Below are 144,179 nucleotides of genomic sequence, written 5' to 3'. Positions count from 1 at the left end.
ACAGTTCCTGGCGCACGCACATGGACGCGCCAATTTTATAACATGCGTGCGCCAGCGTACGCATGTTATAAAATCCAATGGCCGCGCGCACATGCACACCGGATTTTAAAATCTGCGTAACCATGTGCAGGTGGCCCATGACTTGTGTGCGCAGGAGGTGGGGATTTTATAACCTACGTGTGGCAGCGCAATTGAGCCTCCACCAGTTTCCTCCCAGTCCGCTCCAATTAAGGAGCGGACTGGAAGGGAACTTCTCTACTCCCCCTCCTAACCTTCCTTCCTTTCCCCACTCCACCCTGACCTCTAACCCTACCTATCTAACCAAATTGTTTTTTTATTTTAGTACTCAGTGCTCCTTCGGAGCAGAAGTATTTTCCGTGTACCAGCTGGCTGCCGGCGTGTGCTTCCCTGGGACAGCAGCTAATGGCCACTGTCCCAGCCGGCCTCTGTTCCGCCCTGCCTTGCCCCTCCCCACCCAGACCATGCCCCAGGCCCGCCCCTTTCTCAAGCCCAGTACTTCTGCACATAATGGGGGATACACTTGTGGCCGGGTCCATTCTAAAATGTGCGCAGTGCGCAAGGCCCAGCCAAGCATATAATCCCTGTTTTTTTATGTTAAAAGCCCTTTGAAAATTTGGCCATAAGTGAGCAAGTAGTCACAAAAAATGTGTGGAGATGTTGAAGGAAGTGTAACATGCATGTACATTTTGTGTGATAATTTTCAAAGGAGACTTAAATATGTAAGAGAGCTTTGAAAATTGGTACAAATAATGTGCATAGTTAACATTTTTTTTATGCACGATATTACAAAATTAGCCAATTTGAAATCAGTTTTCAAAATATGTTACACAGGTAACTAAACAGTTACCTAGATTAAAATGGGGTCTGAAGATTGTTATCCCTCTTCAGGTAAAAATACCCAGCATGGGTTCTTTTGCTTGTGCCACAAAAGGGTTGAGCCAGGGCCAAGGGAAGGCTGGGGCCACTAATGAACATGGAGGGATTTCAGTTTGAAATCCCCTATACAGTGCAGAATTTGATCCTCGTTCACAGTAAGGGCAAAGTCTGCACATACGGAAGCATTTATGTCACCATAGTCCCCCAAAAATGTAAAGGGGCTTGCAAATTCTCTTGCAAGCCCCTTGCAAGCAAGCCCCAAATTCTCTTGCAAGCCCCTTGCAAGCAAATTCTCTTGCAAGCCCCTTGCAAGCAAGTCCCAAATTCTCTTGCAAGCCCCTTTCTCCCATGCTTCAACGGCATGGGAGAAAGACTGATACATCACGCATATTCAGCATAGCTCTCTGCTTCAACAGCAGGGGAGAAAGTCTCATAGTTAACTTTCAATGCATATTCAGCATAGCTCTCTGCTTCAACGGCAGGTGAGAAAGTCAGATACTTCACTTTCAATGCATATCCAGCATAGCTCTCTGCTTCAACGGCATGGGAGAAAGACTGACACATCACGCATATCCAGCATAGCTTTCTGCTTCAACGGCAGGGGAGAAATTCTCATAGTTAACTTTCAACGCATATCCAGCATAACTCTCTGCTTCAATGGCAGGGGAGAAAGTTAGATACTTCACTTTCAATGCATATCCAGCATAGCTCTCTGCTTCAACGGCATGGGAGAAAGACTGATACATCATGCATATCCAGCATAGCTTTCTGCTTCAACGGCAGGGGAGAAATTCTCATAGTTAACTTTCAATGCATATTCAGCATAACTCTCTGCTTCAACGGCAGGGGAGAAAGTCAGATACTTCACTTTCAATGCATATCCAGATAACTCTCTGCTTCAACGGCAGGGGGAATGAAGAAAAGTAGATCTATATACAGAAAAAAACCAACAAGGTCTGAATTATTTAGTCTTGGTAAACAAATAAACATGGGTATAACTTGCTTATTGCGGCGGTTACTACCCCTAACTAATTAAGCTAGATATTTCACTTAGAGGCAGTTCCAACACTGCTCTCTACATTAATGGTGGGGGTAGAAGAGAAATAGAATCAAAAGGTTACTAAGAGCCAAGAGTAACAGATAAGGTCCATCAGGTCTAGAGGACGTGTATAAAGAGGAGGCAGCAAAACACTGCACGGAGCGGCAGTAGCCACAGTAGGGGTGTGCATTCGTTTTGAACTTATAGGTAAAACACAACTTATTTATTTTTTTTAACTTAAAAAAGTGATGAGGCGAAAACGATCGGATTTCCAACGTATTCAACATAGCTATGTTGAATACGTTGGAAATCGTGATTGTTGATCCTAAATAAAAATTTAAACCCCTCACCCTCCTTAATCCCCCCCAAGACTTACCAAAACTCCCTGGTGGTCTAGCGGGGAGTCAGGATGCCATTTCTGTACTCCTTTGTGAGGAGCATGTGATGTCGGCGTCACGTCGGAGTGACGCGGACGTCACGTGATTCCCCGCGCGTTCGCTCCGGGACCCTCGTTGGACCCAAAAGGAACTTTTGGCCAGCTTGGGGGGGGGGGGGTCAGGAGGCCTCCCCAAGTACAGAAATGGCGTCCTGACTCCCCGCTAGACCACCAGGGAGTTTTGGTAAGTCTTGGGGGGGGGATTAAGGAGGGTGAGGGGTTTAAATTTTTATTTAGGGAATCGGTGCACGTATGGACATAGACTCAACTTATGGAATTCTCCATATGTCCATATTGACCGAAATTGACCCCCCCTTTCGACTTATGGACTTATGAACATAAACTTTTGGTCTGCACATCCCTAAGCCACAGATGCATTCACGGAGCGGGATGCCAGTGGCCAGTGGTTGATGTTCCACCTTCATGGAGCAGAAGGATGGAGGGCTGCCATTTCCAAATTACAAAAACAAAAAACAAAAAAAACCCCCAGGGGTGGGTAAGAGTATGTAAAATTAACGGAGAGTTCAAAGGCTATAGGTATTACCAATTATTAGGCTTATTCAATATTTGTTGATAGTTAATGTGGCTTTCAATGCATACTTCACTTTCAATGCATATACAGCATAGCTCTCTGCTTCAACGGCAGGGGAGAAGAAAAACTGATACTTCACGCATATCCAGCATAGCTCTCTGCTTCAATGGCCGGGGAGAAGAAAAACAACCAATAAGGGCTGAATAACATAGTCTGGGTAAACAAATAAGTATGGGTGTAGCTTGCTTATTGCGGCGGTTACTACCCCTAACTAATCAAGCTTGATATTTCATTTGGATGCAGCTCCATCACTGCTCTCTGCATTAATGGTGGGGGTGAAAGGGAATTAGAACCAAAGGTTACTAAGAGCCAAAAGAAACAGATAAGTATGAGAAAAAAGAAGTGTGAAGCTTGCTTGGCAGACTGGATGGGCCGATTGGTCTTCTTCTGCCATCATTTCTATGTTTCTATGTTTCTATGTACCCGCAAGCCTGACAGTCCCACATAAATAGGGACCGTCAGTTTCCGTTCTTCTTTTATTTTTCCTGGGTATTTCAATGTTATAACAACAAAAGAGCCTGGGGAAATATAAGGTTTCCACTCATTTTATAACAAATTCATTTTTCTACTGAATGCTTTTTTTGTTATTACATTGAAATTCCCAGGAAAAATAAAATATAAATTGAAAATGAAGGTCCCTACACATAAATTATAAACACATATGAGCAAAACAATAAAACACACATGAGTAAAACAATAGCGGGGAACACAAAACCCAAAAAACAATGAGAATCTTCATGCTGTACACTCACAAACTGTGATCACTGAGTGGAACAATATTAGGCTGGCACACGATCAGCCTATAGCATAAGAAGTAGAAACTCATCATGTGGAGGGATTGGGGTTAGTTCTGTTCTTGACTTAGGTCTTCAAGTCTTCAGGACTGGGATGCTATGGAGGAAGTGTTTGAAACCCCTGGGAAGAGGAGAGAATCATAATTACTGAGCCAGGGTGGGAGGGAAATATAGTAGTCTAGGATTCCAGGCATCTTTTTCTTTGAGTGGGAAAGAGCAGGGGAAGGATTAAGTAGGAGATGGGATCATTGCAGTTCTTAAAAACAAAGGGGTGGATTTTAAAAAGGAGCACGCGGGCGTACATGTGCGCGCACTACCCGGCGCGCACCCATGTACGCCCAATTTTATAACATGTTATAAAATCCAGGGTCGGCACACGCAAGGGGTGCACAATTGTGCACCTTGCATGTGACGAGCCCTCTCCGAGCTGTGCTGCCTTCCCCCGTTCCCTCCCAGGCCGCTTTGAAATCGGAGAGGCCTCGAAGGGAACTTCCCAACCCCTCCACCCCACCTTCTCTTCCCTTCCCCTACCTCCCCCACCCTTTCCCCCCTACCTTGATGACTTCTTTTTTTTATTGTAAAACTTACTTCAGCCCTGGGGCTGAAGTAAGTTGCGTGCGCCGGCCAACTGCCAGCGTGTGATCCCTAGCACAGCAGCAAATGGCCGCTGTGCCTGAAGCCTCTGACCCCGCCCCTGGACCACCCTGCACATTCCCCACCCCTTTCCCATCCCTTTAGTAAAGCCCCGGGACTTACACACGTCCCGGGGCTTTACGAGCGTAACTGAGCCTTTTGAAAATAGGCCCAGCACGCGCAAGCCCGGTTACACGCGTAAATCCTCCGGATTTTAGTTGCCTTTCTCTTTACTGTCTCCAGTGCAACTATTTTTTTGAGATGCGGCAAACAGAATTGAACACAGTATTCAAGGTGCATCTCACCATGGAGCCATACAAAGGCATTATGACATTCTCCATTTTATTTACCATTCCCTTCCTAATGATTCCTAACATTTGGTTTCTTTTTTGACTGCTATAGCAAACTGAGCTGACAATTTCAATGTATTTTTTAGGGACCTGCATTCGGGGGGGCCGACAAAATGATAGGAAAACCCACGAAATTGTGTGCGGTTTTCGTATTGTTTTTTAAAGGGCGAGAAAGGGCACATTAAAAAAAAACCCCCAAACCCACCCCAACCCTTCAAATTTAATTAATTGCAACCCCCCACCCTGCTGACCCCCCAAGAATTGCCCAACTCCCTCAAGACTTTTTTAAGATGGCGCTGGCTGTCCATTGCTCCTACCATGTGACAGAGGCCAGCCAATGGCACTGATAGCCGCTGTCACATGGTAAGAGCAAGGGGCCATTGTTGCCATTTTGTTTACTGGCAGTTGCTGGCCCGAGAGCGGGAGATAGCTCCCGGTACCCCCGCTGGACCACCAGGGACCTTCGGTACGTTTTGGGGAGGTCATGAGGGTAGCGGGTTGTAATTAATTAAATCTGAAGGGTTGGGGTGGGGGGTTTTTTCGGTTTGGGGCAGCCGAAAAAAAAAATCATCTCAAACCGTGGGAAACAAAATTTCCCGCGGTGTTACGATAATGAAAGCTGAACGGAAAGGTTCGGATGAATCACCTCACTAGTATTTTCCACTATGACACCCAGATCTTTTTTCTGGGTGGTATTGGTAATGCCTAACATGGAACCTAAAAGTTCTATATCTAGCTAGTAAAGTTCTGACTGACTATATTTAGGTACAAATTTAGGGTGTACATGGAAAACATTTTTGGTTTGGTTTGCTGTTTTGGTTTTTTTGGTTCAGATCATAATCCCATTTGTTATATTCAGGTTATTCATTTCAATCAAAATCAATGGGAAAAGCAATGCATCCTATTTTTCATGTAATTTGGGGGATATCATGCAAGTTTTCTGAAGCTTTAAAGATGGCGCGGGGACCGATCTCCTGCTCTTGGTCCATTGGCGCCATTTTGGCTGCCACTCAAAAATGGCGCCGATGGCCCGATAAAAAAAACCCCCACCCGACCCTTTAAAAATGACCCCTTAGCTTCCCCCACCCTCCTGAGCCCCCCAAAACATTTTAAATTTACCTGGTGGTCTAGTGGTGGTCCTGGGAGCGATCTCCCGTTCTCGGGCCATCAGCTGCCACTCATAAAGATGGCGCTGATGGCCCTTTGCCCTTACCATGTGACAGGGTATCCGTGCCATTGGCCGGCTGCTGTCACATGGTAGGAGCACTGGATGACCGCCGCCATCTTTAAAAATGGCTGCTGCCATCGTAAAGATGGCCACCGCCATCTTTAAAGATGGCACCCCCTCACCCCTCTTAGTATACCACTATATCAGAGGAATGTCAGAGAATAAAATGGCACTGGTTGCTCAAAGCGCTCTTAGTTTCACTTTCACCTAAAACAAAATAATGATGTCAATCCATGCAGTTGCCAGCTTGGATAATCTGGTTGAAAAAGTGTTGAAGCATGGTTGGTCCTGTTCCTTCCTTGTCCAATCCCCAATGGGCTACACTGTCTGGCTTTGCTTCCTCCATTTACTTTAATGAGACTCAAACAAATGAGCCAAAAAGATGTTTTGTTTTGTTTTGTTTTGTTTTTTTTTGGGGGGGGGGGGGGGTTTGTACATCCATTCAGCTCAGATGACCCAAATCAAACTGAAAATCAACTTGTTCAAAGCACATTTACATTTAGATCATCCAAATATACGTCCAAATTGATTTTCAGCTGAAAACCTAGCTGATTAGATTCAGCTGAAAATATTTATAAAAATAATCAGCTAAAATTAGCTTGTTATCTCATCTGCTCAGCAGCTCTTTGAAAATTGATCACCTGAAAGGATTCAAATGAGATATATTCATGTCACAGTTCCTCAGGATGAAGCAGACTTGACATATGAATTGCTGGTTCATAACAGCGAAAACTTCTGCATGTGTGCAAGTCATAACTTTTTTAAAGGAAATATGAAATAAAAGTATATGAATATATTCCCATGTTTGAATACTTATGCACTATAATGGATTCTTTTTACTGTTTTTTAAGGTGTATGGTGAATACATGTACTAAGCTTTTTGATAAGAAAGATCAAAATTACAATTCTACTGGCAATGCTGCCCACTAAGAAACCAAAGCAACTTTCCCTAGTATTACAAGGATCAAAATGATAAAGGTATATATGACCTTTAATTCAAAGTCCAACAACAGAGAATGCTGACAATAACAACAATGTTTCATGCTCCTGGTACCCCTTGAGAGAGCACCAGGAGCATAAAATACCATTGCGATGCATCCTCACCTAGTCTGTGATGAAATAATGGACTTTGAAGAAAAGGTCATATACTTTTCTTCTTTGTTTTCCCTTGTCATACATACTGTGCTACATAGTATTTTTAGAATGCCATGAATACTTGCCAAAACAGAGGAAAATTTTATTTACTATACTTTTTTTCCAATATCCTTCTGTGGAACAGTAATGAAGAGTCAAGGTGGTTAAGGCCAATTGTAACTGCAGAGTTTTGTTTTTTTTTCTTTTCACTTGCTACAGTTTGTTAATATATTCTCTTTTGTATTTTTTCACCCCCTGTTAAATGTAAACCGGCATGATGAGATTTTTTCTTGAATGCCGGTATAGAAAAGTGCTAAATAAATAAATAAAAAACAAATAAGACCAGCTTCAACAACCACAAGTGCTTCTACTCCCTTAACATGCAGGGGCTCTGAAATTCCAAGGGAATTATCGTGATGTAGTGCCTAGGTTTCTGGGATCCTGTCACAATGTCTTTATCCTCTCACAGTCAGCCCCACATTTAGGCATAGGCAACATAGGCAACTGCCTTGGGTGCCAGATTTTCAAGGCACCAAATATCCAGGCTGAAGAGGTACCTTCTGCTTGACATAGAGCCATGTGCTAGCACCACATCAAAGAGGCAACACCATGGCACTTTGCCTATGGGTGCCAAAATCTTAAATCCAGCCCTGCTCACAGTCAGGAATTCATGACTGCTTCCAAGTAGGTCTCATCGCTGGGGGTTGGCTTCTAGGGGTATATGCTGTTCCCACTACAATGACACAGCAACTAACCCTTGCCCATTTCTCCCTTTCTGCCTCTAGCTGGCCTTACCACTTTGCCTTAAGAGGGCCTCTCCAGCTTCTACCAGGAGACAGTCTCACTGCCTCCCAGCTTGTTATATCTCATTCTTCTCTTCTCTGCCTTCTCCTTACAGTAATAGCAGATAGGGATGTGCTATCGTCAAGGACGAATTAGGCAATTTCAATGAAATTGCCTAATTCATTCTGGTTCGGGGACCCCGAAACCCGAATGGATTTTTTCCGAAATTTTGGAAAAAAATCTGTTTTGGGTTAGGGTGCGCTAACTCCTGTTAGTGCACGCTAACATTTTAATGCACTAACCAAAATTCATGCCCCCCCCCCCCCCCCCCGAATCACAAAGTCCCGAACTGCAGGAAATACCATATTTCCCCGTGGTGGGCCAAAAACGAAGCCCGGGCATATCCCTAATAGCAGATATCTGCTCAAAACCTGGCTCGTTATCCTGCTTTAATGTCTACAGACTGCAGCAGATATCCACTAAAACTGAGCCTACCAGTAGACTAGGGCAATCATTGAGGAACCTTTGGCCTACTCAAAACATGTTTCCAATACCTGGACAGATCAGGAGGATGACTTCTCTACAACCATACAAAGGTCTATGAAAGGGCTAACCAAACCTGTCCTGGGTACCCCAGAGCCAGTCAAGTTTTCAGAATACCCACAATGAATATGCATATGATACATTTGCATATACTGAGACTTCATGATATGCAATTTTATCTATGTATATTCAATGTGGAAATTCTGAAAACCTGACTGGCTGTGGGGACCCCAGGACAGGTTTGGGAAGTACTGATCTATGATATCTATCTAACCAGCTGCATGCATCATAAACTGCTCTAAAGACAAAATCTGCCTATTCCAGAGGTGAAGAGGAGGAGAAGGAGGTATATGACCTGAGTGAGAAGGAATTGCAGAAGATATATCTCCATTCTCACCAGCAGGCAGTTGAGGAAAGGAACACTTAGATATAAAGACATGTTCAAAGGTGAAAATGCATTTATTTACAGCTGAAAGATGATATTTCTGCATTGTATAGACCTATTTTGTGTCTTGGAATATTTATTTATTTATTTTATTTAAAAATGTTTATATACCGCTTTTACAATTCAAAAGAATTAATCAAAATGGTTTACAACCAAACATACACAATAAATGAACTTGACAAAATAAAAACAAAAATAAAACAATTAAAAGCTAACATAGTGCAGTATATATTCATATCCAGCTAATTTTTTTCAAAGGATATTAGCAGAAAGTAAATATTATATGGTGTGAATGTTTCTGAAAGAAGAGAGAACAGTTGAAGTGAATAAGTGAATATCTTTTTCTTTGGATGGGGGCTCAGGTATCTTGGACTGCTCAAATCTGGTACTTCTCCTCAGAGGTGTTCAGTCACTACTGACTGTGCTTTTGGAGGTCATGGAGACATAACCCTATATCAAGGGTTGATAGCTTCAGGAGGGTATCAGAGGCTAAGAGGGTCCTGAGACCTGACATTTTGGGGGCCAGAGAATGAAGGCCTAGCAGCACTGGCATGCTGCACCTCTTCAGAGGGTGTGCAAGATGAGGTCATCCACCATCCTTGGCTCTGGCATTTTTCCAGGATGATGGGAGGGAGGCCTAGTTTTCATTTTTTGGCCATTATTTTTGGGTGTGGGATTTATTGTTAGATTTGATTTTTCACATGAATGAAACAAATGAACCATAAGAACATAAGAACATGCCATACTGGGTCAGTCCAAGGGTCCATCAAGCCCAGCATCCTGTTTCCAACAGTGGCCAATCTAGGCCATAAGAACCTGGCAAGTACCCAAAAACTAAGTCTATTTCATGTTACCAAAACATGAACTGAAATTTGTGGGAAAAATACCTCCCGAAAACAAACCAAAATAAAAATGAATTTTTTTCCCTTGCACATCCCTAAGGAAAATATTAGAAATAGTATTATATAATAAGGTATAGTGGGCCTATCTTGTAATTCAGTGGCAAGCACTGCGCATTTCCAGGCAGCAGCACCTGGGTTCGATATCTAGACTTTTGTTCCCCAGACCAGTCAGAGTTGGGGATTCTGAGGAGGCAGCATTCAAGGCCCTGGCAGGGGAGAGGAGTCTCAGTTATCGCTTAATGGTGACACCTAGTGGTGAGGTCAGGAGCCAGCCATCATGTCTTCATGATGACTAGGCGAGGTTATAAAATGGGTGGCCCCATTTATGATGATTATTGTGCTGTTGCTTTTGTAGAGGTTAACTCTAACTGAGCTGGTAGCCTGAAAGAACAGGAAGAAACTGCCAGGAAAATGCTATAAAGACAGAAAAGTGGGTGTACAAATAGTCTGTGTATTTATGTGCCCAGCTCTAATCATTGGGTAGAAAAGTTAAACATAGTTTTATTGGGTATGAGCTTTTCACTCAACAAAAAAATCTGAAAACCACAGCAAAGGGAATATCTTTTTTTGTTAATTTATCACTTACTTGCATTTTTGCATACTTTCAAAAATAAAGGTTTTTGTTTTCTATGCAGACTACCAGATGGCCAGGAAGAATGGAGGTGAGAGGTGTCGGGCTGCCTAGTCGCCCTGAATCCCAGTTTTCCGGGAGAAGATACTGGCTTGTGGGACTTACCCTGATGCCTGACCCAGCTGGAGCTGGTTAGTGTCATCAAGAGGCGTGGTGGGTGACGTCATCGGAAGATGATTGCCGCTTTAAAATACGCAGCAGTGTGGCACTGCCACTGCCGGTGCGCTGCCTAAGTTGCACGCGGCTTTATCCAGCTTCATCCAGCTGAGACTGGTGGACTGGGCTTGACTGCTTATCTTTTTTCCCCTTTTTTTTAAATGGGGAAAAAAGGAAGGCTAAACTTACATTTTCCTCTCCTATTATTTTAAGAGGCTCAATGGACAACCACGTTGTTGGAGTGATAGTGTTGCCAATTGAGGACAGTGAGGGGGCTATTTTTTCAGCATCCCTGAGTCCTGTCAGGGGTCTGTCTTCTCCTCCCCAACCATCGATAATACCATCTTTCGATGTCAATAAGGAACAAGATATAATGCCTATTGGTGGCATAGACTCTGAAAAGTCTAATAGGTACCCACAGGCTGGACATTTAACATCTAACCTGTTACTTTTTGTTGATAATGTTGCTATATTGGTTGAAATAGGCCTCAGCAGCCTGTCAATGTTCCCAGTAATGTTACCCGTATTGATCTATGGAGGATGATATCCAAGCTGGATTCTAACGTCTCCCACGTGAATGCATCCTTGTCCTCTATAAAATCGAATAGATTAATAATTGATGAACATACTAAGAAAATCTCTGCTCATGGCCGCCAACCTTCCTGTCGAGGATAATCTGGTTATACATAGTGAAATCGAGAGTATAGAAAACATGATGCTCTCTAAAAATCTGCGTTTAGTTAACTTTCCTCAGACATGGCTGTTGGTACCATACAAATGTTTAAAAAAAATGTAAGAGAAATATTATTATATGATGAAGTAAATATACCGAAGTTATCTAAAATCTTTTATTTTCCAATAGAATTGTGAGAAAAGATAGGATTCAAAATAGTGATGTAGCTGAATCCTTCAGTTTAGGGGTATCTACCTTCCTGGATGAATCAACTGATATTATTAGTTATAGATCTACACTCTTGCTTGAACAAGATAAAGATAATGGGGTAAATTTTCAAAGGTACGCGTGGGCATCCATGTGTGCAGGCTACCCGGATGCCCAATTGGATGCCCAATTTTATAACATGCGCACACAGCTGTACGCATGTTATAAAATCAGGGGTCAGTGCTCACAAGGGGGTGCACACTAGTGCATCTTGCGTGCACCAATGCCCGCGGCCTTCCCCCATTCCCTCCCCCCTAATCTAACCTTCCCACCCCTTCCCCTAATCCTCCTGCACCCTAGCCCTATACTAACCCCCCCAATTCCTTTAACTTACCTTTTGCGCTTGCTTTGGGCAGGCGCTAGTTGCACGCGCTGGAAGCCTGCCAGCACATGATCTTCCAACACATCGGCAAATGGCCCGCTGTGCCGGAGGCCTCTGACCCCGCCTCTTTTTCGAAGCCCCAGGACATAGACGTATCCCGGGGCTTTACACGCATCACTAGGCCTTTATAAAATAGGCCCGGCACACATAACCCCCCCACGCGCGTAGGGCTTTTAAAATCCGGCCCAATGTGTTTAAAAGTTTCTTTAGAAATAAAGATGCGTTATTTTGTGGACAGAAAATTCAAATGTTTCCTGCCATCTCCCGAGCTACCTTGTGTTTGTAGTATAACCTTTCAGGGGAAAAAGTTTAGATTTTCTGACCCTTTACATTTGGAGACATTTTTATTAGATAAGAACCCAGACGAGATAAAGAAGAATGACGACCAGTAAAAAAATTGTAACTCCTCTCACCTACTTCATTATTATTTGGATATTTGCATATAATTATAGTTGTATACCATACTGTATTTTCCTTTCTCCCCCATGATTATGTGTTTTGTATACAGAGTGTTGTTATATGCTTTGCTCTGTAACTGGTGGGTGATATGCTTTGCTCTGTAACTCTGCATTTCATTTGCCTTTTTATTTCTTTTAGGGGTGGGCATTCGTTCCCTACGAATTGGCAATCTGCAACTTATAGGGACATATTTGTTGTATTTGTGGGGAAGCGAAACGTATTGCGATTCCCCACGAATACAACAAATCTTCGCCGAATTATTTGGCCGTCTAAAGGAGCCAATTTAAACAAACCCCCCACCCTCCTGACCTCCCCAAGACTTACCAAAACTCCCTGGTGGTCCAGCGGGGGGTCCGGGAGCCATCTCCTGCACTCACACCCTGGGCTGCCGGTATTCAAAATGGTGCCGATAGCCTTTGACCTACTATGTCACAGGGGCTACCGGTGCCATTGGTCAGCCCCTGTCACATGGTAGGAGTAATGGATGGCCGGCGCCCCTGTGACATAGTAAGGGCAAAGGCTATCGGCGCCATTTTGATTACTGGCAGCCGACGGCCCAAGTGCAGAACATCGCTCCCAGACCCCCGCTGGACCACCCGGGGCTTTTGGAAAGTCTTGAGGGACCCTCCTGACCTCCACAAGACTTACCAAAAGTCCCTCATGGTCCAGTGGGGAACCGACGGTCCGAGTGCAGGAGGTCGCTCCCGGACCCCCGCTGGACCATTGGTCAGCCCCTGTCACATGGTAGGAGCACAAGATGGCGCCGGCCATCCATTGCTCCTACCATGTAAAAGGGGCTGACCAATGGCACTGGTAGCCCCTGTGACATAGTAGGTCAAAGGCTATCAGTGCCATTTTGAATACTGGCAGCCCAAGGTGTGAGTGCAGGAGATGGCTCCCGGCCCCCCCCCTCCCCCGCTGTACCACCAGGGAGTTTTGGTAAGTCTTGGGGGGAGTCAGGAAGGTGGGGGGATGTAGTTAATTTAATTTTAGCCGGGACGAATAAGAATTAACATATAAACGTATCAGTGGCCCCCCTTGCCGAATGCAACTTATCTGTCCCCTGACGAATACGAATCCCAAATGCAATGTACGGCGTCCCTCTGCACATCCCTAATTTCTATATTGTTAAAATAATGGAAAATTTAATAAAGAAAAAAAAAAAAAAAACGACACCCAGATGGTCCTGTGACATCAGCTACAAACCGAGCCAGTTTTGCTTTTCTCCTATTACACCAATGGCTTGTAGCTTGGCTTTTCTGGCAATTTTTTTGTGTGTTGTTAATCATTTCTTTTCAGATTTAGGGCATTCTGTTGTTTTATTTCCCCATTTATATTTTTCAGCTCCTTAATTTCATTTAGTGCCTGCTATATTTTTGCAACATTTGCACTTTAAAACACACATGTTGTACTAATAGCACATAGTTAAAACAACATAGTAACACAGAATGAAATTTCCTTAGATTTTTATGTTGTTTTGCATGAGAAATGATACAAAACAATAGCTAATTTTTTTTACGTTTTTCATGTAGGAGTATACACAGAAAAAATGTTTTGTTTTTACCTTTTAATATTGCATTTTTCATTTTCTTTTTTACTTAATACATATAAGATCATATTTATGCACATACAATCAATTTTATGCAAAGAAACACACAGTTTACTGCACATAAAAAATTACGCACACAGAGAAAAATGACAGCACATCGCTATCTGTCTGATAACCCTATTTTTAGTCATATTCCATATACCACAAAGCAATATTACATCAACAGGAAAGCAGTATGTAGTGTAAAACAAATACCGTGCTTTTTACTGGTCCTCATTTTCATATTTTGAACACCGACGATAAATATGGTTGTGTGTGGAGCTGCCACCTGGCTCCATTTTTTTTCAGGACAGGTTGATCTAGTGTAGGTTTTGCCCCATTGCAAGCTTGGACTTGTAGTTTTGATTATCCTAAGAAAAGAAGGGTAAGTCCATAGAGAAACACCAGGAGTGGATCAGCCTCTTTTGAAGAAAAAGTGGAGCAACTTGCCAATCCTAGCAGTCAACTAAGAAAAGAGAGAAAACGAAGTCCTCTAGATTGAAAACAGGCCCCTAAGCATACATGCTTAAATATTTTTTGAGCAGTTAACAAGACAGCTTTGATTTTTTTTTTTTTTTTGTGCTTTGTTGTGATGTTTAGATTTCCATTAATCCAGTGCACTGTTTGGGTTTTTTTCCCACAAGGATTTGCCAGTAAAATAATATACAATTAGAGTTACAGAACAGATGACAGATATACTACAGAACAGAGCACTTTTTAAAGTGGCAGATCACTTTATATTATAAGGGATAATTTCAGTGGCGTAGCCAGAATTGATTTTTTGGGTTGGCACAAGGTTAACATGGATGGACTGTAGGCAGGCAGGTCTGAGACCTACTAGTTGTGTTCTTATTGATAAATAATGCTATGTACTGCACACTACAATGGATTTCTAAGTAGTTTGCAACAGCCATTATGCATCATGCATGAAACTTTAAAATATTTTACCTCAATTATTTCAAGCATTTACCAGTATTAAAAAACTCTTATTAATCAGTATGAATTTGTAAAAAGCAAAGAAAACAATCAGATCCAATCATGTAATAAAACTAAATGTATGTATTCTTTCATGAATCCTCTTTGCAGAAAGCCAGAAATCATAACTGCAATAAAATATCATTAATCATCAGAACAGGGGCAGGGCAGAGCTAGGACAAGTCACATTACAACTAACCTGAAAAAAGGATTCTGGTGTCACCTTAGCAAAAAATATCCCTCCACTGCTATTTTGTGAAGTAACACAAACTTCTACAAAGAAAGAAACATCTAGAACCTTGCCATACCATACAGTCACAGCACTGACTCTCAGGATTCAAATAACAGCAACCTTATGAAAAAGCAGCAATGAAAATACTACACCAGGCCCTAGAACATTAATACATCACCTACTGGAAAAACAGAACAAGCTGGTCTACTTCAGATAAACTACATGCCAGCAGAAATACTGCACTTCAGTCATACACACAGGCAAAACAGAGACTGACCTTTACCTAATATAGAAATAAGAGACTACAAATTAGAAACAGAAACGTGCAGAAAAAAACAAAATAGCCTGAGAAACTAGACTCTGGACAATGGAATACTGAAGAGCAAAATACAATAATATAAGAAATGCACATTCCCAAAGATGACATATTCAAATAGCTAAAATCTCAAAATATTTTTTTTTACTTTTGTTGTCTGATCTTTGTATTTTTCTAATCAGTTGGTCCTGATATCTTTTTCCCATTTTTCCCTTGTTGCTCATTTCCTAATTCCTTTTCATTGTTTCTCTTTGTCTTCTGTATTCTTCCCTTCCTCACACACACACACACACACACACACACACACAATTTCTCTCACTGACTTCTTCACACATATAAGCTGAAAGCTCTCATATGCTCTCTCCTCCCACACAAGCTCACATTCTCTACATACGCACACACACACACACACACACACACACACACAAGCTCTCACTCTACATTCTCTATCATATACACATACAAGCTGTCACTATCTCACCCCCCCCCCCCCCCCGGCTCCCATTCTTATGCACACAAATGCACATACCCTGGCACCCATTCTCACTCACATACACACATTCAAGCTGCCATTCTCACCCACACATATACACATTCAAGCTCCATTCTCACTCACACATAACACACAGGCTCTCACTCAGATACACACACATGCACACATAAACAGGCTCTCAGACACACACAGGCTCTCACTCATTTACTTATACGTATAAGCTCACGCACATCATGGTCTCCTGTTATCATCGGACTGTGGTGAAATGAGCTCCACCACGGCCCCGAGGGCTTCCTGATATCTTCGGGTCATATGGCCCACCGATCTTCCTGCTTGGAGGGGGGAGGGAGTGGAAGCTGTGTGTGGGCATGCACAGCTTCCACTCCCTCCCCCCAAGCAGGAAGATCAGTGGGCTGTACGGCAGCAGGCAAGGCCATGGGCCCCCAGCTGGTTAGTCTCCACCAGCAACCCATGGTATCTCCTGCTGCCACTGGCCCATTGCCTCCCTGGATATGCCATGCACACCCAGTCACACTGGGCCTGGCCTTGCAGCTCCAGCCCTCCTCTTTGCCATCGCAGGGATGGGATCCCATGAAGGCTTTGCAGCTCCAGCCCTCCTCTTTGCCGTCGCGAGGATGGGATCCTCCAATGGCATTGCTCTAACAGAATATGCATAAGATTTTTTATTTGTGTGTACTACCTCCTATATAAGCAAATATTTCTCATGCATTTTCATTAGGGATACCCTGAAAACCAGACTGACTAGGGGGACCACAAAGATCCGTTTGAGCACCCCCAGCCTTAATGGTAAATCTAACCAGTAATTTTGAGGTAGGCAGAGGGAAGGGAAAGGTTTCAAAACTTTCTAGTGCTAATATGGGGGTTTCCATTCCAGAGTAGTCCACCTGGAAACCCAGAGAGGTTCACCTCAATTAAATTATTTTGACAGCTGTAGTGTCAGTTACAGCCCTTACTATGAAGCTTAAAAATCCCTCCTACCCACTCTGTTGAATAGAAATGAATTAACTGTATAATCCTGAGAATACATTTTTCACCCTCATATACAACTGAGATATGAATCTTTAATTAAAGCTTACAATGTATAATTCCTACTTAATTGCTATAAATTAAATTGACTGAATTTTTTTTTGTGATCAGCAAATACCAAGGACCTGTTAATATAGGATAGAAATGACCTGTAATTGTTACACGTGGACTTTTCCTTTTCTTGCGGTGCTGCAATTGTTTTTCTAAGCATGGCCTCCTTAAAGCCTGAGGAAACAAGCAAGCTTTATTTTTGTTTGTTTCTAAAAGCATGGATCACCTACTGATTAGAAATTGGAATGTCTGCAGTGACAGAGAGGATTTTTTTTCAGCATAACCTTTGTGAGTCACCTAACAACTGCTAGTACTGCAAGTTGGGTATTGATTTGTTATGTCCAGGTTTGTTTTCTATCCACACTATCAGAGAAATCTATGACATCGTGGTTTTTCATTTCAAAGAATACTTTGACGCTACCTGGTGCAGCAGCCACAAAAATTGTTATGTGTCACAGACTTCAGCTGCATCATAAATGATTTAGTAGAAATAAAAAAAAATGAATAAAAATGAGCCCAGGCAATTAAACTCACACTAAAAACAAAGTTTTACCATGCAATTTGGTAATAATAATTGTATAAGCATAATAAAACAGGCCTTAATGTGCTATGTAAAAAATATTTACTTAGGGCATGGTATAACATGCCCTCAATAGCATGGTTGCAGTACTAACATGGATGCAAATACATACAGGTTTACATCACTGTTACCTGTAGCCTGAAATCCCTGGTGATAACCAACTCAAAGTGAAAGGGTGGATTAGCATGGGGAATTTCCTTTCCACCAAATCATTGCAAAACTAAGTGTCCCTCTCCCAAATCTTCCTGAGCACCATCCTCCCCCTTCTCCCATCCCTGTCATCCCCAAAGAAGAATCCACCCTACATACATAGACGGACCCCACCCTCGAGAAGTATCCCTCCATGAATAGGAATCTCCCAATGCCCCTAAAGACTTTCCATTCCTCAGAGATATTCCTAATATAAACCCTCCACCTAGCAGGCTTCCCCATGACCTTTACCCAGACCCTGCTACGTAGCGGGAAAAGTTCCCTTCAGAATCCCCACCAACCCTTTCAGAAACAGGATCTGAATTTTTACTTGTCATTTGTTCAAACTATAAAATGGATAAACCAAAAGAAAGTGTAACATAGATAGCCTCAGTTCAACCCTCCCCCCATATTTCTCATGCCAATGTGGCCTAGTTTGCCTTCATCCTGTGTACCTCCACTGCCCCAAACTAATTAGTAATTTTCCAATTAGAAAAGTCTCATGGCACTCTGAGGCTCAAACTTCATAAATATTTTGGTGCAGCTAGGTTCCCCATTTTAAACAATGTATTTGAAATATTTTTGACCCATTCCCTTGAAATGATTGGGGCAGGGGACATCATAACATACATAAAAATTAAAACATAACACCAATATAATAACACAAATCAAAAAACAAAGGTACAGACAAAAGCTGCAAAAGATCATGCATCATTTCTGAGCAACTCATCTAGAAACAATATTGAGTTAATCAGATATTTCAAATGCTTCCTTAAACAGGAAGGTTTTTGGTGCCTTTTTAAAAGCTTTGATATCATTCAAATTACAAGCTGGACTTGGAAATGCATACCACAGGAAAATACTTTTTGGTTAGATGCCCTAGATGCAGGGATGGCATATCTAGGAGTCCTTGATTAGAGGAATGGAGAGAGCTTGCAGGAGCATAAACTCTACCAGGTGAATTTTCAAAGGAGCTATGGATGTAAAAGTAACATGCTACCATAGCAATTTTCAAAAGCCACTTACACTGGTAAATCCTATGGACAATTCAAAGGCATAGATTGTAGTAATTTTCAAAAGCCCACTAACATTAGTAAAGTGCTTTTCCACATGTAAAACCCAGTTTTACGTGTATAAATGCTTTTGAAATTCATGCCCATAGTGTAGAGGAGGTCAATATTCAAAAGTCATTTAGACAGACAACTCACAAGTTATCTATCTAACTGGCAAATGTGGCCTATTTGGCCACTTATCCAGCTATAATTTAGCCGTATAAAAAAGGGACATTTCAAGGGAATTCCAGGGAGAGGTTGAATGGCTAGGTATCCAGCTGTGTTAGCCAGATAATGTGCTCCTTAACCGGATATCTTTAAAGGCTCTCTTAGGGGCCGATGCAATGCAGTGTGCTCAGCCGAGTGCACTGTATAACCCACACTCTGACATGGATTAAATAGGAGCTAATCTACCCACTAATGCAATAGGGGGATTAGCGCCTATTTAACCTGCGTCGGATGTGGAGTGAATGCGATAGCGCTCATCACATGCAAATGCATGTGAATGAGGCTATTTCTCATTCACTCCGCATGCAAAACAAAAGTGTGCGTCTCAGACGCACATTTTGCGCTCAGCCTGCCTGGAGCAGACGTTAATAGCTGAGCGCAGGTAAAAGAAGTACAGAAAAAGCAGAAAAAAGTGCTTTTCTGTACTTCTTTTCTTAAGTAAAAAAAAAACAAAACAAACAAACCTCGGCAGACCGCCGAGTTATGAAGACTCGGCGTGGGTCTTCTTGACCAGCAGCGACAGCAGGGTCGCTTTAACAAGGAGGCGCTAAGTTCGCACAAGTGACCCTAGCGCCTCCCTGCTAGCGCCACCCCCTAATTTGGTTATAGCATGGCACCCCCCTTGCAGGTGCCATGTACATGTTAGGAAAGCTTTCCTCACTTTGTATTGCATTGGCCACTTAGAGCAGCACAGAGGCCCAGAACCAGGGTGGAAGGTCCCTTGCTCCAGGCAAACAAGGGATGGGGGGGGGGGGAGAGAATCAGGAGGGTTGGGGGAAGGGGACACTGCAATCTTTTAAACCACTGCATGGGTGGGTGGGTGGAAGGGATGCAGCCTGATTTGGATGTTAGAAAGACACAAGAACAGGGGGTCTTGGTGACATTTTAATGTTTTGGAGGGTGAGGTGGGCCTGCCCCGACAGGGCCTTTATTAGATATTTTTGGGGGGAGGGAAGAGATGGCCCACTGGCACAGTTTTTTTTATTTTTTTGTATTCATTTAATGACAGCACTACACAAGGCCGGATAACTAAAAACCTACCCGGCTATTTTCAAATGTAGCTGGTTAGTTTTTTGGGGTTTTTTTTTATCTGGCTATATATAGCCGGATAATTTTAAGCTTATATAATTAGTGGGATATTTATCCCGCTGATTATATGGGACCTTATCTGGCTAACTTTAGCTGGGTAACTTGTCCACTAAGTGGCCCATTGAATATTGTCTTTGGAGTGTTAGTGTTTGTTAATAGGTAATTAATCATGTTTTATAAGATGGGGAACCTACTTATTTCATATGAAAAATGTCCAACTTTGCCAAGTTTTCTTCCACCACCCAAAAAAATCACTTATCAATTTTCCAAACTTGAAAAGTCTGATGTCTTCCAAGGATTTAACTCTACACAAAATTTGGAGGAACTAGATCGAGCCATTTCAAATTTATTAGGGAGGGAAGTATGAGAGGAAAAAATGACAGCAGCGGGTAAGTGAAAGAGAGGGATGGTGGTGATGAATTTGCCTGCCAAAGATAAATGTTAGAGATGATTCAGAATGAGCAAAAAAGGGAAGTCAATTTGATGGCTGAATATATTATGCTGAGTGCTTTTTGCTTTAATAGTGCAGCAGGGTAGTGTACTGGAAAGGACTAAAGATGAAAGGGTGGACAGGATAAAGTAGAGTAAAGGTAATTAAAAAGTAAATGATCTTGAAAAATGAGGGAGAAGGAAAATGAAGAGATAAATAGATTGAAGAGAAGACTAACTCGAAAAAGAAGAGGTTATCTATTCTGTTGAAAAAAAAAATCTGGACAGCAAATTCATATTGAACCTTTTTCATGTTTGTAAGGTTGAAGGGATAGATATTATTTGTTAGGAAAACTCCAAGTTTTTTTCTCTTCCCAGGGTAGGTGCTTCCATTAGGCAAACTAGGCAGTCACCTACAATGCTAAGATTTTGGGGCGGCCAAATTCTGCCAGTGTGAGATCCAATGGGGTGCTGAGCTAATACTACCTAAGAAGGAAGCGTAGTCCTGGAGCCACTGCTGTAAGTAGGAGGAAGTGCTGTGCTGGAGCTGCCATCAAAAGATTAGTTAGGGTGGTGGGGTGGGGTGTGAATAGCTGAAGATTTGCCTAGGGTACCAAATAGCTTTGCATCAGCCATGTCTCTTCCAAAGTTGTCCAGATTTGTGTCCAAATATTTGTTGCTCCTTGTGATTTGCTGATAGCTGCAGAACAGGGAAACCTCCACGATGTTCTAATGTGCTGGTTTCTTACACTCCTGTCTCTCAGAGACCGGAGTGACTATGGAAAGCAAATAGAACCAACGTCTACCAGGAAATTAAGATAAAGTGCTGGGGACAGAAAGGTAAAGCAAGGGAAGACATGAAAGAAGGTAACTGATGAATGGAATAAGAGAGAGGAAAATTGTCAAATGGAGGAATAAGAAAGAAGAATAGCAATTTTATAAAGAGATATGAGGAAAAGAACAAAAAAGGGAAAAGGGAACAGGATAGTAAAGGAAAGTCAAAGTAAAGAAAGCAGAATGAAAGAGGAAGATTAAAAAAGGGGAAAACCCAGAATGAGAGGGAAAGGAGAATTATAGACAGCAGAAAATTAGAGATGCCCTGAAAGATTTACTAAAGAAAATAGTAATACTTGCACTTCTATTGCTTGAAAATCTACTCACCTCTCCAGCATAAAATCTTAGTGGTGTTCATGTCAGTACTAAGAACATAAGAGCAAAACCTTGACCAACGTGCAATGATATTTAAAAAAATACTTATATATAGATAGATATAAATATGTTTAGATATAGATATATTTAAATTAGGAAACAACTTGAGAAGAGAAAACATTAGAAAAAAAATATTTTAAAAAATATTCTAATTAAGAAAGGAGCATAATCTCAATGTGTCATTTCTACAAATTTGAGAGAGGGAGGGAGGGAGGCGTAAATCCCCGCGCATCAGCGGGCCTCCTGCGCGCCGGGCCGCAACCTGGGGGCGGGTCCAGAGGGCGCGGCCACGCCCCTGGGCCGCCCCGGGCCGTAGCCACGCCCCTGGGCCCGCCCCCGGAACGCTCCCGACATGCCCCGAAAACGCCGCGCGGTTCGGGCCCGCCCCCGACACGCCCCCCCCGACATGCCCCCTCCGAAAACCCCGGGACTTACGCGAGTCCCGGGGCTCTGCGCGCACCGGTAGGCCTATGTAAAATAGGCTTACCGGCGAGCAGGGCTCTAAAAATCCGCCCCATAGTGAGAGAAGCAAAAAAGCAGAAAAAGTGGGAAGAACACTCAAAACCTCCAAAAGATGACATCAGCAACTGTAACATGAACCCTTGATGGCATCTTAAGTGGCAAACTGACAACAAATGTGACATCAGTAACCTAAGGCAGCGTGAGGAGGGAACAAAGCAGAAAAGTTGGCAGGAAACCCCCCAAGGAAGGCACTGACAAAGGGGCCAAGTAGCACAAAGAGTAGCTTTAAGACACCAAAGAAACATGAGATATGCAAAGCAGCCCACCAGTCTGGCAAGAACAACCCATGGTGTTAGGCTGGGGCACACCAGCAAGGTTGGCAAAGAGAACTCCAAAGTATAAGGTTTGGGTATTGAAGCAATGCTATGTGGCACAAAGACCCTACGGTGTTTTATTTATTAATTTATTTATTTACTTATTTATTTTATTTATATAAATCTTTTCTATACCGTTGTTAAGAAGGATCCATCACAACGGACAAGTGTTGGGTGAAATTTTTATTTTCTTGTAGAATTTGCTTGCTGAAGGGGAATGTTATCACATATAGAACTTTAAATTGGTTTCTCTAATAATTGTGGTGTGGTTTTCCTGGGAAGTGGTGAGGGCTGCTTTATTTAGAAACTGTTCCCCATATTATTTAGCTGATCTCAGGCATTCCATTTCCTGATTTTCTGGTTTTGCATGAAATCTCTGTCACTACTCTAACTTATCACATTCAGAATATCAAAATGATTAATCCGAGCATCTTTTGACTTGTGCCTGTATTTTGGCCTTCTGAATGAGGGCTTTTTTTGGACAAACCATGCCAGTTTAATCAACCACTCAACAGGGTGGGAGAACCAGGCTGAGATTGTTGGAGGAAATGAAAAATCTATAGAGCAAGTACCATGCCCTGGTAGTGAAACCTGTGTCTTTTATTGACTTTTTTCAAATTTTGTTCTGGGAACAAAATACTCCAGTTTAACAAACTAACAAGAAAGCAAGTATGGGAAGACCACTCACAGGTTCCAAAGAGGGTGCCAGCGACAGTGACATGAATTGTCAATGTACTTATTTATGTATGTATTTATTTAGTTTATTAATCACTTTCCAGGTTTTGCAATAAAATCCTTCAAAGCGATGTCATCTTTGCCACTTGATGGCATTTCAAGTGGCAAACTGGCACCAAAAATGGCATCAACATCCTAAGACAGCATGAAGGGGAAACAAAGCAGAAAAGGTGGCAGAAAAAAACCTTAAGACAGGCACTGAAGAAATCCCACTCTGCCTTTCCTTATCGTTGACATAACTGATTCTGTGTGGATATCCCTGACATGATTGATCCTGTGTGGATATCAAATAGGGATGTGAATCGTTTTCCATATCGTCTTAACGATAGAAATCGTGTGGCAGGGCAAGAAAATCGTCTTAGGCACGATTTTTTAGTTAAAAAATCGTTAAAAATCGTTTTTTCCGATTAGTGCGCACTAACTCGAGTTAGTGCGCACTAACTGAAAATGATACAATTTGACACTTTTCAGGTCAGTTAAGGTCAGTTTAGGAATGAATATGTATTCCTATTGGCTGCCCTCTTATTTATTCATGTTACCAAGTTTCCTACTGACAGTATATGGGGGATGGGAAATGGAAACAGTTGGTAGCTTGACAAAACAAGTAATGTGATCAGTCAATGTGACTAGAACTTGTGCCCTAACCCTGATACCAGGGGTATTGTGATCTTCCTGCACACAGTGCCCTATCCCTATTAATACCAGGAGTGTTGTGATCTTCCTGCACACAGTGCCCTATCCCTAATACCAGGGGTGTTGTGATCTTCCTGCACACAGTGCCCTATTCCTGATACTGGGGGTGTTGTGATCTTCCTGCACACAGTGCCCTATTCTTGATACCGGGTGTGTTGTGATCTTCTTGCACACATCCCGGTATCAGGGATAGGGCACTGCATGCAGGAAGATCACAACACTCCTGGTATTAATAGGGATAGGGCACTGCATGCAGGAAGATCACAACACTTCTGGTATTAATAGGGATAGGGCACTGCATGCAGGAAGATCACAACACCCCTGGTATCAGGGATAGGGCACTGTGTGCAGGAAGATCACAATACCCCGGAGGAGTGAGGGTCAGGCAGCTCCCCCCTGTCTGTGAAGCCAGCCTCTCACTAGTAATGCAGGGAGGGAGCTGTCTCAGACTTCACCATCCTCCCCCCCCCCTTACCCACACACCATTCACTAGCTGGGACATGGGGGAAGTCAGGAGTGAGGGTCAGGCAGCTCCCCCCTGTCTGTGAAGCCAGCCTCTCACTAGTAATGCAGGGAGGGAGCTGTCTCAGACTTCACCATCCACCCCCCCCCCCCTCACCCACACACCATTCACTAGCTGGTGTTATGTTATGAGTAAAGTCAATAGTGGACCCTTGGGCCGGCTGAGGTGGACAGCGTCCACAGGAGTTAATAAGCCGGGAGGCGGCACTCAGCTGGAGCGGACTGGTGGCGTCTTCACCCTGGAAACCCGAGACCCCCCCAGGAGGAGCCCGTAGGGGTCCGAGTCGCTGGGACTTAGGAGAATCGTGAAAGAGTCCAAGGTTCGAGGCTGGCAGAAGACAAAGGAGAATCGTGAAGAAGACCAAGGTTCGTGGCTGGCTGAAGACAAAGGAGAATCGTGAAGAAGACCAAGGTTCGTGGCTGGCTGAAGACAAAGGAGAATCGTGAAGAAGACCAAGGTTCGTGGCTGGCTGAAGACAAAGGAGAATCGTGAAGAAGACCAAGGTTCGTGGCTGGCTGAAGACAAAGGAGAATCAGGAACCGGAGCTGGAGTCAGGATATGTAGACAGCAAGTGGAGCCCAGAGCTGGAGCCAAGGCACAGCAGGACCAAACAGAACCTGACCTGGAAGCAAGGCACGGCTGGGACAAGCTGGAACCGGAGCTGGAAGCAAGGCACGGCTGGAACAAGCTGGAACCGGAGATGGAAGCAAGGCACGGCTGGAACAAGCAGGAACCAGAGCTGGAAGCAAGGCACGGCTGGAACAAGCAGGAACCAGAGCTGGAAGCAAGGCACGGCTGGAACAAGCAGGAACCAGAGCTGGAAGCAAGGCACGGCTGGAACAAGCAGGAACCAGAGCTGGAAGCAAGGCACGGCTGGAACAAGCAGGAACCAAGGCTGAAAGCAACGCTGGGAAGCAACTAAGCACTCAGGAGAGCGACCTCGTTGCAAAGGCAAAGCAAGGAAGTCAGACGATGGTTTAAATAGCCAGCCAGCGTCTGACGTCAGGAACAGGGCGGTTCAGCACTTCCGGGTGCTGGACCTTTAAGAGCCCCCTGCTCACGCGCGCGCGTTGCCTGGCAGTGGGAGGAGTCAGAATCGTCCTTCGGCAGCGTCTCCACGTGGAGAGAGACGCTGCCATGCGGCCCTGCAGGCCCCAGGAGCAACGGATTGCAGCGAGACCGGGGGAGGCAGGAGAAAGGTAAGGACCCGGTCGCTAGCCTAGCGACCGGGACTGCAACAGCTGGGACATGGGGGAAGTCAGGAGTGAGGGACAGGCAGCTCCCCCCTGTCTGTGAAGCCAGCCTCTCACTAGTAATGCAGGGAGGGAGCTGTCTCAGACTTCACCATCCTCCCCCCCCCCCCCTCACCCACACACCATTCACCAGCTGGGACATGGGGGAAGTCAGGAGTGAGGGTCAGGCAGCTCCCCCCTGTCTGTGAAGCCAGCCTCTCACTAGTAATGCAGGGAGGGAGCTGTCTCAGACTTCACCATCCTCCCCCCCCCCTCACCCACACACCATTCACTAGCTGGGACATGGGGGAAGTCAGGAGTGAGGGTCAGGCAGCTCCCCCCTGTCTGTGAAGCCAGCCTCTCACTAGTAATGCAGGGAGGGAGCTGTCTCAGACTTCACCATCCTCCCCCCCCCCCCTCACCCACACACCATTCACTAGCTGGGACATGGGGGAAGTCAGGAGTGAGGGTCAGGCAGCTCCCCCCTGTCTGTGAAGCCAGCCTCTAACTAGTAATGCAGGGAGGGAGCTGTCTCAGACTTCACCATCCTCCCCCCCCCCCCTCACCCACACACCATTCACCAGCTGGGACATGGGGGAAGTCAGGAGTGAGGGTCAGGCAGCTCCCCCCTGTCTGTGAAGCCAGCCTCTCACTAGTAATGCAGGGAGGGAGCTGTCTCAGACTTCACCATCCTCCCCCCTCCCCCCCTCACCCACACACCATTCACTAGCTGGGACATGGGGGAAGTCAGGAGTGAGGGTCAGGCAGCTCCCCCCTGTCTGTGAAGCCAGCCTCTCACTAGTAATGCAGGGAGGGAGCTGTCTCAGACTTCACCATCCTCCCCCCCCCCCTCACCCACACACCATTCACTAGCTGGGACATGGGGGAAGTCAGGAGTGAGGGTCAGGCAGCTCCCCCCTGTCTGTGAAGCCAGCCTCTCACTAGTAATGCAGGGAGGGAGCTGTCTCAGACTTCACCATCCTCCCCCCCCCCCCTCACCCACACACCATTCACTAGCTGGGACATGGGGGAAGTCAGGAGTGAGGGTCAGGCAGCTCCCCCCCTGTCTGTGAAGCTAGCCTCTCACTAGTAATGCAGGGAGGGAGCTGTCTCAGACTTCACCATCCTCCCCCCCCCCTCACCCACACACCATTCACTAGCTGGGACATGGGGGAAGTCAGGAGTGAGGGTCAGGCAGCTCCCCCCTGTCTGTGAAGCCAGCCTCTCACTAGTAATGCAGGGAGGGAGCTGTCTCAGACTGGTATCAGGGTTAGGGCACTGTGTGCAGGAAGATCACAACACTCCTGGTATTAATAGGGATAGGGCACTGTAAGAGATGACTGTAGTAGATTGAATAAAGATCTGATGTTTCTGCTCTCCTCACACCAAACAAAAACAACACACAAGCAGAGAAGCCCTTCTTACAAAGCTGAGCTAGTGAGTTAAGTAGGAGGAAAAGTAAACATACTGGTGCCAGTGTGGCTACTTAAAAAATACACTTACCAACAATCAATTACATATATTTGAACTGTGTACAGTTCCAGCCAGGACCACCTTTCTAAAATGCACAGTGATTGGCAAATTCAACATGCACTAGCATTTCAGGTGCCTGCTAACAAAAATAATAAACAAACAAGTTCTAGTCACGTGAGTGCTGATCATTACATTACTTTTTTTGTCAAGCTTCCAACTGTTTCCATTTCACATCCCCCCAACCATATTGGTAACATCAATAGATAAGAGCACAGCCAGCCAATAGGAATACATACATACATATTCATTCCTAAGTGACCTTTACTGACCTGGGAAGTGTGAACACTTTGTTTCATTTTCTGTTGGTGTTCGTTAGTTTCCAGTTCCATTTCCCATCCCCCCAACCATCACCTCAGTGGTAACGTTGGTAACATCAATAGATAAGAGGGCAGCCAGCCAATAGGAACACATATTCATTCCTAACTGACCTTCAGTGACCTGGAAAGTGTTTATTTGTATCATTTTCAGTTAGTGCGCACTAAATCGAGTTAGTGCGCACTAACGGGGAGTTAGTGCGCACTAACTCGAGTTAGTGCGCACTAACACGATTTAACGATTTTTAACGATAAATCGTTAGAATTTCTATTGTATCGTGTTCTATAACGATTTAAGACAATATAAACATTATCGGACGATAATTTTAATCGTTGAAAAACGATTCACATCCCTAATATCAAAAGGATTTAATATGTCACAGTGGTACCGTAATGCCAGCTAACTGTGCTACACTAATCTGTGTGTACATGGAACATACAGATAATGCTGCATTGTGTGTCAAACTCTATCACTATATTCTCTGACACTAAGGGCTTAATGACAGCTTTTACCAAAATAGCCTAGTATGCTTCAGTCTCAGTCCTGCCCTCAGTGCTCACCTTGTGCCCACTGTCCGCTGCCCAGGCAAAGACAAAATCAGTAGCATCTCTACCTCCAGTCTCTATAAAGGAAAAAAGAACAGGCGTGCCACCTAGCTGATTTATTCTATTGTGTGATTGGCACAGTGACTGTCTAAAATGGGCAGCTGCTAAAAAGTTGTTTGTGAATTATCTAGGGGAATTCAGGAAGACCTCAAAAAACATCTTTCACAGACAATGCTTTCAGAAGAAATGCACAGCAGAATGAGCAAATCTCAGAAATGATCAGTGTTCAAGGTCAGCTTTACTGTAGCCAGTGTGCAGCAAAAGGTTAGATTGAAAACATGCTTCATTGCAAAACTTCATTCCTATTGTCTCCTTGATAACATGTCCATCCTACCCTACCAGAGACAGGAGCAGGGCCCCCGAGGAGCGGGTACCCGAGAGTGTTTCACGCCAGGAAGAACTGGAACCAGGAACGGACATCAGTAGACAGATCTGAAGGATTCAGCAATGAAGGAACTCATTGCCAAGTCAATTAGGCCAGGCCCCGATGGAGCTTAAGAGTCCAGGGTTAGTGATGTCATCACAAGGAGACGCCCCTGAGGTTCCCGCCCTGGCATCCATAACAGAGGCTGAGCGGGGGGCAGAGGTTGAGAGGTGGAGGGGCAGAGGTTGAGAGGCCCTCTGGAGGGGGATGGAAGTTGAGAGAGGGGATCAGTTGGAGTGCAAGAATGGTGAGTGGAGGGATTGAGGGAGGCAAACTACACCCCCGCCAATTAGGTTTGGTTGTCCTCTGGGGTCATGTGAATTTTCAAGTGCTAAAATGGGATCTCATTGGCTAAAAGTTTGGGAAGCCCTGTTTTAATCCTTAGTGACATTCTGAATTTGGATGTTTAAGGCCCAAGGCATTCTTTGAGAAATCACCAAAGGAAGCTGAGGTTATAGACATCCATGAGGGCTGCAGGAAAGGCCATCCCCAAATCGACTAAGGGAGGCATGAAGAGTAGTCCAGGGAGATCAGGCCGCAGGAATGGATGCATATTGCCATGGGTATTTCTTAAAGGCGCCTGAATGGGCCGCCGATGTTCGGAAACCTGTTTTGCACCTTTAAGGGACCACATAGTCTGACATCCACCAGTGGCCGCAGGAATGGACGCATAATGCTAGGAGTATTTCTTAAAGGTGCTTGACTTGGGCTGCCAATGTCAGGTTGTTCCAGTAACCTGTTTGGCACCTTTAAGGGACAACATAGTCCTAAATCCATGAGGGGCCGCATGTCTTACGACATTCATCCCCCACGGCCATGCCTAAAATGTCCATTTTGTGCGTGTTCAAGGCAGCAGCCACAGCAATGCCAAGAGGGAGAGGGTGCCTCCCAAATTTCTCAGAGGGGGATGTGTGGCTGCTAGCTATTCTAATTGTTGAGGATGAGAGGCACCTCTTTTTTCACCCTGGGCGCTGGCGCAATCAGGAGAAGGCAGATGCTGCCTGGTTGGCGCTCAGGGCGAGATTCAATGCCCAAGCGCCCTACCCGAGGGAGGTGAGTATGGCCGAGGCCTTGAATTGTAGCTTGAATTGTATGATGGGTGACCCAGCATTAAATAAATGTTTGCATTTTTTTTTTCTATCCTCCCCGCATATGGGGGAGGCCTCCATTGGTAGCTAGAATTGTAGGATGGGTGGGACATTCAGGCCCAGCATTAAATAAATGTTTGCATTTTTTATTTCTACCCTCCCTGCATATGGGGGAGGCCTCTATTGGTAGCTTGAATTGTAGGATGGGTGGGACATGCAGGCCCAGCATTAAATAAATGTTTGCATTTTTTATTTCTATCCTCCCCGCATATGGGGGAGGCCTCTATTGGTAGCTTGAATTGTAGGATGGGTGGGACATGCAGGCCCAGCATTAAATACTAGGGATGTGAATCGTTTTTTGACGATTTAAAATATCGTCCGATATATTTTAAATCGTCAAAAATCGTTAGGGCCACGATACAATACCAATTCCCCCGATTTATCGTCAAAAAATCGTAAATCGGGGGAAGGGGGAGGGCAGGAAAACCGGCACACTAAAACACCCTAAAACCCACCCCCGACCCTTTAAATTAAATTCCCCACCCTCCCGAACCCCCCCCCCAAATGCCTTAAATTACCTGGGGGTCCAGCGGCGGTCCGGAATGGCCTCCTGCAATTGAATCGTGTTGTCTTCAGCTGGCGCCATTCTGCGCCGCCATTTTGCAAAATGGCGGCGCAAAATGGCGGCGGCCATAGACCAACATGATTCGACTGCAGGAGGTCGTTCCGGACCCCCGCTGGACTTTTGGCAAGTCTTGCGGGGGTCAGGAGGCCCCCCCCCAGCTGGCCAAAAGTCCCTGTGGGTCCAGCGGGGGTCCGGGAGCGATTTCCTGCCGCGAATCGTTTTCCGTACGGAAAATGGCGCCGGCAGGAGATCGACTACAGGAGGTCATTCAGCGGGGGTTCCGGACTTTTGGCCAGCTTGGGGGGGCCTCCTGACCCCCACAAGACTTGCCAAAAGTCCAGCGGGGGTCCGGAACGACCTCCTGCAGTCAAATCGTTTTGGTCTATGGCAGCCGCCATTTTGCGCCGCCATTTTGCAAAATGGCGGCGCAGAATGGCGCCCGCTGAAGACAACACGATTCAATTGCAGGAGGCCATTCCGGACCGCCGCTGGACCCCCAGGTAATTTAAGGCATTTGGAGGGTGGGGGATTTAATTTAAAGGGTCGGGGTTGGGTTTTAGGGTGTTTTAGTGTGCCGGTTTTCCTGCCCTCCCCCTTCCCCCGATTTAGCTACGGACCGCCGCTGGACCCCCAGGTAATTTAAGGCATTTGGGGGGGGTTCGGGAGGGTGGGAGATTTAATTTAAAGGGTCGGGGGTGGGTTTTAGGGGGTTTTAATGTGCCGGTTCACAATTTTAACGATTTTCACGATACTCTAAACACCCAAACGGCGACAATACGATTCCCTCCCCCTCCCAGCCGAAATCGATCGTTAAGGCGATCGAGGACACGATTCACATCTCTATTAAATACATGTTTGCATTTTTTATTTCTACCCTCCCTGCATATGGGGGACGCCTCTATTGGTAGCTTGAATTGTAGGATGGGTGGGATGTGCAGGCCCAGCATTAAATAAATGTTTGCATTTTTTATTTCTACCTCCATGCGTATGGGGAAGGCCTCCATTGGTAGCTAGAATTGTAGGATGGGTGGGATATGCAGGCCCAGCATTAAATAAATGTTTGCATTTTTTATTTCTACCCTCCCTGCGTATGGGGGAGGCCTCTATTGGTAGCTTGAATTGTAGGATGGGTGGCAGGTGCAGGCAGGCCCTGCATTAAATACTGTAGTGTATATAGTAATGTTTGTATTTTTTATTTCTGTCGCCAGGTGGAGACATTGAAAAAGAGGGCCAGGCGTCTGCGGCGGGAGGAAAAGGAGTAACTCCTGGCCCTCCACACCAGACGTGGGCAGCCGGATGGTGTGTATGTTATTAGGAGTTACAGACGATTATTACACAGCCTAAATTGATAATATAGAGGTTCATGCACGTGCTTGTCCATTTACTTGGCTTCCCATCGTTACAATAGTTTTGAGTGGAGATTATAAGGTTTATTTATATCTGTTGTGTATTATCCATACATCTTTCCTTCCATCCTTCTGTCTTTCTTTTTCCCCAACATCTTTTGCTATTACCGATTTCAGACACCTCCAATTCTGAGGACGAGGAGGAGGATGAGGAAGAGGAGGCGATGTTGGAGGAAGAGGAAGAGGCGATGATGGAGGAAGAAGAGGAGGAGGAGAAGGAGGAGGAGGAGGAGGAAGAGCCAGAAGGCCCACCCCCAACACTGCCACCCTCCACCTCACCCAATTTCTGGCCCCCACCCCAATACCTCCTCCCCAAACCCCACTTAATTTCTGGCCCCCACCCCCAACACTGCCACCCCCAACCTCACCTGATTTCTGGCCCCCCACCCCCAACACCACCACCCCTAACACCACCACCACAGCCCCATTCCCCGCCCCACCTACCCATTTCCCACCCCATGTCCCAGAGGGACGAGGAGGTAATCGTCACTGATGACGAGGAGCCCTCCATTGATGCTCCATCGGCATCCCGGGACCAGCAGGAGCAAGAGGCAGCACCCAAGCATGTGCCTGATGAGGAAGGAAGGCCTTCTTCATCGAGGCACGCCTGGATGCTGTTGTGTCACTGCTTGGTTGGCTGGACCACAGGATGGACACACTGCAAGGGCTTCTGGCATATGTGGGGGCCAATTTGGCAGAGCTGGTACATAGCCAGCAGCAAATGATTGAGCTTCTGTCAAAATGGCAGGAGCTGGATCGCTGATGGTCCTGTTCTGGCCCCAGCCAAGTGGGCCCCGCCACCCCGCCAGTGATGCTCCTCCTTGTCCCCCCGGGAAACATGCCCAATCCCTGTCCTCCATCCCCACCACCTCCATGTACATTTGTAAATAGTTTTATCTGTTAGATATAAACCTAATTTCATATATTTCATGCTTGTCTTTTTGGCTATCCACTATTATGACATTAGAACTATCAACAGACAGGCTATGTGCGCTCATATCTTAACAAACATTACTTCATTTTAATCAATAATTCATCTTTATTGTTAACCGCATATCCCCCAGTGGGGGATTCTAGGGGCTGTAGTATTCAATTTCATTAGGTTGAAAAAGGTGAACAGCGTGGGATAGGTATAAAGAGATAGTTTGATGAGACGGCAGGAGGAGCGATGGTGTGTCAGTGATGTCACGACATGGGGGGTGGGGGGTTGAGGGAAGGGCAGATTTAAGCCAGAGATGAGCAGCTGGGCTCACAGCTGCTGCTTGAGTTGAAACGAGGAATGATCGGATGTGTGACAAAATGGTTGGGGGGGTAAGTGTGGATGTGGGGGTGGGGTTGTTTTATATATATACATACAGGAAGTTTGAAGTGGGGTTTTAACTGTGGGTATTATGCTATCTATCTTCAGATTCATATAAAGATATTGATTTGAGCATTGTGCACAAGTTGACAAGTAGCGTCCCTAAGTAAAGCATTGAAGATACATTGTCAAATCAAAGTTGAATCAACGAGCCATGGTATTCCGAAGTGATTGGAAATACATTGTGTAATTAAAGTTAAACCAATGAGCCAGTGGTATTCCAAAGTTGGTGTGGCAGTTCTCCCCTGAGGCAGGTTGCAGGTTAGCCACCGAAACGCCAAGGAGTCGGGTGTGGCTCAGTAATAGATCTCCATTTTTGAAGAAGCGGGGGCTTTTTGCAGTCGGATAAAGAGATTGGTTGATGGTCCAATACAGATGAAGGTTTGGTTGAACAAAGGGGGTGTGGCTCAGTAATGGATCTCCATTTTTGAAGAAGCGGGAGCTTTTGGCAATCGGATAAAGAGACTGGTTGATGATCCAATACAGATGAAGATTTGGTTGAACAAAGGATAAGAGCGAGTCAATAACCAGGAAGGGACGTTGATATTGTGAAGTAAAATATCATTGTAGGATGTGAAAGAAATAATAGTGGTTGTATTATGAGGGAAATATTGTTTGAGGATGAGGATTTTGGATTGATGTATGCATGAGGGTATGAATGAGAGGGGGTGTGAATGTATTAGAGGATGGTGTGATTGATTTTAAGGTTTAACATGTTTTGCCTCATTGATAAAAATTCCTTTCTCCTGACGTGGGTAACTTGTGCCAGGTCAGGGTAAATCTTCATTGGTTGACCGTGAAAAGATATAGGAAATTTCCTAAAATACGCTTTCATCACATTATTTACGTCTTGCTTAGTAATAAAAGAAACCAACAATGTATGCCTTTCTAATACATCAGTACTTGAATCTTCCAAGAAACTAGTTAGATTTGCAGGGATAACTACCTGATTAATTCCTTGTGAAGCTCTCTTATTCAAGAAATAACATGAATTTACAGAGGGTAAATTATCAGAAGAAAAAGCGAGAACTTCTATGAAAAACCTTTTCAAGGTAGTATAGGAAATTTCCCCTGCAAACTTTGGAAAGTTCAAAATCCTTATATTTAAATGTTTGATACTATTTAACAATGCCTCAAGACAATGCAAAGAATTATGTTGATCTTTAACAATAATCCCATTTAAGGCTTGTATTGAGGTTATCTTGTTCTCGGCCTCCCCAACTCTATTCTCGATAACACTTGTCCTTTCCTGTAAGTCATCCATTTTTTGTTGAAAACTCTGTGAGATGGAATCTATTTTAGTCTCTAGTCTATTCAATGAGGCTCTGTAACCCACCATCAATTCCCAGATTGCCTCCAGGGTTATTGCCTCTGGTCTAGTTGGTAGTAGCGCTGACTCATCTGCTTGAATCCATCTGTGCTTGATTACTCTGCTGAGGCACCTCCAAACAACCACTCCTCAGAAGAGCTCCGGGCGAGCTGTCTCTCCTTCCTCCCTCGGCGGGGACCGCTTCCCCGACAGCTGAGGAATCTTCCATGCCAAGCACCACACTCAGGAGAGCCCCCTCCTGCCCAGCTGCATTCACCGTGTCATCAGCCCACGACTGGACGGTGTCTCCACTGATGTCGCACTGAGCCAGAGGTTAGCGCAGATCCGGGCTTAGGGATGCCTCTTCCAGGAAAGCTCCCTGCTCTCCTTCACAGGGACTTTCAGTGGCTTCACTGGCTCCCTGATGGTCTGGTTGGGGCAAAAAATGCTCGATATCAAGCTGCATCAAGGAAGGTAAGACGTCTGTAGGGTAGACCCTTATCTTCCCTTTTCTCTTTGCTGGCATAGCGAAATTTTCCAGCAGCTCCGAGAGTTCTGTGTTCCTGCTATGCCACCATCTTGTCCCCAAAACTTCAGTGGGTTTCAAGGTTTTAATACTACGGGTGTGCATTCAGTCCCTACGTATTGGAAATCCGCAATGGATGTGCCAATATCCATTGTATTCGTGGGGAAGCGAAACGTATCGCGATTCCCCACGGATACAACAAATTTTTGCCGAATTATACGGCCACCAATTTAAACAACCCCTCCACCCTCCTGATCCCCCCCAAGACTTACCAAAACTCCCTGGTGGTCCAGCGGGGGGTCCAGGAGCCATCCCATGCACTCTACACCCTCGGTACCAGTTCAAAATGGTGCCGATAGCCTTTGACCTGCTATGTCACAGGGGCTACTGGTGCCATTGGTCAGCCCCTGTTACATGGCCATTGGCGCCATCTTGTGCTCCTACCATGTGACAGGGCCTGACCAATGGCACCGGTAGCCCCTGTGACATAGAGAGGGCAAAGGCTAGTGCCGGCGCCATTTTGAGTACTGGCAGCCGCTAGTCTTTGCCCTCACTATGTCACCAACCATCAGCCCCTGTGACATAGTGAGGGCAAAGGTAGCGCCGGCGCCATTTTGAATACTGGCAATACGGCCTGAGTGCAGGAGGTCGCTCCTGTACCCCCGCTGGACTTTTGGCAAGTCTTGTGGGGGTCAGGAGGCCCCCCCCCCCAAGCTGGCCAAAAGTCCCTGAGGGTCCAGCGGGGTTCCAGGAGCGATCTCCTGCACTCGTGCCGTCGGGTGCCAGGAACCAAAATGGCGCCGATAGCCTTGCCCTTACTATGTCACAGGGGCTACCGGTGCCATTGGTCAGCCTCTGTCACATGGCAGGAGCACAAGATGGAGCCGATGGTCATGTGACAGGGGCTGACCAATGGTACCGGTAGCCCCTGTGACATAGTAGGGCAAAGGCTATCGATGCCATTTTGAACTGGTACCAAGGGTGTGAGAGTGCTCCCGGACCCCCGCTGGACCACCAGGGAGTTTTGGTAAGTCTTGGGGTGGTCAGGAGGGTGGGGGGCTGTAGTAAATTTAATTTTAGCTGGGTAACGAATAGGATTCGACGTATAACCGTATCGGGACGCCATACGGCGTATGCAACGTATCTGCCCCCTGACGAATACGTATCCCGAATGCAACATATGGCGTCCCTCTGCACATCCCTATTTAATACAGCTTTTGTGCTCGATCAATCTGGTTCTTATTTTCCTTTTTGTATGTCCCACATATATCAGATTGCACGGACATTGTAATATATAAATTAGTGCACTAGAATTACAATTAGTGGGTTTATTTTAAAAAAAATGATCTGATTCAAACCAGGATCTTGCCACATAGAACCTGTCATAGCTAACCCACACCTTTCACTAGTGCCACAGGGATAATTGCCTTTAAACTGTTCTTGTTGAAGTCTTCTTTCTTCAGTTCATAAACTGGCATGAACTAACTGATCCTGTACATTTCTATTTCTCATAAACGAGAACCGAGGTAAAACTTTAAATTCTCTATGGAGAGCCAAAACTGGCCAATATTTTTTTTTAAATGCCTCTTAATTCCCCCACATGATGACCATAGTGCAAGACACAAGTCAGTCCATAGTCATTTTTAATGTTGTTATAATTTAACAATAACTCCCTATTGGCGAACAGAGCCCTTTTATAGGCCTTTCTTTTTTATCACCAAAGTGGGGTATCCATGATCTTGAAAACGGGCAAACATCACACTGGATTGAAGCTTGAATTCTGCCATAGAAGAACATAGGGATGTGCAGAGGGATGCCATACGTTGCATTCGGGATTCGTATTCATCAGGGGGCAGATACGGTGCATTCAGCAAGGGGGGGGGGGGCCCGATATGTACATGCATTAATTCTTATTCATTTCCCAGCTAAAATTGAATTAAGTACAACCCCCCACCCTCCTGACCCCCCCAAGATTTACCAAAACTCCCTGGTGGTCCAGCGAGGGGTCTGAGAGTCATCTCCTACACTCACACCCTCAGCTGCTGGTATTCAAAATGGCGCCAATAGCCTTTGACCTTCTATGTCACAGGGGGCTACCGGTGCCATTGGTCAGCCCCTGTCAAATGGTAGGAGCAATGGATGGCTGGCGCCATCTTGTGCAGGAGTGCAGATCACTCCCGGACCCTCGATGGGCCACCAGGGACTTTTGGCAGATCTTGTGGCATCGGCCATTCATTGCTCCTACCATGTGACAGGGGCTGACCAATGGCACTGGTAGCCCCTGTGACATAGTAGGTGAAAGGCTATCAGTACCTTTTTGAATACCGGCAGTCGAGGTTGTGAGTGCAGGAGATGGCTCCCGGACCCCCCGCTGGACCACCAGGGAGTTTTGGTAAGTCTTGTAGGGGTCAGGAGGGTGGGGAGTTTGTTTAAATTGGCTCTTTTAGATGGCCGAATAATTTGGCGAAGATTCGTTGTATTTGTGGGGAATCGCGATATGTTTTGCTTCCCCATGAATACAACAAATATTGCCCTATACGTTGCAGATTACAAATACATAGGAAACAAATACACACCCCTAGAAGAACATATCCATTAGGGATATGCAGCAGAGACGGATTTGTCCCATTCGGTATTCGTATTCGTCGGGACCTAAATCCGTTGCATCCATTCTCGGGGGACCCCGATCCAATCATTAGTTACATATGTATTCATTTCCCAAAGAAAACCCCATCCCAACCCTTTAAATTTAATTAACTACAACCCTTCCCTCCTGACCCCCCAAAGACTTGCCAAAAGTCCCTGGTGCCATCTTGTGCTCCTACCATGTGACAGGGGCCGACCAATGGCACCGGTAGCCCCTGTGACATAGTCTCCCCCCCAAGACTTGCCAAAAGTCCCTGGTGGTCCAGCGGTGGTCCTGGAGCGATCTCCTGCACTCAGGCCGTTGGCTGCCAGTATTCAAAATGGCACCGATAGCCTTTGCCCTTACTATGTCACAGGGGCTACCGGTGCCATTGGTCGGCCCCTGTCACATGGTAGGAGTACAAGATGGTGCCAGCTGTCCATTGCTCCTACTATGTGACAGGGGCCGACCAATGGCACCAGTAGCCCCTGTGACATAGTAAGGGCAAAGGCTATTGGCGCCATTTTGAATACTGGCAGCCAACAGCCCGAGTGCAGGAGATCGCTCCAGGACCCCCACTGGACCACCAGGGACTTTTGGAAAGTCTTGGGGGGGGGGTCAGGAGGGTGGGGGTTTATTTGTTAGTGATACGTTGTATTTATGGGGGTTTGCCATACGTTTCATGACCCCCACGAATACAACGAATATGGCATATACGTTGCAGATTGCCAATACATTGCAAATGAATGCACACCCCTAATATCCTTCTTAGGCATAGATATTGGCTGATGGGAAGACTGTCTTTTAATTTCTTGTCATGACAGCTTGAGTATTCTAAAAACTGATTCCAGTCAGTATCCTTTTGGAACAAGGTTGTTTTGAGACTCCCTTCCTCTTTCATGATAGTAATGTCTAAGAATGTCACTATAGATTCATGGTATTGCATCGAGAACATCAGGGAATCATTCTGTTTATTCAACTATACCAAAAATTGTTGTAAATCTTCTTCGGATGAAACCCAGATGAAAAAGATATCGTCTATGTATCTTCTCTAGATTAAGATCTTCTTAAACCACATAGACAGATAGAAACAAGTCTCTTCAAAATGAGCAACAAACAAATTTGCTATATCGGGGGCAACAGTGGCCCTTATCTCCACCACTTGTATCTGGATGTAATAGTTGGATTCAAATTTGAAAAAATTCTGAAAAGTACCAATTCCATCAATGCATTCAAAAACGAAGATCCTACATCTCAAAAACCCGAATAGGAGATATACAATCTAGAATTAATGATGGATTCCTTTCTAATAGAGAGGTTTGGGCTCTTAAACTTGAACATCCAACTTGCCCTGTTCTGTACACCTTCCTGAAAATACATAAAAATCTACAGCAACTACCGGGACGGCCTATTGTGGCCAGCAGAGACTCAATCCTGGAACCTCTGTCAAATTTTTTGGACTTTTTCTTAAAACTGTTTGTAAAACAAACTGCATCCTTTATACAAGACACTACCCACATGTTAAATATCTTACAGGGTCTACCACCGCTTCCAAAAGAATGTTTATGGTGACATTGGATGTAGCAGCTTTATATATCAATATTGCCCAAAAAGAAGCATTATCATTGATCACAAGGATTTTACATTCTCGAGAACGTCCACATAGAGTCCTCACTTCGCTTTTGATGGCATTGATGAAATTGGTACTTTTTCAGAATTTTTTCAAATTTGAATCCAACTATTACCTCCAGATACAAGGGGTGGTGATGGGGGCCACTTTTGCCCCCGATAAAGCAAATTTGTTTGTTGCTCATTTTGAAGAGGCTTGTCTCTATCCGTCTATGTGGTTTAAGAAGATCTTAATCTGGAGAAGATACATAGATGATATCTTTTTCATCTGGGTTTCGTCCAAAAGAAGATTTACAACAGTTTTTGGTATGGTTGAATAAACAGAATGATTCCCTGATGTTCTCGATGCAATACCATGAATCTATAGTGACATTCTTAGACATTACTATCATGAAAGAGGAAGGGGGTCTCAAAACTACCTTGTTTCGAAAGGATACTGACCGGAATCAGTTTTTAGAATACTCAAGCTGTCATTCCAAGAAATTAAAAGACAGTCTACCCATCAGCCAATTTCTGCGCCTAAGATGAATATGTTCTTCTATGGCAGAATTCAATCCATTGTGATGTTTGCCTGTTTTCAAGTTCGTGGATACCCCACTTTGGTGATAAAAAAAAAGGCGTATAAAAGGGCTCTGTTCGCCAATAGGGAGTTATTGTTAAAATATAGCAACATAAAAAATGACTATGGACTGACTTGTGCCTTGCACTATAGTCATAATGTGGGGGAATTAAGAGGCATTTAAAAAAAAACATTGGCCAATTTTGGTTCTCCATAGAGAATTTAAAGATTTACCTTGGTTCTCATTTATAAGAAATAGAAATCTACGGGATCAGTTCATGCCAGTTTATGAACTGAAGAAAGTAGACTTCAACAAGAACAGTTGAAAGGTAATCTTCCTTGTGGTGCTTGTGAAATGTGTGGGTTAGCTATGATGGGATCTATGTGGCAAGATCCTGGTTTGAATCAGATCATGTTTTTGAATAAACCCACTAATTGTAATTCTAGTGCAGTAATTTATGTATTACAATGTCCGTGCAATCTGATATATGTGGGACATACAAAAAGGAAAATAAGAACCAGATTGATCGAGCACAAAACCTGTATTAAAACCTTGAAACTGACAGCTCCCATAGTACCCCATTGCTGGGAGAAAAATCATGGCTTTAGAGATTTAAAGTGGACCATCATTGACGTGGTGAATCTTTCAGGATGAGGTGGAGATATTCAAGCGCAGCTGAATCGCCGAGAGGTGTTCTGGATCTTTAAACTGAAGACTGTACTACCCTCTGGATTGAATGAGGTGATCAATTGGTATTCATTGATCTAATCACTGTCAGAAGGGAGAGAAGACGTGGCTAGTTGTGTGAGGAATTAAAATAAATGAAGTTGGATACACTCCTGGTGTGTTAAAAGTTTGAAAGAACCTCCGGTTCTTGAAGATTTAAAGAACTGGTCCCGACTCCATCTTTAAAGGGAAAAGAATCGCCAGTGAAGTACCGCGGGAAAGGTTTGGTCGAGCAGTCTGAAGTTCTAGCTGGGAAGAAGAATCTTTAAAAAAGTAATAGAGACACCCTGAGGCAGATATCAAAGCTTGGATCCAGGTTGGGGTAGGAAAAGTGAATACTGAGATAAGTGGCGTTTTACATTCAGTCTTCATGAAATGTTGAGTTATTCCAAATGTGGGTTTTATAAACAGAGACTGCTTGAGTGTGGGATCTTCAGTATAGTACAAAAGTTTTTGAAATTATGGTAAATCTCTGGAAGTGGGGATTTTTATGTGAAGAATGAAAATGATGAATAAAATAAAATAAAATTGGACTTGTGAGTAAAAATAAGATGTTTTTGTGCATTCTGAGTACTTGAAGGTCCTACAAAAAATTTAAATGAACATAAATCAAAAAACAAGAAATAATATTTAAGATATTAGCGGTGGAATAGATTAATAAATAGATTACTGAGAGACATTGTTACAGTCCCGGGCCGTGCCCCGGGACCTCCACTCATCTCGCGGCCTGGCCTGGCCGAGGGAATCCCTCTTCGGCCATCCAGGCCTGAAACGCGGCCTGCTGTGGCATTCTCCCTGCGAGGGAGACGCCGTCGACGATCCGCTGCTGGCCCCGCCCCCTAGGTGCGTACGCACATTGGGGCTCTGGATTTAAAGGGGCCAGCGCAGGAAATGGAGGACAGCCTCCTTGCTGACGTCAGACGCTGCTGGGTTATTTAAACCTGGCAGTCACAGCTGAGCCTCGCCTTGCAATGAGGTTCACTCTTCGGAGTAGCTAGTTGTGCTTACTGCTTCCCGGTTCCTTTTGTTCCCGACGTCTGACTTCTGGCATCTGACCTTGCTTCGTTCTTCGACTCCGGCTTCAGCTTCCATTCCTGGCTTTGGCTTCCGACATCTGACTTCCGGCCCCTGACCTTGCTTCGTTCTTCGACTCCGGCTTCAGCTTCCATCCCTGGCTTTGGCTTCTGACATCTGACTTCTGGCTCCTGACCTTGCTTCATTCATCGACTCCGGCTTCAGCTTCTGTTCCTCGTTTTGGCTTTGACTTCTGACTTCTGGCTCCCGACCTTGGCTTGTTCCTGGACTCTGGCTTCATCTCTCTTCGCCTCCGCAGGAATCCGGTTCTTTTCCCACCCAGAGGTTTCTCCTAAGTCCCAGCAGCTTGGGTCCACACAGGCTCCTCCCAGGGGGACCGCGGGCTTCCAAGGGTGAAGTCTCTCTGACCTCCTGGGCGCCATCTCACCATCGGACTACCTCGGCAGGCTGCTTTCTGTCCTTGGTCGCAGAGGATCCACCTAAGACCAAGAGGCCCAGGTCCCTACAGGCTCCTCCTGGGGGGACCTCGGGCTTCCTGTGGTGAAGCCTTCTTCAGAGTACCTCTTCAGCGCTGCCTCCCGGCTGCGACGTCCACTATGGGTCTCTACAGTGCAACACCATCAGTCTCAGCCTGCCCAAGGGTCCACCTCCCTAACATTTTGCAAGGCCATGGACCCGGCGGATCTCTCGAGCCTGAAAGCCATTCCAGGTATTGCACAGAGGTTGCAGCAGCAACAAATCTGCATCGACTCTCTGATATCGACCGTGCAGAGATTAGCAGATCAGATGGATGGAGCCATTTCATCTGGGTCCCCTGCACCGGTGGCAGCAGTCAACACCGGACCTACCGCACCCATACAGTTGCCCGCACCATTGCGGTACTCTGGGGATGCAAAGTTATGTCAAGGGTTCCTGAACCAATGTTACATCCGGTTCAATCTTTTGCCAGCTCAGTTTCCCATGGATCGGATTAAGACCAGGTACATAATCTCATTGTTGTATGGGAAACCACTGGAATGGGCTTCTTTGCTCTGGGAGCAACAGGACTCCCAACTAGCCAACCTGGTGCAATTTGTTTCCACTTTCCGGCGGATCTTCGATGAGCCCTCTCGCTGACCTACAGCTGCATCCGAGTTGCTCCAGCCACACCAGGTTAACTGGCCATTGTCCGAATATGCTGTAGAATTTCAGACTCTTGCTGCCGAGCTGAACTGGGAAAGTGATAGCCTGCATGGCATCTTTCTGCAAGGTCTGTCCCCGAGACTTCAGGATGAGTTGGTGGCCAAGGATCTCCTGGACAACTTGAATGATCTCATCAACCTGGCGGGTCATGTAGACTGCCGTATCCAACGCCGGTTCTGGGAGAGGAAGCCTGCTCAGAGACCCGCGAGCTCTGGAACCACATCTTCCCGAAACGGGCACTCTCTTTCTGCCTCTCCGGGAGCTCAAGATGCAGAACCTATGCAGGTGGGTTGGGGTCCTATTTCTCAAGAGGTGAGGAGAAGACATCGGTCTCAGGGTCTGTGCCTGTATTGTGGTGGCAAGGGACATTTCCTTGCCTGCTGTGGCGAGCGTCCAGGAAACGCACAGACCTAGGGACAGTCGGGGAGCTAACCCTAGGTCACACCACTCCTGCCTCCCCGTTCCAGTGACCTTACTCCTTCCCGAAGGGAAGTTCGATACGCTAGCCCTGATTGACTCCGGAGCCTGGGGGAACTTCATCCCCAAGGACTTAGTCCAACAACTCCAGATTGGGGTCCAACTTCAACGGCCCCCTGTCCGTGTGTCTTCCATTCAGGGGAGACTCCTTCCAGGAACCATCTCTACTCGTACCAAGCCTCTCATGCTACGCACTGGTCTCCTGCATGTGGAGGAAATTTTGTTCCTCATCCTGGAAAAATCCATGCATCCGGTCATCTTGGGGCTACCTTGGCTGTGGAAGCACTCTCCCGTAATCTCTTGGGAAACCCTCCAGGTGGCATCCTGGGGGCCCTCGTGCTTCGACTCCTGTTTGACCGCGGTTCCCTGACCACCAATACCTCTCCTGACGACTTTGTTGGTACTGCCTCCCCACTATCAAGACTATCTTGATGTCTTCTCTAAGGAGAAAGCCGAGCTCCTTCCGGAGCACTGCCCTTTCGACTGTGCTATCAACTTGCCTCTGGGTACCCGCCATCACGAGGATGGGTGTACTCATTGTAACTCCCAGAGACGCAGGACATGTCTGCATACATCCAGGAGAACCTGGACCGAGGGTTCATTCGACCGTCCAAATCCCGGCTGAAGCGGGAATCTTCTTCGTAGCTATGAAGGACGGGGCCCTCTGACCCTGCATAGATTATCACAGCCTGAACAGTATTACCTGGCATGACCGATACCTGTTGCCCTTAATTCCAGACCTTCTGGACAGGCTACAAGGAGCCAAGGTGTTCACTAAGTTGGATCTCCATGGGGCGTATAACCTGGTGAGGATTCAGCCAGGAGACGAATGGAAGACCGCTTTCAACCAAGGGATGGCCACTACGATTACCTGGTCATGCCCTTCGGTCTCTGTAATGCCCCTGCAGTCTTCCAAAACCTCATGAATGAGGTACTAAGGGACATGTTACACACGTCGGTCATTGTCTACCTTGATGACGTCCTGATTTATTCGAAGGACTTGGACATGCACTGACGGGATGTCTGCAGAGTACTGCAAAAGCTTCGAGATAACCAGCTCTTCGCTAAGATAAAAAAATACCAATTTGAGTAGGAACACTTACCCTTCCTTGGGTATATTGTGTCCTCCATGGGTTTCCATATGAATCCCGAGAAGGTGATGGCCATCAAGGACTGGCCTCAACCCATGGGGGTTAAAGCGCTCCAGCGCTTTCTTGGCTTCACCAACTTCTACAGGCAATTTATACCACACTACTCCACAATGGTAGTGCCGCTTATGGCCCTCACCAAGAAGGGGGCTGACGCTAAGAACTGGCCTGCTGCAGCAGCATGAGCGTTCCAGGAACTGAAGGCAGCCTTCCTGCAGGAAACTTGTCTTCATCACCCTAACCCCCAAAGTCAGTTCATTGTGGAAGTTGACGCCTCCGACATGGCGGTTGGAGCCGTTCTGAGCCAACTCTCCAGCAACGGCAAATCCCTGCCATGCTCCTGCTTTTCCTGGAAATTCTCACCTGCAGAAAGAAATTACAGGATCGGGGACAAAGAACTTCTGGCCATCAAAATGGCCTTAGAAGAATGGCACCAGTGGTTGGAAGGGGCCCAGCACCCAGTGATCGTGTATATGGATTACAAGAACTTAGAATACTTGTGCCGCGCCCAGCGCCTCAATCCTCAGCAGACCCGGTGGTCCCTCTTCTTTAGCCTCTTTGACTTCCTTCTCCGCTACAGGCCAGCACACAAGAACATCCGGGCGGACGCCCTTTCTCATACGGCGGAGATGGAGGACATCCCTAATCCACCACAGTACATCCTTGATCTGGCCAAAGTGCTCTTTGCGGCCTCTGACGTGGTCCCGATGGGTAAGATGGTGGTACCACTCTGCCTCTGGAAAAAGGTACTCTCTTGGGTGCATGACTCCCTGACTGCCAGTCACCCGGGAGTAGCCAGAACCCAGAAGTTACTCTCTGAGTTCTACTGGTGGCCTCAGTTTAAGAAGGATGTCTGGTTCTATGTCAGCTCCTGCCCGACCTGTGCCCAACAGAAGACTCCTACCGGCTGTCCCTTGGGCCTCCTTCAGCCTTTGCCGGTTCCTACTGAGCCATGGACCCACTTATCCACGGATTTTATCGTAGATTTACCCACTTCAGAAGTGAAGATAGTGATCTGGGTTATGATTGACATCATGGACGAGACAGGAACTTGGGCAAAAGGACATTGGCACTGTCTCTCAGGGCGCCCTACACAGCCAGCACGGCTGGACTGGTCACAGACCACCCTGTCCTACAAACGCGGGAGCGGACAAGCACAGGGAAGAGGAAGCAGTGGGATACTACACTCCTGGCAGTCAAGGTAGGTTGCTGCACTCCTGGCAGCCTAAAGCAGGTTTGCAGCATCATGGCAGCCTAAAGCTGGTTTGCTGCACTCCTGGCAGCCTAAAGCAGGTAGGAACATCAGGAACTGGATCAGGAACTGGATCAGGTACAAACATCAAGGCAACATCCGGAACAGACATCAAGGCAGAGACAGGACAAGGAGCCGTCAAGACAAGCGAGACCACGGAGGACCTGGATCAGCAGACGGAACACAGCAATGTGCAAGGCTAATCCGAAGGCCAGAGGAAGTGGAATGAAAGTCCTTTTATACTGCAGTATGCAGGCAACTCCCTGGGAGGAGTTCACCTGGACCGCCCTTGCTGGCCCTATAACTGAGGTGGAGTGCCGCGGGCCAGCCCCTAGGGAGAAGGGCGTGGCCGGAACCGCGATGGTGCGATCGCTGACGGCCAGCGCAGGCCCGCCCCCTGTTTTGGCCCCCCGCCCCTCATTCCCTAAAGTATCGCAGGCCTGCGATACTTTAGAAAATGAGGTCCTTTATCTCTCCCAAAGAGAAAGTATGCACTAGGGATGTGAATCGTGTCCTCGATCGTCTTAACGATCGATTTCGGCTGGGAGGGGGAGGGAATCGTATTGTTGCCGTTTGGGGGGGTAAAATATCGTGAAAAATCGTGAAAAATCGTGAAAAATCTAAAAATCTAAAAATCGCAAAACCGGCACATTAAAACCCCCTAAAACCCACCCCCGACCCTTTAAATTAAATCCCCCACCCTCCCGAACCCCCCCCAAATGAGTTAAATAACCTGCGGGTCCAGCGGCGGTCCGGAACGGCAGCGGTCCGGAACGGGCTCCTGCTCCTGAATCTTGTTGTCTTCAGCCGGCGCCATTTTCCAAAATGGCGCCGAAAAATGGCGGCGGCCATAGACGAACACGATTGGACGGTAGGAGGTCCTTCCGGACCCCCGCTGGACTTTTGGCAAGTCTCGTGGGGGTCAGGAGGCCCCCCACAAGCTGGCCAAAAGTTCCTGGAGGTCCAGCGGGGGTCAGGGAGCGATTTCCCGCCGCGAATCGTTTTCGTACGGAAAATGGCGCCGGCAGGAGATCGACTGCAGGAGGTCGTTCAGCAAAGGGTTCCGGCGCCTCGCTGAACAACCTCCTGCAGTCGATCTCCTGCCGGCGCCATTTTCCGTACGAAAACGATTCGCGGCGGGAAATCGCTCCCTGACCCCGCTGGACCTCCAGGAACTTTTGGCCAGCTTGTGGGGGGCCTCCTGACCCCCACGAGACTTGCCAAAAGTCCAGCGGGGGTCCGGAAGGACCTCCTGCCGTCCAATCGTGTTCGTCTATGGCCGCCGCCATTTTTCGGCGCCATTTTGGAAAATGGCGCCGGCTGAAGACAACAAGATTCAGGAGCAGGAGCCCGTTCCGGACCGCTGCCGTTCCGGACCGCCGCTGGACCCGCAGGTTATTTAAGTCATTTGGGGGGGGGTTCGGGAGGGTGGGGGATTTAATTTAAAGGGTCGGGGGTGGGTTTTAGGGGGTTTTAGTGTGCCGGCTCACGATTCTAACGATTTATAACGATAAATCGTTAGAATCTCTATTGTATTGTGTTCCATAACGGTTTAAGACGATATTAAAATTATCGGACGATAATTTTAATCGTCCTAAAACGATTCACATCCCTAGTATGCACTGATATGTGTGCCTGAGCTTGAGACCAACATGGAGACGGCAGCTGACTCAGAATCCTCTGCTATCTTAGCCTTTCTGGCTATGTAAACTTTAAATGCCCTACTGAGCCTGACCTAGAGGAATCCAAGGATACCTGGACAGCAGTTGAAGCTGATGACAATTTGTGATGCCTAATTATAGGGTCACAAAAGCAGAAGGCAACAGTTAGAACCTCAGGCTAGAATGTTGGTTATAGGGGCAACTATAACAGGGGCATCTATAAACACTGCACACAGCCTAAGATATAACGATTGCCCTGAAAAGCAAGATTTTAACCGAACAAAGGATTACCTAAAGAGTGAGGGTAAATGGGCCCCAATTTGGAGAACTGGTCAGGGTAGTTTAGGGATACTGTATCATGCTGTTGACATGACAACTTATGTAAATGATACTCCAGGTGGTCACGCAAATTAAGAATTCCTGACCTAGTACTGTATAGTATTTTAGCTATAAAAGAAGGATCAGCTCATGTATACAAACGAGATGCTGGTGGTCAGTTTGTCAGAGAAATGGCATCCAGCATCTCCCAAGAATACTTATATTGCTCAAAAAAAATATATACTTTCTACAAAATCTAAGTGTTCTTGCATCCATGGGTAAGCATCATAAAGCGTGTTTTGGTGCATAACAGCATGTGCTTTCCTTTTGATAAATATTGCAAGGATTGCAGGTGCATATGTTGGGGATTCCTGAACTAGAATATGTACAAGGGGTGGGAAGGGGGAAAATGTAGTTTGTTTTTTTGTTTCATTTTTTAGGGCTTTTTTCCATTGAATTTCATTTCATTGAATGTTTATTTCATTTGTTTAGTTTAACAAAAATGAAATAAACATTGAACCCCCCAAGAAACAGAAAAAAAAAAAAAAAGAAACAGGGAGTCCCAAAGCCTCTCATGCCCGCCACCCATCCTTTCCACCGGGAAAAATGCTGGGCTCAGGATCCTCCATGGCCCCCCTTTACCTGGTCTTGAGGAGATCCACAGTGAGACCTAGGTCCCAGCCCAAGTAGGGGCCTTGCATAGGGCCTAGGTTGAGGTAGTGGCAACATATTATTGGCTAAGCTCATGCAAGGTATATCACCTTGGAGGCCTGGACTTGACACCTGGGCATCAGCCTAGGTCAGAGCCTAGACCTTGGACCAATGCTTTGGCCCAGCCTGGAGGCTATATCCCAATGCTAGGGCCTCAGCACTGGCCCAGGTCTGACACCACATTATAGCCCCGAGGCCAGGTCCCAATGCAAGAGCCGAGGCCCAGTCCCAGGATGAATGCTGAGGTCTGACACAGAGACTGAGTCCCAATGCCTGGGCCTCAGCCTAGGCCAGGGCTCAACTCAGGCCCAACACCATGGCCCAGCCTAAAGACCGGGTCCTGAGACCTGGGTCTTGGCCCTTAACTAGGCCCGATGCTAGAGCCCAGCCCAGATGCAGGGTCCTGATTTCAAATGCCCAACACCTCAGCCCGGAGGCCTGATCATAATGCAGGGGCCACTCATCAGACACAGCCCGGAGGCTGGTTGCCAATGCCTGGGCCTCAGCCAAGGCCAGAGCCAGAACTCAGGCCCAATGCGTTGGCATGGGACCTCAGCCTGGACCTACTTCTGATGTTAGAGCCTGGCCTGGAGGTTGAATTCCAATGCCTGGTCCTCAGCCCAGGGTCAAACCCAGGCATCAGAGCTCCTTTTCTGCATCTTCTTTCTTTGGTTCTTCTTTGCAAATTGATGCTGTCTGCTGGGGTCATTGCACCTAAGTTAATTAACTCTGGTGTATCCTCCCCAGAGGATGGCACCATTTTGATATACAGCAGCTAATTCAATTGCTGTACATCAAAATGGCACCCTCCACTGGGGAGGTTAATTAACTCTGGCACAACGATCCCAGTGAATGATGTCAGTTAGCAAAGACGAGCCAAAAAAAGAATACGCAGAAAAGGAGATCTGAGGCCTGGCTCCAGGCCTGTCCTGGTGTTAGGCCTCGTTTCAGGCCTAGGCCACAGCTTCAGACACTAGCCTCCTGGCCATGTTGCAGCATCAAGTCTGGGTTTGGGCCGAGGTGCCAGCATCAAGACCGGCCAGGATATGACATTGGATTTGGTATGTATGGTTGGGTGAGTATTCAGGAAATTTCCCAGGTCTTTGCTTTTGTTTGGTTCTTGGCCCCAGCATCAGCCAGTGCAAAGTCTGAGACCCTGCATCATGCTCAGAGGTAGGTCGCAGCCCTTTCGTTAGGCCTAGGCAGAGGCACCGTAGTCATGCTCGGGCATAGACTATATCCCTACTTTTGTTCTCGGCCTACTTCCTAGCTGAGGTCCCAACATCAGGCTTAGTCCTAGGTCTGACCAGCAACTTAAAAAAAAAAAAGGTTTCAAAGCAAAACAAGATTCCAATGAAATTTTGTTGAAATGTAACTTGTTCTGTTTTGAAAACAATCCAAAATGAAAAAGGAAATTGTGTCTCATTTCCTATTTTGTTTCTCCCAAATGTCCATCCTTAATATATACACAGTTAGCAGAACCTAAATTCTGGATGTGAGGCTGAGTCTGGGATTTGTGTAGTTAATTTCATGTTTCAGGAAAGGTGTTGCAACTGCTGAAATTCTGTGCAATATAAAACTATCTATACTATGAATGCCTGCATAATGACAGTGTGAATCTTCTATTTCTCTTTATGTAGATAAACTGGCTGTTGGAATCACACTACTTAGAGTGGTCTAAACTCATTAGAGCAGTTCTCAGCCTGTTTAGGAAAGCACTCCAGGAGTCCGTCATCCACAGAGAAATCTAGTCAGCCTTGACCTGTGTAAAGAAAACGTTGAGAAGTTTGCATCCCCAGTTGATCAACTATCACTAATTTGAACCCAGTAACCCAGGAAGGGTTTATATTTAAAAAAAATATTTTCCTTACAGGCATGAATGTAAAATATTTATAAATAAGTATCTGGATATTTAAAATAATACAGTAAATAATTTGGCTTTTCTATTACATATGAATATATATGTGTGTGTGTGCATGTGTGCAAGAAAGAGAGAGAGTTGGGGGGTTTTATATGTGTTTTATGCAGCTTTTGTTTTTATCAAATGCAAAAACTTAATACTTCATTTCTAGCAGTTTCAATTCAAGTGCTGCCTCTCCATTCTTGTCAACAAAAAATAAAATGCTTCAGAACACTCAATTTTCTGCAATTTAAAAACAAATGACTTCCAATCTGCTTTTCTATATTTGCTGTCTTTTAAAAATTAACTACTATCACAGCGCAATGAGCCAAGTGTCAACCTTATCAAATTTTTCAGCGCCCAAGAAAATGAATATAATTGCTTCCTCTCCATGATGAATATAGTGTATAATTGGCTCCCTGCCACAAAGCAGATGGACAATGTTCATCAATTTCTGAAAGGGCTAAGTTTTGACATGCAGATCATGAACTAGTGCCTCTGAATGGCAAAATGTACCACTCATGAAAACAATGCTTTTACATAGCTTCATGAGTTTTAAAATGGCTCATCAGCAGCTCGAATACCAACAAATAGACTGATAATGAAGGATTTTGTGCAGGCCCCTCTCCATGGGGCACAATGCATTATCTGCCTTATTCAAATATTCATGAAGCTCAATATTCCTTTTTGGACTCAAAATCATTTTGATGACATCAGGCACATCTGGAATTGAGCAGTAGAATATGCAGTGAGCATGCTCAAAGAGAGATGGCAGTGCATTCTAAGGGCAAGAAGCCAAAAGAACTTGTCCTCTCTTCAACCACAACCACAACCCCCACACTTATGCAAGACCAGTTCCTTCATATTTAATGGGGAGAATGCCCACAGCAAAAAGCATATAGAAAATGCCTTGTTAGAGTTAAAATAAAAAACTCCCCACAATGTCTTATGTGGGTAGAAAGCTGGATGAAATGCTGGCAGCAGAAAGTCAAGATTGTGACACCATCGGAAGACACTTTCCCTCCCATCTATCTAAGCATTTTTTTCTACAGAAATGATAGCTGTGACCTTAAGCTGGCAAATTAGGCCCTACACTATTGTGAACGTTTCACAAATCGCACTGGCTACCTGTCTTGTTCAGGATACAATGTAAAATTTTGATACGTGTTTTTAAATGACTCCATTGCATGGCTCATCCATTTCCAGCAATTTACTGTCATACAGAGTACATACTTTCATATATGCCACTGTTGCTAGCACCCTGGGATTTTGTTTGGCACACCACACTAGGAAAGAGACTTAGTATATAATAGGAAGTTTTGTTCACCTATTATATAGGTCTATTTCCTAGTGTAGGTGATTGATGTACCCTTCAGCTGTTCATTAGATATGTAGTGAAACAGGGTGATTATAAAAAAAATGACATCCTTCATGTCCTAGAAGTGGCCACAAAAAATACTATTATCAAAGATTCTTTGTAAACCTTGTATATTTAATAAATATTTTTTTCTCAGGTTTCCTAGCTGATAGTCTTATTAGTGCATGTGTATGATTGATGGGAAGGCATGCATGGTGGGTATGATTGCATGTGTACTAATTGTCAGAAATGATGTTTCTAAGCTAGCTCCCCCCTTCCCCCCCCCCCCCCCCTAGTTCTGCTGTATGGGGTGGTATTTATTGTAAGTCTTGAAGTCTGAGATCTGGGTTTCAGACTTGACCCTATTTTATCAGTGTGTCAGGATGCTTTTGGAAAATTGTGTCTACTGGCACAGTTGAAACCTTTTATTAACTACTTCTGATTTGGTAGAAGTCATATAAGCAAGCACTGGTTATTTCAGAACTAGATTTTGTAATGCAATATATGCAAGTGCTCCGCAAAAATCTATGTAAAAGCTACGTGCTTAGAGCATGGCTGCAAGGATTTTAGCTACTAGGACCAAAGAGCATATTTCCCCAGTTGTACAAAAATTGAACTGGCTACCTATCTTGTTCAGGATACAATTTTAAATTCTGATGCTTGTTTTTGAATGGCCCCATGGCATGGCTCTTCCATTTTAGCAGGTAAGTTATGATCCTTATAAACCTCCAGATCACCTGAGATTTTCCCAGGAAACTTTGTTATGTATCCTGTTCTTATCAGATGCTAAATTAATGGGAACTAGAGAGAGATTATTATTGCTTCTCACTGGTGGAATTTGTTACCAGAGGAGATCTGCTGTTGTCAAAATCTGCTGGATTTTAGAAAAGTTGTAAAGATATAGCTCTTTAGGAAAAGTTTCAGAGTGTGATCAGAGCCTTGTTAGTCTTGGTTTAACTGTATGTAAGATTATTGTGTATTCTAGTTGAAATTATTTTGAAATAGTTTAAATTGTATGCTGATAGTTTTTTATTTTTTTTATTTTGATGTACTTAGCCTTTGGAACAAATTGATGTTAATCTGTGCTCTAAATAAATATTTAATAACTAAAAAAATTAATACAGTGTGGGTATAGGTAGTGTATGTATGTGAGAGAGGATATACACGTCAAGTATAAATTAAAGGGATTGACATGGTTATTGGGAATGCTACGTTGTTTCAAAATATGTAGAGTCTGCCAAAATACTTTTAATAAAATAAGTGCTATAATCTCTGGCAGATAAAGTGGTACAGACTCTTTAAGAGCAGCAAAAAAGACTGCCAAATTGCTGCCTTTGAGATATCTGTTTTAACACTGTTTGCAATTCATGTGAATTATATATGAAAGAGTTGCCTGCAACTGCTCTAATACATTACATTGCCATTTTTATGAAGAAATAAAAACTAATTATATTTAAAAACATAAGGTTTATAAACAGTGTTTGCATTCAGTAAAGAATCATACTATTAATTAAAACAATGACTTTTTAAATCCTACAACAGAGGTGGCCACATACAGGTCTGGTTTTCAAGATACCTACAATGAATATGCATGCAGTACATTTGCATGCCCTGCCTCCATTGCATGCAAACACATCTTACACATATTCATTCTGGATATTCTGAAAATCAGATCTGTTTCTGATACTTGAAGACCAGAGTTGGTCATCCCTGCTCTACAATATTTCTTGGTAAATGAGATTTTGCAGTTCTAAACCCTATAATATTTATTTCCTAAGGCACTGAAATTGCTCAGTACTAAATACAGCTGCTGTATTTCTATTTTACAGATCCTGGAATCAACCCTTGATTATTCTCACTTGTGTACTTGAAATGTGATCTTCGACCATTGTCATTGCTACTTCCTATAGCGCTGTGGTATTCACTCCCATATCTTGAGGGCTGCATACAGGCCATATTTTCAGGATATACTCTATTGGATATGCATGAAGCAGATTTGCATGCACACCACCTTCTTTGTATGCAAATCTATCTCATGAATATTCATTAGGGGGCAGATTTTAAAAGGAGCGCAAATAGCCTACTTTTGTTTGCGCTCCAGGCGCAAACAAAAGTACGCTGGATTTTAGTAGATCGGCGCGCGCAAGGCTATGGATTTTGTATAGCCGGCTATGGATTTTGTATAGCCGGCGCGCGCCGAGCCGCGCAGCCTACCCCCGTTCCCTCCAAGGCCGCTCCGAAATCGGAGCGGCCTCGGAGGGAATCCTCTAACGCCCTCCCCTCACCTTCCCCTCCCTTCCTCTACCTAACCCACCCGCCCGGCCCTGTCTACACCCCCCCCTTACCCTTCTCCGGTGATTTACGCCTCCCAGAGGGAGGCGTAAATCCCCGCGCGCCAGCGGGCCTCCTGCGTGCCGGGACGCGACCTGGGGGCGGGTACGGAGGGCGCAGCCACGCCCCCGTACCGCCCCGGGCCGTAGCCACGCCCCCGTACCCGCCCCAAAACGCTGCTGACACGCCCCGAAAACGCTGCGACGACCGGGACCGCCCCACGACACGCCCCCAACACGCCCCCCTCGGAGAACCCCGGGACTTACGCGAGTCCCGGGGCTCTGCGCGCGCCGGTAGGCCTATGTAAAATAGGCTTCCCGGCGCGCAGGGCCCTGCTCACCTAAATCCGCCCGGTTTTGGGCGGATTTAGGCGAGCAGGGCTCTGAAAATCCGCCCCTAGGGGGCGGATTTTAAAAGGAGCGCAAATAGCCTACTTTTGTTTGCGCTCCAGGCGCAAACAAAAGTACGCTGGATTTTAGTAGATACGCGCGGAGCCGCACGTATCTGCTAAAAACCTGGATCGGCGCACGCAAGGCTATGGATTTTGTATAGCCGGCACGAGCTGAGCCGCGCAGCCTACCCCCGTTCCCTCCAAGGCCGCTCCGAAATCGGAGCGGCCTCGGAGGGAATCCTCTAACGCCCTCCCCTCACCTTCCCCTCCCTTCCTCTACCTAACCCACCCGCCCGGCCCTGTCTACACCCCCCCTTACCTTTGTTGGGGGATTTACGCCTCCCGGAGGGAGGCGTAAATCCCCGTGCGCCAGCGGGCCTCCTGCGTGCCAGGACGCGACCTGGGGGCGGATACGGAGGGCGCGGCCACGCCCCCGGACCGCCCCGGGCCGTAGCCACGCCCCCGTACCCGCCCCCAAAACGCTGCCGACATGCCCCGAAAACGCCGCGACGACCGGGACCGCCCCCGACACGCCCCCGACACGCCCCCCTCGGAGAACCCCGGGACTTATGTGAGTCCCGGGGCTCTGCGCGCGCCGGTAGGCCTATGTAAAATAGGCTTCCCGGCGCGCAGGGCCCTGCTCACCTAAATCCGCCCGGTTTTGGGCGGATTTAGGCGAGCAGGGCTCTGAAAATCCGCCCCTAGGGGTGTATTGGAAATCCGATGTGTTGGCAGCCCTCGAGTACTGGGTATGACTACCACTGCTATAGTGGAATAACCCTTAAAGCTGATAGAACAGTGAGCATGCATCACACCATTCCTGTTCTGTATATCAAGGGAGAAGCTTCTCTTTTGTGAACATTTTGTATTTTTTCCTCTCTTCAGGGAGGTAGCAAGTTGTGAATGCATCAGTTCAGCTGGTGTCCTGAGGTGCAGTTGAATCTTCATAAATAACAAGATGCACACCCAGACAGGGTAAAAAAATTTCAAGTACATAAGAACATAAGTAGACCTACACCTATTTTTTTAAATTGCAAGATGATAATTCAAAGTGAACCTGCTTGTCCCCTAACTCCTCTTTTCCCCTAGTTTCCCCCCAAAAAAAATCACAATTTGGTCAGATTTTGGGTCACCAAAAATTCAACCCATCTGCTCCAACAATCAGCAAAGATGCATCAGTTTGCAAAGTCTGGAAAAATATTTTTAGCATAGGTCCTCTCTTTCCTGTAATAGAGAAAAATGTCACCAAAATCATTTGTTAATGAATAGTGACCAAGTCATCAAACAAGATTTCTCAGCTCATTATACAAAATATATAAATTCAACATTTCTTATTCTATAGTGTGCATTTCCTGTTTAATAACACAGTAGAATTTGAGACAGAATGAATCACTGCTTTTAAATTAGTAATAACATTTGAGGTTAATCTCATCTGCTGAATCTGTAAAGAAATGCATTTCCTTTCCTCTGTTCACTCAAAAAGAGAAGTAAAGACAGATGTTCCTGTGTGTAAAATGTCAGATTGGTAATTCTGTCAACATATTTTAATAGGCCGCTAAACACAGAGACAGTTCTAGCATGCAATTACATAAGAATGATATGTGTAGCAAATACAAATTTAAAATTCCTGCTGCAATATCATTAATTGCACATGTTGGCTATCAACAACTTTTTTTTTATCTAGACCAGCAGTCAAATACAGTCCCAGACAGCAGTAATTTAAAATTAAGTCAGTGAAAGTTTGGACAGTATGATAAAATGATGACATGATGACATGAGTACTCTATAAAGCTGATGTAGATAGAACACCGCACAGAACCTTGGGTGGGATAGACACAGATTATACCAAATGGAGCCATCTTTCTAGAGATAAACTTTAGTTATTTGGGAATCTAACTTTGCCATAATCATGCTCATCGTGCTAATGCAGCAAAAATTAGGGACTGTTAAAGGTAATAAGATATATTATAAATAAGGTTGTAACTTGAAATGGTAACTAATGAAGCTGTCAGTTAGAAGAATATCTATTATGTGTCTTAGTTAAATTCTACAGATAAAACTTTCTCAAGCTTGACTCTTTCTAAGGAAATACTAAGCAGCCAGTTCACTAAACTTCATGGGCATTTACGTTGGAATAAATGGATGTTTATGTCCATGTAAAACACAACGGCAGGGGGGAATCAGTAGTTGGGGACTTGTTGTGGATGATTGTGCACTAGAAGCCCACTCACTGGAGGACATCCAAGTTATCTCACAGGTCATTTATTTATGTATTTATTTATTTATTTAGAGTCTTTTTTTATGCCGAAGTATAACAAATTGCCTTCACTCCGGTTTACATTATAAACAACTTAGTACATATAACACTTCAGTATGTTAACATATTGACAAGTTTGCAAAAAAACTAGATACATTTCAGCCTCAGTTAAAGATTATGAACAGGTAAACAAGAAAAAATAACGTAAGTCGATTATCAATTGTGACTCATGAAAGTTGCTAGAACATGAGATATAATATATAGATGTTTACATCGAAAGAGGGAGTTAATGTACCTTTTAAAATTGAAATGAGTTAAATGGGTGTACTAGCTCATATGGGGGATGGGGTGGATTAGTGAGACAAAAAGGGCATATCAGGAGAGAGTAGAATAAAAGAAAATAAGAGGGGATGTAGAACTGGATATTTAGTTTGCCAGGCAGCAGACACTCTGGGCTCATTATCAGTCTGAAAAACAGAGGTCACGTAAGCCACATCCATTTCAAGTCCTATGGTCCTATATTATTCCCTTTCCTCCAAACTAGGGCTAGTAAGGTTAAAATCCTCACTGTCAAGACTTCCTTAAAAAGAGCAGGCCCTTGTCAGAGGGGTAATGAACTGCTGCATCCTAAGGCATGTCAGCGGGGGGTGGTGTGTTGAGGTCATCATCCAATCCTTTCAGGTCCTCCAGTTACATGGAGGAGACAAGACACTTTTGTGGTCCAATCAGACGTATAGTGTAAGGTTTGTCTCCAGAGGTCTTTTGCGCTGGCGTGCCCCTATTCATGACAGCTCGAGGTGAAGATTATAGTTGGCATCCCTGTAGCAGTGTCCTATGTGCTCAGCTGAACATTGCAAGACACCTACGCTTATGATCTTGGCAGCAATTACTTTCCAGATTTTCTTTTTTGCTGATTTGAATATTCTTGTGGATTTATTGTGCTGCTCACTGTCTTACTGTTGTACCACCCTCTCCCTCAGCATGTCAGTTTCCTTATCAGTGAAGTGCTGTCTATGCTTTGGATACTGTGAGGAAGGGAGAGCAGGGACGATTTTAGCCTGGTGTGGCAACAGTGGCCTTTGAGTCAGTTAGGATTGATTTCTTCCTCACTGTGTGCTTCTCTAGCTTTCTTCTTCCCTCCCCATCTCCCTCCAGCTATGCTTTTCTCTTGTCCTTCTTGCCCCTTTTTGATGACGTCCCCTAGTTGCCTCCTCTGCCTCCATCTCCTCTTTCTTCTCCTTCACATCTCACTCTTCTCCACAGTTCTCTTCTTCCTCTTTCTGCCTGTCACTCTACCTCCACACCTCTTCCCCTCTCCTCTCCTTTATTTATCCTCCGGGTCCTCTGGCCCTTCTTCTCCATACTCATCCTTTTACTGCTAGCATGACTCCTTTTCTGAACTTCCTCCACACTTGTCCCTTTAGCTTTTCTATCCACTCCTCTTCCCTCTTGCATTAGTTGTACATCCATTCTCACCCACAAATGTCTTCCCTTTTCCTGTCACATTCAGGCTGTACTCACATACTGTACCCATATTTTTCCTGTTTAAACTCAGGGATGGTAACTTTTAAACAGCCGCTCAGGCATTACATGCACGCGCACATGCTGGCTTGTGCCAGTGGACATGGCCATTTTATACCATATGCGCGTATATATGCATATGTTATAAAATCAGCAATACACACGTGCAAGTACGCACAATTTTATATGGATGCGCGCATGTGTGCTCAAATGCCGCTTCTACCACATAAGTGGGGGGATTTTGCTAGGCATCCATTACCCCAGTTCATTCCCAGTTCACCCTGGTAAAGGATAAGACTTCCTAACCCCCCTAGCCCTGACCCTTCTAACCCCCCGACTAGCCCTGATATTTTTTATTGTAAAACTTACACGCATACTGGAAGATATGCACATACTCAGGTGCTTCTTAAAATCCATATGGTGTGCTATTGCGGTCTCAGTCGCCACGCTGGCGCCCGAGGCCTTACCTTCTTCCCGGGTCTCGGGCAGCTGCCGCGTTCCGCGGCCTCAGGACCCCGGTCACGGCGTTCTCAGCCGTTCCGGTCCCCCGCGGGCCTGCAGGGTCTTCGGCCGCCATGCTCCGGTCCCCACGCTGCCGCTGGCGTGCCCTCGCGGTCAGCCCCGCCCCCAGGCGCGCGCGCGCGACTGGTCTCTGCTTTTAAAGCAACCAGCGCGGGAAAGCCCGGCTCCTCCCTCCTCTGACGTCAGACGCTGCAGGGCTATTTAAGCTCTGCAGTTCCTTCCTTTCTTTGCCTTGCAACGAGGTTCTCTACTTCCGGTAGTTCTTAGTTGCACTCCTGCTTTACCTGCCTGCTACCAGCCTTGACCTCTGATTGCCTGACTCCGTTTGCCTGCTACCAGCCTTGACCTCTGATTGCCTGACTCCGCTTGCCTGCTTCCTGCCTTGACTCCGGTTCGTATTTGACCTGCTTGTCTTCAACCTGCCTTGACTTCGGATTGTGACCCCGACTTCTGCCAGCTTGTTGTCTGCCCAGACTCCAGTCCGGATTCCACTCCTGGGTTTCTTCGCTCTCACCTAAGTCCCAGCGGTCCGGGCCCCTACGGGCTCCTCCTGGGGGGGCTTCGGGCTTCCAGGGCGAAGTCTCCTAAGTCCTAGCAACCCGGGCTCCCACAGCTTCTCTGGAGGAGTCTCGGGTTTCCAGGTGAAGATTCTTTTGCCCAGTGGGAGTTCTGCCTACCGACTGCTCCTTCGGGCCGGTCGGCTCAAGGATCCACATCCGGACTTTCTCCAGCTCAACAGTTTGCAAGGCCCATGGATCTGGCAGACCTCGCCGGGCTTCAGGCCATCCCGGGGTTGGCCCAGCGGTTGGTGCAGCAACAGCAAGTCCTGGATTCTCTGGCTGCTACTGTAGAGCGGCTGGCGTCGCGCATGGATACCGACCCTCCCGCGCCTGTTCCAGTACCGGCACCGGCTCCTGCACCACTGGTAACCCTCCAGACCCCTACGCAGCTTCCAGCGCCCTCTCGCTATGCCGGGGATCCCAAGGCATGTCGAGGGTTCTTAAATCAATGTTATGTGCGCTTTGCTCTACTGCCTAACCAGTTCCCTACTGATGACACCAAGGTGGCGTACATTTTTTCCCTTCTGGACGGGCGGGCCCTGAATTGGGCTTCTCCCATGTGGGAGAATAATGATCCTGCATTGGGGGACTTGAATCGCTTTGTGGAGGAGTTCAAAGCAGCCTTTGATGAGCCGGCCCGACAGGCTTCCGCTACTTCAGAGTTACTTCAGCTCCGGCAAGGCTCACGGTCTTTAGCAGACTACGCTCTGGATTTTCGCACCCTCGCCCACGAGGTAGGCTGGCAGGATGAGGCTCTCCGAGGCGTGTTCCTGGAGGGTTTAGCCGGTCGTATTAAGGACGAGCTAGCGGCTCGGGACCTGCCGGAGACCCTGAGTTCCCTGATTGACTTAGCGGGTCGAATCGATCGACGTTTGCAGCAGAGGGCGAAAGAGGGGCGTCCTTTCCGGCGTTCGACGTCCGTGACTCCCAGGTCCTCCAATTCGAGTTCGAGTTCGGGGTCGCGTGGAACTACCTCTTCTCCTGCAACTGCCTCCGACGAGCCCATGCAAGTGGGTCGTTCGTCACTATCGCCCGAGGAAAGGCAGCGACGCCGGGACTTGAGACTTTGCCTGTACTGTGGAGGAAAGGGCCACTATCTTGCCCAATGTAAGGAACGGGCGGAAAACTCCCGCGCCTAGGTGTAAAAGAGGAGTGTCCCCTAGGCTGCCTTAATCCTGCTCCTCAATGCACCATGCCGGTAACTCTGGAATATCCAGGTGGTACCTTCCTCACGCAAGCCCTAATTGACTCCGGGGCTGGAGGCAACTTCATTACCAAGGAACTGGTGCAACAGTTGAATCTCCCTACGCGTCCTAGGACTCCTGCCTTGCGGATAACCTCTATTCAGGGTACTCCTCTATCAGGCTGCATCTCCACCGAGACCGTTCCGTTCATTTTGCAGACGGGCTTGTTGCACACAGAGGAGATCTCCTTGCTAGTGTTGGAGAGAGCAGTACACCCGGTGGTCCTCGGGTTACCCTGGCTTCAGAAACACTCTCCTGTGATTCGCTGGAAAGATTTTCAGATTACCCAGTGGAGTTCGGAGTGTTTCCAATCCTGCCTCCAAGCGAAAAAATGCCAACGGATTCCGCTGGCCCACACCGTACCGGCATTACCGGCTCCGTATGCTGACTTTCATGATGTCTTTTCCAGGGAAAAAGCGGAATTGTTGCCGCAACACCGACCTTTTGACTGTGCAATAGAGTTGCTTCCAGGTACTACTCCCCCTCGGGGACGAGTGTATCCTTTGTCTCAGCCAGAGACTCGGGCCATGTCCGCATATATCACCGAGAATCTGGCTAAGGGCTTCATACGCCCTTCCAAGTCTCCCGCCGGAGCAGGTTTCTTTTTTGTTGCCAAAAAAGATGGAGGCCTGCGGCCTTGCATTGATTACCGTGGTCTCAATGCTATCACCAAGAAGAACCGGTACCCGCTTCCCCTCATTCCGGAGTTGTTGGACAGACTCCAAGGAGCCCAAGTCTTCACGAAATTGGATCTCCGCGGCGCATATAATCTGGTTCGAATCCGCCCCGGGGACGAATGGAAGACGGCGTTCAACACCCGGGACGGCCATTATGAATATCTAGTAATGCCGTTTGGACTGTGCAACGCTCCCGCTGTCTTCCAGCACTTGATGAATGAGATTCTGCATGACTTATTGCATTCCTGCGTAATCGTTTACTTGGACGACGTTCTCATACACTCCCCGGATCTTGCCTCCCATCGGCAACATGTGAGACAAGTACTCCAGATTCTGCGAGACCACCATTTGTACACTAAGTTCGAAAAATGTCTTTTTGAACAGGAGTCGTTACCCTTCCTCGGGTTTATAGTATCGTCTACAGGATTCCGGATGGACCCCAGCAAGGTATCCGCCATCAGGAAGTGGCCCCGACCTGAGGGGTTGAAAGCCTTACAACGCTTTTTGGGGTTTGCCAATTTCTATAGACACTTTATTCCTCAGTACTCCCGCTTGGTGGCACCTTTAACCGCGCTAACTCGGAAAGGGGCAAACGCTCGCCTTTGGCCTGAGGGAGCTTGTGAGGCTTTCAAATTGTTAAAGGAGGCGTTCCTCCAGGATACCTGTCTACGCCACCCGGATCCAACACGGCCATTCTTTGTCGAAGTCGATGCCTCCAACATTGCTGTGGGAGCGGTCCTCTCACAAGTCTCTAACTCCGGCCATCTCCTACCCTGCTCCTATTTTTCTAAGAAGTTCTCCTCGGCCGAGTGCAATTATGGTATTGGAGACAAGGAGTTGTTGGCGGTCAAGCTTGCGCTGGAAGAATGGAGACAGTGGTTGGAGGGCTCCCTCCATCCGGTTATAATTTATACAGACCACAAGAATCTGGAGTTCCTTAACCAAGCCCAACGTCTTAATCCTCGACAAGCACGATGGTCCCTTTTCTTTAACCGCTTTAATTTCATTCTGAAATACCGACCCGCATTGAAGAATGTACGGGCTGACGCCCTCTCCCGTTATGAACTTCAAGAGGAGAAGGAAGACCTCCCTCAACACATTATAGATCCTGCAAAAATCCAGTTAGCTAACACCACGGTTATCACCCTAGGACGAGTGGTGGTTTCCCACAAGGATCGCAGAAAGGTGTTAGCGTGGGCCCATGACTCGCTTTCAGGAGGTCACGCCGGCAGGGAGAGGACGCTCGACCTGCTTAGCCGCTATTATTGGTGGCCTCGACTGAGACAAGATGTCCGAGTATATGTTGACTCTTGCCCAGTATGTGCCCGACAAAAACCGCCTTGTGGTCGGCCCTGGGGCCTCCTGCAGCCACTGCCTATTCCCGTGGAACCATGGTCCCACATAGCTACGGACTTTGTAGTGGATCTACCTCCCTCGGAAGGCAATACGGTGATTTGGGTAACGGTAGACCGTTTCTCTAAAATGATTCGCCTGGTACCCTTGCCTAAGCTGCCCTCTGCACCTGAACTCGCACTCCTGTTTACTACTCACGTCTTCCGGGCTCACGGTTTACCACAGAGTATCGTTTCAGATCGTGGGTCACAATTTACGGCTCGTTTTTGGCGTGCCCTTTGCAAAAAATTTGGGGTCCAATTAAATTTATCCACGGCCTTTCACCCCCAAACTAATGGTCAGACGGAGCGAACGAACCGCACTCTCAAAGCCTTTCTTCGCAGTTTTATCTCCGAAAAAGGGAATAACTGGACTGCTCTCCTACCTTGGGCCGAGTTCGCCTACAACAACCATACCCATGCTGCTACTGGACAAACCCCTTTCCAGATTGTTTATGGACGTCACCCAAGGCCTCCTTTGCCGCTTCCGATTTCCATTCCTTCACCTGCTGCCTTAACCACGGCGCGGCAAGTACATCATCTCTGGAAGAGAATTCAACTCAAACTGACCACCGCAGCAAAGAGGTCACAGCAGTATACCAATCGTCATCGACGGCCAGCGCCAGTTTTCCTGCCTGGTACCAAGGTGTGGTTAAGCACCCGGAACCTCCAACTACCTAACCGTTCTCGTAAGTTGGCCCCTCGATACTGTGGGCCTTTTCAGATTGCAGAGCGTATTGGTACCGTTTCCTACAGACTTCGCCTTCCGTCTTCACTTCGCATCAACAATGTTTTCCACGTCTCGTTGCTGAAACCGGTGGTACTGTCCCGGTACCATCACCCCTCCACGGATGCGCTATCCTCCCCTACATCTACAGAGCCTACGTATCAGGTACGAGAAGTCTTGGACGTGCGCTTCCATGCCCGTCGCTGGGAATACCTACTGGCTTGGGAGGGGTGTGGCTCCGAGGAGGACTCTTGGGAACCAGCTCGGAACATCTTGGACAAATCCTTGCTCACTCAATTTCATCTGGACCATCCCGGAAAACCTGGCCCTCGGCGGAGGGGGCGTAAGAGGGGGGGTACTGTTGCGGTCTCGGTCGCCACGCTGGCGCCCGAGGCCTTACCTTCTTCCCGGGTCTCGGGCAGCTGCCGCGTTCCGCGGCCTCAGGACCCCGGTCACGGCGTTCTCAGCCGTTCCGGTCCTCCGCGGGCCTGCAGGGTCTTCGGCCGCCATGCTCCGGTCCCCACGCTGCCGCTGGCGTGCTCTCGCGGCCAGCCCCGCCCCCAGGTGCGCGCGCGCGACTGGTCTCTGCTTTTAAAGCAACCAGCGCGGGAAAGCCCGGCTCCTCCCTCTCTGACGTCAGACGCTGCAGGGCTATTTAAGCTCTGCAGTTCCTTCCTTTCTTTGCCTTGCAACGAGGTTCTCTACTTCCGGTAGTTCTTAGTTGCACTCCTGCTTTACCTGCCTGCTACCAGCCTTGACCTCTGATTGCCTGACTCCATTTGCCTGCTACCAGCCTTGACCTCTGATTGCCTGACTCCGTTTGCCTGCTACCAGCCTTGACCTCTGATTGCCTGACTCCGTTTGCCTGCTACCAGCCTTGACCTCCGATTGCCTGACTCCGCTTGCCTGCTTCCTGCCTTGACTCCGGTTCGTATTTGACCTGCTTGTCTTCAACCTGCCTTGACTTCGGATTGTGACCCTGACTTCTGCCAGCTTGTTGTCTGCCCAGACTCCAGTCCGGATTCCACTCCTGGGTTTCTTCGCTCTCACCTAAGTCCCAGCGGTCCGGGCCCCTACGGGCTCCTCCTGGGGGGGCTTCGGGCTTCCAGGGCGAAGTCTCCTAAGTCCTAGCAACCCGGGCTCCCACAGCTTCTCTGGAGGAGTCTCGGGTTTCCAGGTGAAGATTCTTTTGCCCAGTGGGAGTTCTGCCTACCGACTGCTCCTTCGGGCCGGTCGGCTCAAGGATCCACATCCGGACTTTCTCCAGCTCAACAGTGTGCGCCAGCCTGAGACACATGTGAATCTCCCAGTTTTGGTGTGCTTAGGGCTTTTAAAATTGACCTTTAAGGAGGTCATTTTTAAAGAGTTATTTGACTAAATATTAGCATATACACCTAAGTAGTATATACTAGGGATGTGCAGAGCAAAATTTTATGTTCATATTTTTTATGTCCGAAAGGGGGTCCCACTTGCGGCCAATATGGACATAAAAAAAATCCAATGAGTTGGGTATATGTACATATGTGCAAAAAAAAAATTTAAACCCCCTCACCCTCCTTAATCCCCCCCCCAGACTTACCACAACTCCCTGGTGATCGAGCGAGGAGTGAGGACGTCATTTCTGCAATCCTTGGCGAGAAGCATGTGACGTCGGTGGCACGTCGAGTGACGCGGCGTCACGTGATTCCCGGCTCGTTCGCGCCGGACGGCTCGTTCGGCCCAAAAAGAACTTTTGGCCAGCTTGAGGGGGTCAGGAGGCCCCCCCAAGCTGGCCAAAAGTTCTTTTTGGGCCGAACGAGCCGTCCGGCGCGAACGAGTCGGGAATCACGTGACGCCGGCGTCACTCGACGTGCCGCCGACGTCACATGCTTCTCGCCAAGGATTGCAGAAATGGCGTCCTCACTCCTCGCTCCATCACCAGGGAGTTGTGGTAAGTCGGGGGGGGGGGGGGATTAAGGAGGGTGAGGGGGTTTATATTTTTATTTTGGCTCAACAATCGCGATTTCCCACATATCGAACATATCTATGTTCGATATGTGGGAAATCCGATCGTTTATGTCGAATCAATTTTTTAAGTAAAAAAAAAATATGAGTTGCGTTTTACTAATGCGGTCAATCCGAATGCACACCCCTAGTATATACTTGCATGATCATTATTTTATAAAAATTGAATGTATGCACATACTTTACATTTCACGTGCACATATATACACTTATAAAAGGGGTGATGTAGGGATGTTCTGGGGCGGAGCCAATAGTTACGTTCATAAATTGCTATTTTGCTTATGCACATACATTTGTCAAGTTGCATAATTTTACACCTAATAATTATCTGGCATAATTGATATTAGATTTGTTTATTGTGTATTATTGGCTGGGTGGGAGGTCTAGGTGAACTGGGGATTCTTCAAGCTGATGAACCAGGAGGATCTCAATAACCTGGAGAACTAGTGGAGTAATTGGTAAACTGGTTAATTTCAACTACACATGCATGTTTTAAAATATGCCAATTTACGCACAATATTAAATTGGATCAGGTGTTTTCTATGTTGAGTCACTGTGATGGGACATCATGATCTGTCACATTGCGAGCTTATGTGGACACGATATGTGAAGGTCATAAGGATTATGAGGGATGGGCATGGCTTAATAATGATGAGCGTTTCAACGACAAAATAGAAGAGAACATGAGTCTTTGGCTGACCAAGATGACTAACAAACCAGCAGGGTCTGTTGTTGGGACTTTGGCCTTTAGAGTTGCTAATATGATGTCAAAGCTTCAAGCAGCAGCTGCGAGACTAGTGCAGCCAAATCAAGATACAAGATTTTTCGATGATTGCTGGAGAAACAAAAAATCCATTTGTAACTTCCCTGACTGTAAATTTATGTTCGGGGTGTGGAGCCAATGATCCAGCTAGCAAGTGTCCCTAGAAGACAGGAAGAGATGCAGGTAGAGGATCCAAGCAATAACCCTTTAGGTTGGGCTCCTATGCCAATCAGTGTTTGGGGAATGGAAAGGTCTCGATTTTCCAGTAGGCCTAGGGTGGCAAATGTTTGGGGGTCCAGCACGCCTGCTGAGATTTGTTGCCTCCCAGCTATGCTGAATCTCACTTGGCAGAGAACAGGAGGGAAGGGATAAGGCTGGAAGGGACAGAGCAAAGAAAACCTGCTCTACTTCCTATTTCAGGCTCCACTGCCCATGCCCACCCACCCCAATCTGGAGAGTCTAAAAAGCCACTCTGCTCTCCAATCCACCCCTCATTCCCTTTCATTCAGAAATATGAGGGGAGAAGGTGAGCATGGAACAGGTACAGCAGAGTAGGTAAGGCTATGCCTTAGAGCTTCTTCTCATTGTCCCTTGTACAGAGGGGCGGGGGAGGGGAGGCAATAGCACCACTAGTGCTTAGAGATGACAAAATCCAGAATCCGTCATTGACTTTACCCACATCAGTTCTTATGTTCTTATGCTGTTATTTAGCTTGCCTGAGCTGTATTTTACTGGAATGCTGTTGTTTGGTTATGGAAAGTCCTTAAAAAATAAATCTCCTACAAAGCGCTACTGTAGATTCAGAAGTACCTCCTCTCCCAGTGAACATATTTTGCTCATTTTAGGTTCCAAACACCACATAAAATTTAAACTTTGTTTCAGTATAATGTTAGAAGTTTGGTATCTCCAAGTTGGTGCTTATGGTTTCTCAATTTACCAGAAGCCCTTGATTGAGATATTTCTCTACATTTTCCTGAAGAATTAATATAGACTATTTTATTTATTTAGATTTATATTCCACTTTTTGCACTTTTTTCAGCACTTCAAAGTGGATTACATTCAGGTGCTGTAAGTATTTCCTTATCCCTAGAGGCTTACAATCTACGTTTGTACCTGAAGCAATAGAGGGTAAAGTGCCCAAGATCACAAGGAGCAACAGCAGGACTTGAACCCTGGTCTCCAGCCCACTGCTCTAATCACTAGGCTATTCCTCCACTCCTACTGGGGATTAATAAGGATCCTTGTGAGTTTAAAAAAAATAAAATAAAATAAAAGATTATTAGAGTAATATTAGGTGTTTTTGAAGCAGAACACTGGCACTGATTTATAGAGTTCAAGATTTTTATTTTGTTCATGAAAGAGCAATAGAGGATAATGAATAATAACACAGGAGGTTTTGGATAGGTGAAGAAGAAACAAAAAAAGACGAGGAACATTCACAACGTTGTGCATTGTGGGTTGTTGGGGGGTGGAGTTTAGACATCAGTTGGGAAAAGATTGATAGATCGTGCATCTGGGAAAGGTGGGGTGAAGTCTACAGGGTATTTTAATGTGAGCATGTGCATGTTTGCGCGCAGAATGGAAAAGACAGGTGGAGACATGTGATGGATTGTCTGATGAGGGTAAGCATTTTGTTTGGGGTCGGGGATAAGAGATTGGGTATTAGGAATGTGCAGCCAAACATTTTTCATTGCATTCGTGATATGTATTCGTCGGGGGTCATTTCCATTGCATTCGGACGTATGGCGCCCCAATACGTTGATATGTGAATTTGTTTTCCGGTTCCCATGAAAGTCAATGGGGGAAGGATTTCCAGCCTATTTTTGGCTGCAGAATTGGGGTTTTATTATCAATTTTGATGAAACTTCTGGAGAGCAATCATCACAACAACAAAAGAGCTCCAAGGTACTTAGACTGTGGCAAAGTGGCACCAAAGTGGCATGAATAGCCTAAGGCACTGTAAAGGTGCAAAGGGGTACCAGAAGTGGCAAGAGTGCAGCGAGAGTGTCAAAAACACACCACAGCTTCAATAGAGAGCACCGATAACAGATGCATGAACCCTTGAAGGCAGCACGACAGGCAAAGCAGCAAAACAAGTGGCATTGACATCCTACAGCACAATGAAGGGGGAACATAGCAAGCAGAAAGACTAGCACCAACACACTGAGGAATCATGATAGTGGCAATGACACCACAAGGAATTGAGTGAGTCATCTGGTGATTGGCAGCAAGGCAGAGTGGCAGAAAGTTGATAGGGGCAAGACAGGCTGGCCGAGCTGAGGTAGTCAGTTCCCTGTGGTTTGATAAGGGAAAGACAAGGAGGCAAGACAAGACGAGGCTCAGCATGTGGTGGGACTTTCAACTGTGCATCCGTCTTTAAACAGGGACCAGGGAGTCTAACACGAGTGCTAGGACCTGAAACATGATGAAGTATGCCTGGGTGGAGTGGAGCATCTGCGGGTGTCGATTTTGGTGGTAGCAGCAAATATTCAAACAAGAGCCCCGGGGAGAGTTCCCTTTCCTATGAGCAGGAAAGGGCTCCCTAGAATGGTTTCGCCCCTAGAGTGGGGTGTTTCCATTGGCGTCCAGTGAGCTCTCGCTAGTCTTTTAAAATCCGGTGGATGTAGCTGATATACAAACGAGAGTTTTCAAGGCAGAGACAGAGGAGGGTGAATGTGAACAGCGGTTCAACATGGGTCAGAGGGTAGAAACAGGCAGGCTACACCCGGGGAGAGTTCCCTTTCCTTTGCGCAGGAAAGGGCACGCTAGAATGGGTTCGCCCCTAAACAGCGGTTCAACATGGGTCAGAGGGTAGAAACAGGCAGGCTACACCCGGGGAGCGTTCCCTTTCCTATGAGTAGGAAAGGGCTCCCTAGAATGGGTTCGCCCCTAAACAGCGGTTCAACATGGGTCAGAGGTAGAAACAGGCAGGCAACACCCGGGGAGAGTTCCCTTTCCTATGAGCAGGAAAGGGCTCCCTAGAATGGGTTCGCCCCTAAAGTGGGGGGGTTTCCATTGGGGTCCAGTGGGCTCTCGCGGTCTTTTAAAATCAGGCTGGCTGCACCCGGGATTCCCAGGGACTGTAGTGTGAGAATATCCTTTACAAAAGACAGGTAGGCCGGAAAGCAGTCAGAGTACTGCTTGGCATACAAAGAGGCTGATTTCAAAATGGAACAGTGGTTCAACATGGGTCAGAGGGTAGAAACAGGCAGGCTACACCCGGGGAGTGTTCCCTTTCCTATGAGTAGGAAAGGGCTCCCTAGAATGGGTTCGCCCCTAAACAGCGGTTCAACATGGGACAGAGGACAGATACAGGCAGGCTACACACGGACCCCGAGGGACTTTAGTGTGAGAATATCCAGGGCCGGCGGAACCACTAGGCGAGCTAGGCCTGTGCCTAGGGCGATGAGACTTAGGGGGCGCCGCGGCAGGCAGCAGAATTTTGAAAGGGCAAAAAATTGCCCTTTCAAAATTCTGCCAGCCTTCGACTCGCCTAGATGGAGACAAAGCGCCGAGACTTAGAGGGTACCGTGGCAGGCAGCCAGCTCCCGACTAGCCCTGCCTCCCCCCTAGTGCTCCAGCGGAGGTCCCGGGAGCGATCTGCTGCTCCCGGGCCTCGGCTGCCACTAAGCAAAATGGCGCTGGTGGCCTTCAGCCCCTACCATGTGACAGGGGCTACCGGTGCCATTGGTTGACCCCTGTCACATGGTAGGGGCTGAAGGTAACAGGCGCCATTTTACTTAGTGGCAGCCGAGGCCCCGGGAGCGGCAGATCGGTCCCGGGTCCTCTGCTGGACCACTAGGGGGGTGTCGGGAGGGTGACACTCGGGGGGAGGCAGGGCGAGTCGGGAGCTGGCTGCCTGCCGCGGCGTGCCCTAAGTCTCGGCGCCGATCTTCTTTCTGTGAGTGTGTGTGTATGTGAGAAAGGAATTTTCCAGTTTAAAAAAATGAAATATGATAATACATATACCTGAACTTTTGAAAAGTTGGATGAAAGATAAAATTACTGATTTTTAAGCATCCCTCTTCTGGAAAATAAAATTTAACTTAAAATGGGTAGAGACAAATACTAAAGCAAAACAAATTAAAGTATTTAAAATGTTCATCTCAGCAAAATCACAAATTTAAGATACTGATGCCAGGTGGGGTTTGGTTTTTTTTTTAAGCATAATTTAAGCATGAAGTCTAGAATAGAATCTGAAATGGTTTTGCTTTTTTTTTTTTTTTTTTTTTTTTTTTAAGCCTTTAGAAAATGTATATTTTAAAATGGCTAAGACTGGAATCTTCCCATTTAAAAGGGAAGCTGACTAAGGATGTCTTTCGGTTCCATATCTCCCACATGAATAATCATACGACTGATAGTTTTAAGAAAGACACTTACTTTATTGCCTGGAAGCGTAAAACAAGAGAAGCTGTACTGTGTGGGTGGCTGTCCCTTGGGATGACAGAACCTGAAGGAAGGGTGTCATTTCGCCTTTTGATAGGAATGTGGTTTTCTTATTTAACGGTTAGGAGCATCACTTTCACTTTTAGTAAAAATGAAAAATGCTGCAAGTCTGAAAGCAAGGTGCTTGTGTGAGAGTGTAATATGTATGTGAGACAGGGAGGGTGCTTCGTGTATGTGAGATAGGGATGGTGCTTCTGTATGTATGTGGTGTATATGTGAGTCAGGAAGGGTGCTTCTGTGCATCAATGTGTATGTGCGAGAGAGATGGAGCATGTTTTTGGCTGGCTTGTGGCTGTGAGAGAGGGCATGTGTGTGATTGAGCCTGTTTGTAAGTGAGATAGAACATGTGTGTGATTGAAAGCCTGTGTGTAAGTAAGAGAGAGCGAGAGCATGTGTGATTGAGAGACACTGACCAGAGAGGTGATGTGTGTATGTGTGAGAAAGGCTGATCAGGGAGGTGACTGGTGTATATGTGTGTGTGTGAGAGAGAGAGAGAGAGAGACTGGTTGGGGAGATGATTGGTGTGTGAGAGACAGAAACTGGTCCTGAGGGTGTGACTGGTGTGTGTGTGAGAGAGAGAAGTGACTGGTTGTGGTCCCTAAGGAAGAGGTCTGTGAGGACAGCTTCAGCAGCTACTGCTGCTTCTGGTATGGTCTTCAAGGGAAAGGAGTAGGATAACTGCTGGAGATGGTAAGTAAAGGTGGCTTTTTAAGTTCATTTTTCTTGATTGACTATCATTTTAATTATTGGGTAGTATGTGATGTGTCTGCTGTTTGAAATATTTTATTAGTGTTTGGTAAAGCATTCAAAATTTGCATGACTAATTATTGGATATTCTATTCATCAGCTGTTTTGAAATTATTTTATTTGTATGATTTTATAATTATGATTAATGATTTATATATCTTTATTTTATTCATTTGTTTCACGAGGAATGGTGAAATTTTTGTTTTTCCATTGTTACACTGTATAGAGTATGGCGTGATGCGTTTTACAGTTCAGTTTTTGTCTGCACATTTCTATTTATACTTTATGTGGCTTTATTCTGTATTTGGTGAGGGTTTGTGTTCTGCATGCAAAGACTGAGATGAAGCATTCTTTTAGCATGTGGTTTCTCTGTAGGGATCTGTAGTAGCTTAGCCTGTTCTGTTTTCCTGATAGGAGGTGTATTGATATTTTAGATTCTGGTGTAATAATTTTGGTATTCTTTTTCATAGGTAGGGTTGTTATTCTTTGAGTGTTGGCATATAGTACTGTGTTGATACGGGAGGACCATGCCAAAAGATATCATAATAGGTATGATGCCATATGAATTCCAAAATGCAAAGTTTTCTTGTTGGCATCACAACAGTGCATGAAATTATCACAACAACTTGTATATTAATTTTACCTCAGGATGTCATTTTTCATGTAAAATATGTTATAAATGCATAATTTAAAATTGTGTATGGGGAGGGGGTGCCAGACTGTAAGGTTTGCCTAGGGTGCCTATACCCTTGCACCGGCCCTGAGAATATCCTTGACAAAAGACAGGTAGGCCGGAAAGCAGTCGGAGTACTGCTTGGCATACAAAGAGGCTGATTTCAAAATGGAACAGCGGTTCAACATGGGTCAGAGGGTAGAAACAGGCAGGCTACACCCGGGGAGCGTTCCCTTTCCTATGAGCAGGAAAGGGCTCCCTAGAATGGGTTCGCCCCTAAACAGCGGTTCAACATGGGACAGAGGGCAGGTACAGGCAGGCTACACATGGGTCCCCGAGGGACTTTAGTGTGAGAATATCCTTGACAAAAGACAGGTAGGCCGGAAAGCAGTCAGAGTACTGCTTGGCATACAAAGAGGCTGATTTCAAAATGGAACAGCGGTTCAACATGGGTCAGAGGGTAGAAACAGGCAGGCTACATCCGGGGAGAGTTCCCTTTCCTATGAGCAGGAAAGGGCTCCCTAGAATGGGTTCACCCCTAAAGTGGGGGGTTTCCATTGGGGTCCAGAGGGCTCTTGCTGTTCTTTTAAAATCAGGCTGGCTGCACCCGGGATTCCCAGGGACTGTAATGTGAAAATATCCTTGACAAAAGACAGGGAGGCTGGAAAGCAGTAAGAGTATTGCTTGGCATAGAAAGAGGCTGATTTCAAAATGGAAGAAACGACCAGAGATAAAACACTAATAAAAAGGACTTCATCAAGTGAAGTAAAATCCCAAATGCCGGCTGTTGTGTTAGTAGAAACAGAGGCTTTGAAGAACTTTACTATTCCGAAGCTAAGAAGTACTAATAAAGTGTGCTTGGCACCTAGCAACACAGATAGAAAAGAGTACATACAGATGAATTATACTTTAGAAGGATCAAGATTTGATATGTGCTATCATCTGCACTCTTCCTGGCATTTTGGTGATATGAAACTTGAATATACATACGACAATTGTCAAGGCCGAGGTGGAGGAGGTTACCATGTGAACAAACAGCGGTTCAACATGGGTCAGAGGGTAGATAGGTACAGGCTGGCTACAGCCGGGGAGAGTTCCCTTTCCTATGAGCAGGAAAGGGCTTCCTTGGAATGGGTTGGCCCCTAGAGTGGAGCAAGAGCCTTCAAAGCGTGGCAACACGGAGCAGGGTGCCATGTGAACAGCGGTTAAACATGGGTCAACAGGTCCTAAGAGTTAGGCTGCAACACCGGGGAGAGTTCCCTTTCCTAAGAGCAGGAAAGGGCTTCCTTGGAATGGGTTAGCCCCTAGAGTAGAGCACGAACCTTCAAAGCATGGCAGCACGGAGCAGGGTGCCATGTGAACAGCGGTTAAACATGGGTCAACAGGTCCTAAGAGATAGGCTGCAACACCGGGGAGAGTTCCCTTTCCTAAGAGCAGGAAAGGGCTCCTTGGAATGAATTGGCCACTAGACTGTATATTGGTAAAAATTGTTAGGATTTAATCATTTGCAAACAGATCATGACTTCATAAGCAAGACGGAAGGAGTTCTCTTCTCTGCCCTGAAACTAAAGAAAACTCTTTGTTTTATTTAAAGATCCATGCTGTGAAGGAGTACTCGTTTTAATTGCCAGAGTCTGAGGTTTCCCTTTGCAATGAGGGTTCAGCCATTAGGACTGAACATAAGGCCTGGACAAACAAGCACAGCATTCCAGGACAGAGGTGAAACACTTGTAGGAACATAAAGTCTTGACGTACAGTCACAGCAAACAATGTCAAACACTTGTAGGAATTACAGGAAGACCTTGTGAGACTAGAAAAATGTGCATCAAAATGCAGATGAAATTTAATGTGGATAAGTGCAAGGTGATGCATATAGGGAAAAATAACCCATGCTATGGTTACACAATGTTAGGTTCCATATTAGGGGCTACAACCCAAGAAAGAGATCTAGGCATCATAGTGGATAACACAATTAAATTGTCGGTTCAGTGTGCTGCGTCAGTCAAAAAGCAAACAGGATGTTGGGAATTATTAGAAAGGGAATGGTGAATAAAACGGAAAATCTCATAATGCTTCTGTATCGCTCCATGGTGAGAATGCACCTTGAATACTGTGTACAATTCTGGTCGCCACATCTCGAAAAAGATATAATTGTGATGCAGAAGGTACAGAGAAGGGCTACCAAAATGATAAGGGGAATGGAACAGCTTCCCTATGAGGAAAGGCTAAAGAGGTTAGGATTTTTCAGCTTGGAGAAGAGACTGCTGAGGGGGGATATGATAGAGGTGTTTAAAATCATGAGATGTCTAGAACGGGTAGATGTGACTCATTTATTTACTCTTTCGGATATTAGAAAGACAAGGGGGCACTACACGAAGCTAGCATGTGACACATTTAAAACTAATCAGAGAAAGTTCTTTTTTACTCAACGCACAATTAAACTCTGGAATTTGTTGCCAGAGGATGTGGTTAGTGCAGTTAGTATAGCTATGTTTAAAAAAGGATTGGATAAGTTATTGGAGGAGAAGTCCATTACCTGCTATTAATTAAGTTGACTTAGAAAATAGCCACTGCTATTACTAGCTATGGTAACAGGGAATAGACTTAGTTTTTGGGTACTTGCCAGGTTCTTATGGCCTGGATTGGCCACTGTTGGAAACAGGATGCTGGGCATGATGGACCCTTGGTCTGACCCAGTATGGCATGTTCTTATATTCTTAGGAACATAGGGCCTGGACGGGCAGGCAAAGCAGTCGAGGACAGAGGTCAATCCCACCTAGGGACATAAGGCCTGGACAGTTGACGGTCAGGCACAGCGTTTGAGGTCAGGTACTTGTGCTGCAGTGCTTTTATTATCTGCAGCATAGGAGGTAGTTGGAGCTGCTGCAAGGCTTTGAATTGCTTTTATTCATCTTGCCATTCACAGGGAAAATTTGGAAAGCCAAGCAAAGGCAGGTTTACTTTCAAAAACACTAGCATTTCCATCATCTCTGGTGCCAGCCTTGAGCGGTGAGGGCTCATGATATCCCCTGTCATTGAAAAGACATGTTCACTTGTCATATTGGTTGGTGGACATGACAGATATCGCTGAGCCACTTTGGCTAGGTGTGGCCAGACAGTGGACTTGTTTGTCCAATATGCCAGCGGATCTGTCTGCATGTTCTCTATCACCTCTGAGAGATACTGTGTCACTGACACCTGTGCTGGTGTCTCCTTTGCTTGGGCGGGCTGAGAGTCACTCATGCCAGCTGCTTTCTCTCTCGCCAGTTGCACAAAAGATGCATCTTTATGGGTAACATGCCTTGGGCATTCTGACGTGGAGGAGGAGGAACTATCTGTCGCTGACACAGTGCTGCTCCTGCTTGGGCTAGCAGCACAACTCTCTGAAGTGCCCGCTGCTTCCACCTCTGCTTCAAGCCTAATCTGCCTCTGCCTATGGTGCTCCTGTTCACGGACCTTTGCTAACAACAGATCCTTCACCAATATGAGACAATCGGACTGTAGGGCCAGTTTCCCTTTCACACGGGGATCACAGACTGTGGCGAGCATGTATGTGTTCTGTTCTGTTAAAGGCCTTAATCTCTCTTCCACCTGCTGCTGTAAAACATCCAGACAATGCAGCACCTCAACTGTCATTCCCTCTTCCTGTTTAAAGGCCTCCAAATGTTCATCTAGGAGATGAACTATAAGGATGATATCAGCCAAGGTGGCACTTCTGGAACTCAGCTCCTCTGTGACATCCTTGAAGGGCTGCAGGATTTTTACCAGCTGACTCATGACTAACCAATCATGATGCCCTAGGGGATTCTGCACACCTATGTCCATTGTACCAGAAAGTTCATGAAGGGGTGTCTGCAGCTCCACTAACCTCTCCAGCATCATAAAGGGGGAATTCACCGGGTGGCAATGTCTTGAATGAGACGCTTGTGAGGCATCTGCAAATCAGTCTGCTTTTTTCGGAGAACCTGCCCCGCCTTCACACTTCTGTGGAAGTGTGCTGCTATGTTCCTGCACTTCTGTATTAACCTATGCAGGTATTCATTCTCTTTGTCATTGGAATCCATCCCCAGAGTTGACTTCACTACCAGGTGCAGAGTGTGTGCAAAACATCGGATGTTCTTAAAGCACCTGTCATTTATTGCCTTAACCATGTTTGCACCATTGTCTGTGACAAAAAACCCTGCCTGAGTTTTCCTGTCTCGCTGGTGTAGTTGCCAGCCCTCCAGCATCTCTCTGATGCATGCTAGAATATTGGCTGCGGTATGGGCCTGATCCATCAGGTGGGTGTGCAGTAAAGCCCACCTCCATCCTGATACTTCTTCAGTAATAGAGCTGCTGGCTGCCCCTGCCTTAGTCATGTCCCACCAGTGTGCTGTAAGAGACAGGTAAGAGTGTGCAGCATTTATGGCAGTCCAGATATTGCAGGTGAAATGCACTCATCCCTCTGCCTTACCTAGCATCGCTTGCATGCGACTGCGACACTGCTTGTACAGGCTGAGGATGACCTTTCTACTAAATGTGGTTCTGGAGGGGACTTTCTAATTTGGAACTACGACCTTCAGAAAACACTTGAAACCCACATTCTCCACTAACTGCAAGGGCTGGTCATCAAGGGCAATCATTTCCCCAATGCTCCTGGTTACAATTTTTGAGGCTGCCTGCCTCCTACCCCAGGATAGCGTTACCACACTCCACCCCATTTCCTCCATGGTGGATTGTCGCTTCTGCCACATGTCAGGGGGTTGCTGGCCTGCCACCTGACTGCTAGAAGGGAATGAGGGCGTGGGCTGACTCTGCTGCTTTTCTACCACTGCACGCTGCTTGGAAGGGGTCCCCCAACTTGTACTGCTACCATCCCCAGGTGGCAGTAATCTTGTTGGGTGTTGCCTCTTCATATGATGGTTCATGCCAAAATTAGATAGAGGTCCCATTTGCTTGCCTCTGCTAATAGCCCTGGCAGTATTTACACAGAGCATAACGCAGGTCTTCCGTCACTTTAAAGTGTCTCCAGATCGCAGATCTCTTTCGTGATCCTCCCCTCTCTAAAGCCTTGGGGGTGGAAGCTGCCACTGGAGCTGAGGTAGTGGGTGCACCCTGAGAAGCAATGCCAGGGGGGCCTCAGTCACCCTCTGTGCCTGTGCTGACTGTTCTTCTTCCTGCTCCTTATCACTTTCATCTCTCCCCTGCTGCACATTTGTGGAGGCTAAGACAGGACTAACTGATCCTACCGAAGATTCTTCACCTATTACTTCTTCCGTTTCTGATGAGAATCCCACACAAGAAGATTCTTCATCTGAATCAGAAGCAAACAGTGACTGTGCTACCTTGTCAACACTAAGTATTAGTCGAGACTTCTGTTCCCCTGCTGCTTTTGGGTGTCTACATTTTGTCTGGCATGACTCTGCCTCCCCTTCCCTTACCTCCAAAACTACAGGGCCAGAAACATGTGGTGGCGATGGTGATGCATCATGGTCAGATTTCATTTTTTTCGGTATGGAACTGCCAGCCCCTACAAAGAGTTTAGATTGCGACAGGTGCCTTTTTAGCTGTTCTGGTGGTGTTGCATTAATGTCTTTTCAGGTGCCTCCTCTGCCAGTCCCAATCACTCGATACATCTCTCTTTCCCTGACATTATGGGGCGGATTTTAAGAGCCCTGCTCGCGTAAATCCGCCCGGATTTACGCGAGCAGGGCCTTGCGCGCCGGCACGCCTATTTTCCATAGGCCTGCCATAAGTCCCGGGGTTTTTCGAGGGGGGCGTGTCGGGAGCGTGTCAGGGGTGGGGCCGATCGGCGCAGCGTTTTGGGGGCGGGATGTGGCGTTTCGGGGGCGGGCCCGGGGCGTGGTTTCGGGCCGGGGCAGTCTGGGGGAGTGGCCGCGCCCTCCGGAACCGCCTCCGGATCGCGTCTCCATGCGCCAGCAGCCCGCTGGCGCGCGTGGATTTACGTCTCCCTCCGGGAGGCGTAAATCCAGGGATAAAGGTAGGGGGGGGGGGGTTTAGATAGGGCCTGGGGGGGTGGGTTAGGTAGAGGAAGGGAGGGGAAGGTGAGGGGAGGGCGAAATGGAGTTCCCTCTGAGGCCGCTCCGATTTCGGAGCGGCCTCGGAGGGAACGGAGACAGGCTGCGCGGCTCGGCGCGCGCCGGCTGCCCAAAATCGGCAGCCTTGCGCGCACCGATCCAGGATTTTAGCAGATATGTGCGGCTACGTGCGTATCTACTAGAATCCAGTGTACTTTTGTTTGTGCCTGGTGCGCAAACAAAAGTATGCGAAGGCGCACTTTTTTAAAATCTACCCCTATGGATTTAATGTCACTGAGTAGTACCACTGCCCACTGTCACGGTGCCTGGCTGTGCACTAATGTGTGTGGTGTGCACACAGACGCTGCTTGCTTGTAAGCACAAAAGAGGCACACTCCCTGGGCACTTGACTGCACAGACCCACTCAATAATAAGGTTCAGTATGTTAAAACTGCCCACTGCCCATTATCACGGTGCCTGGCTGTGCACTAATGTGTGTGGTGTGCACACAGACAGTGCTTGCTTGTAAGCACAAAAGAGGCAGACTCCCTGGGCACTTGACTGCACAGACCCACCCAATAGTTAGGTTCAGTCTGTTAAAACTACCCACTGCCCACTGTCACAGTGCCTGGCTGTGCACTAATGTGTGTGGCGTGTACACAGAAACTGCTTGCTTGTAAGCACAAAAGAGGCAGACTCCCGGGGCACTTGACTGCACAGACCCACCCAATAGTTAGGTTCAGTCTGTTAAAACTACCCACTGCCCACTGTCACGGTGCCTGGCTGTGCACTAATGTGTGTAGCGTGCACACAGAAGCTGCTTGCTTGTAAGTACAAAAGAGGTAGACTCCCTGGGCACTTGACTGCACAGACCCACCCAATAGTTAGGTTCAGTCTATTAAACTAACCACTACCCACTGAAGCCCAGTGCACAGAGAGACTAAGTGACTTGAATTAAAAAAAAATCAGTTTAAAAAAGCTGGAATTTTTTTTTTAAATAATATTTCTCTCCCAGCCAGCCACATCACCCTAATGGTAGTGAGTGGCTGGCTGCTTCTCTCCCTGGCACAGCTTTTCTTCTCAGTGAGATCACCTAAATGAACAGCTTGAAAGAAACAGGAGTAGCTGGCCCTGGCACTGCAGCAAACTAAAGAATAATTAGCTTTTTCTTTCCTTAACTAGCCTATCTCTCAGTGCAGCCTCCTCTTACACCCAGCCCACCTCCCCAGAGCATCGCTGGAAATAAAATGCGTGGCTCCTCGTGCTGATGTTTATATAGTGCTGGCTCATCAGTAAAATCGACAGAGGGCACTGAATGACAGTGCGATTGGCTGCATTCAGTGCATGTCACAAAATTTCAGGGCGGATACGCTGCATTCCAGTATCCATGCCGACCTGTCTGACCCTTTCCTGTGAGTCACAGTGACTCACAGGAAAGGGTCACAGTGACTCACAGTGACTCACAGTGACTCACAGGAAAGGGTCGGACAGGTCGGCATGGATACTGGAATGTAGGGCATGGGCGCTGTCATTTTGTGAAAATCATAGGTAGCTAATAGCTAATGGGGGCGAAGAGCAGCGCGCGCCGCAGGGCGCACCGAATTAAACAGATAATAAGTTAAATACGTGGGGAGTCGCAATGCATTTCACCTCCCCATGTATTTAACGGATATGACAAGATACGTTGTGGATCGCCAATATGGCGAAAACAAATGCACACCCCTATTGGGTATGATAATTCTTGATTGTTATGAGTGGTTTGTGTTGTTTTATATTTTTAGAATGCTTAAGATGATCCCCTGATGCAAGCGGCTTTGTGCTGCCGACACGCCTCAGCGTCGGGTTTTGTGGATTATTTGGGAGAGTTTTTCACAGTCTCGTTCATAAAAAGAAAGGAGAGATCTTTTTCCAGTGGGACTTTGAAATGATATAAGAACCTAAGAACATAAGAAAATGCCATACTGGGTCAGACCAAGGGTCCATCAAGCCCAGCATCCTGTTTCTAACAGTGGCCAATCCAGGCCATAAGAACCTGGCAAGTACCCAAAAACTAAGTCTATTCCATGTTACCATTGCTAATGGCAGTGGCTATTCTCTAAGTGAACTTAATAGCAGGTAAACGACTTCTCCTCCAAGAACTTATCCAATACAAGTGACGTGCAAAAGATCTGTGGAAATAGATTGTTTTGATCGCTTCTAAGAGCCCTATGGAAATTTGAAATCTACCCTGAAAAGGAAAAGGGTTGAACATTTAATGGCAATGGGTTGTTCCATTTGTTATGAAAGCTTTGTAACATGCCCAAGGGCTATAAGTGAGATCTACATGTTATAAAGTCTTGACAATTAATCTTGGAATTCATGGAAGAATTGAAGAAGAGTGTTCTATGGGTTGTTTGTGAACTTTTTCCAATGAATGACAGTGGATATAAATACCTATAAGAGGATAGAAACATTAAATATATCCGGACTGTGACTCGTAGGGAACGCCTTATGAAACATTCAGAGAGGGCGAATGAAAATGGCGCTGGGTTTTAGAGTGTATGCAAAGAAAAGGGAGGGGTTAGTGACGTGTGTGTGTGTAGTTGTGAGATGGAATGAATTTGGTGATGGCTGAGAGATTATGAGAGAAAATTTTTGATCTGAGTGTGTGTGTGTGATGGTGTGATCAACATTGGGGGTGGTGTACATTTGTGATAAAAATTGTGTGCTTTATTATATAAGTGAGTGTGTGACAAAATGTTGTGCTTCAATACATTGATGAGTGGTAGAGGTTTTTCAAACTTGATAACAGGCATTTTAATGTTCAATAAATGATGAATAAAGTAATGTTGTTTTTGGAAAATGTGAATTGAAAATGTAGACTGTCTCCTTCTATGGGAGGTGGCTTAATTAATAGTAGGTTCCAATGTTCAACAGATTTTTATTTGCATTATATTAAAAAAAGAAATTCAGATGATTAAAATACTGATTTAGCACCAACATCTGGGTGCATAAAAGAGATGACTAATGGAGATATACACAGTAGTCAAGTCTCATGTGTCAGGTTTGTTGATACCCATTTGTGAAACAGTTTCAGTTTTGGTTGCCTAAATTGTAAAGGATGGTGTTTTGGAACTCATTCTGATTTTATTGCAGCTGAATATACCTGTGTGGGCTTGTCATATTTCTGGTGCTCATATCATTATTGATTCCCTTTCTCATTGCAAGTGGGCCCAATTCTGGATATTAGCTCCAGAAGCAAACCAATGTGGAGTGACAGTGCCCAATTTCCTATGGAATTTTGGTGTCCAGGAGCATGGAACTTGCTGCCAGCACCCTTAACTCCGTCCACTTGGATGAGATACTTGAGCAATGCTAATAAGATTGTGAGCTTCCTTTTTGTGACAGTTTGTCATGGAATCCCATTTCTGATAATTTATTAATAGCAGGAGTGGAGAAACCTCACATACCAAACTTCAAATGCAAAGAAATGTGTGGAAGTAATTTAGATCCTAATGTAGTCTTTTTGATGATACAGTGCAATCATGAGAGAAGCAAATGTTCAAAAAAATGTTCAAGATAAAGTTCAAAATAACATCTTTATTAGTTTCATGCTGATATTATCACTGTATCGGTTACTAGGGATGTGCATTCGTTTTGAACGAATGCGCAATCCGCAACTTATAGATCCCTATTCATTGAATTCATGGGTTCCCAAAACGTTTGGTGAACCCTCACCAATGCATCATATCATTAACAAATAAAACCCCCACCCTCCTGATCCCCCAAGACTTGCCAAAAGTCCCTGGTGGTCCAGCGGCAGTCCTGGAGCGAACTCCTGCACTCGGGCAATCGGCTGCCAGTATTCAAAATGGCGCCGATAGCCTTTGCCCTTACTATGTCACAGGGGCTACCGGTGCCACTGGTCGGCCCTGTCACATGGTAGGAGCACAAGATACATACATAGAACAGTGATATACAAAGATCCATTCCAGAGCAGAGGGTTAAAGAGACTTAGAAAACAGTATGAAAAGTCACATGACTAGGGGTAACCAATCAGAAACTGGTGACATAATCCTTTTCTCAGAAGCCCTAGAGCAGCTTAGAGACTAGAAAGACAAATAGAATAAAGGCAGAGCAAATCACATAGTTTTAGGGTAGCCAATCATTACCAAATTTGCCCCTCCTATAGAAAGAAATAAACATATAAAGGGACCCACTTCAGAACAGGTCATAATGTCTCAAGCTTTGAAATAGCTAAAAACCATTTGACTAAATCCTAACAAGGATGCCCTTGAGCTTCTTAGACAATAGGGTTAGAACACATTTGGAAATGAAAAAAATTGTGCTAAAGGTCACATGGTATGGGCTAGCTAATCACAGAACAGAAGTCACTCAATGCAGAAAATCAACCCTTTTAAAATATAATGAAAAGAAAACAATACATACCAAGGATGCCGTGCAACAGAATATAGCCAAGTGATATACATAGAACAGTGATATACAAAGATAAGCTCCAGTGTGGAGGGTTAGAAAGACTCAGAAAATGGAAAGAAAAGTCACTGGCCTATTGAATTACAAGACGTCTTGAACCTCTCATCTAGACCACTGTTTAGTATAGAAAAAACAGTACTTCAAAAGAGACTGTCCTTCGTCCCTGCAGTAAAATATGATCCGTTCAGTATTCATTTACATTTACAAATATTTTTTCGTAAAATTAAATGAAAATATTTTTTCTCCGTACAGGCATCTGTTCCACAGCTAGGCTCCAAAATGTCTGTAATGACACCTAAATCAACATGTCCACCTGAGTTTGGTTAATTTTACTGGATTTTATTGACCAACCATCCAGGTCATTTGGATAATCAGTGATGAAATCCTGAGTCTGATGTGAGTGATTGGTTGCATACATTTGGAGGAATTTCCTTGCTGGTCTATAGTGGGGTCTGCATATTGAGGTGGTAGAGTGCTCTCAGAGGCCTGCAGACTAAGAGGTCTGGGAATATGTTTATCTTGCTGAGGAGTGATGGAGGATCACTTGAGCTGTTTGGATTGCAATGTTTGTGATCTTGGGTAATGTCATTGATATTTTGTAATAGTAAAGCTCTGGCCTTGTGATCCCTAAATCCTATGTTTGCTTGTCATTGCGTCATGAGTGGCTTTGTAAAGAGGGCAGATGAGGGAGAAGCTAAGATCATGAGTGCCCATAAGATATTTTTCTGACTTATGCTTTCCATTTTATCCCAAGCAAACATGTATAAATGATCCACAGATTGACCTTTCAAGTATTTATTTATGAAGACTTATTAGTTCTTTGTTTCATCCTTTTTTAGGTAGAGAATCCTGCCTATACTAGTTGTTCCTCAGATGATAAATGTTTTATTGCACTAATAAGATATATTTAATTGTATATTTCCAACTCTCTTATATCCCTCATGAAATACTAGAAAGTCATAGGTTTACATAGGATTGATCCTTTAAAAAATTACATTTCTTTTGATATTTTATCTTTCTCCCAGTGTTATCCATTTTTTAAATAATGTATTAAGTATTCTTTCACATCAACACATATTTGACCGAGCACATCCAGTACTGACACAGCTGGAGACTTGTTTACAAGTTTGGATTGATGTCTAAGGAGAGGGAACTCATTCTATAACTTCCTACTCTATTGCAGAAATGTCTGAAAAAAATGTAAGATCAAACTCAAGCCAGGCAACTTCAACCTGATTACATTCCAAAGGGATTTTGGGATATTTCCTATATTTGGTGGGGAAAGCAAAACATTTTCTATGTGGATCCACTAGTTTAAGGAAATCTGCATCAAATCTACTAATTTTGGTCATGGAAAATTGGGAAAATCTGTTTGAACTCCAGTGCAGATTTGCTAATATGAGGAATCTGTATCATATTTATTGAAAATTATTTCACCAGTCCAACCTGCAGTTATATCAATGTCTTCAACTTCAACATTGTGGAACAACTAGTATTGTTGTTAGCCTTCTTCTATAATGAACCAGGCTATTCTTGTTTTGCTCATTCCATTTATGTAGGTTAATGTCAAAGTTTAAAAAAATTAAATATTCAAATGAAACTTACACAGGGGCATAATAGCTCAGAATACTCTTTGAAAAATCATATGAACCTTAAAAAGTTTCATGGCTTTTACAGTTTTAGGCCAAAAACACTTTAAAAGTAGCTTAAATTCTTTTGACCTTGCTGTAGGCTATGGAAACAGCTATTAAGCAAGGTATTCAAGTCATAACTGTACATGTAGTCCAATGTCTACTATAATCTGCAAAGGCACATTTGCTTGTACTAAGTCTCCACCATTCTCTGAACAATGAGGCAGTATTGCTGAAAGATACAAGATTATCTATAGTTTACTTTCTGTATAGTGGTGTGTGTGTGTGTGTTTCGTAAGTGTCCTGCATTCTATGCCCTACATAAAATCCATGGTGAGGGGTTTCATGTTACATATAAACTGAGAATCTTTTTGACATATATAAATACATATAACAAAATAAACCTGCAAATATTAATTTTTAAATTCTGAAATGAGGGGCTGACAAAAATGATTAAGCAGTTTGGTTTATGAATTGCTAATTATACAGAGACTTGGCAATAATGTCAGGTTTCAGTCTAAAGTATGGTATTATCTTCTCTAAATACAAATTAACAATCATCATTTAAATGCCAAAATGCCTATGATTTTCAAATGACAGTAATGTAAAATGAGCTCAGCAAAGGGATTTACATGTGAAAAGGCAATTTACCCTTATAAATGGGCTTTTGTAAATTGATGCAATATGTGCCATTGATTTATCTATAGGATATTCATGTATAAGTGCAATTTACACACATAAATGGCTTTTTAAAATTGTTAGAATACTATGTTACATTTGCACGTGTAATTCCTTTTAAAATTCATCTGAGAATGTATATTACCTGATGCGCTTGGAGGTGGACCCTTGTCCTGGAGCAGTGGAGAACGGCTCCCTGGTAGGGACCAGGAAGCACCTGCCCCCAGGGAGTGGAGTACAGGAGGAGACAGAGGCTAGGATGAACTTCACCACTGGAAGCCCGAGGTCCCCCCCAGGTGGAGCCCGTAGGGACCTGGGCCGCTTGGACTTAGGTGGGCCTCGCAGGGTCTCCCGGAGAGGTAGTAGAGAGGCGTGCCCATGATCAGCAAGGGAGCATGGTTGGACTTCCCGCTGTTGGCCTGGAGAGGCAAGGAAGGCCCAAACAGTGTAGGCGATGACAAGGCAAGGGACAGAGCCAGAATCAGGAGATGTGGTCAATGGCAGCCGAGGTCAGAATCCGAGGATCAGTCCGAGGAGTAGTCAACGAAGAAGAGGTCAGGTTATGGAGGTCAGATGAGGTCACAAGGCAGACAGAGGTCAGGATGGTCAAGGAACAGGCCGAGGTCAGTACCAGAGAGACAGTCCGAGGGTACTACCTGGGAAGAAGGGCAGACAGTCGCAGGAACAGAAGGACATTGGAACAGAAGGATACTGGAACAAGGCTGGAACAAGACTGGAACAAGACTATGAATGCGGAGGCAAATTAGAACACAATACAGTGCCGACCCGATTGCCAAGGCAAGGAAGTGCAGGCAGGGACTTCCTTATATTGTTCCATCAATCAGGGTGTGCCGCAGAGCTAGGACTCGCCCCTGGCCCTATAAGAGGCCGGGCGGTTTGCGCGCGTGCATAGGGGCATGCCCAACGCCACTGGAGACACCAAACTCCAGCTTGCAGCCTGGTGTGCAGTGGAAGGCCCGGTGACCGCCATCACGGGACGCCGAGGCCTAGCGGAACTCGCGGCTGCTGCTGGGGAGGCCAGCCCATGTCCTGCAGAAGAGCTAGTGAGTGAGTAGGCCCGTGTGCGTGCCAGGCGCAGAGGGGCATGAAACATTACTACATAAATATTTTTTTATTCACAACAAGCTATCTTTATTATATAGGCTTGTAGGATTTACTATTTTTGGATAGCTAGAATATAAGAATATAAGAAATGCCATACTGGGTTAGAACAAGGGTCCATCAAGCCCAGTAACCTGTTTCCAACAGTGACCAATCCAAGTCACAAGTTCCTGGCAAGTACCCAAACAAGCTACTATTCCTTTTTAATTACTGTAATAGCAGTTTATGGATTTAACCCCTAGGAACTTATCCAAACCTTTTTTAAACACAGTAACACTAACTGTTGAAACCACATCCCCTAACAATGAATTCCAGAGTTTAAACATGCGCTGAGTGAAAGACAATTTTCTTTGATTTGTTTTAAATGAACTATTTGGTAACTTCATGTAGGGCCCCCTGGTGCTTCTAGTATCTGAGAGAATAAATAACTGATTTGCATTAACTTGTTCAAGTCCTTTCATAATTTGTAGACTTCCATCATATCCCCCCTCAGTCGTCTCTTCTCCAAACTGAACAGCCCTAACTTCTTTAGCCTTTCCTCATAGGGCAGCCATTCCATGCCCCATATCATTTTGGCTGCCCTTCTCTGCACTTTCTCCAGTGCAGCTATATCCTTTTTGAGATGCGGGGACCAGAAATGCACACGGTATTCGAGGTGCAGGCTCACCATGGAGCGATACAGAGGCAATATGACATCCACCGTTTTATTTGCCATTCCCTTCCTAATAATTCCTAACATTTAGTTTGCTTTTTTGATCTCCACAGCACACTGGGCTGATTATTTCAATGTATTATCCACTAGGATGCCTAGATCTCTTTCCTGGGTGGTAACTCCTAAGATAGAACCTAACATTGTATAACTACAGCAAGGGTTATTTTGCCTTATATGCATCACCTTGCACTTGTCCACGTTAACCTTCATCTGCCATTTGGAAGCCCAATCTTCCAGTCTCACAAGGTCCTCCTGCAATTCATCACAATCTGCTTGAGATTTAACTACTCTGCATAACTTTGTGTCATCCACAAATTTGATCACCTCACTCATCGTACCCCTTTCCAATCATTTATAAATATATTAAAAAGCACCGGTCCAAGAACAGATCCCTGAGGCACTCCACTGTTTACGTTTTCCCATTATAAAAACTGACCATTTTATCCTACTCTCTGTTTCCTGTTTTTTAACCAATTCGTAATCCACAAAAGGGCATCACCTCCTATCCCATGATTTTTTATTTTTCTTTGAAGCATCTCATGTGGGACTTTGTCGATTGCCTTCTGGAAATCCAAATATACCACATCTACCGGTTCACCTTTGACACATGTTTATTCACCCCTTCAAAAAAATGTAGGAGATTTCTGAGGCGCGCAAAGGCCTTTGCAACCTGTTGCACTCGAGGTCTTGGCATCCTGTTGTGCTGGGACGAGTGGAGTGTGTCTTGGACCTCGATGAACCAGGAGAGGAGCTCCAAGGAAGCGCCAAGGCAGGTGAGATGGGCCTCGTCTGGGCAAAGACTGGAAGCCCAGGCTCCCGCCGACCTGCACAGCCTCCGGGAGGCCAACCACGCAAGGTTGGTCTCTGAGTAGTCCTCCAATCACTCCAAGCCCTTTCGGACCTGCCGCTGGGTAATGGGAAAGGCGGCAGGCCAGACAGGAGGCAGAAGTGGATGAAGGCCAGGAGGTGATGAAGGCGAGACCTCGGGAGTAAATGAAGACGAAGACTCTGGAGCAGATGAAGACGAAGATTCTGGAGCAAACGAAGATGAAGACACAGGAAGTAAGACAAGCTAAAATCAGGCAAGTTAAAACTCAGAATGGAGTGGAATCTGGATAACATGCTAACTCACACAGCCAGAGAGGAGGCTTCAGTGGCCAGAATGGCCCTCAGGCTATCCACTGAGCACAATCCACCGGAGGCTAGGCGAAGCCAGAGTCCAAGACATCGGAGGAAGCTAAAATGTCAGGCCTCCACGGTGAGGGCTCAAGACATCCCATTGGACTCCCAGGACACTCAATGAAGGGCAACGAGGAAGAGCGAGGCAAGAACATCGGGAGGTCTCCGGACCATGGAAGTGGACCGAAGACGGAGGTGGAAGATCCTTGGCTCCACTAAAGGTGTATCCATGTGAATGCCCTACACACCCCAGTCGGGGTGGTCGTGGACCACTGGGCCACTGCACGCTCTCACATCCCAGCCAGACTGGTCACGGACCATGCAGGGACAGGACAGCGCGGAGCTTTGGGAGATGCTGGACAGGACGAACATCAGAACATCAGGAAGAGATATCAGGATTCAGATTTGAATTCAGATTCATATTCAGAATTGGATCAGGAAACCTGGAGACACGACGGACTTCAGAGACATCAGGAAATGGACAGATGACAGGATGAGATGAAGGATATCCAGAAGAGAGACCAGGAGCATGGACGACGAGGGATCCCACAAAGAAGAGAGATGCCGGGCAGGAGCAGGAAGCAGAGATGTCCTAGGGAGGACTAGCCCCTTGCCAAGGCAAGGAGGAACTGACTGAGGAGCCCTGATGTATGGCTGAAGGAGGAGATGCAAAGGGAGGAGTTCCAGGTGGGGCCCGGGACATATCCATCCGTGGGCCCTTTAATTGAGGAAGAGACGCGGCCTCATCCCTAGGAGGAAGGAGGAGGACCCTGGAGAGCGGCATCCATGCTGCGAAGAGGAGCAGAATCCGGACCAGGCTACAACCAGGCCCAGAGATGTCAGTGGCTCCCTGCTACCATGGAGGAGAGACAGAAGGTGGCCCCCAGGCCGCATGAGGAGGCGGAACGATGGCAGCTCCATGCCGCAAATGGCAACAGTGATGATGGCAGTCTCCAGGCCACGAGGGAGGCAGCTGGAAGCGACTCCATTCCGTGAAGAAAGGGACAGGCTGTGACTTCCAGCCAGCCACAGGAGCGGCGAAGACTGTGGCCTCCAGGCCGCGAGGTAAGTGCCTGCTAGCGGCTAGGCCTGTGAGCAGGAGCGCAACACCTTGGGTAAATCTGTGTTGGCTGTGACCCATCAAACCATGTCCATCTAAATGCTTTTTTGATTTTATTCTTTATAACAATTTCCACGATATTTCTCCGCACTGAAGTTAGGCTCACCGGTCTATAATTTCCCAGATCACCCCTGGATCCCATTTTAAATATAGGGGTCACATTGGCCATCTTCCAATCTTCAGGTACATTGGATGATTTTAATGATAGGTTACAAATTTTTACTAATAGTTCTGAAATTTCATTTTTTAGTTATTTCAGAACCCTGGGGTATATGCCATCCAGTCCAGGTGATTTACTACTCTTTAGTTTGTCAATCAGGCCTACCATATCTTCCATGTTCACCGTGATTTGGTTCAGTTGATCATAATGATCAGCCTTGAAAACCTTCTCCGTAACAGTTATCTCTTCAACATCCTCTTCATTAAACACTGAAGCAAAGAAATTCTTTAATCTTTCCTCGATGGCTAAAAATAGTAAATCCAACTAGCCTATATATTACAGATCGCATGTAATGAATCATCAACAAATTAAATAAAAAAAAATATTAAAATTTTAAACAATTGAAGATATTTCTATACACAATCTACAAAATATTGTAGTGCATAATACTTTACTTTCTTACTCTTAAGGTTAATATAGTGAAAAGGGTTCATTCATTTCAAGATTACGTTCTGGCAGCATTGGCTGCTCAATATTGTGTAATCATCTTGACCCAAAAAAAACATTCACACTTGAACATGGCTGGCAAGGAATGTTTATAAGCTGCCAAACTTAGGGCCTATGTCTATGGAAAAATTTTTTAAGGGTGAATTTTAAAAGCTATGCACGGCGTCCATGTGCGCACGCTACCTGGCACGCACACATGGACACCCGATTTTATAACATGCGAGCGTAGGTGCATGCATGTTATAAAATCGGGGGTCTGCATGCATAAGGGGGTGCACACAAATACATCTTGTGTGCGACGATGCCCGCGGACTTCACCCGTTCCCTCCTAGGCTGCTCCAATTTAGGAGCAGCCTGAGGGAACTTCCCTTCCCCCTACTCTATCATTCCTACCCCTTCCCCTAACCTTCCCACCCCCTAGCCCTATTCTAAACTCCCCCCCCCCATTTTTTTAACTTAATATTTGCGCCAGCCTTGGGGCAGGTGCAGGTTGCGTGTGCCGCCACCCTGCCGGCACGCGATCCTTTGGCACAGCGGCAAATGGCAAATGGCTGCTGGGCTGGAGACCTCTAGCTCCGCCCACCCCACCACTGCCCCACCCCTTTCCCGAAGCCTTGGGGCTTAGACGCGTCCTGGGGCTTTACGCGTGTCGCTGGGCCTTTTTAAAATAGGCCCGGCGCGCGTAACCCAACCTATGCACGTAAATCCTCTGGAAATCTGGCCCTTAGAATAAGGCCCTAAAGTTGTAAACAAGTGTGAACTTTCTTTGCTTAAGGGAATGAGCTCATGGGAATACTGATTCCCATGAGTAGTCTTCTACATATAGATAGAAGCCAGAGACACAGAAAGAACTTGCTGAAGATGTGGTGAATTATTTTCTAAGACATGCAGAAAGGCTGCGAATGCCTCATTCCAGCTGAAAAGGGCTTCACGTATTGTAACATCTCTCTTTCTCTCTTTCTCTCTCTGATAAAAGCATTTTCCACGTACAGAAAAAAAGGTATATTTATTGTTGACATTAAATCCAACGCTAGTGTGCACTGCTCTATCGCATTACGCGCTAGCAGACCCACATTTCCATTAACTCCTCCCACATGCATACTAAATATAAATTTGCATACTAACGCATGTTGTGATATCTAGCGCATACGTTAGGACTCTATCGCATTTTGATGAATTGTTGTGCTCGTGCCTGCTTTTGCCCTTGCTCCACCCTCTCTACCTGTGTGGCGACTCCCTCTGGGCCTGATGGATGGCTTCCTGCTGCGGCATCTCCATGCCGCTTCTCCCCGGCATCCCCGGGCTGGCTCGACGCTGCGGATCCACCATGTTCCTGATGACATAGGGTGCACGCGTGCGTACTCCGAAGTATGTACCAGCAAGGGCGCGAAGCTCAGGGGCGTCCCCCTGTATTGACATCATCCGCTTCCAACATAAAAGGTCTTTACTTTTGCTAACAGATCGAGTTAGCAAGGACTCACTTTGGCTGTCCAAGCTACTCTGCAACCGAAGGATTGATTGTGTGGATTCTTGGACCGCTTCTCTCTACGCAACTCTGCCTCCTCGGACTTACCAGGGGTACCCGCTCCTCAGGGGCCCCGCTCTCTTTTCTCTATTTCAGATTACAGATAGGAACCGGTACTCGCTCCTCGAGGGCCCATGTTCCTAAACACTCTGAAGATTCTCTACTGTCTAGAAACTATTATAGATACAGACTATTGTGAGTTACCACCGATCTCACAGAGCTTTCCCTGAAACCAGGTTCTTGCTCATCGAGGGCCTAACCCTTTCCAGCTACTGAGCTTCTCAAGACCTTATGTGAATTATCATCTAAGTACTGGCTATATATATATAACCGCATATCCTGTCTATTCACTATCTACAGTCTCTTTACAGCTCAGCAACCCTGGGATCGCAGTTCCAGCATCTGAAGGACTTCAGCCCTGCCGGGCATATCAGCTCACTACTGCCACCTCTGGTGGTTCTATTACCTGTCTAATAAAAGAGAAATCTGTGTCTGTCTCCATACTCAAGCCTAGCCGGTGGTTCCTCTCAGGATATCCTCCTGGGGGCGCTGTCATCTGCCATCGGCCCAAGGATTCACCAATTTACATTCCTGTCCAACTAGGCACCTTCTCTAGTACTCCACTGGTACAGATTGCCAACTCAGCAGTCTATATCATAACAGATTGCCAACTCCTTAGCAGATCTGTTACAGATTGCTGGCTCCTCCTTCCATAGGAGCCAGTTCACAACAGATTGCTAACTCCTCCTTCCATAGGAGCAGAATTCTGATGGATTGCTAACTCCTCCCCCTTGGGGGAGTAGATTCTATCAGATCGCTTGCTTCCATCAGCATAGCAGATCCATAACATGAATGACCCGGTTAACTAGCCGCTCTGTGGCTGAATGTTTTCCACTGTATGTATAAATCATCTGGGTTGGGTACTTTTCTTCTTTTGTATTAGTGGTTGATGGATTAAGGCTTCAGGGGTTTCCAGTTTACTTTTTCTGAGAAAAGTTGGTAAGATGATAAAGCCCAATATAAATTTACAGTGAAAATAATGTACTAACATCTGGCAGAAATTTGTCAAAGCTTTCAATGAGCTTATTAAACATTTGTAATACCTTTAAATTATTTTCTGAGTATTCAAACACTCTACTTTTACTAGCATTTACTCAAATATAAGACACATTTCATCAAAACAACTGTTTCTGGAAAGATTTCTGACTTTGCTCCTAAAAATTACTGATATCTTTGCTTCTGCTTAAAATTACTCTCTATGGAATTTTAAGTCACCAACTGGCAAATAATGGTAAAGTTATTTACAGCCTCTTTCCAAGGGACTAGGTGACATTTATAAAACCTAGGTTCCCCTTTTAAACTCTTCACTATATTTGTTTTCTCCAGAAGCTCGAAGTGACTTTTGGGAATTATTATCAAACAAGAGGGCCTCTCCTCTTTGTTGGATTTTGAAATTGATTAATTCACTGTGGGGTATCACAGATTCTTTGCCTTCCAAATTTATCTATGAGTCAGTACTCACTCACTCTCTCAGGAAATGTCATGCTCATTCAGGCCACTTAACTATTAAGGCTGACAATTAAACTTCTGTGAGTCAGCCGATTTTACCATTAAAACTAGTTAATTTAGATTCTTACCTGAGCTGGATTCCCTGTTATAAAAATACTTTCCACACACACTGTCATTCATTTTCATGTGTTTTCATTACTGTTCCTTTCAATTAAAGAGTGATTCTCTAACTTTCATAGCCTTTGAAAAGAGTCTAAGCTTAGCACTGCCTCTTTCGCAGAAATCAATGGTGTTCTTCTCCAGTTATAAATTGTCAGAGGATTTTCTGTTTAGATCCCTGCTCTGATGAGATCATGAGCCAAAATAGTTCTGAGATTGACTGGAAACTAATCTTCAGTCTGCTTCTTCTACCTCTTGCTACAGGTGTCTGACATACAAAGATATTTTTGATCCTTATAAAATTCTTCCAGATGGACTTGGAAATTCTTAAGAGGAGGGGCATGGTACATCCTAAGTAAACTTCCATTGGGCTCATCAGTTTTCTTTTAACCAACTTATTATTTCTGTATTGCCTAGGCCCTAGGTGATGGCTTCAAAATGTAACCAATGCTAGGCAAGAGGAGCTCATTTTTGCTAGTTTTCTAAGGGAAAACCCAGACTGGACTATCCAAAAAAGCCTTAGATCGGAGTTCATTTTGCAATAAACTTAAATTTTACCTTTTAAAAATACACTCTAATTGTTTCTCAAATGATAAAAACATACCTTATGATAACTTATGATACCTTATGCCATTTTTGGTCAATTTTCTCCCCATTTTGGCTTAGAAATGTTACAATGGCATTATTATTGCCTACCCTGAAATACCAAAGCCATTTCACCCAAAAATAAAATCCATTTTGGACCCTCAAGCCCCTTTTTCATGAACCCCATGTTTAATTCACTTTATTTTGACTGATTTTATGTTACAATTGCTGTTCACAGCAGACTGGAGTGATTCCATAATGCACCGGACCCCTTCAGAAGCCAGCTTCCTCCTCTGGGCACCATCCAGTGCAGACCGAAATGCCGATGGCTGATGCTCCTACAGACTCCCCTTACATGTGTTTGCAGTGTGCAAAAATGTTTAAAGAAGCTGAGGTGGGAAAATCCCCATGTGCCCTTTAATGATATCATGGACTCCTACTATATAAGGCCCCCCCCCACAGGAGTTTTCCACAATGCCTCAACAATGGGTCTCCTGCATCTGCAGTGCGTGTTCATCCTGCATCTTGGTTCCTGATTCCTGTCTGTGTTCCTGCATTCCTGATTCCTGGTTCCTGTCTTGCCTTATCCTGTCTTGCCTTATCCAGTCTTCTTTGTCCAGCATTGACTCATCCAGCCTACCTTATCCAACCTTGCCTTGCCCAGTGACTTCTGTGTGTCTTTGTCCACCATTGGCTGACTTTCAGATTCTGATTTCTTGTTTGGATCTGAACATGATTTCCTGCTGCCTGGACCTGACATCCTGCTTGTACCTGACCACGATTGTCTGCCATCTGAACCCGACTTCTTGCCTGGACCTGATCACCCTTGTCTGCTGCCTTACCTGACCTTGGCCTGTCATCGACTCCTCCAGTATGTTGCCTGTCTTGGCTACAGCATGCCTTCAGACTCTTGCTTAATCAACTGCCCACAGACCCACCTGCCCTGCCAGCCTGTTCAATGCTGCTCCTCCAAGGGGAGGAGCTAGCAATTTTATAATACTCTGTAGGCGGAGCTAATAGTCTGTAGTGGGTTGGCTCCCACAGAGTGGCGGTCTGTATGATACCCCTCGTAGTGGAATTGGTGAATCCCTGGGCCGATGGCAGATGACAGCGCCCCCAGGAGGAGATCCTGAGAGGGAACTTTGACTAGGCTGGAGTATAGACAACACACAGATAGATCTTTATTAGACTGGAAGTTGAACCACCAGTGGTGGCAGTAGTGAGTCGATGTGTCCGGCAGGGCTGAAGTCCTTCTGATACTGGAATATAATCTCTGGGTTGCTGAGCTGTAGAGAGAGATTAGAAGTAGTGAGTAGACAGGGTATACTGGACACAAGATGGTACACTCACAATAGTAGATGTCTGCAAAGGTCTCTATGCCACAGAGAGTCTTCAGTACAATCAGGAACAGGAGGCGTAGGCGAGCACTGGTTCCTATAAACAGTCTGTAATAAGAACTCACAATAGCTGTATATGAAATGGCTTCTAGAGTAGAAGAGAGTCTGTAAAGGATTCTAGGAACATGGGCCCTCATGGAGCGAGTACTGATTCCTATCTACAATAAAACTCACTGTATTCACGTCTGCGATCGCTTCCAGGCAATGAGGAGTCTTCTGAGTATTCAGGGACGTAGGCCCTCGAGGAGCGAGTACCGGATCCCATATTGGCAATCTGAAATCAAGAAGAGAGAGCGGACCCCCCATGGAGCGGGTACTCCTGGTGAGTTTGAAAAGCAGAGTAGCTTGGCGAATCGTAACCAAGAAGTATGATTCAAGTCCTTGCTAACTCGTTAGAGGTTAGCAAACAAAGACCTTTTAAAGTGAAAATGGATGACTTCATTACGGGGGGATGCCCCCGAGGTTCGCGTCCTTGCTGGTGCGTGCGCCCTTACGTCATCAGAAACACGGCAGATTGGTAGCGTCAAGCCAGCCCGGGGATGCCGGAGAAACGCGGAAAGGAGCTGCTGCGGCCGCATGCTGTCCTTCAGATCCAGAGGGAGTCGCCACAGAGGTAGAGAGGGTGGAGCGAGGGCTTAGAGAAGGCACGAACGCAACAGTACCCCCCTTCAATGGGCAATCTCCTCTTTGGGTACCAGATTTAAGCTTCAAAGGATGCGCGAGATGGAACTGATGAAGCATTTCCCTATCCAGAATATTGGTCCGAGGCTCCCAAGTGATCAAATCAGGGCCACAGCCTTCCCAAACTGCAAGGTATTTAAAATTATTGCCTCTGTTACAAACATCCAAAATCTCTTTAATCTTGAGTTCAACCTCCGCAAAGGTATGAGATTCGGAAGAGTCTTGCCAAGTTTCATTATAACTATCAGTAGTATGAGGTAGAACTATTGTAGCCGTCACTGAGGGATTCAGTGGAAGTGATACTGGAAGAGAATGCTCAGAATTCACCTCTAAAGATGACTCTCCAATAGATGTAACAGGATGAGTGTTAACAGCATCACTGGTGGAAATGGACGGGCTGATAGCTAGAAGTATCCTCTTCGGATCTATTATGTGTTGAGGTTCCTCAAGTACGTCTTCTGAAAGAAAGGAGCGAGATAATGCATCTGCTCTGGTATTCTTGTCCCCAGGGCGGTACTTGAGCACAAAATCAAAACAATTGAAAAAGAGGGACCATCTGGCTTGTCTGTAATTCAGACGTTGTGCGTGGCGGAGATACTCAAGATTCTTATGATCCATAAATACGGTTATTTGATGTTGAGCGCCTTCAAGCCAAGGCCGCCACTCCTCGAATGCGAGCTTTATAGCCAAAATCTCCTTATCACCGACTCCATAGTTTTTCTCAGATGGAGAAAATCTTCATGAGAAGAACGAACAGGGGTGTAAAGCTTTCAAGTTTCCTGTTTGGCTTAACATAGCCCCTACACCCATATCTGAAGTGTCAACTTCAATGACAAAGGGCTTATCAGGGTTTGGATGCCACAAGCACGGTTCAGTGGAGAAGGCAGTCTTCAATTTCTCGAACACTGAAATGGCCTCTGCTGAGCATTTTGAAGCATTAGCACCCTTACGAATCATTTTAGTCAAAGGTATAGTCAAGGATGAATAGTTCCTAATGAAACTGCGATAATAATTAGTAAATCCCAGAAATCTCCTTAAGGCCTTCAAACTGGTGGGTTGAGACCAGTTCTGGATACTTTCAAGTTTGTGAGGTTCCATTTGAAACCCTTCCTTGAACATTGATGTAGCCTAAAAAAGGCACTGAGGCTTTGTGAAATTCACACATCGAGAATTTAGCATACAGCAGATGTTCACGAAGACAAGAAAGTACTTGTCTAACATCTGCAATGTGGGTCTGTAAATCCTTACGTCATCAGCAACATGGTGGATTGGTAGCATCAAGCCAGTCCTGGGATGCAGGAGAAACGCGACAGGGAGCTGCTGCGGCTGCAAGCTGTCCTTCAGACCCGGAGGGAGTCGCCATTACCCAAGCATTCAACCCATGGGGTAGGTGGCTGGTATGTGAAGCTCCACACTAGGCACATTCACCAGCTGTCAGCGTAGGCCTCATAGGTTCTATAAGGCAGCATCAACTATGTCAAAGCCACCAGGGCTCACACCCATACCACCTATCAAGGTTTGCTGAGGCCATTAGCTTGATGGACTCACCTCAGGCCCCCATTATTGCTGGGATAGTAAACCAGCTTCAGCAGCAGCAGCAGGACCAGCTCAATACTATGGCCAGGTACCTCCATAGTATGGCCACCCAGTCTGTTCCTGGTTCTGCTCCAGCTCCTGTGATACAGCCTACTACTCCTGTGCTTCACCTGCCTCCGCCCCAAAGGTATGATGAAGATTCAGCAAAATGTAGAGTCTTCCTAAATCATAGTTGGATACAATTAGAATTGCAGCACCCTTGTTCCCATTGGATCAGGTCAAAGTAACTTATATTCTATCCTTGTTGGGCAGTTCCACCCTGGCCTGGGTCTCACCTCTTTGGAAAAAAGATGATCCTCTCCTATGGGATTTGAATTGCTTCCTGCATGATTTTCATCAAAACTTTGATGAGACAGGTCACATGGCTTCCAAGGTGTCTGAATTCCTGCAGATCAGACAAGGCTTACAGTCTTTGGAAGAGTACACCATACAATTATGCACCCTTGCTTCCGAACTTTAATGGGGCAGTGACAGCCTGATTGCAATCTTCAGTAAAGGGCTCTCAGAGTGAATTAAGGACTAGCTAGTTGCCAAGGATTAATTAGCCAGCCATACATTTGGACCTGAGATTACAAGAAAGGTCTCAAAAGAGTAGCTTGGCTCATTGCCCCATCTACCTTGTCCTGAATTTCTGGTGACCAGTAGATTTGTGCTCACCTCCAAAGCTGGGACCAGTACCACTAGAGTAATGCATTTTGACTGTCTCAAGCTGTCTGCGGAGGAGAAGCAGAGGTGCCATAATCCCAACTTGTGCCTATATTGAAACACACCTGGGCACTTTGCAAGTTGCTGCCCAAATAAGCTGGGAAACTCCAGTCCTAGGTCTGGTAGGAGAGGCCACCCTAGGACATCCCTGCACCTCTTCACAAATACTAGTACCAGCACATCTCTCACTTTGAGACATCCTCATTGAAACTCTTGCATTCTTTGATATCAGCACTGGCAGCAGCTTCATTCATGAGGCCTTGGTCCATCACTGTAGGATCCTGATGGCTCCATTGGATACATCACTCTCCATCTTGTCTATGTACAAATAACCTTTGTCTGTACATGTCAGGAGAGTCAGCATCCCACTCACCATGCAAACAGGTATTCTGCATGGAGAGCAGATCAGCCTATATGTGTTAGCCAAAGCGGTCAATGCAGTCATCTTGGGCCTCCCGTGGTTCATGCAACATCAGCCCCACATCAATTGAGCCACGTTACAGATTACCAAGTGGAGCTCACACTTTCATGAGCAATGCTTTGCCAAAGATTGACCTGTTCTGCCTCTAGCTCAGACGATTACTTCAGAGCTTCTAAGCCTGCCACCACAGTACACAGTTTGCAGATGTGTTTAGCAAACAACAGGCCTGCTGCCTGCACCTGACATCTTGCCTAGACTTGAGCAACCTTGTGTGCCACTTGCCATTACCTTGGTCTGTTCTCGGGTCCTCAAGTCTGCTGCCTGTACTGACCCTCAGACTCTTGCCTATCTGACCTCCTGCCACCTAAGCCCTGCCAGCCACCAGAGCCCAAAGACTCAACCTGCAGGGGAGGTGGCTGGTATAGGTGAAGCTCCAGCCTGTCCCACTACAGGGCACCTTCGCCTGCTGTTGGCCTAGACCTCATAGGTTTGCCTACAAAGCAGGTCCAACTTTGCCACAGCCTCAAGGGCTCACACCCATGCTACCCATCACATTTTATTTAATTTAACCCCAAATAGTGTAGTGGGTTATTTAATTTAACCCCAAATAGTATAGTGGGTTGGCTCCCACAGAGTGGCGGTCTGTATGATACCCCTCGTAGTGGAATTGGTGAATCCCTGGGCCGATGGCAGATGACAGCGCCCCCAGGAAGCGGTCTTTATTTCTTTCTTTATTTTAATATTTTAACCTATGGCAGGGGCTTGCCAGGAGCCTTTGACCTTTGCCCATCAGTTCCCCGTATTCATTTTAATTTCTGTTTTTTTTACCTTTTTTGTTTATTTTTATATTCCTCAAATCTGGACCTTGATGGTCCACTAATGTCACTGCAACTCAGTGCCAGGGGCTTTCCTGGGGCCTCTGGATGTCTCAGCAAGCCTGCCCCACTCATACTACAGTGGCAAAGAACTTCACCAGCTGCTGCCAAAGCTGGGAAACAAATGGGAATGGTGACTGACACCATGCTGTTTAGTCTACCCCTCTCCCTGCAGATTGCACTGACTTTTTTGGCACTGTGGGGCACTTCTCTTTGTTCCATGCTCCATGCTCACATCAGGCCTTCCTCACACCAAGGCTGAGCAGGGACAGCACCACATTGCTCTATCAGACTCTTTACCACCCAGGAGAGTCCAGCCACCTCAACCAGGAATACTCTCAGAGCCCAGGTAACCATATTTATTTATTCCCCTTTTTATTTTCCTTCACTCTATTCACACAAGCAGAAAAATAAAACAAGTTTTCTCTTCTTGAAACCTGATTTGGATGACTGTTTTCCTATGTGGCTGTGAAAGAGACCTTGAAAAGGAAATTGTGATCAAGTCAATATTGATGAACCTGTGTCTCTTATTAAGAAACATAAATGAAAATAATTGAATGTCATGGAATATGTATATTCATTTATTTTATTTATTTAAAAACTTTTATATACCGGTATTAGTATGCATACATCATACCGGTTTACAATGTAACTTTAAAGGTAGAAATTACAATGAACAGGGAGGGCGAACAAGGAGGAGTATACAAAGAGCAGGAGGTGGAGGAATTAAAGCAATAAATAAAAACTGCAACGGACTATTTACAGGAATATACAAGGCGTAGGCAAGATACTTGCAGAAGTCGGTGTACTTAATCAGGGTAGGCTTGTCGGAAGAGCCATGTTTTAAGTTTTTTTCTGAACTTGGCGTAACATGGCTCTAGCCTGAGAGTGGTAGGGAGGGCGTTCCATTGTTTAGGGCCTGCAATGGATAGTGCACGGTCCCTAGTAGAGGAGAGGTGGGCTTTTTTCAAAGGGGGAATGGAGAGGGTGCCTTTGTTGACAGTGCGAGTGGGTCGTTCAGTGCGTATAGGACGAAAGGGTTCATCCAACCAATTGGAATTGTGCGAGTGGATGGACTTGTGCACTATGGTTAGAATTTTGAAGAGAATTTGGGATGCGATGGGGAGCCAGTGGAGTTCTTTGAGTATTGGGGTAATGTGATCAGCTTTCCTTGAGTTGGTGATGACCCTGGCGATGGCATTCTGGAGCATTTGTAAGGGCTTGGTGGTGGAGGAGGGTAGGCCAAGGAAGAGGGCATTACAGTAGTCCAGCTTTGAGGAAAGGGTGGCTTGGACGACGGTGCGGAAGTCATGATAGTGGAGGAGGGGTCTGAGTTTCTTCAGGATGTGAAGCTTGAAGAAACCTTCTTTGAGGATGGAGTTGATCTGTTTTTTGAGATTGAGTTGTTGATCTATGATAACCCCAAGGTCTCTTACTGTGGGTTGGGGTGTTATGACGTTGAAAGCTGGATCGTTGGAGATCGGTGGTTTGGGAGGGAGGTGAGGAGAGATAAGGAGCAGCTCTGTTTTGGAGGAGTTTAGAGCGAGGTGGATGTTGGTGAGGAAGTCATTGATGTTGGCAAGACATGTGTTCCAGAAGGCAAGGGCATCTGAGAGGGAGTTGTGAATGGGAATGACGATTTGAACGTCATCTGCATAGAGGTAGAATTTGAGGCCGAGGTCTGTGAGGAGCTGACATAGAGGTGTGAGATAAATGTTGAAAAGGGTGGAGGAGAGGGAGGAGCCTTGTGGGACACCTTGAGACAAGGGATAGAGTGTGGAGTTGGCGTTTCCTATCTTGACGGAGAACTTTCTGTTAGATAAGTAGGATTTAAACCATAGTAGGGCTAGGCCTGAGATGCCTATTTCGGATAGCCGGTTGATGAGGAGGTTATGGTTGATGGTATCAAAGGCAGCTGAGATGTCGAGTAGGGCGAGGAGGTAACAGTTGCCTCGGTCCATGCCTATGAGTAAGTGGTCCGTGAGGGAGAGCAGGAGGGTTTCTGTATTGAGGTATTTACGGAAGCCGTATTGGGCTGGATGCAGAATGTTGTTGCTTTCTAGATATTCTGTAAGTTGGATGTTTACAATCTTTTCCATAATTTTGGATAGGAAGGGCAGGTTAGAGATAGGGCGGAAGTTAGCGGGGTCTTTAGGGTCTAGTGTTGGTTTTTTTAGGAGGGGTTTGACAATAGCTTGTTTAAGAGCATCTGGGACAGAGCCTGAAGAGAGGGAGGAGTTTATGATGTCTGCGATGGGTTTGGATATAGTGTTCGGGATGGAGAGGATCCTCAATAATGCTTAGGTCCACTTCAGTAAAAGACTACCCCTGACCCAACCCAAGCTCTAGAATAAACCACTGAGCTATTTCTTTGGGGAAAAAACTAGCATGCATTTATTGAAAAGTTTCGAAAACTTGCATAAACTGAGATTCTATTACAAAACCTCACTCAGAAGCACTCATCCTTTTGACAATACCACAACCTTCTGGTCTACTAGACCAGGCCATCATATCACCTTCATTTTCTACTTCATAATGTGAAAGCCCACCAGAACATGTGCTGTTCAAGGCCAGTTGGTGCTATTGTCTTTTCTATTTTTCATGTGTGCACTTATCTGTGAAGAACCTACCCCTGCTTTAATTAACTACTCTGGCTGAGGAATTTATAATACAGAAAATAACATACAACCCTAATAGTCTTTAGAATGCAAACATGCTTTAAAAGCTCTTGAGAAAAAGCAGGATGAAGGCTAGAGTGGGAGACTGGTTCGTCTCGGACTTTCTGCTTAGGCTAGTTTAAGATTTGTAGTTCAAAATCCTCTACTACCTCTTGTGTATTTACTTATTTTTATTTAGATCTACTGAAGTTGTAAACCACCCTAAAAAATGATCTCGTTTCCCTTTGCCCACTTTGTTCTTTGCTACAACGTTCTACTTTTGAACAAGTAGAAGGGGACAGCAACTTGTAAATACCCTCTCTCTTTTAAATCAACAAGGACACCTAGTAATTAAAACTACCTATTGAATGTGACAAAGTTTTCACTGGGTTTCCAGTTAGGGACCCTTGTGTGTTATGGGTTAGAAACACCCATTGCTGAATAGTACAGATGTTTCAAAACTAAATTAAAGTTATTAGGCATTGCCCACTCTGCTTGTCAAAAGCAGCATAAAAACATGCTACAAGATGGTCAGTATGAGTAATTTGTTAAGCTTCCTTGAATTAGAAAACATGAGTAATTGATTACTTTATGAAAATTGAAAATAAAGACTTTTATATATGTTGGATGCTTATTTAGAAGTAGATCTGAACTAACATTTTCTAATTTTCTATATTGCTCTAACATAATTCAAACTCATTGCGTCTAAACTGTTCTCCACCGCATAATTATCTTCTCTTCCCAGGGCACACATCAACTAGATTGTTTTGGCTAGCTACAGACCTGTTGTCCTTATTGATAAGATATAAATATATGGAAACCTATATAATAAGATCTCCTGTTTAATAAAACCAGACATAATATCCAACAGCGGTCTATATTGAGAATGGGGAAATCCAAAATAACAGGGGTTTAGACTTTAGTGTGGAATTGGATTTGGTAAATTCAGATATACTGCACACATGATCGTATGTGCATTTACATATTAAAAAATATTAAACATATTAAAAGCATATTTAAATAAGTACATATACATATTAAAAGCATATTAATAAAATAGGTATATGGCATAGGGATGTGAATCGTTTTAGGACGATTAAAATTATCGTCCGATAATTTTAATATCGTCTTAAACCGTTATGGAACACAATACAATAGAGATTCTAACGATTTATCGTTATAAATCGTTAGAATCGTGAGCCGGCACACTAAAACCCCCTAAAACCCACCCCCGACCCTTTAAATTAAATCCCCCACCCTCCCGAACCCCCCCCAAATGAGTTAAATAACCTGCGGGTCCAGCGGCGGTCCGGAACGGCAGCGGTCCGGAACGGGCTCCTGCTCCTGAATCTTGTTGTCTTCAGCCGGCGCCATTTTCCAAAATGGCGCCGAAAAATGGCGGCGGCCATAGACGAACACGATTGGACGGCAGGAGGTCCTTCCGGACCCCCGCTGGACTTTTGGCAAGTCTCGTGGGGGTCAGGAGGCCCCCCACAAACTGGCCAAAAGTTCCTGGAGGTCCAGCGGGGGTCAGGGAGCGATTTCCCGCCGCGAATCGTTTTCGTACGGAAAATGGTGCCGGCCATACACGTATGGCCGGTGCCATTTTCCGTACGGAAAATGGCGCCGGCAGGAGATCGACTGCAGGAGGTTGTTCAGCGAGGCGCCGGAACCCTCGCTGAACGACCTCCTGCAGTCGATCTCCTGCCGGCGCCATTTTCCGTACGAAAACGATTCGCGGCGGGAAATCGCTCCCTGACCCCCGCTGGACCTCCAGGAACTTTTGGCCAGCTTGTGGGGGGCCTCCTGACCCCCACGAGACTTGCCAAAAGTCCAGCGGGGGTCCGGAAGGACCTCCTGCCGTCCAATCGTGTTCGTCTATGGCCGCTGCCATTTTTCGGCGCCATTTTGGAAAATGGCGCCGGCTGAAGACAACAAGATTCAGGAGCAGGAGCCCGTTCCGGACCGCTGCCGTTCCGGACCGCCGCTGGACCCGCAGGTTATTTAACTCATTTGGGGGGGGTTCGGGAGGGTGGGGGATTTAATTTAAAGGGTCGGGGGTGGGTTTTAGGGGGTTTTAATGTGCCAGTTTTGCGATTTTTAGATTTTTAGATTTTTCACAATTTTTCACGATTTTTCACGATATTTTACCCCCCCAAACGGCAACAATATGATTCCCTCCCCCTCCCAGCCGAAATCGATCGTTAAGACGATCGAGGACACGATTCACATCCCTAATATGGCAACACTGCATATTTCATTTGTTTTAAATCAAATTTAACAATGGGACATTAGAAGTGTGCTGCATGGGTCAGTGGAGTGTAGGCAGGGAGCGGAGATTGAGCAGGAAGAGAGTGGCATGCATGAGGTGGAAAGCAGTTAGAGAGGTCAGAGGGAGGGGAGGGGACATGAATGCGAAAGCAGGAAAAGAGTGGCATGCATGAGGTGAAGGGTACAATTAGAGGGGGTAAGAAAATATAGTAGGTAGAGGAGTTAGAGGAAGGGGAAGAACTGGTATGGCAGAAGATCTGAGAGGGGGAGAGCATCAGCAAGGATGTCAGCAGCTTGTCAGTGATGATCAGCACAGTGGATCAGCTGAAGCATCATTGGCGGGACACCAGGGAGGCTGTCAAGACCAGATACACCCATGACAGGCATGCAGGATGAACCATAACACCTGACAGCAGTGAAGTGGTGGGGCTCCAAACATAATATTGTCCGAGCTACAGCAACACTATTCTCCAGCCCCGATGTGATGGCAGACCAGCTTGCAGTGGAACTGAATGCGAGGCAGGAACTCGTCAAGACCAGTGTGGCGATGGGATGGACGGCTATACATGCCAAGATGAGGAAATGCGTGGGCTCGGAAATGTGTTTTATTTTTCCCAGGTGATCATCAGCTGATGGACACAGAGGAGCCTGCCACAGAGAGGTCTTGCAACCATATCCAGCATCTTCTGCAAAACAAGTTGGAAATAAGGCATTTCATGAACTTGTTGCAGGGAAGACACCAAAATAAATTGTGCTAATGATGTGTTGATACCCACCATATAGAACTCAGCGGAGTAGGAGGCACTTTTGGCTCCATGAACCTGAGTGTGTACTATTCTACTTTTATAATTATTTTATAATTTAGCTTCTTAGCTAATGCTTTCTACGAAATTGCCTAATTTGTCCTAGTTCAGGGGACCCGAACCCTGAAACGGATTTTCCCCGAACTTTGGGGAAAATTTGTTTTTTGGATTAGTGTGGGGGGAGGGGCACATTTATTAAAAAAAAATCCCACCCCAACCCTTCAATTTTACTTTATTACAACCCCCCCACATTCATGGTAGGCCCAACGGCCCAAGAGGGAGACATCACTTGCGGGACCCCGCTGGACCACCAGGGCTTTTAGTAAGCCTTGGGGAGGGATCAGGATGGTGGAGGGGTAGTAATAAAGTAAAATTGAAGGGTTGGGATGGTTTTTTTCCGATTCGGGTTTTTTTTCGATTAGGTTTTCAGGTTCGTTTTTCCCGATCCGTACCCCCGAAAAACGACCCACGGGAAAACAAAATTTTCCCACGAAGCACCCAAACCAAAACCCGACCCAACACGGAAAAATGAAGCTCATCTCTACTTTCCATACCTACCCCAAAGACTATTCTTGTACAGCAAGGTAGTACTCACTTTTGGCACCATTTACCAAACGGCATGTGCTATTCCACTTTTGGTACCTACCCAAGAGAACTTACATTATTGTAACTGTTCAACCAATGCTTTTGGTGCTCACCCCAGACAGCTTGCATGTACTGAGAGTACACACCTTAGGCAACATTCACCAGACAGGGTATACTATTCCACTTTCTCTACTTACCCCAGAGCTTTGGTTTGATTTCCATTTCTAACTTACCCAGCATCCAATCTTCGAGGTATTTCCCTCTTGCGACAGGCTTGAGCCACAATAGCCTGCTCCTCTTAGACCCTCTTTTCTTCTTCAGCATCAAGGCATCTTTTTTCTCTCACTTCTCTCTTTTCTTTGTTCTTAAGCTTGTGCCATTCTAATTCTTTGGCTCACCTGCAAAATATATCAAAATAAAAATGCCTGTATAAAAACCACAGAAAAGCTCAGAGCAGCACTACACACAGAATCACAATGGACTAAAATGGCCACCAGAATGTGAGTTAACTTACGCCTGCTCTGAACCAGGTGTTAAATTCATCATGTTAAAAAACATGCAATTAAATATCTCCCTGCTAATGCTGCTCTCTATATTGCCCTGTAATAGCTAATAGCTTCATTTAAATGTGATTTGCAAGCACCCATGCTAAGCATACTGAGAGTTTCTTAGCACGGATGTTTTTGGCACTAAATCCCATATTACACACATTAGTGCCGAAAAACTCGCAAGAAAACCAGAGACAAAAACCACAGTAGGCTCAGCGTGGTTTATTACATTGGCCCCTTAGCGAAACCTAACAATGCACAAGTAGTAATGATGATCAACTATTTCTTTTTGTAATTTTGCTTTTTGTTTTGTTTTTTTCTCCAAGCCCTAATTATTGTTCTAAGTCTCAGTGACAAAAGCCAATGGAAATTAGATGCAGATTGAGTTTATTTCTCATGATATGGTAACTCAATATGCAACTTGCATAATCAAAAATCTCACACTAGAAAATGTCAGAGAAGATTGGTTGTACTAATCTGGGGATGGAATAAAATTATTTTTAAAGTTGATTTTTAAGCCCTTTTATACATTTTCTGTTTTTAATTCTGAGATAATTATAAAGTTGATTTGTTTGAAAAGTGACCATAGATCCCATGAAGTCCAACTTTCAATTACCGATCAAATAGTTAACTTTAGGTGATAGTTGGAGGATGGTAGGAAAAAATGTAATATCTGCAGCCAATTCTGAAGCAACGGGAAACAAATCTGTCAGTTTAATAAGTTGTTGAATCGGCAGTTTTCCCTGGAGTGCACGCAGATCATCATACTCATTTCCATTTTCTTCCTATAACTTGTCTAATTTTCTTTGAAAGCTATTTGATATTGTAACCATGTGTAACGAGACCCCAAATTTACTAGTATAGTTTGTCTTGGGGTGGGGGCTGACCAGGACAGTGGCCATTAGGCCTTGTCCTGGGGAAGCGCGTGCCGGCAGCGGGCGAGCACACCTAAGTTACTTCTGCTCCAAAGGAGCAGTAAGGTAAAAAAACAAAAAAAAAATGTGAGTAGCTAGATAGGGGTTAGAGGTCGGGGAGGAGAGGAGAGGGGAAAAGGGTGGAAGGATAGGTAGGAGTACAGGAAAGTTCCCTCCCAGTCCACTCCTTAATTGGAGTGGACTAGGAGGGAGCTAGACAAAGGCCTGATTGTGTCGCCGCAGGTACTTTATAAAATTCCTCCCCTGCACATGCAAGCGACCATTTGCCCGCACATGCGCACATGGATATTAAAATCTGGAGCATATATATGCTCAGGAATCGTATTTTATAACATGTGCATGCCAATGCGCGCATATTATAAAATAACCACATCCGTGTGTGCGCACCGGGAACCGCACACGCATGGACGCCCACACGGGCCTTTGAAAATCGACCCCTGTGGATTTTGTCATTTGTCATCAGAGACCAAACTTTTAGTTTTGAACAACAGCTTTTGTGTGGAGGGTGATGTTTCATGACTTTGAGTGGACAAGTATGCAAAAGAGCTCCAGAGAAGATAGAAAAGCTGTACGGCCCTCGTAAAACAAAGAGGCTTGTTTTTTTACCCCCCGGTGCAGGAAGGACCCAAGAAGCATGGGTACTGCTATGGCCTATGACCATCCCAGTAAGCCCCTCTGCCTGTGTCCAGATTGGGAAGGGCTAGACATGACTGTTTCCAGCAGCAATATTTTGCATAAAGTCACCACTGTTTCTATCAACACAACACAATTTCCCTTGTTCTAACAGGGCTGAAACTGATTTCTCTGTAGCTATTGACCATGCCCCATTTTTATTTGTTGCCACTGGTGTAAAAAGATCCCCTGCAAAATCTCTGTAGGCTCCATTTATATACACTTACACCTAATTACCATGCGGTTGCATTTTTTTTTTTAAAGAAAAACATTGCCTGTCACTTAGAATATGTAAACTTGTTATAGTTGCTGTATCAATTTAGCAGCTTGTTTTCTGTTCTTATTCCAACATTCTAAAATTCTTTGGAAAGATGGATGCCCAGAACTGTACCTCATACTTCCAGCATGACCTCATATAATAGGATAACACCTTTGTTCCATATTTACAAACAGCCTCTTTCAGCCCCTCCCCCTGGCTTGTCAAGTACTGGTCATAGGACAAGCAGAATAGTTCGTAAAAAAAAAAAAAAAAAAGAATCAGTGCAAGTATTTTTCTATTTGTTTTATGTGAATATAGGGGTCAGCTCACTCATTTTGAGGCCAGAAAGGAGGCTGTAGCAAACAGAACTGAAAAAAAAAAGTACTTCAGTTTATTTTCTTGCCTTTGTTTGGATAGCTTCTGGTGCAAGGCTTTTTCAAGTATTGCTAATCAAAACACAATTTTGAAAAGTAGGGAAATCACACTTGAATGAAAGTCAACTCTCATTGTTGATATTATTTAAGAAGTGAAACCATTTAGAGATCAATGACCCAAAATTCTACAGGAAACAGGCCTTGCAGCAAAAGGCATGGGAATGTTGCCAAAAAGGAGAGAAGCATTGGGAAAATATGAAACACAGCTGAGGAATCATGTTCTACCATCTCTGAAAATGATTCAGAATTTTTATTCAGAAGGAATGTTTTCGATTCAACTTTTGACACCATTCATCTGTGGAGCACTGATTCAAAGCGACTATTAACATTTGCTTTATATTCTGTTCAGTCTTAAAATATAACATTAGAGCTTCCAACTGTCTACTTCATAAGTATTCAACAGATTTTTCTGAGAATCTGCCTTCTGAAAAGTAGCATCGAAAAAAATATTCAAATCTACTTTTGGAGAAGAATAAGAATTACCCCCCCCCCCCCTCCCACTTATTTAATAAGATTTACAAAAAAAAAAAAATTAACTGCAACTAATTTTCAGTGAAGTGTGCATAGTCAAATGGATTTTTTGCACACTGCTAGTGACTACTATAGCAGGTTTCAGCAAGCTATCAACTATCAAAAATGGTTAACCATTTTGCTGTTTTGTCTGGCATTTGTGAACCACAAGAAAAATTGACTTTGGTAAGATAATTCATGATTTAGCAGTGAATGTATGCACTAGAAAAAAATAAATCAAAATATCAACTGGATAATACGGAAAACTAAGAAGTTACAAAACAGCAATGTAGGAGATAATTTCAGAATTCATTTTTTTTTCATTATTTATAAGGTTTTATGTATTTGGGATGGCATGTGAATATGGGAGAAGGCCCAATTTTCCAGTTTGTTCTAAACCCAAATAAATTATATTTGAATCCTGATCAGTACTCATGGAGGGAACCATGCCACCTACAAACTAATGCACACTTCTGGACACTAAGGATTAACTGTTGCCAATCATTATTTTGGCTTTTCTCTAAAGCCTGCTGTTTATTTATGGTATTTAATTACTGCATTTATAGGCCACCTATGCCGAGGATCTAAGTGACGCACAAAAAAACCTATACAGTAAAATGAATACATGCCAAAAAAACAAAGAGAGTAATACATAGAAAAGCACCTGCCCTAAACATAGCCAATTTACATCGAGCAGATCATGCCATTATTGATAGGAATGCCTGCCTAAACAAAAAATGTTTTGAAAGACTCCTGTGGCAGCAAGTTCCAAAGTATTGGAGTATCTACGGCAAATGTTCTTTCCCTTGTTTCTGCCAGTCAAGCATGACACATGGTTGGATCATCCAAGAGGCCCCTGTGAGAGGATCGTAAATGTCCTTCTAGGGTTGTATACATGGAGGATAACATTGCTCTATGGAAGAGAATTAAGTGAAAGTAATTCATGCACAAGCATTGCAACTTTGCATTCAATCCCCTACTGGACTGAAAGCCAGTGGAGGTCACACAGAAATGAGGTGATGTGTTCTTTTATACTGCGGCTCCAAATTAATGGGGCAGCAGAGCTCTGCAGTAGTTGCAGGAATTGCAATTTTGAAAAACCAAAGAGCAGAAGAGATCTCACAGCTGTATTATTAGCTGTATTATTAGCATCAGTAGCATGGGATAGACTTAGTGTTTGGGTACTTGCCAGGTTCTTATGGCCTGGATTGGCCACTGTTGGAAACAGGATGCTGAGCTTGATGGATCCTTGGTCTGACCCAGTATGGCATGTTCTTAAATATCCCTGTCCCTTTAAATGCTAGTAATGCACCATCCTGGCAATGGTGCAGTATAGAGTATAAAAATGTAGGCATCACATGATCATAATCATTTACTAATAGCCATTATGATTGATGACCCCAGCTGCTACTAACTCCAGCAGCCCCAAACACAGCTAGTCCTTCTTATTTATGCAGTTTGTCCGATATTTATTAACATGTGATATTCCACTAAATGTGATATTCTGCCACCAGTCAGGAAAGACAGAATTTAAATTAAAATTAAATGTTATCACCAAAACTCAAAGCAGATCACAACATAATAAAAAAAGATGTTCATAAACACAAAAGAAATTACAAACAACAAACACACAAACACATACACCCCTGACACCAATGCAGAAATTAAAAGGACCCTCTCTGGTAGATCTTTCTTTTCACTGTGGTAAATCTTGTATGCCTTGTTTCCTCTCTTTCTGAGGCTCATGTTCTTATGTTCTTATGTTCTTATGTACTACAAAAGGTTTTATTGCATGAGAAATAGCAGAAAACACCCCAAAATGTGCATAAACACTAAAATATGGGTGTTTTGTTTGAAGTTTGCAGGAAAACCCCTTTTGTAAAAAAAATTCACAAAAGTCAGCTTTGCGGTAGTAAATTTGTGTGAATAATCTGCTGTGAGCATAAGATTATGTAGAGTCTCTAGCATTGAGCTGCTGCAATGCAAAATCTTGCAAAGCAGCTGATTATTGTGGAGTTTTGAGAAAATGGGAATGCAAAATCAGATTTTCTCTGGCTCATTTTTTTTTTTTTTAATATAAACAGAACATCTCAGTGAGGTACAGTTATTTTTCAGGAGGAGCCTAGGAACCGGCAGCTCACACAAACCTCCATGCCTTGCTGCCAAGGTTAGCAACTCCCTGCCCCTCCCCCCCCCCCCCCCCCAATAGTGTAGCAGAAATTTCCTGGTGTTTGTAGTGGCCTTCCCCTCCTCTAACCCAACTTCTCTCCAGGTTCAAAGTCCTGATCTCCTCCTAATGAAAGAATGAAGAAGTGCCATACCCAATGACGAAGCTACCAACTCCTGTCCTCATCCCCTCCTGATGCAAGAACTGAAAGGCTCCCTTTACTGCTACCCCCTCTTGATTCTTTCCCATTGCAAGGATGCAGAAACCCTGCTTTGGAAGTAACCCCCCCCTCCCCCTCGATCCTCTCCTATTGCAAGAATGCTGAAGCCCCCTCATTTCATCTTCTAATGTAAGCAGAATAATCAAACGAGGTAGTGATTGGCTCTCCTCTGATTCTAAATTGGACTTGACTTAAGTGGTTGAAATTATACACTGTGTTCAGTCCCTCCCGACGCAGCTTAACGGCAGCGGTCCGGAACGGGCTCCTGCTACTGAATCTTGTTGTCTTCAGCCGGCGCCATTTTCCAAAAATGGCGCCAAAAAATGGCGGCGGCCATAGACGAACACGATTGGACGGCAGGAGGTCCTTCCGGACCCCCGCTGGACTTTTGGCAAGTCTTGTGGGGGTCAGGAGGCCCCCCCAAGCTGGCCAAAAGTTCCTGGAGGTCCAGCGGGGGTCAGGGAGCGATTTCCCGCCGCGAATCGTTTTCGTACGGAAAATGGCGCCGGCAGGAGATCGACTGCAGGAGGTCGTTCAGCGAGGCGCCGGAACCCTCGCTGAATGACCTCCTGCAGTCGATCTCCTGCCGGCACCATTTTCCGTACGAAAACGATTCGCGGCGGGAAATCGCTCCCTGACCCCCGCTGGACCTCCAGGAACTTTTGGCCAGCTTGGGGGGGGCCTCCTGACCCCCACAAGACTTGCCAAAAGTCCAGCGGGGGTCCGGAAGGACCTCCTGCCTAAGCGAAACACGGTCCGTGTCGGGGGACCTGGTTGAAAACTATAGCATAATGCATTGAGCTGTTGGAGTAGCCGTTTGTGAAAAATTAAAAATAAGGAATCCATTTCCTATTTTTCAACACTACGAAGTTTGGACTGTTTGATTATTCTGCTCTCTTTCTTGTGTATGGATAATAATTGGAGAGCAGCATCCCTCCTATTTCTGTTTTGATCTTCTAATGTAAGAACATTAAAGGTCTGCTCAAGACCCCCCCCCCCTCTGGGATAGCCAGGGCTAAAGGGATTGTGGGTAGTGCTTCTTCATTCTTCTTTTGGAAAAGAATTAGCAGGTAAGTAACCCCAGCAGAGGCTTCTTCATTCTTGTATTGGGAGGGGATTGGGAGAGAAATAGCCCTGGAAGATACCTCTTCATGTTTGCACTGGATAACGAGGGGGGAGAGAGGGAAGGGAAAAAGCGGTTTGTATTGGAACAGGAGTTTGAGCCAATTTTTATAGGGGCTCTGGAGAGATGAAATCTCCTATGGCAAATGACTTTTGGGCTAAGGCAAGCCTTTATCAGGTGGATGCTAAAGAGTGGGTAGAGGGGAACATACTAGAACAGTATGTATCATGTACCCACTTGATGGGCTTGATGGACCCTTGGTCTGACCCAGTATGGAATGTCCTTACTAGCCTAATTTGTTTGTGATGTTCTCTAATTTACGTGGGTAGGTGCTAATGTCTTCTGACTCAGTTTAGTATGCATGCCAAGCATTAAAGAGCAATTTTGACAACATTTAAAAAAGGCAGTTCTGAGGGTTTGTTTAAGTCAGGGAGGAAAACAATATCCGTGCTTTCAATTTTAAAATCTACACATGGTATTGTGCTCCCTTGTCCTCTTTCCACATGCAATTTGAACTTGCTAGTTTTCTAAGTGTGGCACTTGTGTGCCACAGAGTGCGAACGCTTTGACCTTCTAAGGATGTACAGTGTTACAGTGGAGATATTCCTCCTAAGGGAAGTCTGTAAAGGTTGCACTGAAGTAATGTGAGAAGGATGTATAGTGTTACAGTGGAGATATTCCTCCTAAGGGAAGTCTGTAAAGGTTGCACTGAAGTAATGTGAGAAGGATGTATAGTGTTACAGTGGAGATATTCCTCCTAAGGGAAGTCTGTAAAGGTTGCACTGAAGTAATGTGAGAAGGTTCTACTGCAAAGGCTTACAAACAGATCTTTGACAAACAATCTGGTACAGCCCTTAGGAGCATCGCTAAGGAGAAAGTTATAAAAACCCTGCCTGTACTTGATCTGGGGCTTCTGCAGAGTTAAAGAGAAAGAAGCAGGATGTAGCCATCACCCTCTATCCAGGGGTGACAGAGGAAGAAGCAGGAGTTGAAGCAGAGATACCCTCCCAATTTCTCAGGAAGCTTGAGGGAAATGAGGATCTATGATCTTGTGTTTGAATAGTGAAGAAAAAGAGTACTTTAACTGTGGTGGGAAGGGAACTTGCTTGGACCAGGAGGCAAACTGTGCCAACAGAAACTTGCTAAAGGGTTCGGTTGATTCCTGTCTGCAGAATCAGAGGGATTTTTTCCTTGAGCTATCGGGACATTGGGAGTAACTAAATCAGAGTAAGAGGTAGTAAGAGGGACAGGGTAGGCCAAAGACAGGATTGTCAGATGGAATTTGAAGTCTGAGAAATTGATGCAACCAGTATTAGAGAATTCCTGGAATGTTTTTCTACTCTACTGTTTTCTAGTTTTTGTTGATTGAAACACTTTTTACAATAAACTATGGGGTAGATTTTCAAAGCCGTACGCGCGGGAAAACAGGCACTTAAGCGCATAAACCGGAGTGGCGCGCACAACCTAAATTTTGCATAGCGGTATTTATGCGTGTAGGTGGACCTGGGTGAGCAACATTACGCAAATACAAAAGGGGCGTGTCGGGGGCGTGTCGGGGGCGTGTCTGGGCGGAGACCGGACCTATGCGTATAAAACGTATTTTATAAGGGACACGCATAACGTCACCGGCGCGCGCATACGATTTCGCTCGCGTACATTTACTTCTGCTTTTTTTGTGCGCAAGGAAGGAGTGAAGGCCCTGCGGCTGCTGTCTGACATCACTACAGTTCCAGACATCCTGTAGAAGGGCAGAAGGTGGACAGGAGAGGGCCTGGGGGAGTACCCGCTCTAAACTGGGACAGTCGCACAGTTGTCCATACACAACGTTAATGTGCGTATAGGAGAGAGAGCCGCACGAGCGTCTAGACAGCCATTCAGTGCTAATTCCCCAGTCTACACATGTTCAACGCAGCAGCAATATACGTGCTGGAATCCCTAAGGCTCAGAAGGGAAAGAGAGAGGAGGAGGAGGAGAAGGCAGCTGAGACGGAGACGCTACCCGTTACACCGGGTCTACAGGACCCACACCCAATTTCTGGACCTGTCTGAGGAGGAAGTAATGACCCGTTACAGATTTGATAAGGAGACCATACTGTCCCTCTGCAGAATGTTAGAGGGTGACCTGCAACCACGCACGCAGAGGGGCCATGCCTTGCCTGTACACATCAAGGTGACTACCTTCCTTGCATTTCTGGCTACCGGCACCTTCCAAACCCCGCTTGGCCTGACATCTGGAATCAGTCAGGGTGCCACCTCAGGATGTCTGGAGCAGGCCCTGGCTGCCCTGCTGCGACACACACACCACTTTATCTCCTTCCCCACCAGTAGGGAGGAACAGCATGGAACCATGAGAGGCTTCTACCAAATAGCACGCTTCCCCTCAGTCTTGGGAGCTATTGATTGCACCCACGTGCCCCTAAGGGCACCAGCAGCAGATGAGGCCATCTACCGCAATCGCAAGGGATTCCACTCACTAAACATGCAGGTGGTGTGCAATGCCAAGGGCCTCATCACGAATGTAGTGCCTCGCTTTCCTGGATCCACCCACGACGCCTACATTCTCACCCAATCAAGGATCTATGAAGAATTCCAGCTGCGTCACATCACTGGTGGCTGGCTCCTAGGTAGTAGAGCAACAAACAACAGCACCCACCTATCTTAGTACAATCACTAGCTATAGGGTGCCACAGTAGGCACAACCATGGAAGCCATGGTCCATGGTTGTGCCTACTATGGCACCCTATAGCTAGTGAATGTGTAAGGCCTGTGAGCTGAATGCCAGTGATCCACACACATTATCTAACCTTCTGATTATCCCGTATGCTACAGGTGACAGAGGCTATCCCCTCAAATCGTGGCTCATGATCCCCGTGGCATGCCCCAACACGGCAGCTGAGATGCGCTACAACAGGGCACACCGTAGGACCAGGTCTGTCATCGAGAGAACATTTGGCATCCTGAAATCACGCTTCCGCTGTCTGGACAGATCCGGTGGGTGCCTCCTGTACTCCCCCGCTAAGGTGTGTGAGATATTCCTAGCCTGCTGTATCCTACATAATCTGGCAATTGAGAGACACATCCCTGTACCTGAGGATGGACCGGAAAACAGTGAGGAGGAGGAGGAGGACATACAGCTGACCATGGAGGAACTGGACGAAATACATCGCCTGAGCCAAAGGCGGGCAATACGAGAAAGGAACAGTCTCATAGAAAGCCATTTCCGTAGGTGATAAATGTGCATTTATTTACAGGTGACAAATGTGATAGTGAATAAAGAAAATGTAACAACATAAACCCTCTGACAGGTCACTTCTTTGCCCGTCCCCTCCTACGAGCCTCGGAAAGCCGAGACTGGCCCACCCGGGTACTGCGGCGCAGGGGACTCCGGCCACTGCTGACACTGCCCTCAGAGGGCATAGGTGCCTGGGCCACATCTGGGGCATGGCTACATGAGGGAATAGCCAGGGGCAACAGCTCTCCAGCTCGTGGTGGTGGTGGAGGAGGAGGTGGAACAGCAGGTGCAGGCGGGGGTGCCATCCACACATAGCCTGCAGGAGGCTGAGGTGCTGGTGCCACAGGTGGAGGTACCACCTCAGGGGCCCCTGCATGGGCAGGTGGCATCCATGGGTATGGAGGCATCCATGGCCATGGAGCCACTGGTGGCGGGGGCTGTACGGGAGGCGGGGGCTGTATGGGAGGCGGGGGCTGTACGGTAGGCAGGCGCTTAACCAACTCCATCCACACCTCCGTCTGCCGGTCTGTGGCCCGGCAAATGGCTTGGAGGCCCCCCTCAAGGCGCTCATACCCCTCCCTGACAGTGAGACGGAGGGCACTGCCTTCCTTCTGGATTATGTCCGACAGGCCAGAGATGGCATCCAAGATGGCGGTGCCCTGCCGTACAAGTGTCTCTGCCGGCCCGGTAACCTGGTCGGCCTGGGGCTCAGGATGGTCGGACGCACTGCTGTCCTGCTGAACATCAGGTTCCACCTCAGCGAGCGGTTCGTCCGGTTCCTCTCCCTGCTGCTCCTCCTCAGGCTGCTCCACGCGCTGCCGGTCTTCCCCCTCCTCCTCTTCCGAGGAGTCACGGAGCACCTGCAGACGCCGGTACTGGTGTTGGGGCCTAGGGGCAGGTCCGGGTTGCTCATCATCTGGCTCCCCTAAATGGTAAAGCATATGGGTATTAGCACACTGACAATAGGGGTGTGATGTATGTCACTCCATATACACAGGTGGTAGTCATATGGCAGGTGTCAAGACACCTCTGGGGTATCATTAGTGGCTGCCAACCAGACACATGTAGCACCTGCCCTACAACCAGTTCAGGACACAGGAGTGTTCCCAGTGGGCTGCATGGAATGTGGGACCTGTCAGGCCAAACCTAGAACAAAGAGCCCTTTTCTATGACCTGCACGTCAACCCTCAACCTAATCAAGACACACTGTTTCTGCACTCCACGACCTGTGCTGTGGTACAGGAAGGTGAAAAGGAAGCAAATAGGGAAGGATGGGATGGTCGTGCGCACACGTCGTGCGCACAGCCCCCCCCTCCCCCTCCGGTGCGCACACGTCCTGCGCACACGTCGTGCGCACAGCCCCCCCCTCCCCCTCCGGTGCGCACACGTCCTGCGCACACGTCCTGCGCACAGCCCCCCTCCCCCTCCGGTGCGCACACTTCCTGCGCACAGCCCCCGTGCGCACAGCCACGGTGCGTGTCTGTGGGGTGGGGGGACGAGGGAGAGCGCAACTTTGCAATGTGGAAAGTAATCAGTACCTATAGGTTACATGACAACATAGGCTGCTCTACTGTGAGATAGGATACGTGTTGGTCTGCATACCTTGCTGCCCTGCACGGCGCATGGAGTCGAGATGGCCAACGCCACCCACAGCTGCCTCCGATAGGGTTCCCAGAACCAGCTGCTCCGAGGCTGTGAACGTGATGCGGCTCCTGCCACCTTCAGGAAGTCGCCTGGCCTGCTTCCGCTTTACCACTCGCCGAATGTCCCGCCATTTGTGCATCAGTTCGGCAATACTGCGGTTGTGGTGGAACACCGAATTAACAGTATGCCTGATGCGCCTCCATATTTGTTCCTTGGCGTATGCACCCACCGTACGTGACTGTGGGCCATAGAGCATATCCCTCTGCCTCATGACATGCTCCACCAGCATGTGCACCTCCCCTGGCAAGAAGTTGGGCTTCCTGAGAAGCACAGGTTGTGCCTGTGCCTGAGCCATTGTGAGGATGGCCAGTGAGTAGCCCACCCATCCCTTTAAAGTGACGTCAATTTGTGCGCGGACCTCCCCAGTGGGGCGTAACATATGCGCACAGCTGATCCCATCAACGCAAATACCAAGAACGCGCGTGAATAATTAAAATCCATGCGGATCATGTGCGTGCTGGGTTATTTGGGCGCGCCAGCAATCTATTTTAATAATATATTTGTATTACCTATCTATTTTCATTCAGATATGCGCGTACCTACCTATGGAACAGCTGGGCGTGCAGCCATTACCCAATGTAGCCCACATGTGCGTCCTGTTGCAATCCCAAACCCGTAATGACGGTATGGAAGTAGCCCTTTCTGTGACAGCTACATAGCCAGTGCAGTGCAGGTCGGAGAGGCAGGTGAGACGTCGACTACACTAATTAGCGTGCAGAGACGTGTGAGCTCAGCAGCCTACTGAGAATGGCTACTCAATCGGGGCCAGCTGCTAATCAGCACCTCCATCTGAGGGTGGGAAGTACTGATTAGCAGCTGGCCCCGAATGGGTTGGCCTTCCCAGTAGGCTGCTGAGCTCACACGTCTCTGCACATACCACTCTATTCCTGCGTATGCCGACTTCAGAGGGATATGTTGTAGGTAAGGTCGCTTTACCGGAGCGTTGGAGGGGGGTTCACTGGTGTTATTCGTGGCTACTTCACTAGGGGGACAATCGCTGTCTAACGTGTGTAGTCGGCTTCTCACCAGCCTCTCGGATCTGCAATGCACTGGCTTCATTGGTGTTCATGCTGAATGTCAGTGCATTGTGCGCCCACTATAGCAGGGCTACGACCAGCTTAAAGAACCGTCACATAGACTAGCGGCCAACTCCTAAGGCGACCGTACCTAGTACGGTCTACGGGCTCTGCGCACATGTCCGCTAGAGTCTATGGGCTGGCGAGCTAGCTGTATCGGTGTTATGCTACGGTGGGACTGGAGACCCTAACCCACCTCTTGTAACTGACGTTTTGCGTAGCAGCTGTGGGCTGTATATTCTGTGTATGTAGCTGTTCACATGCAGATTACAGTTACTGCAAAGCCGAGGTGCGTTACACTAGGTCCGGTATAGCCAGCAATGCAGAGGGATGCGACTGATCCATGGAGTCCGCAGACCCCAGTGGACATGTGCGCAGAGCCCGCAGACTCCAGCGGACATGTGCGCAGAGCCCGCAGACTCCAGCGGACATGTGCGCAGAGCCCGCAGACCCCAGCAGACATGTGCGCATGGTCATTTTCTGTACTGCACATGGGCGCCTCGTCTATATGATGCACTGTAGCTGATGTGGCACGCACACAGCCTATACAGTGTAGCAGATGGATGACCAGGATGTTCCATGGGCTGCTCTGCTAGGACTCAACGTCGCCCCACTCATTCACCCTTCCTTCCCTCCCTCCTTCCCTGCACCCCCTCCCTCCCTCCTTCCCTGCACCCCCTCCCCCACCTTCCTCCCTGCACCCCCTCCCCCACCTCCCTCCCACCTTCCCTCCCTCCGACACTGCCAATACATGGTCAGCTCCCACCTGTCCCTTAATAACCACACCGTTTATTATTTTAAATATTTATTGAAAGTCTGACATATTTACAAAATAAAATGTGGGTGGGGAGGGGCAGCCTAGGGATTAAAACTATGTACAAAACAAAACCTCCCGTGGGGTTAGGGAGGCAGGGACCAGAGAGGATGGTCAACGACGACGGACCATCTCCCCCAGGAGCCGTACTGCAGCACCAAGCAGCAGTAGGCCCCTGGTGTTGCGGTCCGTCGCCTGGACCATCCTCTCTTGGAAGGCAATCAGTGCCCTCATGCCCTCATTGACCCCCCTCACATAGTCCTGGAACTGACCATAGGTAAGAGGCTCATCCTCGGGGGCGCGTGCCCCCGGGGATGGGCCTCTTTGCTGGCCCCGTGAGGGGGGACGATGAGGGACTAGAGGGCCCTCATTGCCTCCCTGAGCCAGCAAAGGCTGGCTCCTGCCGGCCCCAGCGTCCCTAACCCCACGGGCAAAAAGGGGTGGTTGCCCTACAGGGGGGGGGCTAGGGGACGGCATGGGGTGCCGTTCGGCCCGGGGAGGGCTTCGCCGCTCAGGTCTCCTCTGGGGGGGTGGATCCGGCTCCCCCCCTGGAGCGGCTGCAGCTCCATCTGCAGCTGGGCCTGGCATTTCCTCTTCAGCATCTGTGAAAACAAAGGACACGTATGACTACACTGTACTGGGTGAGGGGAGGGAGAGAAGGTGGGATGGGGGACAGGATGGTGGGGCGGTGGTAAAGGATGGGATGGATGGTGGCTCAGATGTGGGTTACTCCAGTCGGTTGGAGGGGTCACTTACCGCCAGGCCCAGCCCGCTGCGCACGCAGCCGCTTCATCCATCTGCGGCGATGGAGGCGTAGCCAACGGGCCTTCTTCTTCAGGTCTTCAATCTATTTGAACGGAAGGAGGGAGGACCATTAGTGTACTCTGATAGTCAAGATGGTGCCAGGATACTTGGATGTAGGTGTGACAACATTGCTGACTGACACCCATGATATTATTCAATTAGCATACACATTGTTTTCATCATTGGCAATTGAGGCACAACACAACCCAATCCTAACTAGTGTTAGACACCAGCAGGACATAACAAACTGTCTACAGTGCATATAAGTATCAGGTGCTCTATTCTGGGTACCCAGGTGAGGCCTAACCTGACTTTGCAACTCCCACATTCACCACAACAACTTTCTTTCGTATACTTACTCCACGGGGGTGTGAAGCCTCTGCATTAAACCGCCTTTGCAGCCTCCTCCATGCCCTCCGCAGGTGCCCAAAATTAGTCCTCCGTCCCTGCACCGGGAACAGCCATCTCTCTGCTGCCACCATCAGGGACGCAAGCAGCTCCTCGTCCCTGGTGGTGAAGTTGGGCTGTCTCCTCCTGCCGGCCATTTTGTGCAGTGTGGGGAACGGGAGGTCACACCCTCTCGTTCGCATGCGTACGCACGCGCGCGCGCGCGAGGGCTCCACACGCACAAATATGGCCGCGCGTCGGTTGTCTGGTTACGCGCACATGTGGTCCTCATTACCTGCGCGTATTTTCTGTGCCGCGTGCAACATGTGCGCATGCTACGCAAAATTGCTAGTTTGTGCTGTGTGCGCAGAAACGCGCGCAGCTCTACCGCCGCGCGCGTTTCTTTTAAAATCTACCCCTATTTTTCTAGTTTGGACCACAACGGTTTAGAGTAGACAATGGACTTCTTTTTGGGTGAAGGCATGTGTGTGCGTCCTTGGACTCGTTTGGCCCTGCAGGTTATCCTGCCCCAAGCCCTTGGCCCAAGAGATACTATGGTTTTCCTCCCTTTAGGAGGGTTTCCCCCATGTCCCCCTAAGCTAAGAAGGTGGCCCCAATGGATCAGGGGTTACATAAGAGAAAAAAAAATCTGAACAATTTCTCTGAAAATTTGCATAAAGTGTGAGGGTTAAAAGAGCCTGCATAGTTTGCAACTATGTGGATTCCTGGAAAATTGTCCTGTGGTAAAATAGTGCATTATCCCCAGAAATGGTCTTTTACAAAATTATGCACACTGAGCAGGAGTTCCCAGGGTGTGGGTGGGGAGGAAATGGGGAGGAGATGTATTTTTACACTTGCACACATAGTTTTGCATTTTCAAAAATATTTGCATAAATGTTCCAGAGTAAACTATTCCTAGATATTAGCAGGTGTAAATACATGCAGGTAGTTTTGGTGAGATAATTTTCAAAGAAAAAGTATGCACATACTTTTCCTTTATGTATGTTCAGCTTGGAGAAGAGATGGCTGAGGGGGGATATGATAGAGGTCTTTAAGATCATGAGAGGTCTTGAATGAATAGATGTGACTCGGTTATTTACACTTTCGAATAATAGAAGGACTAGGGGGCATTCCATGAAGTTAGCAAGTAGCATATTTAAGACTAATCAGAGAAAATTCTTTTTCACTCAACGCACAATAAAGCTCTGGAATTTGTTGCCAGAGGATGTGGTTAGTGCAGTTAGTGTAGCTGGGTTCAAAAAAGGTTTGGATAAGTTCTTGGAGGAGAAGTCCATTAATGGCTATTAATCAATTTTACTTAGGGAATAGCCACTGCTATTAATTGCATCAGTCACTAACCAACCTCTTTCCCTTCTCAATAGTACTCCAACAAAAACATATAAGGGAATAATTGCTTGGTGGTAATCTTGTACGGAGGTGATTCTGTGAGGGTAACCGATTTGCAGTTATCCTCTCATGGACCTCCGTCTATTATTCTTTTATTAAATTTACCAACATCTTTTTTTATTTCTTAGAATTTTCAATTTTTCAATTTTTCCTAAAAGTCCCTTCTCCCCTGCTGCTTTTCCGCCCCACTGGTGTTTTATTTCATACTTATCGGGACGTCACCTCTGTAATGTCACATGGGTACGGAGCTGCTTGTCCGACACGGGCCATGTTTCGGCACGGGGTGCCTGCTTCAGGGACTATGGGAGAATGAGCTGTGTCCAAAACTGGGTTCACAGCGTGTGGAAAACCTTCAATATATGAAAAAGTTATCTTAAATAACGAAAGCCTTTATTACACATTTAATGGCAATACTTAGCCTAAGACCCACCTTGCCTTTAAAAACTTACTGTCGTGCTGCTTTTCTTTGTCGTACGTGGGACGCCCGTGGTACTTGTCTGGGCGTCGGCTCAGTCCTAACTGTTTATATAGACCTGCCTAGGGAGTCTACCTCCCACTCTTGGTCAGACCGAGGCTATCTCAGATGTGGGTAATTGAACTAATGCTTTGAATTTTCACGGTAGCGGACCTGACGGAGGACTGCTTTAATTCGTCTAAGTGTTTCTGCCCTATAGAGCGGACCTGGTGGAAAGCCAATGCTTACCACGTCCGTTGGGTCATTTTTTCTTTTTCACAATGGGCGGCATCAATTGAGCCAGGGGCGTTTCCCAGGCGGAGCTGACCACTCTTAATTTTTACTTTTGTGAAGGGCGGATTTGATACAATAGAGGGCGTTTTACAGGCAGGACTGACGGCCGCGCCTGTTTGTAAATTAAAAACTTCTTGTTTCTTTGTGAAAGGGCGGGTTTGATGCCATCTCACGGGCGGGGTTGACTGCCGCGTCTGTATATAGATCGGGAACCTTTGTTCCTCTTGATATTGTGCCTCTTTGAAACGATTGTCCTATAAATCTTAAAACTATAACGCTGTTTCTACAACCTTTGAATGACTCTACTATTAAATGCTTTGTTGTTTCGCAGTTTATTTACTCTGGGGCTTGTAGCGTTGCTCTAGGATCCTTGCAATTCTTAATGTTGCCTTGCCGGCATGAGCAAACCTCCTAGTGAGATGTTGGTGATGGAACGTGTATTCTCACCTCGTCTAGTGCGATGTCACAATTTTTTGGAAAAACATCTTCAAACATGGGACAAATCCTTGCCGGGGCTGTGAACCATGCTGACCCATAAGTTAGCTGCTAGCTGTTGAATGAAATATTTAATCTCTTTGAAATAATTAAGTGCATCCATAGAGATTTTTAATGCTTTTGTGGCTATAAAAAGCCTGTGGTCATCTGCCATAGTGCCGGTGTGGCTACCACGGTATCTCTATGGTTGCTGCTGCACAGGTCAGTGTGTAGCTGACCTGTTAAGTAACTTGTACCCCCTATAGGAAGGGGAGATTTTGAATGAACATGATGTGTGAATCAAAAGGTGAATCAAAAGGTAAATCAGCTGCTGTCTTTCCAATTTGTGTACTTGATCTTTCTTTTGAGGCCACGCTGCATTCTGATGGCTTGCCCTCAGCTTAATATCAAAGTCAAATCCTTTCCCATAATATTATCCTCCTAGTTCATTGATGCTGATGACAAAAAGATTTTACCAAAATATTGTCCAATCGATTTCCCGATTCAGTCCTTTTGGGTTCACTGTATCCCATGTATATATGTACTTCTGTTCCATCTGAATAAGTCTGGTGTTCAGGTCACCTCCCCTTGGGTGTTCTTGTAATTGAAAAAGGACCGCCGCTTTGAATTCTTCTGATGGATGCCCCATTTGTAGCCAATGATCTGTTAAAGGAGCCCCTTCAGTTTTGTGTCGCAGTCGACTGACATGTTCTTGAAGCCTGTTTTTAATCTTACGCATTGTCTTGCCAATATATACCTTGTGGCAGGCGCACCAGAGCGCGTAGATGACTCTTGTTGAGTTGCAGGTATAAAAACCTTTATAGATGTATTTCCTCCGTCCCGGGATGATTAACTCTGTGCCTTCATGCATGAACTGACATGCACTGCATTTTCCACATGCTTTTTGTCCTCTTTGAGTGTCTTGACTTCGAACTTGTACAGGTAGTAAATTGGAATGTACAATCAAATCTTTTAGATTTTGTGCTTTTGTGAGAGCAAAAGTGGGTTTTTCCTTCAGATTAGGATGAACTTGTAAAATGGGCCAGTATTTTAAAATACTTTTTTTTAGCATATGGGTTTGTGGTGTGTGTGGTAATACACAAATTAATTTCTCACTATCAGTATGAGTTTTGGGCTGGAGGAGCAGCTCTCTATTGGCCCATCTGGCCCGTTTGTACGCCTTTTTCACTGTTGCTGCTGGATACCCTCTTTGCAAAAATCTTCTGGTCATATCTTCTGCTTGTATCTTGAACTCTGTAACAGTAGAGCACAGTCTCCTCAGCCTGAGAAATTGCCCTACTGGTAGGTTATTTCTGAGATGATTTGGGTGAAAAGATGAGTAGTGTAACAATGTGTTTCTATCTGTGGGTTTCCGGTATATAGTGAATTGAAATCCTTCTCCTGTGAGCATAACTTGAATGTCCAAAAACGGTATACTGTTCTTATGATGTTGGCTTGTGAAATGTAAATGTGGATTACAACTATTTAGCCATTGTACAAAATGTTTCAATTCCTCCTCTTCTCCATGCCATATGACAAAGATGTCATCGATGAATCTTTTCCACAATTTAATATGACTTTCATAGTTGTTCCGATATACCCATCTTTCCTCAAACTCTGACATATATAGGTTAGCCAAGTCGGGGGCCATGGTGGCCCCCATAGCTGTTCCTTTGATTTGTTTGTAATACTTCCCTAAAAACATGAAATAATTCTCTTGAAGTGCAATGCTAGCAAGTTCTTGAATGAAGGCTACTGGAGTTCTCCGTCGTATACTGGTTGATGTTAACTTCGCCGTTATAACCTCAATTGCCTCACTCTGAGGTATACTAGTATACAAGGCTGTCACATCTATGGTTACTAGGTAAGTACATTCTGGTTCTGGATGAAGATCCTGTAAAAGAGTCATAAGGTGTGCGGAGTCCCGTATGTATGAAGTTATCTGTGGGATATACCCGCGAAGGATATACCCGCGAAGGACTCCGCGAAGGACTCCGCACACCTTATGACTCTTTTACAGGATCTTCATCCAGAACCAGAATGTACTTACCTAGTAACCATAGATGTGACAGCCTTGTATACTAGTATACCTCAGAGTGAGGCAATTGAGGTTATAACGGCGAAGTTAACATCAACCAGTATACGACGGAGAACTCCAGTAGCCTTCATTCAAGAACTTGCTAGCATTGCACTTCAAGAGAATTATTTCATGTTTTTAGGGAAGTATTACAAACAAATCAAAGGAACAGCTATGGGGGCCACCATGGCCCCCGACTTGGCTAACCTATATATGTCAGAGTTTGAGGAAAGATGGGTATATCGGAACAACTATGAAAGTCATATTAAATTGTGGAAAAGATTCATCGATGACATCTTTGTCATATGGCATGGAGAAGAGGAGGAATTGAAACATTTTGTACAATGGCTAAATAGTTGTAATCCACATTTACATTTCACAAGCCAACATCATAAGAACAGTATACCGTTTTTGGACATTCAAGTTATGCTCACAGGAGAAGGATTTCAATTCACTATATACCGGAAACCCACAGATAGAAACACATTGTTACACTACTCATCTTTTCACCCAAATCATCTCAGAAATAACCTACCAGTAGGGCAATTTCTCAGGCTGAGGAGACTGTGCTCTACTGTTACAGAGTTCAAGATACAAGCAGAAGATATGACCAGAAGATTTTTGCAAAGAGGGTATCCAGCAGCAACAGTGAAAAAGGCGTACAAACGGGCCAGATGGGCCAATAGAGAGCTGCTCCTCCAGCCCAAAACTCATACTGATAGTGAGAAATTAATTTGTGTATTACCACACACACCACAAACCCATATGCTAAAAAAAAGTATTTTAAAATACTGGCCCATTTTACAAGTTCATCCTAATCTGAAGGAAAAACCCACTTTTGCTCTCACAAAAGCACAAAATCTAAAAGATTTGATTGTACATTCCAATTTACTACCTGTACAAGTTCGAAGTCAAGACACTCAAAGAGGACAAAAAGCATGTGGAAAATGCAGTGCATGTCAGTTCATGCATGAAGGCACAGAGTTAATCATCCCGGGATGGAGGAAATACATCTATAAAGGTTTTTATACCTGCAACTCAACAAGAGTCATCTACGCGCTCTGGTGCGCCTGCCACAAGGTATATATTGGCAAGACAATGCGTAAGATTAAAAACAGGCTTCAAGAACATGTCAGTCGACTGCGACACAAAACTGAAGGGGCTCCTTTAACAGATCATTGGCTTCAAATGGGGCATCCATCAGAAGAATTCAAAGCGGCGGTCCTTTTTCAATTACAAGAACACCCAAGGGGAGGTGACCTGAACACCAGACTTATTCAGATGGAACAGAAGTACATATATACATGGGATACAGTGAACCCAAAAGGACTGAATCGGGAAATCGATTGGACAATATTTTGGTAAAATCTTTTTGTCATCAGCATCAATGAACTAGGAGGATAATATTATGGGAAAGGATTTGACTTTGATATTAAGCTGAGGGCAAGCCATCAGAATGCAGCGTGGCCTCAAAAGAAAGATCAAGTACACAAATTGGAAAGACAGCAGCTGATTTACCTTTTGATTCACCTTTTGATTCACACATCATGTTCATTCAAAATCTCCCCTTCCTATAGGGGGTACAAGTTACTTAACAGGTCAGCTACACACTGACCTGTGCAGCAGCAACCATAGAGATACCGTGGTAGCCACACCGGCACTATGGCAGATGACCACAGGCTTTTTATAGCCACAAAAGCATTAAAAATCTCTATGGATGCACTTAATTATTTCAAAGAGATTAAATATTTCATTCAACAGCTAGCAGCTAACTTATGGGTCAGCATGGTTCACAGCCCCGGCAAGGATTTGTCCCATGTTTGAAGATGTTTTTCCAAAAAATTGTGACATCGCACTAGACGAGGTGAGAATACACGTTCCATCACCAACATCTCACTAGGAGGTTTGCTCATGCCGGCAAGGCAACATTAAGAATTGCAAGGATCCTAGAGCAACGCTACAAGCCCCAGAGTAAATAAACTGCGAAACAACAAAGCATTTAATAGTAGAGTCATTCAAAGGTTGTAGAAACAGCGTTATAGTTTTAAGATTTATAGGACAATCGTTTCAAAGAGGCACAATATCAAGAGGAACAAAGGTTCCCGATCTATATACAGACGCGGCAGTCAACCCCGCCCGTGAGATGGCATCAAACCCGCCCTTTCACAAAGAAACAAGAAGTTTTTAATTTACAAACAGGCGCGGCCGTCAGTCCCGCCTGTAAAACGCCCTCTATTGTATCAAATCCGCCCTTCACAAAAGTAAAAATTAAGAGTGGTCAGCTCCGCCTGGGAAACGCCCCTGGCTCAATTGATGCCGCCCATTGTGAAAAAGAAAAAATGACCCAACGGACGTGGTAAGCATTGGCTTTCCACCAGGTCCGCTCTATAGGGCAGAAACACTTAGACGAATTAAAGCAGTCCTCCGTCAGGTCCGCTACCGCGAAAATTCAAAGCATTAGTTCAATTACCCACATCTGAGATAGCCTCGGTCTGACCAAGAGTGGGAGGTAGACTCCCTAGGCAGGTCTATATAAACAGTTAGGACTGAGCCGACGCCCAGACAAGTACCACGGGCGTCCCACGTACGACAAAGAAAAGCAGCACGACAGTAAGTTTTTAAAGGCAAGGTGGGTCTTAGGCTAAGTATTGCCATTAAATGTGTAATAAAGGCTTTCGTTATTTAAGATAACTTTTTCATATATTGAAGGTTTTCCACACGCTGTGAACCCAGTTTTGGACACAGCTCATTCTCCCATAGTCCCTGAAGCAGGCACCCCGTGCCGAAACATGGCCCGTGTCGGACAAGCAGCTCCGTACCCATGTGACATTACAGAGGTGACGTCCCGATAAGTATGAAATAAAACACCAGTGGGGCGGAAAAGCAGCAGGGGAGAAGGGACTTTTAGGAAAAATTGAAAAATTGAAAATTCTAAGAAATAAAAAAAGATGTTGGTAAATTTAATAAAAGAATAATAGACGGAGGTCCATGAGAGGATAACTGCAAATCGGTTACCCTCACAGAATCACCTCCGTACAAGATTACCACCAAGCAATTATTCCCTTATATGTTTTTGTTGGAGTATTAATTGCATCAGTAGCATGGGATCTTCTTAGTGTTTGGGTAATTGCCAGGTTCTTGTGGCCTGGTTTTGGCCTCTGTTGGAAACAGGATGCTGGGCTTGATGGACCCCTGGTCTGAACCAGCATGGCAATTTCTTATGTTCTTATGTTCTTATAAAATTATCCTCTTAGGGGTAGATTTTATAAATTTGCGCGAGGGCGTACTTTTGTTCGCACACCAGGCGTGAACAAATGTACGCTGGATTTTATAAGATAAGCGCGTAGCTGTGCGTATCTTATAGAATCCGGGGTTGGCGTGCGCAAGGGGGTGCACATTTGTGCAACCTGCGCGTGCCGAGCTCGGCGCGCGTTGCCTGTTCCCTCCAAAGCCACTCCGAAATCGGAGCGGCCTCGGAGGGAACTTTCCTTCGCCCTCCCCCCACCTTCCCCTCCCTTCCCCTACCAAACCCATCCCCCTGACCCTATCTAAACCCCCCCTACCTTTGTTGCCAGATTTACGCCTGCTTTCAGCAGGCGTAAATCTGCGCGCGCCAGCGGGCTGCTGGCGCGCCTTCACCCGACCCGGGGGCTGGTCCGGAGGCCTCGACCACGCCCCTGGGCCGGCGCCATGCCCCCGGTCCCACCCCAAACCGCCCCCTGACCCCAGTCCCGCCCCTGGACATGCCCCCTCCCCGCCCCTTTTACAAAGCCCCAGGACTTACGCGCATCCCGGGTCTGTGCGCGCACTGGCGGCCTATGCAAAATAGGCGGGCTGGCGCACGAGGGCCCTGCACGCGTAAATCCGGCCGGATTTACGTGCGCAGGGCATTTAAAATCCGGCCCTTAGTTTTTAGCACGCTATTTTGTGTGCACACTAAACAGAATTTGAAGTACTCTTTAGTGCATAGGCCACACTAGTGTTTAATAACAGCCCAGCAAATATATCACATAAATCCATGGGGTCCATATTCAGTGGCTATCTGGCTGAGCAAGTTGGGTAGATAAACTTATCCTATTAACTTGGTCGAGATATATTTGGCTATCTAATAGCTGGATAAATTAATCCAGCTAACTTTAGACCAGCTGAACAGCAGATCTAACTTATCTTCCTAATTTAGGCCTGGATTTATGAAAATGTGGTAAATATTGCATGTGATGGGAAAAGGGGTGTGTTTTATGGTAATAGGGAGTTTATTGCAATTTGCACTAATACCTATGTGAAGAGCTAAGTTACTGCAAATTGTGATAACCTTTTTGCACTGAGATAAGTGCCAGAATGTGGTATTTCCTACATACAACCACTCCTGGATAACATCAAGCTAGGTTGAGAGAACATTGCACAAATCTCATCTTTGGGTGAGTTTCCTCACTCCGAGGCTCAACAAATGTTCACAAGAGAGCACTGTTCTGTTCGTACATCTCACTTTCAATGTCAAAGTGGTCCCTAACCCCTACACTAATACCTAAACCTCACCTCGAGTTACTAGGTGGGCCTCCCAAAGAGATATAAATACCTATCTTGGGTGCAGGTATTACAGCTAGTCTCTCTCTCTCTCTCTCAAAAAATGCACTTTGAGGGGGTTAGCCAGCTAAGTAACCAGACAACATTTTAGCAGTCTGGCTAAGTTATCCAGATAAGTGCTGGCCCAGTGGCCCTTGAATGTGGCCAAATATTGAAATAGCACTACTGAGCCAGATAAGTCCAAACTTGCCTGGCACCGAATATCAGCTTCCTTATCTCTGTTTTATTGTAGCTGCAACAACTGTGTGTGATTCCACAAACACCTGGCAGCTGCTACTTCCTCACTAGTTAACTGTCAGCTGATAGAGCTCTGCATGTGCCACCCACTGTTGCTCCATCTGTACCACTCCTGAGGCTTATCAAAAGTGCTGTCAAACTGTTCATTTTTTTCCACTAGGTCCAGTGAAAGTAAATCCAAATAAACATTGTTTTGCCTAGCACTGGATATTGATTGAGAGCTCACTCATATCGGAATTACTGATTGCTTCTCACGATGAACAAAATATTCCTGGAACAGCTTACTTCATTTAAGATTGTAAAAGATTAGATCTGCTATGATATTTTTAAAGGCAGATTATATTTTATGTTTTGCATATAATACATAGCAGACAGTTCATTGATTATGATATCAGCTATGTTTCTATTGTGCTTCTTAGCCAAATTGGAACCTGATATACATTATTGCTATTTTACTCTAGAAAATGATAATAGTCACCTATTCTGTAAAATATTTAGCTGTCAGAATTGGCATCCAATTTACTTAACAACTGGGGAGACGAGAGAAATAATGCTATTTTTACCCAATTACAGTAGGTAAATGAAGGGAATAACTCAGAAACACCTGGAAAGCTAGCATATTATGTGGTCATTACTGAAAAGGGTTTGTTCGGAGAACTTTTAAGCTAGTCAGTCAAACCTTTTGAGATTTCAATTTGCTGCACCAAAAAGCAGTGGAATTGTATCTAGGTAAAAAAAAAAAAAAGGAAGGGCAGGATGGTATTGAGGGGAATAGCTTAAATTTATCCAGCTAGCACTGATATTCAACACCATCTAGATAAAATTAGGAAGATAAGTCTGCTTGGGTAAACCACAGTCCTAAACTTACCCAGATAAAGTTACTCTGGTAACTATAAGTGGCGAGGGTTGGTTGTATTCTGCAGCAGACTTACCCAGGTAAGTCTGGCTGAATATTCCGCCCAAAGACATCAGGGTATCTTCCTGCTTGCTGCATTGCTCAACACAGACTTCATTGAATCTAAATATGTTGTTGAGAAAATGTTAAACAAGTCTAGACTACACTGAAGACTCAAGAAGGACAATTGAAAGCTTTAATTTTGGTGAAATGTATAGGGATGTGAATTGTTTTTTGACGATTTAAAATATCGTCCGATATTTTTTAAATCGTCAAAAATCGTTAAAGAGTGCGATACAATAGAAATTCCCCCGATTTATCGTGAAAAATCGTTAATTGGGTTTGTGTCCACTAACGGGAGTTATTTGGGGGGGCGGGAAAACCGGCACACCAAAACAACCCCTAAACCCACCCCGACCCTTTAAAACTAATCCCTTACCTTCCCCCACCCTCCCAAACCCCCTCTAAAACGTTTTAAAATCACCTGGTGGTCCAGTGGAAGCCCTGGGACCGATCGCTGGCTCTCGGGCTGTCGGCTGCCACTAATAAAAATGGCGCCAATGGCCCGATAAAAAAAAACCCACCCTGACCCTTTAAAACTGACCCCTTAGCCTCCCCCACCCTCCCGACCCCCTCAAAAACCTTTTAAAATTACCTGGTGGTCCAGTGGGGGCGCCGGAAGCGATCTCCCGCTCTCAGGCCATCGGCTGCCACTAATAAAAATGGCGCCGATGGCCCTTTGCCCTTACCATGTGACAGGGTATCCGTGCCATTGGCCGGCCCCTGTCACATGGTTGGAGCACTGGATGGCCGGTGCCATCTTTAAAGATGATGCCAGCATAGAGGGCGCCGGCCATCCAGTGCTCCTGCCATGTGACAGGGGCCGGCCAATGGCACGGATACCCTGTCACATGGTAATGGCAAAGGGCCATAGGCGCCATTTTTATTAGTGGCAGCTGACGGCCTGAGAGCGGGAGATCGCTCCCGGTGCCCCCACTGGTCCACCAGGTAATTTTAAAACAATTTTGAGGGAGTCGGGAGTGTGGGGGAGGCTAAGGGGTCAGTTTTAAAGGGTCGGGGTGGGGTTTTTTTATCGGGCCATCGGAGCCATTTTTATTAGCGCAGCCGACGGCCCGAGAGCGGGAGATTGCTCCCCGCGCCCCCACTGGACCACCAGGTAATTTTAAAATGTTTTTTGGGGGGTCGGGAGGGTGGGGGAGGCTAAGGGGTCAGTTTTAAAGGGTCGGGTGGGTTTTTTGTTTATCGGATCGGGCGCAGCCGATAAACAAAAAACCAATCGGGCCGGACGATAAAAATTATAAGATTTGAATCGGAACCAGAACCGAACCGATTCCGGATCCGATTCACATCTGTAGAAATGTATATGTGTACAAAAGAACGTAAAACTGTAGAATAATGACTGATAACCGATAACATATTCTAACTTTTTTTTAACAGGATGTTTCAAAGTCCTGCTTTGGCCATAGACAAAACATTATTGTGTCCTTCATGTGGATTTTTGACCAATCCTTGCTTGGAATTATATAATACAGTATCTGCTTTATTACAACATGCATGATCTCAAATGGTCCCTCTTCAGATATACAGTCATTCTCCCTACATCGCAATCTTCTAGAAGTGGGCAACGGAAGCACATAGAGCATGCTGTCATCAAGCTGTCAGTGAAAAGTAAGGAATAAGAAGGCCAAAACACTTGCCCACACTTTAGTCACCTAAGCCATCCTCCTACAGTCTTTGCCACAGTTTACTGCATCAGCCCCATGATGAAACTTGTATACTATGGTCACCAGGGGGTAGCAAATGACCAGTCTTTAAATGCAGCTGGTCTTCATACATCAATTTCATATATGTTTGCTAATAAATAATTTAGAGCATCTAACATGCACTGAAGTCTTTATAGCTGGTAGTCTTTGTAGACAAGTGGTATTGACATGCCCACTATAATAGCAAGATCCATGAATAAGCAAAGAGGCCAATCTACTAAGATGTATAAAAATCAGCTATTAACACATAACGGTTGATATAGATAGATAGATAAATTATTATTTGCAATTTTACTACATCAGGCAAACAGTCTAACAGTTGGCTTTAATGCAGGTATTACAGTACTTCTCACAAAGCACTTCATTAAGTTAAAACTACTTATTTGTGGGAGATAACACAGATGTATTACCACTGCCATTCTCATATCAATGTTACTGGTGGCTGATAAAAGGCTCAATATCACAGGAAGTCCCTTGTAACACCGACCACATGATGCCGGCCAGTGGGAAGGAGGTTAGAGTAGTCTCTTCTGCCTCCTTCAGCTTTTGGAGAACAGCAGACAGGATAGGCAGGGGGTCCTAGCCTTGAGGGGAAGGGAAACGAACCAGGGGATTTAGTGGCCCAGAATAGCCTTAATTCAGCATCATGGGAGGTGAGGGAAGAAGAGGAGATGCTATGTTGGAGCCTTGATTAATCAGTGTTGAGGGGGGGAGATGATTGCATCCAGGGGCGGATTGCCCTATCGGGGGATCGGGCATCCCCCGGTGGGCCGGTTGCTCTAGTCACGTGGTCTGCCGAGCGTGGCTGTGACAGAACCGCGCTTGGCAGACCACGTGGTATCTCCTGGGCCGGCCTGGGTGGCGAATCCCCGGGCCGGTCGTCATCAGGAATCCGCCCCTGATTACACCCCAAATCAGATCATGTGGTGCAGCTTGTTTTTTTTTTTTTTTTTTGTTACCTATCAGTTAACACGACTAGCACTGTTTAACACAATCTATGCTAACCTATTTTGATATTAATGAATTGTTTTGCATTAATTTATATGTCACTCAGCTCATTCATATTTTTTATGCCCTCATTGACTTAAGTCATGCTAATGCTGTCCAACATGTGGAATTTAACCCAGTCTTAACATTAGGGATGTGCATTCATTTAAAAATGAATGGTAATTTGAACTAAAATGACCATTTTTGTTTCATTTCATTTTAACACGAAATGAGTGCCTAATGCTCCTGAACATGCCAAAAGTTTTCAGGCTCATCCATTATGTGAGGGTATGCTATTTAATGAAATGAAAAAAAAATTCCTGTAATGAAATCTAGGGCAAAAACTGTCTGAAAACATAAAAAAAGCATACTGTAATGAAATGGCAGTGAACACCCCTTGCTAACATTTACTTATTTGTTTGTTTATTTATTTACAACATTTGTATTCCACACCCTCCTTAGTTCAGGGCAGGTTACAGTTGTACACACAATTAGTTTATACAAAATGAATAAAACCAGAAATAAAAGACAGATATGAGTTTCTCCTAACCAAAACCATACATTTATAACTGGTAATGAACATATGAATCCAGTGCTGGAATAACCAGTTTAAACAGGTGGGTTTTTAATGCCTTTTGAAAGCCTTTTGGGCATTTCATACACCTGATCTTAACTGGCAGAAGATTCCACATTGACAGCTCTGCGACTGAAAACGCTCTCTCCCGAGTTGTTGGTGTACATGGCCAGCAGAAGCTATGTCAAGTAGTGTTTGTGTTGATGAGTGCAGTGCTCTGGATGGTGTGCAAAACTTAAAGGTGGAGCAGATGCAGGGAGAAGTTACATTGTTGAGTATATTATGTAAAATGACAGCAAGTTTATAATGAATACATGATGTGGGATAAACACTGTGGATCCATAAAGTATAGTGGATGTGAATGAAGTGAAGAGGCATGGGAGCGGCTTGCAGGAATGATGGCTATTACCTGGAGATTAATATACTAATTAAATAAACATACACACGGTTAATGTGACTCCAACATTGCTCTATGCTTCAACGGCAAGAGGAAATGTGAAAAAAAAAAGGATTTGCATCCACTAAAAAGCAGAGGAGTAGCTTGCTTGATATGGCGGTTACTACCCCAAACCAAATTTATTTATTTATTTATTTATTTATAATTTTTATATACCGACATTCTTGATACAAATATCAAATCAGATCGGTTTCCATTATAACAGAACAGTCGCGGTTAAGGCGTTACATTAAACAAGGCGTCAGAACAATAGAACATAAATATTAAATAGTCGTAAATGAATCGAACAGCGTTAATATACGTAACAAAATAAATAGACGTAACAAAATGAATAAAATAAAACTGAATGATACATGTAACAGCGAACAATGTTAATGGGCGTATCATGAACTAATGCATCTACTAAGGTGTCTTTCATAACATATGGACTGTCCAAATCAGGCGTTATCGGGCCCTAAGGGAAGTGAGAGTGATCATGGGTCTTGTAGTGAGCTGTTATGCCCTTTTACCGGTGTCTGAGTGTTCTTGAGATTCCGGGAAGGCTTGTCGGAAGAGCCATGTTTTTAGGTGTTTCTTAAAAGTTTGATGACATGTTTCTTGGCGAAGCTCCGGAGGCAGTGAGTTCCAGAGGGTGGGCCCGGCTGTAGAGATTGCTTGTTTTCTTAATGAGGTTTTAACCGGAGGAGCATATAGAGATCCTTTGTAAGCGTATCTGATAGGTCTTTGTGATGTGTGGGGGCGGAGTTGCATGCTTAGATTGAGGTGGGCAATGCCAATAATGTCCTTGTGGATCATCATTAACGTTTTGAAGATGATCCTGGATATTAGCCTGATACTTCACTTTCAATGATATCCAGCATAGTTCTCTGCTTCAACAGCAGGGGGGATGATGAAAAGATGATTTATATTCGGACAACACCCAACAAGGACTGAGTTGCACAGGCTGGATAAACATGTGTGGGAGTAGCTTGCTATGAAGGCGGTTACTACCCCTGAACAATTAGCTAGATACTTCACTTAGATGCAGCCCCAGCACTGATACTTCACTTAGATGCAGCTCCAGCACTGCTAACTACATCGATGGTGGGGGTGGAAAGGAAATAGATCGATGGCGGGGGTGGAAGGGATGGCGGGTTGGAAGGGAAATAGAACAAAAAAGTCACTTACAAGGGACAAGAGAAACAGATAAGTATGGGGAAAAAAAAAGTGAAAGCTTCCTGGGCAGACTGGATGGACCATTTGGTATTCTTCTGCCATCATTTCTATGTTTCTGTGAATTAGTAGCCAATAGGGATGTGAATTTGTTTTTTGACGATTTAAAATATCGTCCGATATATTTTAAATCGTCAAAAATCGTTAGAGGCAATATATAATAGGAATTCCCCCGATTTATTGTCAAAAATCGTAAATCAGGGGAAAGGGGGAGGGGAAGGGGAGGGCGGAAAAACCGGCACACTAAAACTACTCTAAAACCCACCCCGACCCTTTAAAATAAATCCCCCACCCTCCCGAAACCCCCCCAAAATGCCTTAAATTACCTGTGGTCCAGAGGGGGGGGGGTCCCGGTGTGATCTTTTACTCTCGGGCCTCCAGTGCGTTGTAGAAATAGCGCCGGTGCCATTTTGTTTTTTGTCCCCCGACGTCAAGAGCGTAGGAGATCGCTCCCGGACCCCCGCTGGACCCCCAGGGACTTTTGGCCAGCTTGGGGGGGCCTCCTGACCCCCACAAGACTTGCCAAAAGTCCAGCGGGGGTCTGGAACGACCTCCTGCAGTTGAATCGTGTTGCTGTACGGCCGGCGCCATTTGTGCAAAATGGCGCCAGCCATACGGCAACACGAGAGTAAAAGATCACACCGGGACCCCCCTCCTCTTGACCCCAGGTAATTTAAGGCATTTTGGGGGGGTTTGGGAGGGTGGGGGATTTATTTTAAAGGGTCGGGGTGGGTTTTAGGGTTGTTTTAGTGTGCCGGTTTTCCCAGCACACTAAAACACGATTTAAACAATATTTACAAACCTAAAACCGCGACGATCCGATTCCCTTCCCCCCCCAGCCAAAATCGATCGTTAAGACGATCGATGACACGATTCACATCTCTAGTAGCCAATGTAATTTTGCGAAATATGCTGCATTGGCCTTAATTTTACTACAGTGGAGCCTTAATATGATCCCTGCAACATTTTTTGTAATCACATATCACATTAATAAAAAGTAGACAAATTTGTTTATTAACAGATACTTTTTTTCAAATACTGTGATAGAATTTTGATTAAGTTAATAAAGATTAGATTAACAAATATTTACCACTCCATCCACTGTATACAGAGTACCTTCCAATAGTTGTAATAATAAATTGGAACTCCTGTGACTCATCTTAATATGATGTTTACAGCAGGAAAAAGTGATATATATGGGATGGATGATCAAAATATGAATTTTCATCTCAATAAATGGCATAACAAGTTCAGAGTCCAGGCTACAAGGATTTAATCCAGTTTTGACTAGCTTTGCTGAAACAAGTCAACCGTGCTCCAGGGCCTCAGGCAGAATCTGTACTATGGTAATCACTGGTGATTTGTTCAGCCCCCATTTAAATTAACCCATGCTAGCCCAAACCAATTATATTTTCTCTGAAACTTTAATTAAGAGCTGACTTTATGAAAAATGTAACAGATACTGTGAAGGAAACAAGTTACGTTAAAAATTAACAGCACTGACAATCCTTTGATGTATGCCTTAATACCAACAGCACAATTAATGAAATACTAGCAAAAACTGAGTCTGAAACCCTTTCTCCTCCATCAAAACAACATATTTATTGTCGTTTCTAATTCATACAAAAGGACAAGTTTAAAAAAATGATCCAATTAATTTACCTCTTCTCATTTGCAATAGGATTTTTTTTATTTATGTCCAACATGGGCAAATATAGTAATTTACTTTTTACCCGTATTCTTTCCCTTCTTGCTCATAGCTCTCATGCATTCTTCCCCTTGTCTGATGCACCCTCAGGAAGACTGGATGATCAGTCTGCCTTCAATACATTTTCAGCTTTTCTCTGAAATTAAAAGTTTGATTTCTTTGCATCATCTATGAACAGAAGTCTGTAAAATATTTTGTTTCTAAACCTACCCTGATTTCTATGATACATGCAGTTGATTTTCCTCATGTCTCACCCCACCCCCTTTAAAAAAATAAATCACAGAGAAAAAAAGGCATAGTGGAAGGAGAAGTAAGAACAATTTTCTGAGGGATCAGGCTTTGACACAGGTCAAACGGTATCTTAGTTTTAGTGAAATTCATTCTCTTCTAAATGTTTTTTTTTTAGTAGGAATGAGAAAGCCCCTCCCACCCAGTATGAATTTAGGGTAAGATCTTCAAAAATGTACTTGGCCATTCAGATTGAGTTTTAATCCAGTTTTCAAAAAAAAAAAAAAATCCAGATTTAATTAGGTTCAGAATTCTTGTTCTTTTAAATGTAAATATTATTTTCTTAAATTTACTAGAATGTATATATTTTTTTTATTATTCACTAAGATCTATATTAAATTTGCAAGTGCACTATAGGATGGATAATTAATCAAACCCTGATAGGGATCACAATTCAGACCCCTTTCAATCAATAAAATGACACAAGGCAGGTGGCACCTTATAGCCTAATATGCTTTTGAGGACAAAGTTGACTTTGTCAGACACATGAAGTGAAGTACAGAGGTGGGTTAAATATATGGGGCCGGATTTTTAAACCTACACGCGCAGCCTCGGAGGGAACTTTCCTTCACCCCCCTCCCCCCCACACACACACACCTTCTCCTCCCTTCCCCTACCTGTCCCGCCCCTCAGCCTGAAAAAAAAATACCCCCATACCTTTATCCCAGAGTTACGCCTGCCAGCCAAGGGCCGGTGCGCAATCCCCAGACCTAACGACCGAAGAGAGGCCTCTGGCCATGCCCCCGCCCCACCCCTAGACCACCCCACCACGCCCACACTCCACCCCCGAACTACCCATTTTTTCAAGCCCGGGGACTTACGTGTGTCCCAGGGCTTTACGTGCGCCAACGGGCCTTTTGAAAATAGGCACGGCGCACGTAACCCCCCCACGCGTGTAAATCCACCTGGATTTACACACATTGGCTTTTAAAATCTGCCCCATGGGGTATGGCAGGGGAAAGCCACTTCATGGATCTGACAAAGTGGATTCTGATCTCATAGGCTCAAGCTTCAATAAATTGGCTAGTTTTTAAGGTGCCACTGCTTCGTGTCATTTTTGCTACTCCAGAATAACATGGTTAACCCTCTGAATATCTTTCAATCACTATGCATTCATCCAGTAATGTTTTGCAGACTTGGTATAACTTTCTTTCTCTTAAAATGAGTATGTCTGGGAGTCAAGTCAGGTAGAAAAGACCAAAATTGAATCTTGGAAAAATTGAATTGGTTCATAAATGATTTCAATTTTCCTGTTGCTTTCTAAATGGCCTAGGTGGTCTAGCTTGCTTTTTGCACTGGAATTGTCTCTGATTATGTAAAAACTTTGGTTTTGTTGGAGATAAAATTAAATCTTGATTTGCCATTTCTACTTTTCAAACACATAAAGGTGAATTTTAAAAGCCTGACTTGGGCCGAAATTAGGGGATGTGTGAATATGTGAGTCTGGTGTGCGCCAAGTGGATTTTTAAAAGCCACCCAGATACACGTGTACTTGTCGCTGTGCACACAAAAGAAGTTAAAAAGGGGAGTGGGCATGCTCTGGGTGGGAAATGGACATTCTTGGATTTAAACTTGAACTTAGTAGGGATGTGCAGAAGGACGCCATACGTTGCATTTGTGATTCGGATTCGTCGGGGAGCAGATACGTTGCATTCGGCTGTATGGCGCCCCGATGCGTTAATACGGCGATTTCTATTCGTGTCCCAGCTAAAATTAAAATTAACTACAACCCCCCCCCTCCTGACCCCCCCCCCCCCCAAGACTTACCAAAACTCCCTGGTGGTCCAGCGGGGAGTCCGGGAGCCATCCCCTGCACTCTCACACCCTCGGTGCCGGTTTCATCATGGTGCCGATAGCCTTTGTCACAGGGGCTACCGGTGCCATTGGTCAGCCCCTGTCACATGGTCATCGGCGCCTTCTTGTGCTCCTGCCATGTAACAGGGGCTGACCAATGGCACCGGTAGCCCCTGTGACATAGTATGGGCAAAGGCTATCAGCTCCATTTTGAGAACTGGCATTGGACGGCCTGAGTGCAGGAGGTCACTCCGGGACCCCCCGATGGACCCCTAGGGACTTTTGGCCAGCTTGGGGGGGCTCCTGACCCCCACAAGACTTGCCAAAATTCCAGCGGGGGTCCGGGAGTGACCTCCTGCACGCCAGCCGTCTGATGCCAGTATTCAAAATGGCACCGATCGCCTTTGCCCTCACTATGTCACAGGTACCGACGGTCGGCCCCTGTGACATAGGGAGGGTAAAGGCGATCTGCTGCAGGTATTCAAAATGGCGCTGTATAATTCGGCGAAGATTTGTGTATTCGTGGGGAATCGCGAAACGTTTCGCTTCCCCACAAATACTACGAATAGTGCAATATATGTTGCGGATCGCTAATACAGCGAAAACGAATGCACACCCCTAGAACTTAGCACGTAAACAGTTACGCGTACTGAGGTCCCCTGCCACTTAACTTTACTTCTGCCACGGACTTATAATACAAACAAAATCTGGACAGATCAGTGGAGTTTTAAGTGTTGGGACTAACAGATGGGAAGGAAGCAAATTAAACTAGGGGGGGTTTGGAAGTCCTATCCCTTAACTTGGTGAACTGGGAATGAACTGGGAAAGCTGGTAATGGCATTGGCACGCATGTCTTTTAAAATCCTACCACTTATGCAGCAGAAGCAGCATTTACGTTCACAGTGCACACTCAATTAAAATTGCATGCACATGTGGATATGGACAGGCTATTTTATAACATGCATGCATGTATGCATATAAGTTATAAAATAGCCGTGTCCCTGGGTGTGGGCTAACAAATGCACTCACATGTGCGCCCACATGCCATTATGAAAGTTACCATCTTAGAGCCTACTCTTTAAAACTAAGTGCACTCTGTGGTCATCTGCTTGAATATTTGCAGCAGTTTGCATCTGACTGTGAAGTCCACCATTAAAATCAATGGCAAATTTTGTAAATGTCCACAGATTTTTACATCTTGAGGACTGATTGCTGGCACTGTACAGTAGTTAGGATACTCTAGCAAGGTAATTTTGCTACTCAATAATTTATGAATATCCAGAGGAAAGCAAAAATCCATACAGTACTTCAGTTATTAAATTCTTCAGGAAGATAATTGCAGCAAACAGTGCAATCATTAGCTATCACTTAAGATCTCAACAAATCTGAAGATACAGTTGTACAATCAACTTATTGTAATTCATCCATTTACATTTATTAAATCTATACTTTGTTCTCGAGTTATCTTAGTCATTAGGGATTCCTAAAACTGTCCCAGTGACTCTGCAGCCAATCAAGTATTCAGGATATCCATCATAAACATGCATGAGAAAAATGTGCATATACTGGGTCTCTAATGCATACAAAATGATCTTATGCATATTCATGGTGGATAGAATGACTGGGGTCACCAGGACAGGTTTGGAAAGTGCTAACTTAGTATAACTTTTTCTAGATTCCTTCTTTTGAATTCCTAGATTTCAATATCCACTTTCCCCATGAAATATATATATTTTGAAGGTGTATTAAAAGATTTTATTTATTTACTTTGATATACCAACATTCAATGTGAGATATCAAATTGGTTTACATTCAGGTACTGTAGATATTTCCCTATCCCCAGAGGGCTTACAATCTAAGTTTTCATACCTGAGGCAATGGAGGGTAAAGTGAATTGCCCAAGGTCACAAGGAGCAACAGCAAGTCTTGAATTCTGGTCTCCTGGTTTGTAGCCCACTGCTCTATCCACTAGGCTATTCTTCCTCCCTGATATGTGCAAATACAGAAGATATGTACAAATACAGAAGTAATTGTTTTAGTTGGTAGATTAAGCAAAGTATATGATTCCCTTATTTAAAGTCTAAAAAACCATACAGTTTTTTCAACAAAAATATATCCCATGTTACAATGAAATATGGAAATTTGCTGTCTTTTATAATGTTTAGTGCCATGAAAATAGTCCTTCTTGTAGAATATTTTTACGTTTGTTTCCACTGAACATTTGCCAAATAGTTTGCTTTTATTGGTCTTACTAATTTTGAGAGATGTGAAATTCAAAGATATGCAAGAAAACATAAAAAAATGACTTGTGCTCTGCACCAAATATGTTCTGATAAAGCAATTTTTTTATTCCATTTTCATCTTGTGGTGTAGTCTTCATCCTTAATGGCAGCAAAGTACAGGGAGGGCCTCTGGTATTTCAATTGTTAAAAAAGAAATGGACAGATAACATGCACAAAGAGCTTTTAATTTGACACCAATTTCTGTTTCAAGCAATATCACTATCAACGTGTATGATTTTAGGGTAGAAAAATATATTAATTTATGTTTTTGGAAGTGCAGAATTACAAGCACTGTATTAAACCAAGCCAGGTCCCTTTCCAGTCAACATACCACTTCTCATTTTAAAACTTGTACATTAGACATTTCTGTTGAAGTCACTCTGGTGTACATTACATGTATTGAGTCAGAAAGGAACTTAAAGAAATGAATGAAAGATTACTTTTAAAGCATTTTGAATATTTTTTCCTGCTAATGCACCTACTGACAGCTCAGAAAGAGCTTTTAAGGGTTTTTTTTTTAAGTGCCTTCATTACACGAAGCATAAGAAGTATAAAAGTTTATCACTTTCCTATCGCTTGGATACATGGTAAACAGAACATGCTTTCAAGGTATAATCGAAATTCACAGGTCAGGAAAACCAAAGAAAAGTCTCTTTCTCCTCTTCACCACATGCATTCTCAGACTTGATAATTTGTAGAAAACTTGCTAACAGGAAGTCCGGAAGAAATGGATAAAACAAATTATAAAACCATTACAGAAGAAAAAAAAAATTGCGGAACAGTTTGTTCTGTTACAAAGTGGTAAAAGTTTCATTTATTTTCCTTAGAGACCGGCAAGTTCCACAGACGTTTTAAATATCAGTTATTGTGAATGAAAAGAAAGACTGGAATAAGCAGGAGACTATTGGGATCCCAGGGAATCTGTTTACTCAGCCTATTTCCAATAGTGTCAAAAGGTCTGATTTACCAAATGTTTATTCCTGTAAACTCAGAATGGGAGAATAGCACAGTGCTTCAATTGTAAACTGTTGTGATGGTACCACTTAACGACAGTATATAAAAGCTGTTAAATAAATAAAATAAATAGAAAACTAGGCATAAAATGGACAAAATTCTTTAGCACATCTGGCCCCATGAAGGAGTTATTATTAAGCTTATCTGCTACTCACAAGAGGACTATAAAGTTTTGGGGAAAGGACTGTCGTTGGTACCAACAATACAATTTGATGAATTTGATTTACAGAAACATCTAGACCGTTTTTTCAGAACTTTGAAACTGAAACTCTTTTTTTCTGATGTTCCAAATATTCAAGATGGGTCATTAGTTTATGAGAAATCTAGATGGATCCCTCTGGGACCAGTTGACCCCAGTATAAAGGTCTTTGAAAGACTGGCACAAGATGACATTAAGAGTCTATTGATAAAAAATAATTATGTGCACTACAATCTATCTAAGAGTGAGGACTCATCAATTTATGCTCTGGCTTCAGATCCAAATGTAATAGTTAAACCTGCTGATAAGGGCGGGGGAATTGTTGTAATGGAAAAAAGTGATTACATTGCTGAAGTCAGGCGTCAACTTGATGATTTGAATTTTTATTTATGCTTGGATAATGATCCTACTACTGACCTAAAGAATGCTATTTCTTTATTAGTCCAGGATGCAACAACACATAATTGGATCACACAACGGGAGGCAAGTTTTTTATCCATAGAACATCTGGTGATTCCCGTTTTCTATATACTACCAATAATTCATAAAACATTAAGGAATCTGCCCGGCCATCCAATAGTCTCAGGAATTGGTTCCATGTTAGAACCTCTTTCTCATTTTGAGGACATTTTTCTCAAACCTTTTATACCGCATATTAAATCCTATATTCATGATTCTTCACACTTAATCACTAGTTTGAACACCATTGAGACACCTCCATCTTCTTGTTTTTTGGTTACACTTGATGCACCCCGAATCCTCCTCTTCTGGTGCCGACTCCGCCCCTATGAAGCTATCACATGCGATATCAATAGAAAATGACCCCCCTAAGTTAAGGTTTGAGGTTTAAGGGTTATTATTATTTATATACCGTTGTCTCAGCGAGCCTTCACAGCGGTTTACAATACAAATAAATATACAGTGAAGAAATTACATTCAGTCATAAAAGATAAAAACAGCTAAATTTAAAAGAAAGAAATTACAAAAAACATAGCTGTTAAAATATAGAAATGTAAATAAAAACTATAAATATTAAACAGATAAGACCAATAAAAAAACAATAAAAACAATAAAACTATGTACATTGCAACATTGCCTGCAGATTAATAGAAAGCAGCCTGCGCTTAATTTTCAGTATATAGCCAAATAAGTGTATCCGGCTAACTTGCTGAGCTGCACAGCAGCTGAATATGTACTTCAACGTGTACCCATAAAACCCTGATTCATACATGGATAAGAACATAAGAACATAAGAAATTGCCATGCTGGGTCAGACCAAGGGTCCATCAAGCCCAGCATCCTGTTTCCAACAGGGCCAAACCAGGCCACAAGAACCTG

The 144,179-nt window shown here is 45.5% G+C and overlaps 1 protein-coding gene across 1 annotated transcript; it reads right to left on the bottom strand.

Moving 5' to 3' along the window:
* Window positions 1-115,409: 115,409 nt before the first annotated feature.
* On the bottom strand, window positions 115,410-117,334 carry LOC115099560 (YLP motif-containing protein 1-like). Its single transcript, XM_029617294.1, has 2 exons — window positions 116,938-117,334; window positions 115,410-116,260 (listed from the first exon to the last, which is right to left on the bottom strand). Exons 1-2 carry the CDS (start codon window positions 117,332-117,334, stop codon window positions 115,410-115,412), a joined length of 1,248 nt encoding a protein of 415 aa, XP_029473154.1.
* Between the last annotated feature and the right edge of the window lie 26,845 nt (window positions 117,335-144,179).

The sequence above is a fragment of the Rhinatrema bivittatum genome, chromosome 9 (genome assembly GCF_901001135.1).
Source record: "Rhinatrema bivittatum chromosome 9, aRhiBiv1.1, whole genome shotgun sequence".
Taxonomy (NCBI): Eukaryota; Metazoa; Chordata; class Amphibia; order Gymnophiona; family Rhinatrematidae; genus Rhinatrema; species Rhinatrema bivittatum.
The sequence above is the reverse complement of the archived record's forward strand: the minus strand, read 5'-3'. Positions and strand labels throughout refer to the sequence as shown.

Excerpts from the sequence above, each read along its gene's own strand:
- LOC115099560 (XM_029617294.1), bottom strand. The coding sequence starts at position 117,334 with ATGGCTCAGGCACAGGCACAACCTGTGCTTCTCAGGAAGCCCAACTTC. Across the intron at positions 116,261-116,937 it reads GCGCCGTGCAGGGCAGCAAG|GGGAGCCAGATGATGAGCAA; the intron begins GTATGCAGACCA and ends TTTACCATTTAG.